The 103305-nt window shown below is 41.0% G+C and overlaps 5 protein-coding genes across 20 annotated transcripts; 2 read left to right on the plus strand and 3 right to left on the minus strand.

The window, feature by feature from the left end:
- The first annotated feature begins 7763 nt into the window (after positions 1-7763).
- Positions 7764-12627, plus strand: LOC139461916 (amine sulfotransferase-like). Its single transcript, XM_071243403.1, has 6 exons — positions 7764-7843; positions 9429-9609; positions 10447-10770; positions 11101-11204; positions 11502-11664; positions 12312-12627. Exons 1-6 carry the CDS (start codon positions 7808-7810, stop codon positions 12434-12436), a joined length of 933 nt encoding a protein of 310 aa, XP_071099504.1. The 5' UTR covers positions 7764-7807; the 3' UTR covers positions 12437-12627.
- A 10995-nt stretch (positions 12628-23622) lies between these two features.
- On the minus strand, positions 23623-26856 carry LOC139461917 (uncharacterized). Its single transcript, XM_071243405.1, has 4 exons — positions 26772-26856; positions 26287-26463; positions 25008-25148; positions 23623-24512 (listed from the first exon to the last, which is right to left on the minus strand). The coding sequence occupies exons 1-4, from the start codon at positions 26836-26838 to the stop codon at positions 24304-24306; spliced, it is 594 nt and encodes a 197-aa protein (XP_071099506.1). The 5' UTR covers positions 26839-26856; the 3' UTR covers positions 23623-24303.
- A 3182-nt stretch (positions 26857-30038) lies between these two features.
- On the minus strand, positions 30039-35462 carry LOC139461918 (uncharacterized). The gene is made up of 4 exons (XM_071243406.1): positions 35333-35462; positions 33914-34090; positions 31556-31696; positions 30039-30965 (listed from the first exon to the last, which is right to left on the minus strand). Exons 1-4 carry the CDS (start codon positions 35400-35402, stop codon positions 30745-30747), a joined length of 609 nt encoding a protein of 202 aa, XP_071099507.1. The 5' UTR covers positions 35403-35462; the 3' UTR covers positions 30039-30744.
- Positions 35463-41943: 6481 nt separating this feature from the next.
- Positions 41944-68457, minus strand: LOC139462359 (palmitoyltransferase ZDHHC17-like). Of its 2 annotated transcripts, none has more exons than XM_071244022.1 (15): positions 68390-68457; positions 64797-65026; positions 62186-62263; positions 60428-60498; positions 59973-60111; positions 58231-58393; positions 56150-56275; positions 54840-54979; positions 53606-53706; positions 51976-52100; positions 50724-50880; positions 49955-50038; positions 48888-49045; positions 47947-48161; positions 41944-44248 (listed from the first exon to the last, which is right to left on the minus strand). In XM_071244022.1, exons 1-15 carry the CDS (start codon positions 68438-68440, stop codon positions 44083-44085), a joined length of 2004 nt encoding a protein of 667 aa, XP_071100123.1. In that variant the 5' UTR covers positions 68441-68457; the 3' UTR covers positions 41944-44082. The 2 variants fall into 2 exon arrangements, with proteins under 2 accessions (XP_071100123.1, XP_071100122.1); XM_071244021.1 differs by having other exon boundaries at positions 58231-58396.
- Positions 68458-73682: 5225 nt separating this feature from the next.
- LOC139462360 (troponin T, skeletal muscle-like) lies at positions 73683-100538 on the plus strand. Of its 15 annotated transcripts, none has more exons than XM_071244023.1 (17): positions 73683-73782; positions 81788-81843; positions 82739-82756; positions 83097-83117; positions 84526-84564; positions 85368-85394; positions 88199-88238; positions 88907-89023; positions 89714-89800; positions 90505-90657; positions 92190-92204; positions 94422-94637; positions 95565-95605; positions 96079-96120; positions 96609-96645; positions 98921-99118; positions 99810-100538. In XM_071244023.1, exons 2-16 carry the CDS (start codon positions 81824-81826, stop codon positions 99077-99079), a joined length of 1032 nt encoding a protein of 343 aa, XP_071100124.1. In that variant the 5' UTR covers positions 73683-73782; positions 81788-81823; the 3' UTR covers positions 99080-99118; positions 99810-100538. The 15 variants fall into 15 exon arrangements, with proteins under 15 accessions (XP_071100124.1, XP_071100126.1, XP_071100131.1 ...); XM_071244024.1 differs by lacking the exon at positions 73683-73782 and adding an exon at positions 79408-79527; XM_071244025.1 differs by lacking the exon at positions 92190-92204.
- The last annotated feature ends 2767 nt before the right edge of the window (positions 100539-103305 follow it).

Genomic DNA, 103305 nt, shown 5'->3' on the forward strand with positions numbered 1-103305 from the left:
CTGCCAAGAGAGCTGAAAGCCATGGGTTCGATCCCCAGCCGCGTCATACCAAAAGACGTTAGAAGATGGTGCTTGTTGTTACATATGAATCTACCATTCTGGATCCGCGCTTTCCCCAGTTTTCAAACGTTGACAAGTTAGTCTTTCTGATGCAGTGCGAACCTCTACCTCAATCCTTGGCGGCGATTGTTTCTGCCATGTTCCAACGCAGAAAGAATGCAAGCCTTACCCATTAATATCTCTACCATCTACTTATATATTTTATCCTTTAGATGGTTATCTGGGAAGTTTGAGCGTGTAGTGTGCTACATTATGTATAGCTGGCTGCGTGTGCAGAATCCATATTATGTATTATTTGCTATGTGTGCAATATGCTAGATTGTTTATGCTTGTATTCAGTACGCTATGGTGTATAGGACTGGCTTTGAGTGTTATATTGTGTAGTATATGCTATATGTGCAATATGCTATGTTGTGTGTTATTTAATGTGTGTGTAGCATGCTATATTGGGTATACTGGGTTACATAGCCAGTGCACTATGTTGTATATGACTGGGTATGTATGGAGAATGCTATGATGTGTAGTATTTGCTATGTGTGCAATATGCTATATTGTGTATACTGGGTTACATAGCCAGTACACTATGTTGTATATGACTGGGTATGTATGGAGAATGCTATGTTGTGTATTATTTGCTATGTGTGCAATATGCTATATTGTGTATACTGGGTTACAAAGCCAGTACACTATGTTGTATATGACTGGGTATGTAAGGAGAATGCTTTGAGGCAGAAACCTATGATTGTGGGTTCGAATCCCGGTTCGCCCCAATTATGTTTCTAGGTTTGTCAGCACCATACCCATGCTCGTGGGTTTCACCGAAGTGGTTAACGTCTGAGACCTGCATCACTTCGGGCTTTCCTCCCACATTAAGCTGACACGCCGCGATATGACTGGAATACTGTTAAACCCAAATCACTCACTCACTGGTCTTCATCTTTAATCACGTCCCTTCACTGGGTAGCCAGTACATTAGGCCATTGAGTGAAAGTGTAGAAGACAAGGGCTCCAAATACATTTTGAACCACTGAGCGTGTATTCACATGTTATCAATGACATTCACATTTGGTATTGATAGTTTGTTATGGTATTCAATGTATTATTACTCTCTTCGAGTCTATTGGGTTTTGTTAACCTTTAAGTAGGCCTTTTTAAAAATAATCAAACTTCTATGCTGTTTTTGGTTTCAACTTCTCATTAGCATTGTTTTTGTGTATCGTAACGTCAAACTGCAATAAGCACTATGTTGCACAGTGTTGTTATACCATTGGGTTATCTTATTGTTTCATGCGTATTTGTACGGAAGCAACTCAAATGGTATGTTCTGATTACAAATGTAGTTTGCGTATTTTTTGCAAATACGCAGCTTATCTTCAGCTCTGGAGAAATATGAATTCATGAATCGTGTACAGATCCCTCCCCTACTTCCCCCTTTCCTCACCTCATGGCTTATTGGAGAATATGCCACAGATTCAGACCTTTCCGAATATCCTTGAAATGCATGACGTTGTAGGTACCGGTAATCGTCTTTTGACTTTCTACAGTGGCCATGACTTCCTTCGCTGATTTTGAAGTTTTGAATTTCTTTGGTGCCGGAGAATTGGAATGGTGCCATTCCGTGGATGAACGTATTAACTCGGGATCATTGTGGGAGACCCGCATCACTCGTTACTTCAATTTGGCGAAATCCTCCTCAATTAGCTAAAACATTTCTCTTTTCTTTAGATCAGAATTTAGAAACTTTACCTCCCAACGAGCAGATATATTATTCATTTGTAAATGTTCATGAATAATAGTTTCAATGAATCCATTGTTCAGACCTTGTCTTCCTCAAGTTCAACAATGGTAATAAATCTATTTGACTTTATGAATTTTTCTCTCTCCTTCATTGAATCTTCATTTATTGAAGTTAAGAGACGTCAAGACTTTGGTTCATCATCAAGGATTTGTTCTCTCAGCCTTAAACACAGGTGCCCAACGTTTAACAGTGGAATAGCTAGGCCACTTATCCCCACACACTGGTGACATGCGGTCATGGGGAGTACTTTTCTCCGAAGTAAAAAAATTGATGACTGCTCAATACTCGTTCATTTCCATTTCTGTGTCAATTTGGACCCCTGTCGCGTTCAACTAGCTGTCACTAATATACAAACAGCCTCAACAGACAAACTTCCCTTGTAATGAACTACTCAAACCATGTACTACATTGACTAGTTCACTTTATTATGATCCATAGTTGAAAGTTAGTTAGGCTTAGAACGCTTTGACCAGTCATCGTAAGGAGACATCGCTCTTTTAAGAATACATGTAGTTCCCCCGGATATAACCATACACTTGTGGATTTCAGGTTTGTCCAGGTTGTCAGAAAAAAGTAAAATATAGCTGTTATTCTATTGAAACTCGCAAAATAGTCATCGAATGAAAACTGTAGGCTTATTATTGTATTCAACTGAACATGTATTAATCCTGAACCTTACCCTACCGTTAAAAAGCTTGCATATTATTTTATCGTTCATCAGATTGTGAATGACTAACATTTTCCTTTGTAAACTCATACTAGATCAAAAAGAAACTTTGTCCGCCTAAAATTAAAATTTATAACCATGAATTTACTCAGGGATTGACTATGTTCTAATGTGGGTGGCGGAAGTCGAGGCGAGGATTATTTGTAACTATGTATATGGAAATATACTTATGTGAATCATTTTCTAATAACGAACATATACGTTCAGAACGCAACAGTATTGTCATTAGATTATATGGAAAGGGTCAAAACATAACCCCACACGTTTAGCTTGTTGTCAAGTTTCATGTCATATTCACAACCTTTTCATCATACTCCCTATAATACATTGTTAAATTAAACCTCATTCCAATGCAATGCAGTGCGTCGGTGAAGTCTGGGTTTACAAATACTCAGCGTTCAGGAGAAGCTTCAGTGGTCTATGGTAAAGTAGATCTCGTCATATTTGACTAATTACCACATTACGTCACTGACGTGGTTGTTGCACACTAACTGAATGAGTGAGTATTGTTTTACGCCGCTTTTAGCAATATTCCCGCAATATCACGGCGGGGGACACCAGAAATGGGCTTCACACATTGTACCCATGTCGGGAATCGAACCCGGGTCTTCGGCGTGACGAGCGAAAGCTTGAACCACTAGGCTACCCGACCACTCCTGTTGCACACTAAGGGGTTAATGCTGGCAATATAACGCAGTTATATTATCGAACCATTGAAATAAATGTTATTTTTGTCAATTTGGTTTTCTTCCATTTACCTATGATAGAACATCTAGGAGCGTCTGAAACAAAGGATAAATCTAAACAGTGTCATACACGTCATGATGTCATGGTGTTTTTCTGTGAACACGTTTATTTCACACGTAAGAAACTACTTGAAAACGATTACATTTACACATCTCTATCATGTATGTTCATTGTCACTTGTGAGCTCTTTATTTCATGACCTGCGTAATAAATGCAAATTTGGCCAAATGAAACGTACATTTCAAATGTTGGGCATATGGGCCTCGCATGAGAAGTTCCTAACATGCATAAATTTGGGAAATACCATCCCTTCGTGTCGTGTAATATATTGACCTCGCGTGTCTGTATGATCCATACGTTCAGATGTGTTAGGAAAGGGTAGGTTCCATCTTCCCGAGGCAAGGGAGATAACCGACTTTAAAAGTTTACTTTCCACCCTACCGAACTAGGCTGGAATTATGGAGCTATATTTTGGCTTCTCTGAGGAGTCTATGCATAGTCCAATCAAAATACCGTAACGATATCGACATCCGGTTCATTAACACCATGGCAACTGCCGTGCCAAATTCGATTGATTGCAGGATTTGCAGAGTCACGGTACCGTCAACCGGTCGTCGACACATATTTTCCAAAGCTTTTTATGTTTTAAATCAAGGTGCTCGGGTGATGTGATGCACATCGCGAGGTAAAACCCGTTTTATTACAATACATGTCTTTATTATCGATGAGATAGTCCTGACTGGGTGCCGATATTTTGTTTGAACCAAATGCAATTGATATGAGAGATGGAATCTGATTGGTCAGTAGGGGGTACATAGAAGGGGCATTACTCGTATAATCACTGGTGGCGCTACGATCGAGCCACGAAATTCCAGGAAGCCAATCAAGCAGCCAGTCATCCATATTGTAGAAATCCGGAAACTTTTCAATTAATGCAAATACATGAGTTATTTCATTTTACATATTTCTATGCACATAAACATTTTCACTGATTGAAACTAATTAATTTCGTAATTAATTTAGGAGGCCTTTTTTAGCCTTCAAAAACGCCATCAATCACAACATGACCGAATATCGAGCGTAAGCTTTAAGTTCATTATATTGGTTTTCTTTGTCTGGACTGATCCCGACGTCTGCACTATAGGTCCTGGAGCAACAAAGCATCTCTATAAATAAAAACACTCATTCCTTAAGCAGCTTTAGTCACGTTTGAAATATTAGCTCACTCAAACAAGAAGTCAGAAGGTCAAAAACATGACTAAATTGTGTTGTAAATTTTACGTATACAAGAAGTCCAAGAAATAGTATAGCTTTCCTAGGCAACCGATGTTCAAGCATATATATTTTTTCAACCAGTAGCGTAGCGTCTCGCCATAGATTATTTTGCTAAGTGTTGACTTGTTTTCAAGGAAGGAATTCTGTTGAGTCTTGTTTAGCTGGTTATTCTATAACTAGGGTCAAATAGCTAAAACGCTGTTGTTGAAACAAAGCCAAAAGAGGTGTAAAATTATACCTGCTAACCCCATTGTTCAACTGAACAAGAAAGTATCTGATCCAGGGTTCGGCTACAAAAAACAGTCAAGCTCTGTCAGTTTTGAAACGCAGAATATGCGCTGTGTAATGCTCCTCGGGGCTCAACATGGCTAATGTTACTGTGCGAGATAACTCATACATTAGACATGCAACGTCAGGCATTTTCTGTTGAAGTCACAAGTTCCCTGAAGCTGAATGTGGATATAATATGTATGTATGTATGTATGTATGTATGTATGTATGTATGTATGTATGTATGTATGTATGTATGTATGTATGTATGTATATATTGATATTGCTATTCCTAAATGACCACCTTATTACGTTCAATTGGATTACAACGACGAAGTCGGTTGGAACAAGTGTGAACCAACAGAACTGTTAATCAATGTTGTTTTCATTAAAACCCATTTCAATAGATTTTCATTCCTTTCCAACTTAGTACATGGCGACATCAATTCGCCCTTTGCAACAAACTAATAACATTTGAAATCCTATTGTGTATTTCCATGTCTAAGTCGTGTGTTATAAATGACAATGAGTGCACTCACACATTTACAGTAAACCAGCAAAGTGAAGAAGGGAGGCTTCCTTTGACCTCGATTTCACGCAAGATATTTAACAAACGCAGCGAACATAGAATTGATCAGAAAGAGTGTGATGTAGGTATCTCTTTACATGAATTTTATACTTGCCTTTCATGCACTGTCCTTGGATGCATGAAGGTCACTTGAAGGTCAAACTCCCCGTCTCCACCTGTGTCCCCGACACAGATACCTGTTTATCTGATACTTTGGGTTAAAGTTGAAAGGCGGTCAGAGGGAACAAATACATATTGAGGCTCACAGCGCTTACTTACAATGTAGACCCGTGAAGATTCCGTTGTAGAATAGGTCTTCAGTAACCCATACTTGCCGTAAAAGGCGACTATGCTTGTCGTAAATGGCGACTAACGGGATCGGGTGGTCAGGCTCGCTGACTTGGTTGATCCATTTGCGTGGATCGATGCGCATATCAATCACTGGATTGTCTGGTCCAGACTCGATTATTTACAGACCGCCGTCATATAGCTGGAATATTACTGAGTGCGGCGTTAAACAACAAACCAACATCGCCATCGAATCCCACTTCTTGTTTGTTTCATTTCTAGCCACCATGTATAGGTACCTTATTGTGCCCGGATGTTTATATCACAATACAGAAGTAAGGATCACAGGATGAGTACATGCAAAAAATGTTTATTTAAAAACTTCAAAATGAAGTAAATATACCCACTTGCAGAGATTCGTCTTTCACTAAACGCCAATCACACGCTACCTTCACAACCAGACCACTTCCTCTACACAAACACGGGATCCGAACCCTCACGCAACCAAACACGTATTGCACGCTGCAAAAATACATGAAATGTTACAAATTTCATGGTAGACAAATAAGCATTTTGCATAATACACAAGACAGTTAAAAATCACCCCTTGCACATCCTCCCAACTATACCTACCTACCTACCTATCTGCCTCCTTCCCTCCCTACCTACCTATCTACCTCCCTCCCTTCCTCCCTACCGACCTCCCTACCTATACCTACCTACCTACCTAAGTCCCTACCTACCTACCTAGCTACCTCCCTACCTACCTATCTACCTACCTCCCTACCTACCTACCTACCTCCCTACCTACCTATCTACCTCCCTCCCTTCCTCCCTACCTACCTCCCTACCCATACCTACCTACCTACCTAACTCCCTACCTACCTACCTACCTACCTACCTACCTACCTCCCTCCCTCCCTCCCTACCTACCTCTCTCCCTCCCTCCCTCCCTCCCTACCTACCTATCTACCTCCCTCACCACCTACCTACCTACCTACCCCTCAACTATACCTACCTACCTCCCTCTCTCCTCCCTCTCTCCCTCCCCCCTCCCTACCTACCTCCCTCCCTCCCTACCTACCTCCCTCCCTCCCTACCCTAAGAGCGTCCACTAGCCTTTTTATCAAAGTCTTGGTTCCACCCTTGCCACATCAAGCCCACTTTTTTGTGCTAAGTATGATAGTTTAATCAGAGAACGTTTCACAAAATTAACATCCACGACTGGTACAAAATCGCATGAAAGTGATTTACAGCTGCCTTCTTTGTTGACACCTCGTTTTCATCGAAAAACGATTGCCTATGTTTTTTTGTCAAGGATGAAATCGCGAATGATTTTGTTATCTGATCGACTAGGTCGTCGCCTATGGAAATCGCCATCTTTGTGAAGCTATTCGAGGTAACAGCGATCTGATTGGATGTCGCGTTTTCATTACAAGGGGCATAACTCGTGATCTACGCGAGGTGGCGCCAGGGTCGAGCCATGAACAGATGTGGCAAGGACAGGAACTAGGCTTTAATATACATGTAGGCTAGTGGACTCGCTTGCCCCGGGAAGATTGAGGTTTCGTAGCATGTGCAATGATATGACATCAGTAAACTTCTTGGAAATCACGTGACGCGTGCCACATGTCGGCATTCTTGTCAAACTGATTTTTCGAATTTCCAATGAAAAATTTATAAAAGCTAACTATTCAGACACACCCGAATATATATAAAATGCCCTTACATAAAGCCACCATTTACTTGGAATAGATCATTTTAATTTCAAACATTTCATTATTTAAATAATAATAATATCCCATGATTAGTTTAATAGTATACTCTGCAAGTGTTAGTATTAGTGTACGACTGCAATTTATGCATAAATGCAAGTGCTTAAAGGACCACAACAGTCCGACACTGTGATTGAGTATGAATAGAACATGTGTTCACAACTGAATCATTAACCAAGCGCAAAACTACGCCTCGCTTACCATCTATAGAACGAATATATGCGTTATGCTGGGCGCCCGGCTCGGCGTTGGCAGATGTTGACAAGCATTCAGGGTCATTCAGACAGCAGCATCGCAGAATGGCGCTTACATTTGTCGATGCACCCATAGAGGAGGTATGTATTCAGGAAATCATCCTTATAAATGAGTACATTATTCATCAACACAACACTGTTTTGAAATAGAGGTCAAGCATCCGACAGTGTTGCGTTTGCGATACTGTAACCAAACGTATGTTTACAGTCTATATTTTTGGTGTGCATTTATAGCTCGCCTGAACCGTTCAAGCACAGGCCCATGTAGCTGAGAATAATAACAAACAAACTCGCAAGACGAGGTCGAGGAGGTTGTTATTGTTATTAGTTACGTGGTCCTGTGGTTTCAGCGTAACTTGTCTTCTGTAATCCCTTAAGTTTACGACATGTTAAACGCCGCTTTGAACAGTATTCCATTTATATCACGGCGTGTCAGCTTAATTGTGGGAGGAAAGCCCGAAGTTATGCAGTTCTCAGACGTTTAACACTTCGGTGCTGACAAATGTACAAACATAATCGGGGCGAACCGGGATTCAAACCGACGATCATAGTTTTCTGGCGTGCCCAAGGGACGCAACTCTGCTCACATACGCGCACGCGCACGCGCGCACACACATACAGACACACACACAATGCGGGGGAATGCAGTCAACGCCTCGTCTCTTTCCGGGGCTCATCATGAAAACTGTTAAAGACTTTTCATCCAAACCAGGTACATATATTCACCAAGGGCTGTATTGGTGCCTTTTCCTTTTCTTTTTCAAAATTTGATTGTTCCCTGTTTTCGTGGTAACACGTTAAACGTAGCTGAAACGGTGGCAGGTGTCGCTTCCGGAGCAGTACTAATACACATACATTTTTCATCCAAACTTGGAAGATGTATTTCTTCAAGGGCTGAAGTGGTGCCTTTTGCTGTTTAATATAAATTAAGTTTTTTTCTTGTTTCCAAGGCAACAAGTTCGACTTTGACTCAGTTCATAGTATTGTGTTTCTCCGGACCATATCTCTAAAACTAATAGGTATTCTTTCATGACACTTTGCACACACAGAGACCAGGTTTTCAAATGGTGTCTTTTGCTACCTTGGAGTGTTTAGAATTTATATATTTTTTCCATTTCCATGGCAACAAATTTGACTTAGACTCTGGTCATACTGGTGTGTTTGTTCGGACGATATCTCTTAACCTAATAGGTCCAGACTCGATAATTTACAGACCGCCATCACATGGCTGTAATATTGCTGAGTGCGGCCGCAACAAAGTCTTCTGATATATGATGAGTGAGTGAGTGAGTGAGTGAGTGAGTTTAACGCCGCTTTTAACAGTATTCCAGTTATATCGCGGCGTGTCAGCTTAATGTGGGAGGAAAGCCCGAAGTGATGCAGGTCTCAGACGTTTACCACTTCGGTGAAACCCACGAGCACGGGTATGGTACTGACAAACCTAGAAACATAATCGGGGCGAACCGGGATTCGAACCCACAATCATAGGTTTCTGGCGTGCCCAAGGGACGCAACTCTGCACAGCGAATCGCGGCGCCTTAGACGACTGGGCCACCCGTGCCCCCGATATATGATGATATTCCTAATATATCAGTTTGGCTTCATACTGTTTCTCAGTAACGACCACAATCTTATGTAAATGTACAAATGATTATCGTTTACAAAGGTGGATGAAAACGAACCACAAAACGTTGTCTATCTGGATGATAAGGGAGGCAACTCTCTCAGGCTGCAGATATTCCAGGGGATGTACTACCACTGTTACTACAGGCCTACCATTCTGAGACAGATCAGGTCCGTGAGGCTGAGGCCGGATGATGTGTACTTCCCAGCGTATCTACGAACAGGTAAAGTAGTATGAAATGGTCACGTGACTGTTACCTTCTAGCGCCTGACAATGTAGATCGGGTTGTATACTCCCCAAAGAGGAGTATACAAGTATAACTCTGATGGCAGGGATGTTGTTCATAATATCAACCCCACTAGTTTGCCTGGCTCACTCTGAATTATTTCCAGACCGCCGTAATAGAGTTGGAATGGTACCAACTGCGGTTGGACCAACTGCCAAACAACAAATAAGTAGATGTAGACCCATTCTGATTCACGACTTTGGAATTGATGCAGATGCTGGCGATCTCAAAAAGAAGGAACCGCCTTCGATTAACACCTTCCTTTATGTAACAATTATACAAATATTTCAATGACACGACAATACTATCTTTTGACGAGGAAACAGATGTAGATACAACATGTGTAAACATTGACTGACATTTTTTTAGACCATAAATTTTGACTTGGTGACTTGGAAATGTGCCTTCTGAGACCACATGGCTTGAAATACCTGACCCCAGAGCATTTACCTCCCCTTGATTTATATTTGGAAGGGTAACATAAGACCAGTTGATACAAATTTTAGAACTTTAAACGAAATGGGAATATTACTAATTGCGAACTTAAAAGGACCGAAACACCAAATAAACACCAAACCTTTTAACTTTTAGTTTAGTGGTTTCAGGGTTTGGAAACAAAAATGTACAATTACCTTTTCGAGGATTATTAACAATAAAAATATCAAGATTTTTGCTTTGAAGTTTCTTTCATATCGTATAATGCGTTACATTATAGGGTATAGTAGTGATGATATATGTTGAACGTATTTGTAGACCTTTCCTCAATTGAACTAGGTACTCACTGGACATTTGAAATGGTCTCAATGCTGTTGAATGGTAAAGCTGAGACTATTCCGAAGTACAAGGGACATAATCAGTTGGAATTTGCAACAAATGAAGACTTAAATTGTCTCCCTTCACCACGTGTCATCACCGCCCACCAATGGCTTTCCAACGCACCAACTGATTTGAAAAAGTTGAAATGCAAGGTCATCTATCCGCTACGTGATCCCAGAGATGTCGCTGTGTCTTTATACAGCGCATATGTAGACTGCAAGTTTTATGTCAACAAAAAGGGTGTTTTTGAAGACTTTCTCACTTTATTTCTTGAAGGAAAGGGTGAGTCATCCTCATTGCTGCCCAGGGTAATCCTGCAACCCTTGCAGCGTGACACCCTTCCCACTTAAAGCAGGCTGTTATATTAATTATCTTTGTCACGAATGAATGCTGTTTGTTACAATCATTAATTGACCGCCATCTTAAAACCTAGCGGCCATCTTAGATTCCGTGTCAATGTATAAATCTTGGTACATATTAATGTTTTTCATGACCACAAACCAGTTTATTCCTCTGTTATTTAATAAGTTTATTGAACCAAATGCAAGATCGAAATAAAACTTCTATGTTGTGTATCAACATTAATCCCGATTTTTTTCTATTGTTTTACAGTTGATATGAATGGTTTTTTTGACCATATTCGAGATGCTGAAAAGTTCTTTGCTGAAAACCCAGATATCCCAGTACACTTTATGATCTATGAAGAAACAGCCAAGGTAACAATTTTGATACTAAATGAAGTCATGTGTGTTACCCTCTGTGGAGGTAATGCAATTAAAGTTTGTGTTGCTATGCGGTTGAAACATTTTATTTCTCCTTAAACTAGTTGGTATTTTACGATTTTTATGATTTGGTGATCAAACCCCCCCCCCCCCCCCCCCCCCCCCCCCCTCCTCTCTCTGTCTGTCTGGCCCGTTGCTTTCGGCAATATTTCGACATTATTGCAACGATTGAAGTTTAAAGTCTCCACATTAACGAAGTGAAATATGTTGTAACATCTGAACATGTCACAGGACACGCTGCAAGCAGTTCAGAATCTCTCGGATTTCCTCGAGCTTTCCAGAAATGACGATCTGTGCCGAGCGATTGCTGACAAATGCAAGTTCTCCCGGATGGTCGTTGACAAGGAGCCTTATTCCCGCAAGGTTGATGGTAAAAACGTCCTGTACAGAAAAGGTGAGACAGTCTTGATTCCATATGTGTCTTGGTTGTGCATACTTCTTAATTACGTACTAATTATGCCCGTGCCTGTGTCTTGATTATGTATACGTCATGATAGTATTTTTTCGTCGGGATTATGTCTGTGTCGTGACAGTGTCATGTATGTGTCTTGGGTTAGGGTTTGGGTTAGGGTTTTTTGTTTGTTTGTTGTTTACGCCACATTCAGCAATATTCCCGCTACATAAAGGCGGTCTGTAAATAATCGAGTCTGGACCAGACAATCCAGTGATTGACATCATGAGCATCGCACTACGTAATTGGGATACGAGTAAGTCATCAAGCCTGACTACCCGGTCATGTTGGTCGCCTCTGACGACAAGCATAGTCGCCTTTTACGGCAAGCATGTGTTGCTGAAGACCTATTGTACCCTGGGTCTTCGTTAGGTTACGATGAGTCTCTGCCAAACACACTCACCTATCTGGATATTCTAAATTCATTACTTAACTTCTGCCAGTGTTACACAACACAAAACGGACGCCATTTCGCCCTCCCTGTAAAAAAGTCATTATCTATTCTTCAATTGTTGAGTCATGTGCCTTTGTACTTACCAGAGCCGGGGTGAATGGATCAACGGGATTTTACTATATATATTATATTTCAGGTATCGTTGGAGACTGGAGGAACTGGTTCACGGAGGAGATGTTGGAGAAGTACTACAGCGTGTATGAGGAGAAAATGTCAGGGTCCAGGTTTTACGACAGATATGCTAAACAGAAGCTGGAATGATGAAGCAATGCCTTCTGCCTCCAGATACAACTGGTGACCGGAGGAACTGGTTAACATAGATGTTGGCGCGTTCCTCTGAGGCGAATATTCAGGTATCGTTGGAGACTGGAGGAACTGGTTCATGGAGGAGATGTTGAAGGGAAACTACCGTGTGTATGAGGAGAAGATGGCAAGGTCCAGATTTAAGCTAGGTATGTCAATCAGAATCCATAATGATGAAGCTGTCCCCAGCTACAGTTGGTGACTGGTTGGACTCCAGACAGCTACAGTTGGTGACTGGTGGGACTCCAGACAGCTACAGTTGGTGACTGGTGGGACTCCAGACAGCTACAGTTGGTGACTGGTTGGACTCCAGACAGCTACAGTTGGTGACTGGTGGGACTCCAGACAGCTACAGTTGGTGACTGGTGGGTCTCCAGACAGCTACAGTTGGTGACTGGTTGGACTCCAGACAGCTACAGTTGGTGACTGGTTGGACTCCAGATAGCTACAGTTGGTGACTGGTGGGACTCCAGACAGCTACAGTTGGTGACTGATGGGACTCCAGACAGCTACAGTTGGTGACTGGTGGGCTTCCAGACAGCTACAGTTGGTGACTGGTGGGACTCCAGACAGCTACAGTTGGTGACTGGTGGGACTCCAGACAGCTACAGTTGGTGACTGGTGGGACTCCAGATAGCTACAGTTGGTGACTGATGGGACTCCAGACAGCTACAGTTGGTGACTGGTGGGACTCCAGACAGCTACAGTTGGTGACTGATGGGACTCCAGACAGCTACAGTTGGTGACTGGTGGGACTCCAGACAGCTACAGTTGGTGACTGGTGGGACTCCAGACAGCTACAGTTGGTGACTGGTGGGACTCCAGACAGCAACAGTTGGTGACTGGTTGGACTCCAGACAGCTACAGTTGGTGACTGGTGGGACTCCAGACAGCTACAGTTGGTGACTGGTGGGACTCGGGACAGCTACAGTTGGTGACTGGTGGGACTCCAGATAGCTACAGTTGGTGACTGGTGGGACTCCAGACAGCTACAGTTGGTGACAGGTGGGACTCCAGCCAGCTACAGTTGGTGACAGGTGGGACTCCAGCCAGCTACAGTTAGTGACTGGTGGGACTCCAGACAGCAACAGTTAGTGTCTGGTGGGACTCGGGACAGCTACAGTTGGTGACTGGTGGGACTCGGGACAGCTACAGTTGGTGACTGGTGGGACTCCAGACAGCTACAGTTGGTGACTGGTGGGACTCCAGACAGCTACAGTTGGTGACTGGTGAGACTCCAGATAGCTACAGTTGGTGACTGGTCGGACTCCAGACAGCTACAGTTGGTGACTGGTGGGACTCCAGTATTTATATATGCAATATTTCATAATCTTGTCGTGCAATCAAGTCTGTGAAAGAATGTATGGACGGGGTGGTTATATATTTACCCATTAAGTTATTTCTTGAGAGATTATAAAGTTTACACACAAACAAAATATGCAATTCATCTTCAATAAAATATTTTCCTTCACTGAGACAATATGAGTCTTTCTTCATTTGATGTGACCTGTGAAGATTCCGGGGTAGAATAGGTCTTCAGCAACACATGCTTGCCGTAAAAGGTGACTATGCTTGTAGTCAGAGGCGATCAACAGGAACGGATGGTCAGGCTCGCTGACTTAGTCGTATCCCAATTACGTGGATCGATGTTCATGATGTCAATCACTGGATTGTCTGGTCCAGTCTCGATTATTTATAGACCGCCGTAATATAGATGGAATATTGCTGAGTACGGCGTAAAACAAGAAACCAACCAATCCTATGGTGTAGAATGGGGTATTCCTGTGTTTACTGCATTGTTAAAGTTGCTGCCTCTGAAGCGTGATAAAATCCTTCTAAGGTGAGGTGGCAGAGGAATATTTAAGTAACTTTCAATGTTTAAAAGTGATTTAATATGTTTATAAGACTATGAGTCTGATAGGTTATTGACTTTATCGCGCCAGGTTTGCTGTAAATTGTCAAAGAGTCTCTGTTTGAACAAATGTATAAACATATCATTATTGTCTACAGCCTGGGATATCAATGCAAACCCGAATCCAAATACATATTTAATATTCTTAATATGGGTGGCCCAGTATCATGCAAAGCAGTTAACATCTTGCAGCACTCGTAGGGTGGTCTGTCTAGGCTGAGATGTAAAAGCCTCAACCAGCTCTTGTCATATATGTGCACTGCTGGGGTGGTCTAACACATTAGCCAAGGGCCATATTACAGTAAGCTACGGTTATAACGAACACGCTTATAACGAACTTACTTTTTTGGTCCCGACTATTTGCTGTAGTTATGCTGTATATATGCTTATAAAGAACTACGGTTATAACGAACTAAAATTAGTAGTCCCTTTGAGTTCGTTATAACCGTAGTTTACTGTACAAGTGTTTCTCGAAACTTTACATATTTTAACTTGAACATCTTCAATTATTTTACAGTACGTGGTTCCCAAACCTTCAGCCCAATAACACAGGGTATCATAGTATTAAAAGATTTGAATAATTCCTTGCATGGCATATCACCAACCTTCCTCTGATATCTGTTATGACCATCACAGCTTTAGTACTGTGGGCGGCTAAGCAGGTCTGAGATTGTGTCCAAATCAATTTAGGTGTAAACATTATTCCCAGATATATGTAAAATGAAACAGCTTCAAGATTTTCACCACACTATGTCCACGTTTCATAACTTCTCATAGGACCTCTATTTCTAACTACCAAAACTTGAGTCTTTTTTCTTTTAGATTAACCTTCATGTCAGTTCTGGAACAAACCATTTCTAAAGCACTTATTTTCTTTTGTAGTTTATGGGGAATCTGCCACAAAAGAAATACCATCAGCAAACGTTATGGCATATATATTTACAATACTTTGAAAAAAAAAAACTCCTTTACCTCCAAAATCCTTGTAGTTGAATAAGCTTGTTTATAAATCCAATAAATATTTGAAAGCTCATAACTTATCACTGACGGGTGCCAATATTGCAATTGAAATGGCTTGTCAGTCCATCTGAACTCCTCACTCGAGCACAAAGGTCTGAGTAGTTGATGGAAATACGTTATAAACTTTATGTTGTCAAATTTACCACATTTTCCAATACCCTTGAGACTTGTCAGCAATGTTCCATGTTTCACATAGCTTGTCTCACGTGTGTCAAAAGCCCTCAGCAAGTCTACAAAGAGGCTGTATAATCTCCCCTTCTTTTTCCATGCTTATTTCTGTATCATTGCGTGTAGTGGAAAAATATTGTCAGCCGTTTGGTTTGGTCTATATCCAACCTGTGTTTCATCAATTACCTTATTTTCTTCACAATACTATTGAGGTCTGAAAACACATAGAATCAATCGGTGAAATGTGTGTGTAAATGTTGACCTCATTCTTGTCACCAGATTTAAATAGTGGACAAGTGATACTTCTGCCCCTTAGTTGGGGAAACACACCGCTTTCAAATATTGGATTAAAAAGTAAAAGTAGGAATAGGGGTAATGAGATGTTTAGTATTTTTTTAAGTTCTCTGAAGCAATGCCATCAGGACGAGGAGACTTGTTATTTGCAAACTTTGTCATGTGATTTTCAACTTCCTGACAACTGGGATCGGGTGGTCAGGCTCGCTGACTTGGTTGCACATACTATCGTATCCAAATTGCGTAGATCGATGCTCATGATGTCACTCACTGGGTTGTCTTTTCCAGATTCGATTATTTACAGACCGCCTTTATATAGCTGGAATATTGCTGAGTGCGGCGTTAAACAACAAACAAACAAACACTGAACGGTAATGTTACCCCTTGGATATTTTGTAAACTCGAAGAATTCAAACTTGAACACCTGTATTGAAATAAGAATTTATTTTGACACGTAACACATCATCAACAGTACGTCCATCTGTATTTCTTGTCCAGTGAAGGTATTATGTAGAGGATAAAACACAACTCCGAGGTTTTGGTTGAAACTGTAAAAATGCGAGCGAGGGAAAAGCCCGAGTTCAAGGTTTTACATTTTCAACCAAAACCACCTCATAGTGAAACAATAAAGCGTATCGCGGAATAAAAGGAATTCGTTCAAAGAGTATGCGAGAGACATACTACGTGCAGCATGGACTAGCTGGAGTCATGACATGATAAACTGAACAACTTTTCATCACCTACCCCGACAGCTGACTTGGAAATCAGTGGGTAACAAAACTATACACGATATATAAGGTTGAAGGTTCGATTTACGTCATGGAATTTTCATGTAAAAAAACAATTGTGACTTTTAAACAATCATCAAACACAATTGTGTTCACATCAAGAGGCAAGGTTATCAAACGTAAATTGTAAAACCTAGTATTACAACTTAAATGGATTCATCAGACCCCGGGCGTTGTTGATTATTGCCTTGGAAGTTTACCAACATTTTGAAGAACCTTCTGTTACTGTAGTGTGATGGCATCAGATGTTTATGAGTTAGCATACAGTCCTTCTCGTGTACGACGCTCATGTGTTGAAGACCCTATGTAGATGTGTGTTGCCGCTAGGTGTCGCTCAGTCGTCAAGGCAGTCAGACCCACACATCCTGTAACAGCATTCCATCCACCTCCTGTTGTTGTAATCAGGTCTTCCGGGATAACTTCCTCCTGGGTAACCGAGATAACCGTTGCCAGGGTAACTGCCGCCTGAACCCATGCTGTCAGCGCACCTTTGTACCAAGGCATAGTTACAGTCACCCCTTTTCGGACGATTTGCTGACGAAGAAATATAGATGTTGGTTAGTGAGATTTATTTGTTTGTTTGGTTGGTTGTTGTTTTATGCCGCACTCTGCAATATTCCAGCTAAATGACGGCGGTCTGTAAATAAACGAGTCTGGACAAGACAATCCACTGATTGACAACATGAGCATCGATCCACGCAATTGGGATACGATGACATGCTTCAACCAAGTCAGCAAGGCTAACAACCCGATCCCGTTAGTCACCTCTTACGACAAGCATAGTCGCCTTTTCGGCAAGCATGGGTTGTTGAAGACCTATTCTACACCGGATCATCACTTTGCGTTTTCTTGTGTACATATATTTCAACGCAATTCTTTTTTCAATGTCAATGGGCAGGCATAGAGTTAACCAATCATATGTGAATCGCGTGATAAGCACTGGCGTCATTCAGATGTCTCCTCTTGTATCGCACTTGGTGTTAAACTTGACGCTATTTCTTTGTCTCATCCAGGGAGCAGTTAAAGGGGAATTTTGTGAACAGGTCGTTATCTGTTTTCAGTCTAGATCTAGACGTTGAAGTGAATACTCTTGTGTGAAACTGATGCACTGTTTTTATGAAATTTAGGGAATCATCAACAGTTGTGTTGATATAATTTGAATTAACAAAGAAAGTTTGTGAAAGACTTGAGCCACATCTACAGGACTACCAGTTTGTCTGAGCCGGGAATGTAGCTCTCCTTCAATAGAAATAGTGAGTGAGTGAGTGAGTTGGGTGTGACGCCGCTTTTAACAGTATTCCGTTTGTATAACGGCGTGTCTGCTTAAGGAAAGCACGAAGTGATGCAGGTCTCAGACCTTTACCACTTCAGTGAAACACACGAGCACGGGTATGGTGCTGACAAACCTAGAAACATAATCGGGGCGAACCGGGATTCCAACCCACAATCATAGGTTTCTGGCGTGTCCGAGGGACGCAGCTCTGCACAGTGAATCGTGGCGCCTTAGACGACTGGGCCACCCGATGAAGGAGTAAGCATATACTCCGAAACGGTGTGTTCCTCATAATAAAGAAGTTGACATCAATATATTCTCTTCCTTATGTGTAACACAGCTAAATGCCTTTCAAGGACCTCATTTCATATTAATATTCTAAGATCGCGATCGCAGTATCCAGTTTAAGGCTACATACATTTGCCGTGCAGCAATGATCGAAACGCCAATGTTTTGAATGACATATTGTCCCCTATTTCCGAACAGCAATATAACGCCACGTAGCAAATGACGTAATGACATTTTCGAGCACTATGCGTAACTGATTCCGATTTTGCGAGAAAGGTTTTACTGGATACGTCACGGTTAAGGAATTCTTGCCATTTTCTATTTTCAGGAGGAGTCAATGTTTACCGATCATGTTGGTTTGTCTGTTGTGTATAGCGCCCTTTTTTCTCTCACACACAAAAGTGTCATAATTCGAAATATTTTCCCAGGTTGCATAGAAACTCGATATAACACTTAAGAAACTTAAGTATTACACTGATCAAACCACAGAAGCTGGGACAACTGTGCTGATACTGTCTTATCCCCATACCAACTCGTCTATTGTTGTTGGCGAGACGTCTATGTTCATCTATGTTATAAACGGTATTATTTCATGATCTATAACCTGTAGTTAGGGTCGTATAATAACGGGTGTTTTGCATACATCATTGTCTGTTGTTACTGCATACAATGTTACCATGAAAGTACAATGTTGGTTGAAGGAGTTTAGACGTACAACCTTGTGATACACTAGTGGTAATGACATGGATTATCTCGCGGGAATTCAGCAAGTAGTGAGTGAGTGAGTGAGTTCGGTTTGACGCCACTTTTAACAGTTTTAAAGTTATATCGCGGCGTGTCAGCACAATGTGGGAGGAAAGCCCAAAGTGATGCAGGTCTCAGACGTTTACCACTTCTGTGGAACCCACGAGCACGGGTATGGTACTGACAAACCTAGAAACATAATCGGGGCGAACCAGGATTCGAACCCAGATTCAGCAAGTAGGGGGTGGGGTGAGGTGGGCGTGTCTTTATGATGATGGTGAACACCCACTGGGACAGTGTTTGGATGTCTACATATGGGAGTTTAAAAGTCACTATACTTCAATGATTAATACGTATATACGACCAGACAAGTGTGTTTGTTGTTTAACGCCGCACTTAGCAATATTCCAGCTTTATGCAAGCGGTCTGTAAGTCTGGGTCAGACAATCCAGTGACTGAACCCATTAGCATCAATCTGCGCAATTTGGATGACAAGAAAGGTGAGTGAATGTTCTTTAATACCGCGGACCGCAATATCCCTGTTACAGTACGGCGGTGTGTAATCATGATTGATTGATTGATTGATTGATTGATTGGTCGTTGTTTAACGCCGCGCTCACTAATATTCCAGCTATAGGACGGCGGTCTGTAAATACCGAATCTGGACCAGACAATCTAATGATTGATATAATGCGCATCTATCTACGTAATTGGGATACCATGATATATATCAACCAATCAGCGAGCCTGACCACCCGATCCCGTTAGTCGCCTCTCGCGACAAGCATGGGATGCTGAAGACCATCTCTATCCCGGTTCTTCACGGGTTGGTTGTATAATCATGAAGTCATGACCATACATACGACAAGCATGGCAGCTGCAGACCTATACCTAGCGTCGCTGGGAGCCAATTCTAACCCGTAAACCCGAAGGGGCAGTAGCATGTCATGACTCAGGTGATGATACAGGGATCTAACGGAACACAAGCCTTGACTCACCTCCTATTGAGTTGGCGGTACATACTCCCATTAGGGCGATGAAGACGCAAACAAACTTCATGGTGACGGGAAAACGGTCTGATGCTCCTGGTGGTCCACGTCCTTTATACAAGAAGGAAGTGATGAGGCCTATCCCTATCTATGACAACCATGCTTCCCAACCAGTGACACGCGCAGCTGCTGCTGGTGTTCAATTTAGATTGTTAACATCAGTGATAGATTGACAGGATATCTAATAGGTTGATGTGATAAGTGAGAGATTTAATAATAATATTCAGATAATCGAGTCCAGGAAAGCTAGTGACAAAATCAGACATCACTTATCGTGTATCCACCCGAAGCCGTCATATAAATCGGCTTGTACGACAAGCATGCATGAGATTTCGATGCTGGCGAAAAGTGGTGTGTTAATGGTCCTGGTGACATCCCCACCTATTATCGTCACAATTACACAACTTGGCCATACTTGTGTAAGACCATACCCCAGCTTCGATCAAACGTTGATCTTATTAGACTGTTTGGTTGTTTGTTGTTTAACGACGCACTGAGCAATATTCAAGCTATATGACGGCGGTCTGTAAAATAATCGAGTCTGGACCAGACAATCCATGATTGACATCATGAGAATCGATCCACGCAATTGGGATCGATGACATGTATCAACCAAGTCAGCGAGGGTGACCACCCGATCCCGTTAGTCGCCTTTTACGACAAGCATAGTCACCGTTTACGGCAAGTATGGGTTGTTGAAGACCTATTCTACCCCGGAATCTTCACGGGTCTTTTATTAGACTGAGTGAGTATTGTTTTACGCCATATTCCAGCCAACTCCAAAAAACCCAGGCAACTAACCGTAATGGCAGCAGAGATTTTATGGTATGAAATGCGATCTAAATGTCCGGGTGTTTACCCCGGCAATGATATTCGCTTCGCATGGAACACATAGAACAGTGTTTCTCAGCTGGGCAGGACATGCTCGCTTGTCTCGTGAACACACGGTGTCGACGCTGTGACATCATAGATATATGTGTCTTTACAATCTCATGCTTCTATTTTGATTTGATCCTGTCCTGTCTTTTGTGATAGAGATACAAGTAAGAATTCTCCAGTGTATGATTCGGTAATAATTCATGATAATCTTTTCAATGAGTGAACGAGTGAGTATGGTTTAAGGCTGCTTTTAGCAATATTCCAGCAATATCACGGCGGGGGACACCAGAAATGGGCTTCACACATTGTATCCATGTCGGGAATCGAACCCGCATCTTCGGCGTGACGAGCGAACGCTTTAACCACTAGGCCACCCTAAAACCCTGTTAATAGGATGAAAATAGATACTTTATATTCAGTAGACAAATCAATCAACCAATCAAGACGTTTGAGACGTCGCAATTAGTGCGCCCCATAGGCGTTCCAAAAACCTATGATCGTGGGTTCGATTCCCAGTTCTCTCTTATTGTGTTTCTAGGTTTGTCAGCACCATACCCGTGTTCGTGGGTTTCACCAAACAAGTAAACTTCTGAGACCTGCATAAGGTGGGCCTTCTTCCCACATTAAGCTGACACGCCATGATTAGTGAAATACTGGTCAAAGCGGCGTTAAACCGAACTCACTCACTAACCCACTTGCTCACACTTCATCTATAGTCATTTCACACCGACTTTTCAACAAGACGTTTTCATAATATTCTTAGTAGGTATCATCTGAACTATGATCCCCTGATTGCTACAATTCGCCTCCGAGGTCTAGTGGATAGAACGTCCGGAAGGTCGGAGGTTCGATTCCCGGGTCGGGTCATTACAAAAGACGTTACAACAACACATACAGAGCACACACACACACGCGCAGAGAGCACACACACGCACACAGAGCACACAGAGCACGCACGCGTGCTAGCACGCACACAGAGCACGCACGCACGCACGCACGCACGCACGCGCACGCACACACACACACACACGTCGGCCATGGTCACCATCCAGGTTCTCACATAAGTGACACATTCCCTTTGATCAAAGAGAACCAATTTGTGTTGTCGCTCTATCAACTTATCGAATGTCATGTCAATGTGACAAGATGTCTGATGCAAGGGGTTGATAGACTCGACCACCTGACGAGGCTGGTGACAGGTAATACACAGTCGTACTAATTGACCTCAAACGTAACCCAGCAAAAACAAATATTCTTGTTGAAGAAGTTAAATAGGCACTAGGTTCGTGCAAATAAGCAATCCCGCAAACTTCGTTCAGGTAGGTCAAACAACATTAGTAAACTAGTTTACTCAAATTATGTAATATACTCTCCGTCAAAAGAAATGCGAACCATATAAACATATAGAGAAGTATGTACGTTAAGAAGAGGTGCTTCCAATGCGTACCACTTAATGACAAAACTAACAGTCAGTCAAATGTTACCACAGTGTGTAACGATATGATGCGAGTGATTTCCAAACTTTACAAGCTATTCCTGCACGAGGCAAATGGTGCTTCTCGAGTCATGGATCTAAGACGTCACGTGTGATGCGTTCATGGGCGTCGTCGGTTCACATAACATACCAGTTTGTTTGTTTGTGCTTCTAACCAATCTAATATCTCTTGAATATAAGTAATGTTACATATATTAACCAATATGTATGGTATTCGCGTTTCTTTTTTCGGTTAGTAAATAATAATAGTAATAATAATGATGATGATGATGATGATAATAATAATAATTACCCTTGTTATTAATACATCAGCCCAGTTTCATACAAGGTGCTACAATTTGCATTGAAAATTTGACTTGTTATATTATGAAATGGGGTCTCATGATATAGTGCTTATGATATCGGAATCGTACAATGGACTCTGCTTTGGGCATATTTGATATAATTATTGAAAGGGTTTTGTTGCTTTCATTTTAACAATTGATATCATTTTTAGACTGAAATTCGTAGTACTAAGCTCTCTTTGTCGAAGAAGGCAAACCTCGCAAAGCTGAGATCTCTGTATCAGTTGCAATGTAACCCCGGCAATTTGGACGTACCCCTCAGGAATTCGTCCGGATTAATTTTTGTCCGCATTAGCGAATCATTGTTATGAAATAATCTTCTTTGTATATGTGAGAGGGGAAGGTCGGTGGTTCGATCCACGGGCCGCGTCATACCAAAACACGTTAAAAGAACTTGTTACTTGTTGTTACCCTGCCTGTCGCTCGGCATTAAGGGCTAAACAAGGTGGGCTCGAAGTCGGTATGATTACTGTTGTACCCAGCGGCATGGTATCTCAGTAGGCTAGCACTGTAAAACCGGCATTAGTCCAGACTAGTCCAAGCGGTCACACACACGCTCACGCACGCACGCACGCACGCACACACACATACACACGGCGGCGGGAGACACCAGAAATGGGCGTCACACATCTCACGTACACAAACATCGCTGTACGAGTGCAATAATCTTTAACGCGTCGTAAAATCACATTTCAACCCACCTCACCCCTCCTCGCTACACGACGAACGTGCGACATTATGTACGTCAATCAGGACGTACATAACACATGCTAGTATCAATACCTTCTTCCTCAGCATTAATCTGTGCTACGGGAGAGACGAGGTAACAAACAGCTAGCTGTTAGTTTCCAAAAAATTAACAAAATATCTTACATTTATACATCGTGTGTTTATTTATGTAATGTATATTCATTTAATATGCACATTCACAGGAAAACACATCCATATGTGCATTCACGATAAAAGTCATCACTTCCTTCAATATTGGTATTCTTTTTTATGAATACCAGTTTAGGCTAAGATGTGTGACATTTCAAGTATGTGTGTTGGTGATTCTAGTCCCTTATGGTATATACATACCACACCTAGCGTCAATATATGTCGCTGAAGTGATTTCACAGGGCGTTGGGGATGGGGTGGGCGGCTGTCACAGATTGTGACCAGCCCCTGTTGTATATACGTAAATTTTATATGAGATTATATAGGAGATAAATCGGGGATTTTTTAACAGTTCTTTTTATCCGTTTGTTCGCTATATCCGTGTTCGTTATATCCGTGTTTTACTGTAGTCCCTTCAGGACGAACACTTTGGGTACATGGGTACATGGGTACAAACAAACTACTGACGAAAGAGTACGCGAGAAGAGCTGTACACACAAAAGTCAGGGACGACTGAGCGTAACATACTTAGTTGTGGGCACCCAATTGCGTGACAGCCGAAGCTGAATTGTACCATGTCGCATATTGTGTATCTAATACAATAATGAGCCGTGTATTCTCATTATGGAACATTTACATGTTCAAGAATATATTTATGAAACATCTAGTTTCTAAACGGCAAGGACGAAAAGCTAATGATAAAACATAAAAGTCCATGCACAGCCCAAGAAAACAATAAGGGCGAGTGATGAACCTTGCCGCACACCGCTGTTGCATTTATCCGACATGCAGTAGCACACGGCGCTTGTTCCGCCGTTATTCTTTTTGTAGTGACAGCCTTCCTCAGAAACTTTCTTGTAATCAGACTGTCGCATGCACAGTCGAGACTCCACAGTCATATCTGAAACAAATACACGATACTATAAAGACACCATCAATGAACCCCACGTCTCGATGTCACCCACACCCCAGCCCTTAGTCATACGGGTTAAAATCAACATAGCATGTGGTTGATTGTGACTATATTGTTCTTTGTTCAGGTCTGTCATGTATCTCATTAATTTATGTTTGTATCGATCACAGGTTATGTTGTTATTTTTGTGCTCCTCATCTAAATGATATTAAATCTGGGGTTTTGTATGGAGTCTGGATATGTTTAGCTGCAACTGCAAAACCAGATATTGTTTTTAATTAAACCTATTAGTCTTTTTTTTAAAAGACATGCTGCAATGTAGCTTTGTGCCAAGCAATTTCGTTTCGTTTTCAACGTTAATGATACCATTAGAAATAATCGGTAAACAGTTTGTAACAATGTTTGTTTTCAGCTGTAAGCGCCCACAATGAGGTGTTTATGTATTAACACTGTCTGGTATAACGAGGTGTGTATATCTCATACCTTTGGTTTCGCCCGGTCTGTCGTGTAAACGAACCACTGTGAAGGACTTCATACATGTCAAGCAGCCGGTCTCTACCTTGGGTTCAGCACAGGTTCTGATCTGGCCATCGTTTAAGATATTGCACTCGTAGCACGCCAACACTGAAGCAAAGAAGAACAAATAGGTTGAAATGGTTCTATTGTTGAAGTGATTGAATTTAGTTTTACGCCGCAGTCAAGAAAAGTCACAACTGTAAATAATCATTTTCGTTTTTTATGATTATGATCAAGTCTCGAATGAGCGGTTGACAACAGGAGAAACGATTGACGTCGTAATGGCAGCTATCACACATTAGCCACGTCACACATCTTGTCCAACCGATACCCATTGCAGTCGGGTATTGTGAGTGAGCGAGTTTAACGCCGCTTTGAACAGTATTACAGTTACATCACGGCGTGTCAGTTTAATGTGGGGGGAAATTCCGAAGTGATGCGGGTTTCAGACGCCCGTGCCCCTTCTGCGATAAGTATTTGTAGCGGTGACTTATGCTGCCCCCGAATGCCCATGGGGATATGCAAGAGATATTTCGAATACAAGCTTAAATCCACAGAACCGTAACGGTTCCGATATCCAAAGACTGCATCGCCGTCTCACAACTCTCAGCTCTCATAAATACACCTACCCCACACCCGTGAAGATCCGAGTTAAAATAGGTCCACGTAACTAACTCCATACACTCCAAAAACATCAATAAACAAAAACAAACAAAACAACTCAATTAGACAAAAATAATGAAATAACGTCTTCACAGGGATGATTGGATACGTAGTCGAGTTGTCGCAGTAAACCGGAGTTCGAATCCTCACATGGTACAATGTGAGAAGGCTATGTGGTGCCCCAGCCAGTACGTGGTTGAGACATGACATCGATCCCAATTGCGTGGATCGATGGTCAAGATGTCAATGGCTAGATTGTCTGGCCCAGACTCGATTATTTACAGGCCGACGCCGTATAGCTGGAATATTGCTGAGTGCGGCGTCAAACAACATCTCTCCCCAGTAATTCATTTACGTCTATTGGGTATCCTACCACCTTCATAGAGGACATTAGTTAGCCTTGCAGTTAAAGCGTTGGCAGGATACGCCGGGGATGGAGGGGGGGGGGGGGGGGGGGTGGAGGGGGGTGTTATATAAGTCTTATGTAGACTCCTGATACGGCGAATTACCGGGTTCGAAGACCGCTTGGTATTATGTGTAAAACCTCAACTGTAATGAAACATTGATTCACTCGTTCACCTACTTCCACATGCTACACTAGTCCCACAAAGGTCCACGCGCTTCTCGTCTCTTGGTCCAGGACAGTCATTGTTGGGGTTTTGACAGAACCTTGATCTGGTCAGCGTCTTTTGGCCTCTGCCGCACGTGACGGGACACGGCTCGTCTGACCACTGCCTCCACTGGCTCCAGTTGCTGGACACTGGACACAAACAAAAACACAGTTAAGCAAGAAGCAGTTTGTCAAAACTCTGTGTGTGTGTGTGTGTGTGTGTGTGTGTGTGTGTGTGTGTGTGTGTGTGTGTGTGTGTGTGTGTGTGTGTGTGTGTGTGTGTGTGTGTGTGTGTGTGTGTGTGTGTGTGTGTGTGTGTGTATGTGTGTGTGTGTGTGGCGTGTGTGTGTGTTTGTTCTAGACCGGATCTACATGGGTCTTTAAAGTGGTACTCATACATGTCAATCTAAGTCATTTCTATCAATAATTAATGTGTGCCTTCATTTAAAAACGCCTACCTGGTTTACAGCAGATGTAAAGAACTAACACGACAAGAAGACGGCAACCATGTTTCCACCACACCATATTGACTAGTTCCGAAAGTCAAATCCAACACGCTTCACTAGACGCGATTGGACAGTCGCATAAACGGAATACAGTACTTAAGGGCGGACTACACCCCCTTGTGTCCATGAAAGGTGAGGTGAAATGGGGTTTAACGTCGCGTCCAAGATTATTGCACTTATATAGCGACGTGCATGTACGTGTGTGTGTTTGTGTCCGGACTGATGCCGATTTATAGTGCCAGCTCACTGAGATACCATGCCGCAGTTTAACATGAATACCCCACTCAGACACAGTATACTGTATAGCCGACCAGTCCTTGTTTTAGCCCCTTAATGCCGAGCGCCAGACAGGGTAACAACAAGTACCATCTTTTAACGTCTTTTGGTATGACGCAGCCGGGGATCGAACCCCGGACCTTCCGCTCTCCGGGCGGACGCTCTACCACTAGACCACGGAGGCGGTCTTTGTGTCCATGACTTCAACGTAGATGAAATATGCTATTCGTATCCAAATTGAAACGTATCAAAATAATGTTGTATAATGGTCATGGTGATGTAAGTTAAATAGGTTTATTTGTTTACAAATAATAAACGTTAAACATCTCAGTTCATCACTTTTCAAGAAAATTATTTTGAACCACTTTATGACTAATGCTTAGTGTACTTCTTACTATTTTCACTATTTACATACACAGACCATATGTTATTTCTGAAACGACGCTTTCATAAAATATGGTTCCGCTAAATAAATGAATTGTGAGTTATTCCGTGGCATTTGATTGGCTAACCAACAAATTGATTTTACGTTAATGTTTGCATAAACCGAACAACTGGTACACGCCCACTAACGGACATACTGGTTTCTGGTTGGCGGAAAATAGAATGGGCGGGGATTGTGTTGCATTATATGTCACTGATGTTATGTGTGTAAAACATTAACTAAGCAGACTGTGAAGTAATTATTGTAAACGTATTTATTTACAAGAATTACATTACGAGGATTTTCACAGTGTGTACACCACGAACGGTTTTTACGTTTGTACCGCCATAAACCATAAACCCACATAAAAATATTGAAGTCTGTTAAAAAGTTTTAAAATGGGTGAAGTACGTACTCATATTGCCGATTATATGTGAAGCTCTTCCCTGTGGTCGCAGTGAGGGAGGAGGATGCATAACAGGCACTTTCTCAACCATGTTGTTTGTTTGTTTGTTTGTTATTTAACGACGCACTCAGCAATATTCCAGCTATATTCTGTAAATAATCGAGTCTGGACCAGACAATCCAGTGATTGACATCATGAGCATCGATCCACGCAATTGGGATCGATGTCATGTCTCAACCATGTACTGGCTGGGGCACCACATAGCCTTCACAGATTGTACCATGTGAGGATTCGAACCCCGGTTTACTGCGACAAATCGACTACTTACCTAATCATCCCTGCGAAGACGTTATTTCATTATTTTTCTAATTGAGTTGTTTTGTTTGTTTTTGTTTATTGATGCTTTGGGGGTGTTATGGAGTTAGTTACTCTGTGTGTGTGTGTGTGTGTGTGCGTGCGTGCGTGCGTGCGTGCGTGTGCGCGCGCGAGTGTGTGTGTGTGTGTGCGTGTGCGCGCGAGTGTGTGTGTGTTGTTTTCGGGTGTGTTTGTTCTTGTTGTTTTTTCGTTGAAGGCGTTATTTTGTATTGCACTGTTTGTTGTATTGTTTGGATTCTATTATCCGTACATATATCAATATTTCAACTGGTTATAATTTGATATTTTAATTTTGGTACTAACCTGAAAATGAAGTCATACGAGCAATATCCAAAAACACAGATTTCTCTTTCAAGCGTTAGAGGTAGATTCCGTCCTTAAGAAGGACGATGCATGTTACATACCCAAACTGTGCAGTCCACATGTTTTCGAACTACCCGTTACTGCCATGTCGACGGCAACCATTGACTCATTGTTACTACAGGGGAGCACAAGCACAAGCAGATCTTCGCTTCACTGACAGTGTCCTTACACGCCTTCTCAAATAGGACAGACTATAGGCAAATGTGTAGTCAAACCTCTCGTTCATTTCAACATTCGCACAGGTGAAAAGACGCTTTTGTTGGAAGTAAACAGGGTAATTGCACTATAGGAGCATGTCCACGAACCTGTACCCGTCGCCTGCTTTTCTGTTAGGCATACACAATTTTAATGGTTTGAATTGATAATACAGATTGGTAAAAAAAAGTACTACACAAAGAAGTCTATTTTTATCAAAGCAAGCCAAGTTAAAGGGAATAAATTTGTACCGTCCTTGTTAACAGCCACCTCTTAACTGAGTTTTCATACGCCGTACATCCGCGAAATACAGACTCGTCTTACATAGTTAAGTCTGTTACAGGGTTTTTAAAGTTAATACGACGATCTTCTCTATTCTTGGATCCAGCTACAGTCAGGTAATTATTAAAACGACCACACGCTCACTTACACAATGTCATCAGCGGTCTTTGCCGCCTTTATTCAGAGTCCAGAGTTTCACCCCTTAGGCGCGCCAGAATCCAACGATGGTGGTTTCGAATCCCAGATTCTTCCTGTTTATGAGTGAGTATGGTTTTACGCCGCTTTTAGCAATATTCCAGCAATATCACGGCGGGGGACACCATAAATGGGCTTCACACATTGTACCCATGTCGGGAATAGAACCCGGGTCTTCGGCGTGACGAGCGAACGCTTTAACCACTAGGCTACCCGACCGCCCTCCTGTTTATGATTCTTGGTTTGTCAGCTTTTATCACTGCTTGTTGGTTTCATCGACGTGGTAAATATCTACGCCCTTTATCAATTTAGTCAATAAGCTGACATGTCCGGGGGTGACCGACACACAGACTGACTGACTGAGTATGGTTTTACGCCGCTTTTAGCAATATTCCAGCAATATTTCAGCTGGGGACACCAGAAATGGGCTTCACACATTGTACCCATGTCGGGAATCGAACCCGGGTCTTTGGTGTGACGAGCGAACGCTTTAACCACGAGGAAGCCACACTAGTGATATCTCGATCAATGACCACCATACCGTGGCTACACATCGTAACCAACCCCCAAGGGATGACAAGGGAATATTATTTCGATTCAAATATATTTCCATATCGGACACAGACCAAACAATAACTATAATCAAAATGAAACAAATAATTTAAAGATAGGTCATCCAAAAAGAGATTTTTTTATTCACTATATCAACTACGTTTGACAAATCACAAGTACAATAATTGTATTTTTTTAGACTTGTTTAATCTAGACTTGCAAAACATTATAGACTTGCATGGGCTGTATTTGATATATATTTGTATCAGGGTCTGTAAGACAGGCTAGGGCAACATGCACACGGTGTGTTCCTGCAAGTGACGTTAGTTTGCAAATACATGCAATGTCTATATACCTTTCATCAACACTCAGTGATGCGACGTCAAATGAATATTTTGAGTCCCATACAACACACGGTACCGACTGGTTAACATCGGTTAGTGTTGACCTTGGTGCAGGTATACATGAACAAACAATGCGAGACGACACACGACGACCGGTTATAGTCTCACATCTGCCATATGATACAAATACTTGAGTACAAAACAGGTTGTCAAAATGTATGTACACCATTTCTCCTTTGTTGTAATAATAGCATTTTTTATTTAAAACACGGAAAAATATAAGATTAAAATTCAAATCCAATTATAAATAATAACCCAAATTAAAGTCCTGTTACAGATTATGACAGAATAAGTACTATTTCCCTGTCAGAACACTAAATATTAACATTTTAAGGTAACATAAAACAAAAGTAAACACGTTTTAACTTCATAAATATGTGTCATTAAACGATTTTCCCATCTGCAGTACGTGAAGTGCTTGTTTATCGCCCGTAACCGAAAATAAATCTGCAGCTAATGACCAAACATGAACGTTTTGCACAAAGTCCAAGCACACCCCAACAAAACAATAAGACCGAGAGATGCACCCTGCCGCTCTCCACTGTTACATTTATCCGAGAGGCAGTAGCACAGAGCGCCGAATCCACCGTTACTAGTGCGATAGTGACATTCCTCATCTGATACCTTCTTGGCGTCGGTCATTTGTACACACAGTCGAGATTCAACAATGGAGTCTGTAAGAGAAACAATATGTATATGAATCTACTTTTATATAAACGGGTGGCATTTCAGCGTTTCTTCTGTCTGGTTCCAGATGGATAATTGGCGAACATTTATTTCATCATGTATGTTATAAAATACTCGGTTATCTTTAATTTGATGTTATTGACATTCGTTTTACTATTGTTTTTTATGAGATAACATATGTGAAAAGCTAGTATTTTATTATCCCGAGAGATATATGTCTTTGATCATTCATACAATATTATGAATACGACCTTTAACGTTATATTTTATAATGTGTCCGTACGATACAAATGTTCTGTTCTGTGTACTGATTGTTTGTTTGTTATCAAGGGTATTCAATGTCCGGAATGTCAGGTTTCCGCTATATCGGTGTCCGAACTAACACGGTTTGTCTCTTACCTTTAGGGGCGGTCGGGTAGCCTAGTGGTTAAACCGTTCGCTCGTCACGCTGAAGACCCGGGTTCGATTCCCGACATGGGTACAACGTGTGAAGCCCATTTCTGGTGTCCCCCCGCTGTGATATTGCTGGAATATTGCTAAAAGCGGCGTAAAACCACACTCACTCACTCACTCTTACCTTTAGTGTAACCCAGCCTGTCGTGTAGTCGTATCATTGTGAAGGACTTCATACACGCCTTGCACCCTTTCACCACCTTAGCTTCCGAGCAGGGAGTGATCTTGCCGTTTCTGAAGACATTACACTCGTAGCAATCCAGTTCTGAAGCACAATATTATACAATGGTTACGCCATAGTAAATTTGCTTTTAGATTTTATCCACGTCCGCCTCACAACGAAACGTTTGTGTGGCTGTTTGATGTTTGACGTCGCTCTCAGCAATATTACAGCTATATGACGGCGGTCTGTAAATAATCGAATCTGGACCAGACAATCCAGTGAATGACACACACATCGATTCACACAATTGGGATATTATGACATGCATCAACCAAGTCAGCGAGCCTGACAACCGATCCCGTTAGTCGTCTCTTACGACAAGCATAGTCGCTTTTTACGGCAAGCATGGGTTGCTGAAGACCTGTTCTACCCTGAAATTTCACTGGTCCACTACGAAACGACCGGCATCACATCATATTATTGTCTCCTGCACATGAAATCTTGAAATGCGTTCCCTTCTTTCTGTACTTTCTGAGCGTCCGCCCGGAGAGCGGAAGGTCCAGGGTTCGGCCCCGGCCGCGTCATGCCAAAAGACGTTAAAAGAAGGTACTTCTTGTTACCCTTCCTGGTGGTCGGCCTTAAGGGCTAAAACAAGGACTGGTCGGCTCGGAGTCAGCATACTGTGTGTGAGTGGGGTATTCATGTTAAACGACGGCATAGTACTCAGTAGGTTATCACTATAAAATCGCCATCTACCGGACTAGTACACGCAGCCACACACACACACGCGCACACACAAACGTGCATGCACGTCGCTTTATAACGTCGACATTTCACCTCATCCCCTTTCTGTACTTGATGAAATACATCAAACACCTTGACCTGTGAAATAGCCATTTTTTATGTGAATCACATTCGTCGACAGGTAATGGACTCAGGCGTATACAACAATTTGTTTATAAGGTAACATAATATAAAAAAACATAATGCCTCGCATTTTTGAAACATTTAAATGAGAATATATAATACATTGTGACCTGAGCGGTATGCCAGGAGGCAGTGTTTATGGTAGTACACACTATATTCTTGACTATTTGTGATAATATTGTACTCTATTTTCACTTAAAGTCATCATTAGCTTCCCTCTATTTTCATCAATGTTCCTGAGATCATTGAAGTAGCTGATGTGTACGACCTAATTCCTGCCACGAGCTCTGAGCACATCGTGATTTCGGATCTGACTAAAATGGCCAAAACGGCCCATAATTGGTACACTGAAAAGGCCCAGTGAAAACAACAGCCCTATGATCATTAATCCTTCTTATTAATGAAACGTTATTCCAAGCGGCGTTAACCCCAACTCACACACTCTACTCGTCTCAACCGTCATCCCGCTGAGGTTCTGAGTAAGAATACCTGAATCCCGTGTTTCTTGCTGGTGCCGACAAAAATGGGAATGAGATGGGTACAACATGTGACGACGACGGCCTGAATCGTTCCCGACACCATTAACCACAGGGTCATGTATGGAATACTGTAAGGGACATTCTAGCGATCTCGCATTCTCGCGATCTCGACCTTTGGAAACGAGGTAAATATGCCAAAAACACGAGATTGCGAGAATGCGAGATCGCGAGAATGTCCCTTACAGTATTCCATAGTCATGACTGCGGCGTAAAAAAAATATTAACTCATCCGTATGGATAGACGTATGTCCATACTTGTCCTGTGTCGTGACGTTGTTGTAACCGGTATCTACTCACAACCTTACTTGTTTTTTTCAGTTCCAGATCACCCATGAAGACTCGGCCTACATGTTAGAATCGGCCTACCTCAAGAGGCGACTGACGGAATGGGATAGTCAGGCTTTACTGACTTGGTTGATGCTTGTCATCGTATTCCAGGGGACACGGGTGGCCCAGTCGTCTAAGGCGTTATGAAGAGTTGCGTCCCTTGGGCAAGCCAGACACCTATCCCGGTTCGCCCCGATTATGTTTTTGGGTGGGTTAGCACCAAACCCGTGCTCGTGGGTTTCACCGAAGTGGTAAACGTCTAAGACCTGCATCACTTCGTGCTTTCCTCCCACATTAAGCTGACAGGCCGTGATATAACTGGACTACTGTTAAAAGCGTCGTTAAACACAACTCACTCTATCACTCATCGTATTCCAGTTGCGAAGATCGATGCTCATGTCAGTCACTGGATTGTCTGGTCCAGACTTGATTATTTACAGAACGCCGTCATATAGCTGGAATATTGCTGAGTGCGGCGTTAAACAAACAAACAAACAAACAATTACAGACCCCTAAAACCTCTTACCGCCACATGGAACATCGGACCAGCAATCTGTCATCCTCTTGTCTACTCTTGGACCTACGCAGTTATTTGCAGCATCTTGACAGAACCTTGCTCTGGTCACATCGCTCTTGCCCGGGCCACACGTGACAGAACACGGACCCTCGGACCATTGCGCCCAGTCACTCCAGTTGCTCGACACTGTACACACAAGACACAAATAATTACGCACAGATCTAGAGACAAATCATCAACTCGAACTCCAATAGCTCGCGATATTGTAAAAAACGATATAGATATATTGCAGGTCATTCCGTGACATTTGAGCCGCATCGGTGGTCTTGTGGTAGAGCGTCCGCCCGGAGAGCGGAAGGTCCGGGGTTCGATCCCCGACCGCGTCATACCAAAAGACGTTAAAAGATGGTACTTGTTGTTACCCTGTCTGGCGCTCGACATTAAGGTGCTATACAAGGACTGGTCGGCTCGGAGTCAGTATACTGTGTCTGAGTGGGGTATTCATGTTAAACTGCAGCATGGTATCTCAGTGTGCTAGCACTATAAATCGGCATCAGTCCGTACTAGTACAAGCAGCCACACAAACACACACACGTACATGCACGTCGCTATATAAATGCAATAATCTTGGACGCGACGTTAAAACCCATTTCACCTCGCCTCACGTTTATATAACCTGTAAAAAGAATACCCAATCAACAAGGGAATATTGAAACATGTCTCCACCTTCATCCATGTTAAGCATACATGAGCCGACAGAGGTCTCAGGCGGCTACATCCACATGTGACGTCGTCATGATGGTTTAATTGAGAGGACAACGTGTATTCAATCCATTTCATTTGAATAAACCTTGTTTAACATAAGTCGTGTATAACCCACACATTGTTCCCATTGCCAGTAATAACAAGCGCTCTGTTTCTGTGACTTTGACTCAGCCGCCTGCCCAGGTCAAACCAACTCATGGGACCTCATCGACAGGGTTCATTGTACTTGAGGTTCATTGTAGCCCTACCCTCAATATACCCGAACCCATAACTGAAGCGTCATGTACATATCAACCAATAATTATCCATACCTACTGAAACAGGTATTTTCACTTCTTTGTGCGACAACACAATATCGATCGTATTGTTATCGATTACAGAACTAACCATGTATATTGCACTTGTTTGACACAGCGTCATTAGCAACGAGAGATGTACATTTCAAGGAAAATTTGTACGTGAAAAATGAACGTATGATTTCGACATGTTAGCATGAAATTGTTTAACGAATCACAAGCGAAGATAACAAACGAATCTTCATCATCTTCCCGAACGAGGATTGTCATCCATTACAACTGTGTAAACACACAAGAAACCACGGAAATAGGGATGGGATGCTTCGTTATCTGTGTTTACTGGTAATTGACGGAAATAAACACGCACCTGGTTCACAGAATAATATGTGTAGGGTGCACACGGGTAGGAGCCAGCAGTGATATGTATCCCACGCCATAGTCGCTTGTTCCGAGTGTTCAAACGGGATATGCTTCAGTAGACATCCGTCAGCCGCTGAACGCTGTGACTTATTCATTTCCTTAAGGGTGGAACCCACCTTGTAGATTGCGCAGTTGCGGTTGATGTAGGAATTTTATTTGAAAAAGGATTTAAAAAGTTATAATGATAATCATCTCCTTTGCGACAAACCATACAAAAATTAATTGTTAAACTGATTGCGGTTGATGTAGGAATTTTATTTGAAAAAGGATTTGAGTTTAATCATTTTATTATCATTATAATAATAATAATCATGATCATGATCATCATCATCATCTCTTTTGCAGCAAACAATACAAAAATTTATTTTTAAACTGATATTTGCAACAGCAACTATTTTATCTTCAGTTTACAACTGATAATGATCACACTGCTGGCACAAGCCCAATATTTTGTGTTTGAACATGGAACATTGAAAGTAATTGTCCTACTATTAGATTATGAAATAATCTCATAATAATGTTACTTGTCAATAACGAACACTCTCTTATAAAATTAAAACTAAAGCGATCTCCGCGATTTTTGCTAGTCGATGCCAATGCATTAAATATATGTGCATATATATGTAGATACTATTTTTAAAAAGTTTGTATTTATTGTCAAAATGTAACCGGTGGTTGTGTTTTTTCAACAGTTACTGTATATAATAGATGTTCCCGAAATGAAGGAATCCTGATTAAGTGCGTTTTACTGCAGTCGTTCAACAGGCAGAATCCGTCCTTAAGAAGTAGAGATCTCGACACAAGCAACTTGCATTGCATTCGAATCCGACGCATCATTGCTCAAACACACTAGCACCGCATTGCGAGGATCCCCGCTCCACTGTACACATCAAGAGAGAGGCGGCCTTCCCGCCTGCGACCGACTGTAGTGTCGGTGATGAGACGCGCCCCTTGAATGTATTGACACTGGCATGGGAGAGACAGCGCTTTATCCTGCGAGTAAACGAACGAGGGATTCCCGCAGTTTGTCACTTTGTTGTGGCTTGGTTACATGTTGCTAGGTTAATTTATATATTTTCGGGTAAATAAAAAACGTGTATACGCAAACCCATTTGTGCCCTATCGTATTTTTCGCTTTTTGAAAATTCAAGGTGAGGTGAAATTGGGTTTAACGTCGCGTCCAAGATTATTGCACTTATATAGCGACGTGCATGCACGTGTGTGTGTGTGGCTGCTTGTACTAGTCCGGACTGATGCCGATTTACAGTGCCAGCTCACTGAGATACCATGCCGCAGTTTAACATGAATACTCCACTCAGACACAGTATACTAACTCCGAGCCGACAAGTTCTTGTTTTAGCCCCTTAATGCCGAGCGTCAGACAGGGTAACAACAAGTGCCATCTTTTAACGTCTTTTGGTATGACGCGGTCGGGGATCGAACCCCGGACCTTCCGCTCTCCGGCGGGCGGATGCTCTACCACTAGACCACGGAGGCGGTCTTTGATAATTCAAGATACCATGTTGAAATTTCGTTGATAGGCATTTAGAAGTTGGAGTACTAAGTAAGGATAAGAATTTATGGATGAACAACTTCTTTATTACAATTAAGAGCGACGTTTCGGTGTAGGTTCTAACACCGTTATCAAGCAAGCTTATCCTTACATGTTGAAATTGTATGGGTGAGTGAGTGAGCAGTATTCCAGTTATATCACGGCGTGTCAGCTTAATGTGGGAGGACAACTCAAAGTGATGCAGACGTTTACCACTTTGGTGAAACCTAAGAGAACGGGGACGGTGCTGACAAGCCACATAATCGGGGCGAACCGAGGTTCGAACCCACGATCGTAAGTTTCTGGTGTGCCAACGGGACAGCGAATTACGACGCTTTAAGACGACTAGGCCACCCGTGCCCCGAATTTATGTATACTATTTACTACTAAGTATACTAATTTAAGTTAAAGCATGTTATATATCAATTTAAAAATTCAAGATAGCGTGTTGAAAATTCAATATACTAATTTGAAATTTCAATAAACTTTGTTCACCATGTTGAAAATTCATAACCTGTTTATAATACAATTAACGCTTGAACATTGTTATTGCATTTAACATTTCAAAATGGTATTTTTAATGTTCAATATTGTTTCTTGAACTTCAACAAAGTATCTTAATATTTCGAAATTAGTATCTTGAAGTTTCACACGTTATTTTGAATTTTCATGAAAGAAATAAAGTCATATTCACCTCATGGGCTTCCCTAGTTTTCACAGGCAGTAGTGTCTAGTGGCAGTAAGTTTGTTCTGAACTTGGTATATTTGCAAGGAGTGGGCGAGTATGGTTTTACGCCGCTTTTAGCCATATTACCAGCAATAACAAGGCGGGACACCAGAAATGGGCTTCACGCATTGTACCCATGTCAGGAATCGAACCCGGGTATTCGGCGTGACGACAAACGCTTTAACCACTAGGCTACCTGACCGCCCCATATTTTCCAGGAATAAATTACATCACAATACAAATTTGTCATAGAAAGTGAAAGGATACAATCATAGCTATTGCCTTAAAATCATTTATTATCGGCATTGTGTGTTACAGCAACATTCGGACTGAAATCGCTTTGAGGGCCATCCGTGACCCCGTGGTGAGAAGGTCACGTGTGGTCACTTCCAGTCAAGGTCTACACGTGTTGTGTTGGGTGTGTGAGTGAGTAAGGTTTTACGCCGCTTTTAGCAATATTCCAGCAATATCACGGCTGTGAACACCAGAAATGGGCTTCACACATTGTACCCATGCCGGGAATCGAACCTGGGTCTTCGGCGTGACGAGCGAACGCTTTAACCACTAGGCTACCCGACCACCCCTGTTGTGTTGGGTGTGAATTGAGACATTGTTCTGTGCAGTTAGACAAGACCATGAAGATCTGGGTCAGAATTTGTCTTCAGCGACCCATGCTTGTTGTAAGAGTCGCTAACGGGATTGGGTTGACAGGCCTGTACTAGGTTGATGCATATCATCGTATCCCAATTGCGTAGATCGATGGTTTTGATGTCAATCACTGAAATGTCTGGTTCAGACCGCCGTCATATAGCTGAAATATTGCTGAGTACGGCGTTAAACAGCAAACAAACGTTGGACATACTGAGTCAGCAGACACTGTGCTTATGTTGAACAACTGCCAGGATCGCAAACTTTTTTGTGTCTTGCCCCTTTTCAACAGGTGTCACATCTGCATCATCCAAACATGGCGGACGTTGCCTTGTAGAACGAGTGTGAACGAATACATGTTATTTTATGCCACAGTGACCGATATTCCAGCTTTGTCAGTAACCAAATCTTGACCAGATCGAACGCATGAACCACGCTCTGTAGCATCTTGGGATGGTCACATGAAATCTTATAGCCTGGTTTTCCGATTACTAGGTATTGGGAACATGGAATGCCGACATTGGTGGTCAAGTCGGATATGGTTAACACGTCTCTTGCAGGGATAGACACCGCCATTACTCCGAGACTTGTGAAAATTTAGACCGACCAGTTGTTTTCTCCCAAAACGTTGTTATTAAACTACTCCGAAATGAGCTGTGGACTAGTTGGATAGGACAAATGGCGTCTATCCGTTTGGTGGTGTGTTTCTTTGTTTGATTTTTAACGCCATACTCAGCAATATTCCAGCCATATGACGGCAGTCTGTAAATAATCGAGTCTGGACCAGACAATCCAGTGATTGACATCATGAGCATCGATCGACGAAATTGGGAATCGGCATGCATCAACCATGTCAGCGAGCCTGACCACCCGATCCAGTTAGTCGCCTCTCACAAGCATAGTCGCCTTTTACGGCAAGCATGGGTTGCTGAAGACCCATTCCACCCCGGACTGTTTGGTGGTATTTTATCTGTACCAAGCCAGGATATCAGGAGCTTCACACTGTTTATAAAAGACAGGAATGAAACTTTGGTATTCAGCATCACCAACAAACACATCAAAGTTAATTCTGCTCCACGACCAAGTGCACATTTCATTTGACGTCTCGAAATAATATTTTAAGGCAATATTGTTTTGCTAGATTGATTTAGCAAAGAACTGGCATAAGCAGAGTCAAGTGATTCAATTAAATGACACCATAAAAACTAACAGTCTATATTACCCAGGTCACTTTGTTCGAATAACACACTCTGCTGTAGATGATGTTCCTAACGCAAGCACTACTTTCTGTAAAGACAACATCAACGCAACTGAAAGACTTTATGTTTTAATATACAAAAGAAATACAAAATCAACAAGCACAAATAATACTTGAAAATTGTTCATTATGCTACAAAATAGCTGGTAGGAATTGTGTGCAAATAGTTCTACATTGTATTTAATGACATTGACCTCAGTAGAAAGAAACAAACAAACAAATGCAATATAGAAATCTTGTTAGACTGAACTAAGCAAGCATGGAAGCCACACCATGCCTCTTCAGCACCAGCTGCTCACTCCCCAGCCTTGGAAACTAGTTTAGTTTTGGTAAGATTATTCCAGAGGACTTGTGAACACCTCACTACACTAGTCCTAGTGTTTGTAGCTAGCCCTGCTTGACTAAGACAAAACATTTTACATTCTGTCAACTTTATTCAGTTCCAAATTATAGCAAGATTAAAGCATTGAGAACTGGTTCAGGATCATAGTCTTCAAATGCTACAAGTCAATCAGGACTACCATTATTGGATTTTAACTTGTCCTCAGCCCAGCTTTGTCATCTCGAGCTGACTAGTGTTAATTTCCAAGGCTAAATTGGAAACAAGGCTCACAAGAACAAATTGGTTCAACTGCTGTGTCGTCATTTGTGTGAAGAAAAGTGCTACATGCCAAAGACATCAACAGGTGTCAACTCTGTCGTCAACTGAACATTCTGAAGAGTGGCTGTCTGAGAACAACATGGAACTTGTTGAACATTCAAAATTGATCCTACCTTTCAACAAGCAATTGATGATGGATCATGAATGGGAATAGAAAAGTTTTACATTAAAGGTGTTCATCCTCACAAGCCAGTACAGATTATGATTACACTTAGAATCTATATCTGATTGGCCAGTGACCATCTATACAACTCATTTTTGATGTGCTTATTAGTCTCGTCATCACTGATCCTGTTCGCATTTCAAGTTACGACTCATAGTCTGATGGCAGTCACAGGATAATTTCATTATCACACAGATATTTGCGTAAAACAAGTCATGTAAATTGTGAACGCATAATGATAAATTTGTTCCACTAGCAGGGTGTAAGGGTCTTGCGAGCTGAAGGTTTGTGTAACCTATCAACCTTCTTCTGGTGGTGGACAAGCCCAATCAACTTGTTAAAGCCTGAACACGATGCTAGGGACACATGTACCTCATACCAATCCTGAAGACTGCATGAGTTCTCCAGTCACTTTCAGAGGCAATATCACAGCTGGAAACACTACATCATACCAGTGGGATTTACAGTCTAGTAGGGCTTGGATGGGTAACTCTGGTACTTGGGTGGGTCCTGAGTAGGACCCGGGTACCTACAGGACTACCTGGACCCCTGGTTAGTTACATGATATATCGTTTAACGGCAAAAATTCACTATATCTCTGTGATTACACTACAAGTCGCTAATGTTCACATTTCTTTCTGGTGATGCACACATTCCTTTTGACCTGTAAATGTTTGAGTAAACATAAAGCTTCAGTCAACTTCAGTGTAAGCATGATCTGATCGTTTGATATAAGTATCTGAATAGTTTTGCCAGGGCTTCAGTAAAACAATTCCACATTTGACATTTTGTTACCAACTCTTGAGACCTACAGTGGGTACCCTGGGTAAGGTTGGGTAATAGGGGGTCGGGTACCTAGGTAGTAAATTTGGACACTTCCCAGCCTTACAGTCTAGACCATCATGGTGCAGATCAAACAATGATTCAGACAGGCAAAGGTATGGACACTAGACAGCTCACAGACCAGACTCGCTGGGTAATAGTCACCCCAATACACAGGATACATCAGGTTGGAAACATTCTCTTATAACATCAAGACACAATAAAGATTACACTTTATTCTAAACCCATCATTGCACGCACCAGCTGAAGAATATATTCCTACTGATCAACATTTTGACTTTATTGTGTGAGGGAGGAGGATTTGGTGCAGCTTTGAACAGTAATTGAATATCTCCTTGGTTATTTAGGAAGGAAAGCCTATAGTGATGCAGTCCCTAGACTGTAGTGCCGTCCATCACTCGGTCTCAGTATGTATTGGTGTTGTTTTAAATAACACAAACATTTGTTATCAAATTTTATTTTTTTTAATTAAATCAGCAAATGTTTTTCTGTTTTATCAAATGTATGCAATTTTACCTGAACTATAGATAAAGTTTCGTGCAATTAACTTGAACTACTTAGAATCACTTTCCTCAATTAAATAATCTATGGAGTTACTTCCCCTAGTTATACAAACTATGAAGTTACCTCCCCTAGTTAAGCAATCTATGTTGAATCTTCTGGAGTTATTTCATTTAGTTCTGTAATTCTAGAGTTACTCCTCTGATGAACTATCTGGAAGGGAACATAAGATCTGATACAGCAACAAAACAACGAAAGGCTAATTACACAGAAGTCTTACAATAAACAGGTTGAAGCAACGGACACACTCTCCTTATTTCATTGTTTACAGATTTAATACCAAATGACCAACAAATAAACATAGACAGACCAATATACATGTATTCTTAGTTTGTATCTAAAAACAATTTATTTCAAATTTACATTCTAATAAAATTGCATGGGTCGGTTGATCTAGTGGGAACAAGTCAAGTTAAAAAGTGCATTATGTGTACATGATGTTAAAAAAGTCAAATGTATTCACTTCTGTATGAGAACATTTGTTTTTAATTTTAATTCATCAAGAGCATCATGGCAAATACAAATCGATTTATTTTTATCATCCTTTTTTATTATCAACTCTTTTTTTAAGCTTCTGACTTTGTTCTATCAACCTGTAAATCAAGAAAAATAACAGTGTCACCTACATCATACTAAAATACTCTCTTAAAGGTTACAATGAATTGCATTGTTGTCATGTTATCACAATACTTGCACAATAAACATATCTTCCAGGCAATGCAGATACTATCACACTTGTCCTGAGATAAAACATTTCTAAGCAGGATATATACTTTTTGCTAAGCTAAGGTGGATATTTATTGTTAACAAAATATGAGTGATTAATTGAGTGAGTGAGTGAGTTGGGTTTATATCACAGGATGTCAGCTTATGTGGGAGGAAAGCCTGAAGTGATGCAGGTATCAGACATTTACCGCTTCGGTGAAACCCACAAGCACGGGTATGGTGCTGACGAACCTAGAAACATAATCAGGGCGAACCCGGATTCAAACCCACAATCATAGGTTTCTGGCGTGCCCAAAGGGACGCAACTCTGCACAGCGAATCGGGTGATTAATTGACAAATTCGATAATCCCCAAGTCTATATTATTAAGTCTCATGTTGGACACTGAACAGGAGAGCATTACACCACAGTTTTTGTCATGACAAACAATAACAGTCCACATAAATTATTATCTTTGATACTTTCACGGCCATTTCATCCAGAATCCACAATGATGGTGAGGCTGGGATTTGGGGAGAGCAGAAGGTCAGCGGTTGCATCCTTAAGCCTCGTCATACCAAAAGACATCAAAAGATAGTACTTGTTATTACCCTGCCTGGTATTCAGCATTTAGGGGCTAAAACCAGGAGTGATAGCTCGGAATCAGTATACAGTGTCTGAGTCGGGTATTCATGCTAAACTAAGGCATGGTACCTCAGTGGACTAGCACTATAAGACCAACTAATACAAATAGCCACACACACACAAAGTCAAACCCCATTTCACCTCCCTCCTCACTCAGTCTGATGAGATTAACGTTCGACACTGACATGGTCCTGGGCTCTAACACTAGCAAGACCACGTTGTGTATTCCTGAAGATGCTAGGTAGAGATGGCACCAGGACAGACGAGGTCTGACAATACTCAAATGTCAAATGATTATTACCTTTCTACTTGTCTTACGATTACAGGTACCTGTTTCAATATTTCTATTTCAATACTAAAATAAGTAAACAGATTCAGGGGGAGGAAACAAAATTACTCAAAATGTTCAATATATTTCACATACGTGAAGTTTAGAATTAGTGGATTCATAACCAATTAAATAAAAACAACGCTAAAACTCATATATTTCGTCTTCTTGTATCTAGCTACTTTTAGGTTTGTATGTATTATTGTCAGAAGATTAATCCGCAATAATTATACACACGCTGTGACTCCCTGGTACCCATGTACAACTCACAAAAAATGCAGAAATGTGTTTGAGAAAAGAAATGTGCAAACATGTGCTATCTGAATTTATCAGAGTATTTGTTATATATTAACAGTTGCAATATGCAATATTTTCTTAAAGGCAACCAGGAATTTGACATTTGATCGTTTACATTTTAGTAATTGGCACTGACATACCACTACAGACAACATAAATCATGTCCAGTATATACAAATTATGGAGAGAATTTTTGGTACATAAATATACAAGCATAGCTCACAGTCAAACTGTATGAAATCTACCACACAAGTGTCAATCACCCAATCAGCTGATCACGATAATGAATGATGGATGAATGGTGTACTCGTCACACAAACTGGTAGTTTTCTCGGGGGACATGGAGGGGCATGCGGCTGGAGAAGTCCGCTGCATCGCCAGTGTCGAACTTCTTGGTCCAGTCAATCCTACTAGGTCGCAGTAACCCACAGCAACGTACGTCCAGCACATCGGTCAAGTTCCTGACAATGCCACGGCTGAAACAATGAGTTTCATTGTCGCTTAGATCATTTTGACATACAAATACAACTACAAATCTTTTATGCATGTTAATCCTCTGATCAATTTGACATACAAACATAACTACAAATCTTTTATGCATGTTAATCCCCTGATCAATTTAACATACAAATATTACTACAAATCCTTTTACATGTTAATCCTCTGATCAATTTGACATACAATTATAACTACAAATCTTTAATGCATGTTAATCCTCTGATCAATTTGACATACAAATATAACTATAAATCTTTTATGCATGTTAATCCTCTGATCCATTTGACATACAAATTTAACTATAATTCTTTTATGCATGTTAATCCTCTGATCAATTTGACATACAAACATAACTACAAATCTTTTATGCATGTTAATCCTCTGATCAATTTGACATACAAATTTAACTACAAATCCTTTATGCATGTTAATCCTCTGATCAATTTGACATACAAATATAACTACAAATCTTTAATGCATGTTAATCCTCTGATCAATTTGACATACAAATATAACTACAAATCCTTTATGCATGTAAATGCTTAGAAGATCAGTTTGTCACACAAATACAACTACAAATCCGTTATACATGTTAAGTGTCCAAGTGTGCTATACAAGATGGCAATGTCAGTGACAAATCTTTAAAACTAATTTCATTCACTTTTCAACGACTTGAAGACCTTGCGGAACCAATGACACCCTGACAAGTAAACTATCACAATATACTTAATTGCAGTCAAACATGCTTGTTTTAACTACTTTTCTTAACTCAAATGTAACCTTTTAGACAAAATCCATTTGGGTCAAAAGAAACTCAACAAAAATCAAGAGTACACTATCCTAAACATCATCATTGGTCTTCAAAAACAATAAATAGTTTGGAAATTTATCCAAGGATAATTGAAATGACACTAAGCAAAGGGAGACAACTGCACTATGACCCTCACATAAAAAATATGTATCACCAAGTACCTAAAGCAACGTGAAGATGAGCTTGTGATTAGGTGAGTGAATGTTAGTTAACAGCACAGTTAGTAAATACCGGTAATCTAGCAACATCATGTCAGCCTGTAAATGATTAATTCGGGACAAGGCAAACCAGTGTTGGAATGCACAAGCAATGATCCATGCCCTCGGGGCACGATCACAGATCAGCATACAACAGTGGGGGCACTAACAATGCATGTAACAGTGGGGGCACTAACAATGCATGTAACAGTGGGGGCACTAACAATGCATGTAACAGTGGGGGCACTAACAATGCATGTAACAGTGGGGGCACTAACAATGCATATAACAGTGGGGGCAGAAACAATGCATGTATCAGTGGGGGCACTAACAATGCATGTAACAGTTGGGGCACTAACAATGCATGTAACAGTGGGGGCACTAACAATGCATGTAACAGTGGGGGCACTAACTGTGCATGTAACAGTGGGGGCACTAACAATGCATGTAACAGTGGGGGCACTAACAATGCATGTAACAGTGGGGGCACTAACAGTGCATGTAACAGTGGGGGCACTAACTATGCATGTATCAGTGGGGGCAGAAACAATGCATGTAACAGTGGGGGCACTAACAATGCATGTAACAGTGGGGGCACTAACAATGCATGTAACAGTGGGGGCACTAACAATGCATGGAACAGTGGGGACACTAACAATGCATGTAACAGTGGGGGCACTAACAATGCATGTATCAGTGGGGGCAGAAACAATGCATGTAACAGTGGGGGCACTAACAATGCATGTGACAGTGGGGGCACTAACGATGCATGTATCAGTGGGGGCAGAAACAATGCATATAACAGTGGGGGCACTAACAATGCATGTAACAGTGGGGGCACTAACTATGCATGTATCAGTGGGGGCAGAAACAAAGCATGTAACAGTGGGGGCACTAACAATGCATGTAACAGTGGGGGGCACTAACTATGCATGTATCAGTGGGGACAGAAACAATGCATGTAACAGTGGGGGCACTAACAATGCATGTAACAGTGGGGGGCACTAACTATGCATGTATCAGTGGGGGCAGAAACAATGCATGTAACAGTGGGGGCACTAACAATGCATGTAACAGTGAGCAACTAACAATGCATGTATCAGTGGGGACAGAAACAATGCATGTAACAGTGGGGGCACTAACAATGCGTGTAACAGTGGGGGCACTAACAATGCATGTAACAGTGGGGGCACTAACCATGCATGTAAAAGTGGGGGCACTAACAATGCATGCAACAGTGGGGGCACTAACAATGCATGCAACAGTGGGGGCAGAAACAATGCATGCAACAGTGGGGGCACTAACAATGCATGCAACAGTGGGGGCACTAACAATGCATGTGACAGTGGGGGCAGAAACAATGCATATAACAGTGGGGGCACTAACAATGCATGCAACAGTGGGGGCAGAAACAATGCATGTAACAGTGGGGGCACTAACAATGCATGTAACAGTGAGCAACTAACAATGCATGTATCAGTGGGGACAGAAACAATGCATGTAACAGTGGGGGCACTAACAATGCATGTAACAGTGGGGGCACTAACAATGCATGAAACAGTGGGGGCAGAAACAATGCATGTAACAGTGGGGGCACTAACAATGCATGTAACAGTGGGGGCACTAACAATGCATGCAACAGTGGGGGCACTAACAATGCATGTAACAGTGGGGGCACTAACAATGCATGCAACAGTGGGGGCACTAACAATGCATGTGACAGTGGGGGCAGAAACAATGCATATAACAGTGGGGGCACTAACAATGCATGCAACAGTGGGGACAGAAACAATGCATGTAACAGTGGGGGCACTAACAATGCATGTAACAGTGGGGGCACTAACGATGCATGTAACAGTGGGGGCACTAACAATGCATGTAACAGTGGGGGCACTAACGATGCATGTATCAGTGGGGGCACAAACAATGTATGTATCAGTGGGGGCACAAACAATGCATGTAACAGTGGGGGAACTAACGATGCATGTAACAGTGGGGGCACTAACGATGCATGTGACAGTGGGGGCACAAACAATGCATGTATCAGTGGGGGCACAAACAATGCATACAATAGCAGGGGCACTGAGAATGGCTTCACACATTGTCCTTGTGTGAGGTATTGACACTAGTCTCAAGCCTCACAGAGCCTTGTTTAAATCGCTGTCCAGTGATTGTAGCTTTGTCACTGTAATGCATCAACTCAGGACAGTGATGAAACAAGGATTGACCGACTGCCCCACAGAAACAAGTGATTCAGTTTGCTCAATTCTCACTGTTTGATTTCATTGTCAGCATTTTCCACATTTTTGTTAAAAAAAAAGACCAGAGGTAAAATGAGAACCCTGTATGTGATACGGCCTAACAGTGAATAAGTCGGATTTTATGCCACTTTCAAAATATTCCGGCATATCTAGTGTGGGACACCAAAAATCAGCTTCACCCAAAGTGTTATCGAACCCGGGCCTGTGACATGACAAGCAAATGAATTAAGCACAAGGCTACCCCACTGTTCTCATAGCATTACTGCCTGTCAATTAGTCCAATAGCCCAGTCCACAAAGCGATCTTAGCGCTACGACTGCTGTAAGTATATGTTAGAGTATGGGCGTTATCATCGTCTCAGCGCTAAGATTGCTTTGTGGAATGGGGACCTTCTCATGAGTACTTACTGGAATGGACTAACAATCTTTGGGGGTTGAGTGTCTTCTGGCCCTGGCCCTCCATGACTGTGACCATGACCTTGACCTTGACCTGGACCATGACTGTGACCATGACCTTGATCTTGACCATGACTGTGACCATGTCGTTCATTCGCATATTTATGAAAGTGGGTATAACGTCCCTGGTTGAGACGTTCATTTGATGTCATGCCGAGCCACATGATCTGAAAGCAGCAAACATGGTCAGGACACGGCCATTTCCTTTTCGATATTTAGGTCACCATATCTAAGATTTTAGTAAGGGACCGGTCATTATTACAGGCGGTGGGTGGGTCAGAGGTTTTTGATGCACCAATGTACTGAAAATAAAGACCCTCCCCTGATGCTCGTCATATTTGTGGATGACCCTCCCCAAAAAGACAAAATGTAAAAAGTGTATATTTTCTTATAAAATGAACATTTATTCATGACCCTCCCCAAGTATATGTAGTATTTTTATGACCCTCCAGTAGGGACTATCATATTTTTGGGTGGCCCTCCCATGATACCCACTGACCCAGTCCACCCTACAATAAATGACCCTCCCCTAACATTGTGAGGAATTAAGGTAACATAGTTGTATAATAGGATGTAAAAATGTTGGTTCATAGTGTCTTCAAAGTTCATAAAACTTTCATTTGTTTAACGCATCTCACAGCAATATTCAAGCCATATGATGGCGGCCTGCAAATAAAGTCTGGTCAATTCAGTGATTGATATTATAAGAAACAATCCACGTTGTCGGTGAACGATGACACCAGCAACCAAGTCACCCACCACCATACATAAAGTCACTGCTATCGACCAGCCTCAGTTGCTATGGACCTACTCCAATCAGGAATCTCCATGGGCAACTTTCTTGTTGAGACCTTTCAAAATTCTAGCATCAGAAGATTTTTCATGTGACCTACCTGATACAGCTGACACACGAACAGACAGGTGACCCAGAATATATGACCAAATGCATTGATGGCAATCCAGCCCACCCACGGAGACTTCTTGAAGATCTTGTAAACAACGCCAGTGATACCATCTTCATAGATATCAAATGGGCACTCATTTCTCCAGTCTGTAACAAATAACATTTCTCACAGCATGAAGGAGAGGTGAAATGGGGTTTAATGTTGCAACAAGATCATATTGCAAAGTTATTCACACCAGTGTGTGGCTGGTCTGGACTTATGCTGGTGTCATAGTGCTAGCCCACTGAGATAGGCTGTGGTATGGTATGGTATTCCACTGTATTTCAAGAGAATCTTTCTTGAGAACTCTATGGAGGCAGACATATTGGAATCTCATGGAATGAAACAAGCGCTATGATAGGTCAGCATTTGTTTCAAGGAATTTCATTGGAAGAGGTTGGAATTTCAAAATGGTAAATTCAAGTGGAATCTATATAACTTTGTCAGCTAATAATTGCAAGTTAATCTGCAAATGTTGAGTAGGGAACAATTTGTTCTTTTGTTCAAAATTATTTCAACAAAAGTTTCATGCAGAAAGTTTGTGGTTCCAGGAATTGCCAAACGAAAAAGTCATGATTTTAGGACCCTGGCCCATAGCCTAAGATACCATGCCACAGTTTAATATGGGATACCCTACTCAGACACAGTTTATTGACTCTGTTGAAAGTTGAATTTACAGACAAGTAGCACATTTGACTTTTGAACACTTTCATAATTTAAACAAACTACTGCAATATCATATATATACAGAGGTGGGGACAAAACATTTAAAGTCCAGTTTTACAAACCACCATCTCCGCAAACATTGAAGCTTCCTTATGAGGACTAGTAAAAATATGCTTTTTAGGCTTATCAACAATCAATAATAAAACTTGAGAATTATACATGTTGTAAGGCAATGTGGAAGTTGTCAAAGAACATCGAACTAAATGGGGGCGAAATTCAAACATAAAAGTTCAAAAAGTATACATGAGAGCAGTATTTGTACTTCTAGGAGGCTGTAACGTACTACTCACAGAGGAAGATGCCGTGGAGACACCAGACCAGCATGCCCATCAGGAAGAAGAGGAAGCCCAGGAAGTACTTGTGGTTGTACGCACCTGAAGAAGAACACATCTGATGTATACGAAGGAAGCACATGTAATTAGGTCACAAATGAAGGTCATTTCAAGGTCAGTATGTGCAAGAGTTTTCACTCCTATCTGTTTTAATGGAATCAACTTTACTTATATGTTTTTGTTGTTTTCTTGTTATTTCCACTGATGACATAGCACGTCTTTAATTAGTCACATGGTATATCGTGAATAAAGGTTATTTGTTTGTTTGTTGTTTCAAACTGCACTCAGCAGTATTCCAGCTATATGACGCAGGCCTGTAAATAATCGAATCTGGATCAGACGATGCAGTAATGGATATTGTGAGCTACAATCTATGACGTCGGTGAACGCTGATCTGCATGCACTCACTAAACCCGACCACACAATCCACTTGGTCTGCTCAAAGACGGCCATTTCCTCCCTGTCACTACTCAAACCAAAGGACAGTAACTCTAATCCCTGATAACCAGCCACACAGGCAGGTTCAAAATTCGTATAATATATGTATTGTTTACAACTTATTGCAACTAATAAAACTATCAACTATTATGCATACTATCAGCGATACAGCTGGTATTTCTAAATTCCTATCAATATCATACTATCGTATGGCAAACAATTGCAGTAATTTGATAGTTCGATATTTCATCACACTCCTTTTGACTGGCAAATATTTTAGTTGTCATACCAACACAATTGTCAACCCAGGGACAGTGATGATCAAACTTGGCTACACAGCGATCGCAGATGGAGCAATGCTTTGATCTGATTGGTCGACGTATCAAGCATGTGCTGCAGAACTGGGCCAAGGTCAAGGTCTGTGTTTCAGCTAGGTCAAGTATAGTCTGGAAACAAGGACATCATTAGTTCATCAAAGAAGCAGATGCATAACAAGGCTTTAATCAATAATATTCCAGCTAATGATCTCATTGTAACTATGGCAATGCCTGGTACCCATGGCAACATGCAGCAGAGTTTGCAAAGCATTGAAAAGATTGTATTTTGTGAACTGGAATTTAATAGTACTATCAGTAATAATGGTTCAATTCCATTGTCATATAACTACAACTGACGCTTCTTCATGTTGACTTATGTAACTATGGTAACCATGGTACTAAAACCATTTTGGTACTTTTACAAGGGTGGGGATCTTTGATGATATCAGAGTTCTGTGAGTGAGCAGTTTGGGCTTCGATGTTGCCTTTGCAGTATTTCAGCAACATAAGCAGATCAGAGTCCTCGTTCTGATGACCACATCCGTGGTCTAGTGGTAGAGATCCGCCCGAGGAGCGGAAGGTCCAGGGTTCGATCCCCGGCTACATCATACCAAAAGACGTTAAAAGATGGAATTCAGGGGCTAAAACAAGGACTAGTCAGCTTGGAGTCAGTATACAGTGTCTGAGTGGGGTATTCATGTTAAACTGCGGCATGGTATCTCAGTGGGCTAGCACTATAAATCGACATCTGTCTGCACTAGTCCAAGCAGCCTCTCACACACACACGTGCATGCACGTTGCTATATAAGTGCAATAATCTTGGATTCAATGTTAAACCCCGTTTCACCTCAACTCATAGTCCTGACAACATTAGCAGAGAGTCTGAAGCTATGCAGTACATAGAGGTTTACCACTCCCAAATGCCTCCGAGCACATCAAGCTTCTTATCTGGTATCGAAATCCAAATCAGTGTACCAGATACAAGCTCCTTACCACCGCAGAAACCTTCTTTACACTCCCGGCACCATCGCTGCCACCAGTGTGGTCGTAGACATTACAAGAATCTTGAAATTTGTCCTCTTGCCCCATATGTAGTGACATATATTTTTGTGTATGTCGTTGATAATGCCATCATAGCGAATTTTTTCGACTTAATTTACATTTTGTTTATTTGATCAGATTGGTTCCTTTACAGTCTGGCTATACAAATTACATTGTACATACCTTAATCTTCTCTTCCCTTGTACTCTTGAGGTAGCCAGGGTCCGTCCGCCAGGCTTTCCAGAAGTTGTAAGTCAGCAGTAATGTGTTGCAAATAAATGCAACAGTCTTCCACGTCTCACCCACATCTTAGACCGATAAGGACTTTCATCTGTTCCACAGAAATGGCTAAGCTATTCCAAAGCCTTCAGTTTCTCAGTTTGTGTTTCTCAGTAAGGGCTGTATAATCACGCCTGAACTTGCCTAACTAAACAGCATGATGCCCAACACTTACACCACATCACATCTTTGTGAGGTACTCGCCTTAACTGACTTTCAAAGCCAAGTTACCACCCTTGCCAAACTAGGCTGGAATTTCCAGGATCAATCATAGCAACACCAGTGGCTATTACAAGTAATGTCCCTTGTCATGCATTTGCTTCAAACACAATGGTGTCACCCGGTCTGATTGATAATCACAATCTCTTTTGAAATAAAACGGGTCTTACCCCGCAAAGTGCATCAAATCACTTGAGCACCTTAAAAACATGAAACAATTTGCAAAATATCTGTCGACACCCAGCTGTCAGTACATATGTTTGCAAATCCTGCAGTCGACCAAAATCTGCACGTTGAAATTCATGTTGTCTACAAACCGGAAGTCTAGTTCGTCACACTATTTTGATTGGACTATGCATATGCTCATTAGTCCAACCAAAATGTACGTCTAGAATTCCAACCTAGTTCAGCAAGGGTGGAAATTGTATTGATATAGTCAGTTAACTCCCTTGCCTCAGGAAGATGGCCATATGAGGGAGTGAGTTGGATATAGTGTAGCTGTTTGGCCCCAAAAAAATTATGTCTGTTTCCTATCACATCAATTTTACAACAGGGGTAGCTTGGTAGGCTTTTTTTGTCCTTTGTTTTTTAGAAGAATTGTATCTGATCATGGAACTTTGGATGCTGAATGTCAAATTTGCGATTAAAACATCACTGGACATGATGATTTACCATTTAAATAAATTGCATTTTCTATTCTATTAAGCATTTTTTCTATTCAGAGATTAAGTGAGTGAGTGAGTATAGTTTTACGCCGCTTTTAGCAATATTCCAGCAATATCACGGCGGGGTACACCAGAAATGGGCTTCACACATTGTACCCATGTCGGGAATCGAACCCGGGTCTTCGGCGTGACGAGCGAACGCTTTAACCACTAGGCTACCCGACCGCCCCTCAGAGATTAAGATTACCATGTGTATTTGTCTCGGAAACTAAGCCAGAAATAGCAATCAGCTGTACACACACTTTCTCCCGATTTTTTTATGATTCAGGTATAAAATATCCAATAAAATATAACAAAAGAGAATTTTTATGTAACGATTGGGAAAACTTTGTATCAGAAACCATTATTTCACCAGGAAGAATATACTGCAAAATCGCGTTATAGCAGCTTTACAAAATATTTTAAAGAAATAATAACATTGAGCTGATGACAGTAAAAAAGTGGGCTTGGTCGTTGGTCAGACTAGGCTCGGTCAGGTAACTAAAAACAAACATTTATATTTCTTGGGCCAAAGTTAAATCTCCGGCCAACCCATTCCCCGCTAGGCCTCCCCTGCACAGGTAGCACAGACAGTACAGTGTCAAGGATACAGGGGTAGAGGTAGGCGAACCAAGTATAGTACATCCAGAACTTGGTTGCCAGGTAGATCGACACTGGCATCAGCTGGGTCACATTTTCATCAAAAAAGAATCTGCATAAGAAAAGAATCTGTTACAAAAATGGCTTTGTCTCAAACAGTTTCATGAAATACAGCTACTTTCATTTAACACGGCACTTCTATGTTCCAACGCTATTATTTGTATCAATTACAACGGGTCAAAACAAATGTATTAAGAGTAGTTTAACTTAGGTTTAATCATGTTAATGATATGTCTAGCAAATGGATGAGTGTCTATTTCAAATTGACTTTAAACACTGCTTTGAACAGTGTTTCATTCATATCGTGCCATATCAGTTTTGTTTGTTTTTTTGTTTGTTGTTTGTTTATTTAATGCCGCACTCAGCAATATTCCTGCTATATGATGGGGGTCTGTGAATAAATCGAGTAAGGACCAGACAAATCAGTGATTGTCATCATGAGCATCGATCTACACAATTGGAATACGATGACATGTATCAACCAAGTCAGCGAGCCAGACCACCTGATCCCGTTTGACGCCTCTTACGACAAGCACGGTCGCCTCTTACGACAAGCATGGTCGCCTCAATGTGGAAGGAAAACGCAAAGTAACATAGGTTGTAGATGTTTACCACTTAGGTAAAACATACAGTGGTGAGTATGGTGCTGATAGTCCATGCATCATTATCAGGTGAGCTATGGAACATTAGCCAGAACCATCAGATCCTGGCAGCTAATGGATGCACCTCTACATAGCGAATTGTGGACCCTCAAACATGATTAAGACCATTGTTAGACCAATTAGTGACCAAGCTGAGTGTTTTTGCAGTTTAGAAGAGAATTCATTGAAAGGTGCATGATTGAACATCTGGAAAATATCAATCAAACCTCAAGTCAATCATGTATGTTTGTTTGTTGTTTGTTGTTTAACACCACACTCAGCAATATTCCAGCTATATGACGGCGGTCTGTAAATAATCGAGTCTGGACCAGACAATCCAGTGATTGACATTATGAGAATCGATCCACACAATTGGGATATGATGACAAGTCAGCAAGCCTGACCACCCAATCCCGTTTGTCGCCTCTTACGACCAGCATAGTCGCCTTTTACCGCAAGCATGGGTTGCTGAAGACCTATTCTACCCTGGATCTTCACGGGTCAAGTCAATCACGTGGGATGATCAATCAGGCTTTTTTCTTACATTGTTGACAGTTTCCACACTCCGAACGTGATGAGGTAGAAACCCAGTTTCTCGACCCAGGTCAAGGGCGTTTCCGGGATGAAGCCAATCAAAAACAGGGCAATGAAGGGGAAGCAATACGCAAAATACTTCCGTACTGTCTGAAAACAAAGCCAAACATTCACTTTGTAATGATTCCAACAAGATGGCAGTCGTAACATTCACATAAACCAGTCAGTGTGTGACCACATTTTGGCTAAGTCACTTAACCATGGTAACCAAGGCCACAATGACAAGGCCACAACAGTAACTGGCAATTATAGACTATCTCCATAAGTTGTTGTGGTATTCATAATACTGAGTTTCAGATCATGTTCGTTTGTTTGTTTGTTTGTTTGTTGTTTAACACCGCACTCAGCAATATTCCAGCTATATGACGGCTGTCTCTAAGTAATCAAGTTTGGGACAAACAATCCAGTGATTGATATCATGAGCATCAATCCAGACAATTGGGATCGATGTCATGCATCAACCAAGTCAGCGAGCCTGACCACCTGATCCCGTTAGTCGCCTCTTACGAAAAGCATAGAAGATCATGCATTAGCTATTATGACATTCCTTTATCTACTTCCAACGAATTGCCTTTACTGCTTGTTAGTCAGCAAAGATTGATCCGTACAACTGTGATATCATGCACTTCTCACATATTCTCAGGAAGTCTATACACTTTACTCCCTGCTGTATGTTTGTGTGTTGTTTAAAGCCACACTCAGCAATATTCCAGCTAGATGATGGCAGTCTGTAAATATTCGAGTCTGGACCACACTACCCAGGGGTTGACATCATGAGCATCAATCCACGCAATTGGGATACAATGACATGCATCAACCAAGTCGGTGAGCTTTATACGGCAAGTATGGGTAGCTGAAAACCTATTCTACCCTAGATCTTCACGGGTCTGCTCCCTGCTGTGCCAGAAGGATTTATCACAACATTCTCAGGATTATTCGACCGTAGGTCTACAGCAATATGTCTACAAAAATTCCTGAATTAAAATTATAATGTCAAATTCCGTTTTGCTAATATTTTAGCATTACCAATGACAAGGGATGCATGTATTTCACTGAAACACAACAAATACAGAGAAAAATATTTCATAATTAGCATTACATTAATGCAAAAATGCAATGTGAAACATATTATTAACCTCTGAAATTTACAAACAAATATGGACGTCAATTTTGCACATAACATTCAGCTTTTTCCTAATTTGTATACCAGGGGGTTAAATTTTAACGATAATTCCTTGTCTGACGCCATGTTGTATTTACCTTGTCCGTGGTGTAGGACTGGAAGACGTGGGACCGATCCAGGCCCTTCTCATACCTAGCTTGACGCAGCCTTTTTACCAGACCTATGTTCTTGGTTGCCACAGCAACCTCAGCGGGCGTCTGGGCCTAGAACACCATCAGCCAGTATGTAGACATATCACACATACTCATCAACATGGCTAAAGAACAGGGGGGTGTTTTCCAACATGGAACAAATAACCGAGGGTTGCCAGATGCAAGATATTAATTTCTATTTACCGGTACTTACCAATCGTGACTGGATGCAAATATATAACATTGCAAATCCTGGGGAGTGTAAACATATTTTGGTGGTTTGAATCGATAAACAGCATCAAAATTGTTGTTTGCACGTAAATGATATTTCTTTTGGGGTAAAAAATACACTCAAACACAACAATCCGTGGTTGATTTTCATGAAAATCCTCATCTATAAACATGATAAAATAATAGGGAAGACACAATTTATGGATAATAACTTCCTATTTACTCTATAGGCGATGTTTCAGTATAGATCCTTATACCGTTGTCAAGCTGACAGTCTATCTTGAGAACGGTATAAGGATCTATACTGAAACGTCATCTGTTCTTCATAATTCTTGAATGTGAGGTGAAATGTCTCTGTATGTGTGTCGGTGTGTGTGTGTGTGTGTCTATGTGTTTGTCGGTGTGTGTCTGAATGTGTTTCTGTATGTGTGTGTCTGTATGTGTGTGTCTGTATGTGTGTGTATGTGTTTGTCTGTGTGTGTCTGAATGTGTCTGTGTCTGTATGTGTGTCTGTGTGTGTCTGTATGTGTGTGCCTGTGTGTCTATGTGTCTATGTGTTTGTCTGTGTGTCTGTGTCTGTATGTGTGTCTGTGTGTGCCTGTGTGTCTATGTGTGTGTCTGTATGTGTGTATGTGTTTGTCTCTGTGTCTGAATGTGTGTCTGTATGTGTGTCTCTGTGTGTCTGAATGTGTCTGTATGTGTGTCTGTATGTGTGTCTGAATGTGTCTGTATGTGTGTCTGTATGTGTGTGTCTGTGTGAGTATGTGTTAGTCTGTGTGTGTCTGTATGTGTGTCTGTATGTGTGTCTGTCTGTGTGTGTCTGTATGTGTGTGTCTGTCTCTGTGTGTCCCTCTCTGTGTGTCTCTGTGTCTGTGTGTGTCTCTCTGTGTCTGTGTGTGTCTGTCTGTGTCTGTGTGTGTCTCTCTGTGTCTGTGTGTGTCTGTCTGTGTCTGTGTGTGTCTCTCTGTGTCTCTGTGTCTCTGTGTATGCCATTGGGTGTACAACACCACTTGAGGCAGACAGATAATCAGTTATTCCTTTCCACTTGAAATCCCTTTTAAACATGCTGAAACAGGTTAAGACAAAATATGTGAGAATGCTTAATTAATCCTCCTCACAGATGAGTGAAAGAGTGAGTGAGTGAGTGAGTGAGTTGCGTTTAATGCCGCTTTGAACAGTATTTTATTTTTATCACAGAGTGTCAACAAATGTGGGTTGGAAAGCTCGAAAGGATGCAAGTGTTTGACATTTACCACTCTGGTGAAATCCAAAAGGCACGGGTATGGTGCAGACAAACGTTGAATCTCAATCGTGACCAACCAGGATTCAAACCCACAAAAACAGGTCGTTGGCGTGCCCAAGGGATGCAACTCTGAACAGCGAATTGCGAAGCCTTAAGATGGACAACCCATGGCCCCAATGAGAGAAACAAATGCCAGTGTCATGCATCACACTATTGTAGTAATTAGTGAGTGAGTGAGTGAGTGAGTGAGTTGGGTTTAACGCCACTTTTAACAGTATTACAGTTATATCACGGCGTGTCAGCTTAATGTGGGAGGAAAGCAGGAAGTGATGCAGGTCTTAGACGTTTACCACTTTGGTGAAACCCACGAGCACGGATATGGTGCTGACAAACCTAGAAACCCGGATTCGAACCCACAATCATAGGTTTCTGGCGTGCCCAAGGGACGCAACTCTGCACAGCAAATCGCAGCGCCTTAGACGACTGGGCCACCGGTGCCCCCCCTATTAAAGTAATGAGTAGCGATACACTGTGTTCCTAAACATGCACATACCTTGGCGTTTTCAATATTGAGATCAGCTCCTGCATTGAGCAGCATCTTGATGATGAGGTGGTTGCCTGTCTGTGATGCCCAGTGTATGGGGGTGTTGCCCTGGTATTTGTCAGCCTTGTTCACAGATGCTCCGAATGTCAGCAGCAGTCGCACAGGATCATACCTACTGACATACCCAGTTGAAGATTAACACTGTTTTGAACAGTATTTCAAACACATCATCACAAAAGCAGGGATTATCTAGACCAGGCCAATATTCGGCTCCAAGTCTGCAGCAAATGTTATTAAACATTCCCAAATTGGAATCAAAAGGACCTGTTTTATTACAATATAGCTACTGATTATCAACCAGATCGTCTTGACTCAACATGAGAGGTTGAATATGATTGGTCAACAGGAGGGACATAGAAGGGACATAACTCCTAATAGCATCTTCCCAAGACAAGGGAGTTAACTGACTTTACAAGTCCAGTTTCCACTCTTGCCAAACAAGTCTATGCATAGTCCAATCAAAATCGAAATAGACATTGGCGACATGGCAACTGCCGTGCAGATTTCGGTCAAATCAGGATTTGCAGAGCATGTGTACTGTCAGCTGGGCGTTGACAGATGTGTTTCAAAAGTTTTCATGGTTTTAATCTAAGTGCTCAAGTGATTTGATGTACTTTGCGAGGTAAGACACATTTTAGTACAATTAAGATCTTGATTTTCTATCATTTTGTTTGAAGAAAATGCAAGTGAAAGGAGAGGTGGAATCTGATTGGTCAAAAGGAGGGATATAGAAGGGACATAACTGGTAAAGGTCACTGGCGGCACTACAATCTAGCCACGAAAATCCAGCCAAGTTCGGCAAGGGTGGAAACTGGACTCTTATAGTCAGTTAACTCCCTCGCCTCGGGAAGATGTCCTAATGGCTACTTGTGGCACCACGATTGAGCCACGAAATTCCAGCCTAGTTGGGCTAGTTGGAAAATGAACTTTATTAGTCGGTTAAATCCCTTGACCTCGAGAAGATGAGGTTTATATTATTGCATTGAATTCAATCTCAATATACAATGTAAATATACCTCTGAATTTTTAAAAAAAGAGAACAAAAATGTATGTTTTAAAGTAAAAAATACCACATTTACTTAACCTGACTAATTGCTTGTCTCATCCTCGTTTCCCAGCCAGGAGACTCCTCACTCGCTCATTTCACTTACTTACTTTATACTAAGATTCAAAAGATAACATCCTGGCATGTTTAAGATAGCTTCTCTGCACATCAAATAGTACTGCTATATATCCCGGGGCCAACTTGTTTTACATTTAACCCCCATCCTCCAAAACAAGATGCATGAGTTTCCCTACTACATACAGACTTCTGGGATAAGTAGAGAGTAATTCAATTTTTTTATCATGATAGACTGGCCTGTTCTCAGATATTAATCGTTTTAAAAGCATTAGGACCAATCAGAACTCTCAAACAGGACAAACTGGAACTACAGAAAGTTTGTTTGTTGTTAAACATCCCACCCAAAAATATCCTAGCTATATGACAGTGGCCCGGGAATTAACAAGTTTTGACCAGACAATCCAGTGATTGATATTATGAGCAACAATCACGCAATTAACCCAGTCACAGAGCCTAAATCCTCGATCCATTGTCACCTCCTATGACCAGCATCGGTTGCTGGGAATCATTTCTAACCTAGCATCCCAACAGGGAAATTACTGAAAGGCTGCTGCAAGCAAATACTGACCCAAACACCCTGTACGAGGCCCACATTAGAGCTGTCATGCCGTTTCTGTCCACCATGTCCACATCTTGACCCTTAGCAATAAGGTAGGCCACAATGGCTGTGTGACCAAACTGGGCAGCAAGATGGACACAGCTGCAGCCTGCAAGCAGAGTTCAGGAATAAGCCACACAGAGATTTACCAGATACAAAATTCAGCAACCTGTTGACATTAAAATGAAAAAACTGCATCCACTGTGATGCAGAAAGCAATTATGCCTGTTTAGGAATGGATGCTGCCATTTAATAATTCTCACAATGACATACAACCATTTTTAAAAATAAAATACACAGTCGAATGCTTTACCATCTTCTAGTGCCAGCACTTGTAGACTTGTGGAGCTCTAAATGTATTTTAATTAACTAAAAAATCTGATTTCTTTGAGGGTGCCTAAGCACCATAAGCGGCAACATCCCACCTTCTCCGTCTCTCAGTGAGGGATCAGCACCATACGCCATCAGCTGTACAACCATAGACAGGTGGCCTTGTCTGAAATAGTCATCAACCATCATAGCATCTGCAGTGAGAGAGAGAGTGTGAATGTTTTCTCATGCAAAGTCAGCGATATTGCAGCTATAACATCATGATCGGGACATACTCGACTGAGCCAGATTAATTTGGACATGAACATGAACCACATGGACTGGAGATGACACTCACACATTGTTATATTCTGTAAACACCCATTCTTCATGCATCTCCACAAAAATCCCCAGAGGTATGACCACGTTAGCCTATAGAATCCCATTTTAGTCAGCTATTACTGCAAGCATGCAGCTCGAAAATTCCCCTGGGTACGGCCATATGTTAGCCTATTATTTCTAATTTTAGTCATCTATTGCGACAAGCATATGTACTGGGGACCTATTCACTACAAATTTCCATGTTAGCCTAGCATTTCACATATCAGCCAACTTTACGACAAACATACTGGGGTCCTACTCCGTAACGAAATCTGAACAGGAACACCACTATAGCCTATAAAAGGAAGATGATGGGACAATCAGGAATAATTAGCAAAACCGTTAATCATTTAAAGATGAAAATGAAAAGAAGAAAAAATCTCAAATATATTTGGCACAATTTGTCTTCAAAAATGAAAGCATGAACAATAAGATATCACTGTCACTATGACAAGACTTTTTGAATGTATAATTAGCAACACATAGTCATTACTCTTGTGTAAAACACAAAAACATTTATCAAAACACACTACCTACTAATCATGCTAATAGTACTACCATGATGATTAAAAGGTCTTCATTGAGAAGTACAGTCAAGTTCCGTTAATCCTACATGGTTGGTTGCATATGAGTATGTCGAATTAACAAGTCGGATAAACGAAATTAAGTAGTATCAACGTTCGTAATCGAAAATCAGACAACTACATGACAAATAACAATACAAACACGTTGTAATAAAACAAAAATGAAAAATTAAATATTTATACTGTCATGTTACATTGTTAGTGGAATATGTTTTCTAGTCATGCAACCGCTAAAGTATAACACATAACAACAGTTATGGACTGTAGGGCTGATTCAAAATACTTTAAAAAGCATAGTCTGGAATGAACATGACGAAGGTCACCAGTTTGAAACTGGTACCGCAAAGCTCAAGAAAGCTGCTTTCTTAGTGGCTAATGTCGACTTTCTGTTAGCCATTTCATTGGTCAGTCATAGTTCACGAAAGGTCGTTCTGACGTGACCTGTAAAGGGATGTCCTCAGCAGTGGCTAGAACTTGTATCTGATTTTAATGAGATTGAAGTTATCTAAGCATGTAATTAATCCTGTTCATTTGAAGCATAAAATGTTTATTGTCCAGCAAATTTATCTTTGCAGCCCTTGTATTATGCAGCTCCCAGCCAACTCGTCTCGCATCGAAACACAGGCTGTGTACTCACGGGCTGATGACAACGGAGTACACTGATCACTGTGTGGGATTAATGAGACTAATCATTGCTAATGAGTGATTTCTGCAATTCATTGCAAATTAGGTGCGTCAGAGTCGGAGTGTGAGACTGTCGGGTTAACGGGTCTAAATAGCACAGATTTAATAAGTTATCATCATTAGTTTCAAATAAAGCTGATTGTCGGATTAACAAGTGTCAGATTTACGAGACTTGACTGTATAGTCAAACAATGATTATTATCATCAGTCCATCTTCACTGTTACCTTGTTGCCCAGTGCAGAGGGGTAGAATTGAGGTCCCCGCCAAACTTGTCCACAACTGCACCCTTGGATGTGAAATACCTGATAAAACAAACATACAAACATGTCACCTTACAATTGCAAATACAAGGGTTCACAAAGTGACCCACAAGTGAACATCATAAAAGACAAATAGTAAATATGGTAAATATTCACTCTTAGCATGCTTAGAACATGTAGAATGACAAAAGGACAAATCTTAGGGCTAGCTATCGACATAGATCATAGATACTTGTATTTCAAGCCACCGGTGAGTAGTGACACATTTATACATGAATTAGTTTGTGGACATTTGAGATGTAACAAAAACAGTTGTTTTCTGACATTACTGACAATAACACACGTTTCGGTCTTTCTAAACTCTTATTTCATCACAATAGTTTAGTTACTATTGTAAGTTATTATCACAACAATTTCATACCGATAATCATTAATTTTTCTTTCCATCGACAGTAATTTTGATTATCAATCTTTTTAGCCAGGCCTAACAAATTTACACCAAATTAGTCCACTGGTAAACAGTGAGTGAGTTGGGTTTAACGCTGCTTTTAACATTATTCCAGATATATCACGACATGTCAGCTTAATGTGGGAGGAAAGCCCGAAGTGATGCAGGTCTCAGACAAACCTAGAAACATAATCGGGGCGAACCGGGATTCGAACCCATAATCATCGGTTGCACATGTGCCCAAGGGACGCAACTCTGCACAGCGAATCACGGCGCCTTAGACAACTGGGCCACCCGTGACCTCCCACCGGTAAACATGATATAATTATGAATCCAAGATTTTTAATAAGTAACAGATTATTAGCTGAGTGTGTTTCTGCATGAACCTTGCATAATACAATGTCTATTAATAATATATATTTACAATACGGAAACATGCGGGAGTAATAACCATAATAACCTCTTTATCATAGTCAATGTTTGTGACAGACACTACACAACAGATACATCCTTAAGCTTGTTGAGCATGTTGGATAGTAATGATACAGAACTTCAATCTATGGACGCCTAAAACTTTGTTTTGCTCAATGTTTTCACAGCACTGAGCACAAGCAATAATTCTGTAGTCATTAATAGGTGTTCTGTCAAGAAACTGAACAAGTAGAGTCAGTGACCCTACTTTCATAAATACATGGGGTTATTTTCAAAAACACACTTTGAGAGATAATATAAACATGATAAACCCCATGGATAGAGGTTATTGAGTCAGTGAGTGAGTATGGTTTTACGCCGCTTGTACATGTTGTAGCAATATTCCAGCAATATCACGGCAGGGGACACCAGCGATAAGAGGTTATTGATGCAGAATCGCTGTCCACAAGTAACATTAGCACTACACAGAATGTTCACACATTGCATCTTTCTCAGATGTTACATATCATGCATATTGCATCAACAATGTTCAATATCATGTATTTAACCATGTTAACCCCAACACTTTATTTTGATCACTGCCGTCAGCATGTCTCTTCAAGGTACTCATGCTAAAATTAGAATGTAGCTTTGTCATTGAATCAGATTTCACATGATTTATACAAAGCTGGCATTGTTGTATTTCTTAGGCTGCAACTATGTGAAGTAACGAAGCAAGGTTTGCCAAAATATTTCTAACTTTCTCAGTTTTTCTACCTATCCACAGTCTGACACCATGGTCAATGTCAGGTGAGCCATTCCAAACATTCTGTGTATCACTAATATAACTTGTGGCCGGTGATTCTGCAATACCAGGGTCATTTGAAGCAGAGACATCTTTGGCATTATCAAAACTAGGACAACTGTATTTGTAAAATTGTGTAAACTCGATACTTTTTGGACCATCTGTGGTCAGACGCTTACATTCAATAACAGAAGCAGTTGTGCAAGAGATGGAAAGTGTTTTTGAGGCAGTTAGTGACTCCAATAATCATATAACATAAACCCTTCTATATGAATGAGCACAATGTCCCAATGAGCGTAAATATCATGTGCCAGAGCTACAGATAGCAGTGGATTTGCGTAAAGTACCCCCTAGGAACATTCAAAACCCAATTACTTTCAATTAACTTGTGTAAAGAAACACATGCATTAAATGAAAAACTCAAATGTATAAAAACAACATACGTAAAAACCGAATGAAGATTTTTCAGCATGCTAAAAGGAGCTAATTCCCAAAGCCCAATTACGAGCTAATTTATTTTCCGAGTCAAACCTATACATTTAGAACAGTTATCATGGTCACATACATCAGAAACATTATTTCTTTTCTTTTTTAAACTTAATCTGTTCACTCTTTTGGGGAAAAACCTGATAGAGTGATGAATATATGAGTGGAAAAATATTGGTTACACAGTGAAAAATGTCATAACCCAATTAAAATAAAAACCCTAGAGTAAAAACTCAATTGCTCAAAAAGTTATCTGGAGCTCTGATGTGCCGATCAATAAAAATTATAGCATGAATCCTGCAAGGCCACTGCCTTGGCAGAACTCTGCACTTATTATTGCTGATAGTCCACCAGTATTACCAGTATTACTAGTACATTGTATTACTACATAGCAACACCCCTAACCTGAACCATCACGCACTTACTTGACTATCTGGGCCCTGTTGTTTATAGCTGCCCAGTGGAGGAGGCTGACGTTCTCTTTATCCATCTGGTTGACATCATACCCGGCCTCGATCAGCTCCCTGACACGGTCAAAAGCACCATACTGGGTTGCCCTGACGATGTCAAAGTTCTTAAAGTCCTCTGGACCTGGCATAGCCTGTGGGGCTGATGCGACTTCTGCATCACTGGGAAGATCTGCTCCATGCTCAGTCTGCAACAAATTAGTCAGTCCCAATATTCTGCCAAGAGTGAGTGAGTGTTTGGGTTGGGTTTAGCACCGTTTTTAACAGTAATCCAGTTATATCGCAGCGTGTCAGCTTAATGTTGGAGGAAAGCCCGAAGTGATGCAGGTCTCAGACGTTTACCACTTCGGTGAAACCCATGAGCACGGGTTTAGTGCTGACAAACCTAGAAACATAATCGGGACGAACCCCAATTCGAAACCACATTCATAGGTTTCTGGCATGCCCAAGGGACGCAACTCTGCAGAGCGAATCGTGGCGCCTTAGACGACTGGGCCACCCATGCTCCCTATTCTGCCAAGAAACTGAACAAGTGGGGACAGGGACCCCTTCTTCATAAATACATGGAGTCATTTTCAAAACATATAGGAACACACTCTGAGAGAACATGTAAAACTTCAAACACCATGGTATACAGGTTATTGATGCAGAATCGTCATCCACAAGTAACGTCTGCCTTACACAAAATTTTCACGGGGCAGCTATCTTAAATATTAGGTATTGCAACAAAAACGTCTGATGTCATATATAATCAGCTTCAATAGTTTTTTTGTGATGATTGCTGTGTAACATAACTTGTGGTCGGCGATACCAAGGTCATTTGAAGCAGAAACATTTTTGGCATTTTCAGACTACTATATTTGCAAGAATGTGTAAACTTGATTTGGATTGGACCATCTGAGACTTTCATCCAATGAAAGGCATCAATAGTAAATTGAGATGCATAAGGCAATGAAATACACAACATTTACTTTCAATAATAGAAGCAGCTGTCCTGTGATGTAAACTGTGTTTGAGACAGTATGTGACTCCTAAAATTATATGAAATTTACCCATCTACATGAATGTGTCCCTTGTCCCAATGAGAGTATCTATCATTCGCCAATGGATAAAATATTCGAGAATGCTGTGAAGCCGCTGCCTCAGCAAAACACTGCAGTCCTTACAAATATCAGGGCTAGTACTAGTAGTAGACATGGTAGAAACTCATCTCATAGTACTTAGTCATGGATCCCTATGCTGATCAGGGGGGACGTGTCGCCAAGTTGTCTTGGGCACCGCAATTAGCTGTGCAGAGTTGCGTCCCTTGGGCACACCAGAAACCTATGATTGTGGGTTCAAATCACGATTTGCCCCAATTATGTTTCTAGGTTTGTTAGCACCATACCCATGCTCGTTGGTTTCACCGAAGTGGTAAACATCTGAGACCTGCATCACTTCATGCTTTCCTCCCACATTAAGCTGACACGCCGTGATATAACTTGAATACTGTTAAAAACGGTGTTTACTTTAACCCAACCCACACTCACTATGCTGATCACATACATTGTACATGGAAATAGCTTCCTAATTATGCCAATGCTACCGATATAAGGGTACAGCATGCTTTGAAGATGGAAGAATGTATAATTTGCAATTAACACGATTAATGAACTAATTACTTAATGACAATGTTGTACAGGAGCTTGGTACACTGGTGTAGGAAGTGTATCATAATGCCAGATACCAACAGCTGTTTTCCCTCATAACATAACCATTTTTGGGTAGGACCATAGCTGCAATGGAAGTGAAGTTTGTTTCGAAGACTAAAGATAAATGGCCACGAGGTGTACAGAATGAAGATGCAAATCACATGTCTTCATTTATGCATTGTTCATGAATGTTTTAAATTTCAAACTCAGATGCTGTATTACGTCGTGTATTGATTGGTACTGGCCCCAGCAAGTTACAACCATTATGTCACATTTCTGACATATTGAAAAATTTACTGCAGTACTAATTTTAGTTATCATAGTTATTCTGAATTTGTGAGCAACTGTACTCAATTTGGGCTTGGGGAAAAAGGTTTCTGTCAACTTCTGTAATATATGGATGAGAAGGAAGGGAAACTGTGGAGATACGATTTTAACATCCAAATAATCAACATGACCAAACAGCATATGCCATGTGATCAGGTGATCGAGCATACTTCTTTGATAATACAAATTACATTCCAAAAATATTATGGTCTTTCGTTCATACATATTTATTGTTGATTAAAACATGTCATAATGAAAAGTATCGCAATGTTTTGCAATTTGTCAACTGCCACGGTCACAAACCAAGAGTCCCTTAAAATAATTATCACAAGCTCATCCATTACTTTACTGACTGAAAATAAGCACAAAAGTTGATTGTTAACTCTTTATTTAAGAGATAATATGACAGACAGAATAAGCACAGACTCCACATAATCATGATAATGGCTTGTTGTGGGATTTAATCTAGAGGTCTAGTAAAAATTCAATGATTTGCAACAATGTGCATCACTGCATGTTATAACAGGGTGTTTATGATAACTGGTTCACCGGGTCATCTGGTTGCTAGCCATTACAAATTATCATGATCATATTTCAATGTAAGATACAAGTCTGAAATTTTGCCATATTGTAGTATTGCATGATCAACAAAGGATTAAGTAATGTCTTGAAACAGACTCTTATATATCATGTCTCTCTCTCAATGCACAACATGTACAAGGACCCGTGAAGATCCGGGGTAGAATAAGTCTTCAGCAACCCATGCTTGCCGTAAAAGGAGACCATGCTTGTCGTAAAAGGCGACTAACATGATCGGGTGGTCAGACTCGCTGACTTGGTTGATGCACGGTCATCAATCCCAATTGCGTGGATCGATGCTCATCGCTTCAATCACTGGATTGTCTGGTCCAGCTCGATTATTTACAGACCGCCGTCATATAAGCTACCTGAGTGCGGCGTTAAACAACTAACAAACCAAACAAACAACATGTACAAGAATGGGTTTTTTTATGTGAAAATTAATTGTAATAAAAAGAATAGTGCATTTTCAATGATGGTTGCCTTTACAACTGTACTACTTTCATCAGCAAATCGTACAAAATTGACAATAACTTTGCTGTCACACAGGGTTAATTGCGAAACACCCTGCACAGAAACATGAATTAAAACAGATTTCGCAATCCTCTCGAACCCACATCACACTGGACACATCAACTGCAGAATGATTTGTGGAATACGTGAGTGGCAGGTTGAAATTACGCCCAATAACGTGGAAAGAAATATGGAAATAATCCTTTAACATATATCTTTCCTAGTCTTTAAAACAGTTATAAGAATATCTGATAGCGCAGAGCGAAATGATAATCTGTACGAGCGACTGTCACTCTCCGAATCCAGTTTCAACATCAACATTAAGTTCGTTCTTTTAACTAACGACTTATTTATGCTTGTCATGCTAACTGTATAACACGTGTGTTTGATATTTCAAGCTACAGAAATGATACAATGTTATCATCACTATAATTTGCTAACCTTTTCCAGCAAAGGCTGTATAGGATTACAAGTAGGATCTTTCTCCGCCATTTTGCATTTGTTACCGGCAGGTACGCACTGCTTGACTTCCGGCACTTTTGATTGGTTGAAAACTGGTCTTGGCAACTCGGAGAACGTATATCACATGAATGCACACATGGGCGTAGATCTTCGCTTGTATGCAGTATATTTCTACTTTAAAAAGTTTGATATGTGTGAAAAATTATCAGACCAATGCATGATTTCAGACTCTATTTCATAAATCTATATTTGTTTTCAAGATGGTCTGAAATCTATATTTAAATAAACAAAAATACTATCGAAAAAACATGACATCCTAAACTGTGTATGCGAAATCCTTATCCAGAGAATATGGATGTCGACTTCTTTATGATGAGGTACACAACGTTTCGAGATAAGCATATACTCCGAAGCGTTATGTTTCTCACAAAAAAGACGTTGATATTCTTTCTCGAATGTCTATCACTTCTAAATGTCATTTTAAGACTTGTATCGTACGTTATACTATTTATTATGTGATTTTGTTTTGTTTATTTGTTGTTTAACGCAACACTCAGCAATATGCAAGCTGTATAACGGCGGTCTGTAAATAATCGATTCTGGACCCGACAATCCAGTGATTGACACCATGAGCATCGATCCACGCAATTTAGATGCTATGACATGCAACAACCAAGTCAGCAGCTTGACCACCCGATCCCGTTAGTCGCCCCTTAACACAAGCATGAGTTGCTGAAGACCTGTTCCAACCCTGATCTTCCAGAGTGTAATGATAATACGAGTTACACAGTGTTGTTTACGGAATTTTACGATCTGAATAAACTTGTACACCACGAGACCGAAAAAGTTGTACGAACGTAAAATCTATAATTACATGTTCACAAGTTACAGAGGAATATGTGTGTGTGGAAATTAGTTCCATATTTTGACCACCACTTCAAACACTTTTACGCTATGAATAGATCTACATGATTTCCGTATATACAAGCCGACCAGAATACTCAGAATATCATTTCAACATTACTGCAAGATAAAATAGATAGACTAGGCAGGCTCCGTGACCTGGCTGACTGCATGTAGTTTGTGTGACTCAAATTCTATTAATCTGACGCCGCCGTCACGTTTACAATGTTGTTAAAAACGCTTACTAAAATACCATCTGTTTATTTTATGTCCGTGCAACATGACAAGGGACTTTTCAGATTTAAATTTATGCATGACGAATCCACAGTAAACACTATCACTTTTTAGGATATTGGGTAAACACACGAAAAAAGTGACATATCGTATACCAAATAATAATACAAACCCATATTATAAAAATTAGATAAACGATGATTTCATTGCCAAAATTGATGAGCAAGCTGATAAAAACGCACTTGGAGGCATCCAGGCATCTCTGTCGACCAATTCTGCGATTCTAAGCCTCCATTATTGAAGGGTTACTGTTTGAAGAACGGAAGGTCAGTAGTTCGATCCCCGACCGCGTCATACCGTTAAAAGATGGTACTTGTTGTTATCCTGCCTGGCGCTCGGCATTGAGGAGCTAAAATCAAGAACTGGCGTGCGTGCGTGCGTGCGTGCGTGCGTGCGTGCGTGCTTACGTGCTTGTACTAGTCCGGACGAATGCCGGTTTATTGTGCTAGCCCACCGGTATTCCATGCCGCAGTTTTAACATGGATATGGATACCACACTCAGACACAGCGTACTGACTCCGGGCCGACCAGTCCTTGTTTTAGCCCCTTAATGCCGAGCGCCAGACAAGGTTACAAAAAGTACCATCTTTTAACGTCTTTTGGTCTGACGCCGCCGGGGATCGAACAAATTGAGTGAAAAATAATACATTCAGCCGGTTTGGTCTAGTGAGTGTGTATGGTTTTACGCCGCTTTTAGCAATATTCCAGCAATATCACGGCGGGGGACACCAGAAATGGGCTTCACACATTGTACCCATTTTGTATATCATTTTGCTACCTAGCAACAACATACTTTATGGGTTTTGATATTAACATACTATTAGTTATAAATCGCTTGACTCATGATATCGTAACAATATGTCAACAAAACAGATAACGTATCAGACAGTGGTAGAGTCAGCTGAATATAATATGCAGAATCACTGCGCGAGCACATTGTCGAGGTATACATGGCAGCAGCTGTCAGGAACCGTTACGTCTCGCATTACGCTTTCAGCCGTCTGTACCAGCATACAACAGACAAGACGCATGTGTTTGCTTCCGTGTAAACACAAGACACACCGACCTTCTGTCTGTGGTAGAATTCTATATACTTCTGTAACAGCGAACCTCTGTCTCATAGAAGAATTCTAGCTACTTCTGTAACAACGACCTTCTGTCTCATAGAAGAATTCTATCTACTTCTGTAACAGCGAATCTCTGTCTCATAGAAGAACTCTATCTACTTCTATAACAGCGACCTTGTGTCCCTGGAAGAACTCTACCTACTTCTGTAACAACAACCTTCTGTCCCCGGAAGAATTCTATCTACATTTTCTAACAGCGACCTTCTGTCTCATAGAAGAATTCTACCTACTTCTGTAACAGTGACCTTCTGTATCTGGAGGAATTCTACCTACTTCTGTAACAGCGACCTTCTGTCCCCGGAAGAATTCTATCTACTTTTTTTAACAGCGACCTTCTGTCTTATATAAGAACTCTATCTACTTCTGTAACAGCGACCTTCTGTCTCATAGAAGAATTCTATTTACTTCTGTAACAGCGACCTTCTGTCTTATATAAGAACTCTATCTAATTCTGTAACAGCGACCTTCTGTCTCATAGAAGAATTCTATTTACTTCTATAACAGCGACCTTCTGTCTCATATAAGAACTCTATCTACTTCTGTAACAGCGACCTTCTGTCTCACATAAGAAATCTATCTACTTCTGTAACAGCGACCTTCGGTCCCTGGAAGAACTCTATCTACTTCTGTAACAGCGACCTTCTGTCTTATAGAAGAATTCTACCTGCTTCTGTAACAGCGACCTTCTGTCCCCGGAAGAATTCTATCTACTTCTGTCACAGCGACCTTCTGTCTCTGGCACAATTGTTCCCCATGAGGATATCTATTAAATGTCTTATCCCCCAAGTTTCGCATGCATTGTCGATGTTATCGGCGAGGTAGTCCAGCATTTCACATAGGGACCCGTGAAGTTCCTGGATGGAATAGGTCTTCAGCGACCCAGGCTTGCCGTAAAAGGCGACTAACGGGATCGGGTGGTCAGGCTCGCTGACTTGGTTGATGTATGTCATCGATCCCAATTGCGTGGATCACTGTTCATGATATCATTCACTGGATTGTCTGGTCCAGACTCGATTACTTACAGAGAATCGTCATATAGCTGGAATATTGCTGAGTGCGGCGTTAAACAACAAACCAACCAACCAACCACTAACACGACCATCTAGTTGATGATAGGTTCCATATGCCATGGACATGTTACTCTTATATGCTTTGGTGCCATGGAACAGAACAGAACAATTACTGCCTGACCGCCTCCGTGATCTAGTGGTAGATAGTCCGCCCGGCGTGCGGAGGGTACGGGGTTCGATCCCCGGCCGCGTCATTCCAAAACGTTAAAAAATTGTACTTGGTGTTACCCTGTTTGGCGCTCGGCATTAAGGGGCTAAAACAAGGACTGGTCGGCTCGGAGTCAGTATACTGTGTCTGAGTGGGGTATTCATGTTAAACTGTGGCATGGTATCTCAGTGGTCTTGCACTATAAAATCGGCATTAGTCCAGACTAGTACACGCAGCCGCACGCACGCACGCGCACACACACACACACACACACACACACACACACACACACACACACACACACACACACACACACACACACACCTGCATGCACGTCGCTGTATAAGTGCAATAATCTTTGACGCGACGTTAAACTTCACCCCAACTCACCTTAAGCAATTACTTTCTTCTTTTCAAATTTGTTCCAAATTCGGGGGCGGCCTTGTTAGAAAGTAACTGAATGAATGCTATTCAATAATAATTATTAATAGTAAGGCTTTTCGACTATTGCCGATACTGTGTATAATTTCGTTTTTCTGCCATTTTGTTGCCGGTTCAATAATTATATGCACCGGATTCGTACTTTTTAATGTAACCACGTCCTGTCCGTGTGTTGATAGTGTGCCTTGCCTGTATGACGATATGCCGGTTTTGGATCTATCTTCTAGTTTTCATGATGACAATGCGTATATTTGTAGATATTACAAATTATAATTGCTATGAGGCAAAAAGAACCCGTCACGTTTCTACCTGTGCTACCGGTAGGGCAGGTCATGCAGACCTTTTCGCGAACACCTGGTGTCATCACTGACTTTCAGTGATCCAATCATAAAATTTCAGCGCTATTTCGCGTTTTACGTCCCAATGTAAACTGCTTCGTCGGAAAATCGAGACCGATTAATCTCTTCTTGTAACGTTTTATATTTAAGAACCATTCGAATTCTGTATATATTTTGTTGCTTTATGTTTTAAAATGATTTTATTTGGCTTTAATGATTTCACGTTGCGGTGTGTGTTTAACTAACGCTCCGTTTGAGTACAAATCTGATTAAACTCTCATTCAGTACCTGTTGAATGGATGTGTTTGTTTTGGCTTGCCATGGTTTTAAACGTTATCATAAATCAAGCGGGCAAATCGTGCATAAATACTTCTCTCTCGCAAATATTCATATCACTGACGCACAGTAGGAGATAATTGTCGACAGAGCTGGTGACCGGGTGTACGTCTCAACATGGTCCAGTTCCTCGGCAGATCAGCTAATTACTCACTGCAGATGCCAACAGAGGGAAGCCCTGCTTGTAAAGCAAGCTATTACATACAATCCCTGCCTTGGTGTAGCAGGGAGTTGGGGCTATATACTTCTTGCTACAAACTCGGCGTCGGTACCGAAGATCGTGTTTCGCCTTGCCTATAAAAGGAATTGGGTCTCGTAGAGCAATCCCCGGCTTCTGCAGTGAGCGGGACAGGTTGATCATCTTTGCATTCTTGGAAGAGTCCATTTCAGACCGAAGGGATGGGACTGAACTAAATTCGAACAAATTAGACATGTTTTCAGTAACTAATTCAGAAATATACAAACTACTTAATATACATGCTTCCTGTGCTTGATTGTCGTCTGCTACTTCAAACTGGCCGAAATTATCCCGAGCTTTGTATAAAATGTATGAGTATTATGAACTGACCTCCCTATATGAACTAGGTATATAAATATATTTCTCCGACGTCTGCCTGTTGGCATCTATCTTCGTATTTCCCCTCACATCTAGTGGGCCTCTTAGAAACATTCCAGGAGCAGTGTTCAGGCCGCCATTTTGTTTCGATACCTTTAGGTAGGTGATTTTCTTTCTCCCGAAACTGAGTTTTGGTCACCTTTTCTTGCAAAACTAACCTCCGGGCTCTTTGTACAAACGTAAGTCTCATGTGCACGTAATGCGAAAATATCATTTTCAATTTTCTATGCGTTGTAGGGATGAATTGTGCGAGCTATTTATCTTCACCTGTTGCAGCCTGTGACTATGTCCCGTTATTGACGTTTGTAAGCACAGTCGTACCGTTAACGTAAAATACTGGAATTGTCATCTCGTTATGTGAAGTATTAATGTGTACGTTTATTTTTGTAAGAACGATTTAAAGTGCATATTGTCTTCTTGCAAGTTTGACGTTTGGATCATCGTGTAGGTTTGCCCGAAGTATGTTCCTGATGAGTCATACCGGTTTGTTAAATCTATTTTCAAGAATGAAGATTTTTTTAGATAAATGCGTTCATGTGATATCTGCTTCATCCATGGTGTACGTCACTCACCTGCAGATTGCGTTGATATGTGGGGACAAGTATTCAAATATATGGATATGTATTGACGTCATAGTCAGCTAGAGGTGTTATTGATCGTTGCATATTCTGACTGAAATTCGCCAAAGTAGTGTCTTTTTACACAACATGTTTAACTCATATGTAGAAGATTGTTCCATCACAACACAATCATATGACCTTGATGACTTACCTGTTTCGTCAGTGTGGGCGCCATCTTGGATCTCTATCTCAACCTGAATGGGATAATCTGTTGTTATGTCAAGATGCAAGATTTAGTTTAATCGTTGATTGGTTGATCTATGTGTGAGATTATACATTCTTGCGATGCATATTAACATTCCCCAATTGTATGGAGTGGTATGCATGTGCGTGAAATTTGTTTGGAAACTCGAAGCAGGATCCGATCTACAATAATGGCACATCATTTGGCATTATTATCACAAAGCATTATTCAGCCCATGGGAAACCGGGACAGAATAGGTCCCCTGTGTATTCGGTTTGGCGTAGCCGCTTATTAATCTGGCTCAGATACAAATATTGACAGGCCTTTGTATTTGTATTGGCTGACTGGGGTAATACAGTATTTTGTCTCTCTCGTTCACTTTATACTGCGAAGCTGAAAAGTCGAATGTACATACGGCTTTCTCGACACATGTATATGTACCAATACCAATGGGGGAACCAGAAATGGACCTACATATGGTCCCATGACTTCAGAGACGTCACGGGACGGTCGGTTAGCCTAGTGGTTAAAGCGTTCGCTCGTCACGCCGAAGATCCGGGCTCGATTGCCGACATGGGTACAATGTGTGAAGCCCATTTCTGGTGTCCCCCGCCATGATATTGCTGGAATGTTGCTAAAAGCGGCGTAAAACTCACTCACCCACTCGGAGACGTCGCCGTGTATATTACAGAGGAATACAGGGTGGGGCGTTATTTATAAGTACTTCCCACTCCTTAACAAATCAACCTCGCACCCTGAACCCAATTAAAGAGGACTAACAAATTATGTCATTATGCTCCACGGTTCCCATTGTCTGCCTAGGTCTAGACATTGTAAGAAATACCATGTAGGAAACCATTGTGTCTGTCTGAAGTACTTGAACTCGAGCAAGGGCGGATCTAGCATTTTTGAAAGGGAGAGTTCCTAAATATCAATTTCCTCTCTCAGATAATTTTACTGCCTACATCATACATTTATTTTTCAAAATGGTATGTGTGTGGGGGAGGGGGTGGGGGGGGGGGGGGGGGGGGGGGGGGGGGGGTGGGGGGGTGCGGCGGAACCCTTGGTCCCCCTCCCCCCTGGATCCGCCTATGCCGAGTGTTGGGTCTTCTAATTAACCCGAGGATGTTGCCCTTTTTAGTTAACCGTCTGTACTAAGCATATACGCATTTATTTCCTAATGACCCACAGATACATTTGTCATATGCGATGCAACATGACGAACCCTCATCAATACACCGCCCCCCTCCCCGCCCAACCCCACACGCATTCTCCCCACCCCCCATGACGACTATGTAAGTGTGTTCACGCAGTTGCAGGGACCTTGTGTAATGTGTAATCACAGACGTATCCATCGTTTACCAACCTGCTCCAATGTCCCGACCCCATACGTAGCTCCCGGGCACGGGTGCTTCTTCCTCCCCGGGGGTGCAGGCTCTGTGAGGCCCTGGGTTATCTAATTGTATCAGGTATCCCAAGGCTGTCACATGAAATGTGAACAGCTACTGGTTGCTGTAAGAGCTACCACAAACTAGGACTCAAGGTCGCGGTGACCTTGAACTTAGGCTGAGGTCTAGGGTAACTACAAGATTTCATTGCATAATTACCTTAGATTAAATTACTTGAGTATTATAATTGATTGCCTCCATCTGTAGTACACATACTCACTGGGAATGTTGGCATCAATGAATCAACCGTTTTGTTTGTTTCTACACCGGCGGTTATGACAACATTTACACTTTTTGTTAAAATCAAAACTGTTCAGTGGCGTCGGGGATTGAGGTGAAATAAAAATGAAACTGAGGTTAAAATAAAAAAATATATGAGCTTCGTAAGTTTTATCCATTTGGAGAATCGATCCCGAGGCTTGACGAACGAAGCTTAAACCACTAACTACAACCCAACCTCTAGATATAGGCATCGTTAGGAATTAGGGTGGAAATGTTTATAGTTCACATAACGCTGTGGTCACCTCACACACTCTCACGCCGATACTTAGATACTCGCCTGATACAACAATAACTGAATCACAGGGCACTTTTCAAGCACTACCTAGTCAGTTCACGTCTGCTTACAACTTCATAAACAGGAGGTGCAGTATATCGTGTATACCGGTACGTGGAGACAGGTCAGTCATCCATCTTCAGAATTTTATTTTCTCAATTCAGAATTAGCTACATTAGTGCTAGCCTCCCTTTACATAAATAACAACATTAGTCCTAGCCTCCCTCTACATATTTAACAACATTAGTTCTAGCCTCCCTTTACATAATGAACAACATTAGTCCTAGCCTCCCTTTACATAATGAACAACATTAGTTCTAGCCTTCGTCTGCATAAGTAACAACATTAGTTCTAGCCTCCCTCTACATAATGAACAACATTAGTTCCAGCCTCCCTCTACATAATAAACAACATTAGTTCTAACCTCCCTTTACATAATGAACAACATCAGTTCTAGCCTCCCTCTACATAATAAACAACATTAGTTCTAACCTCCCTTTACATAATAAACAACATTAGTTCTAACCTCCCTTTACATAATGAACAACATCAGTTCTAGCCTTCGTCTGCATAAGTAACAACATTAGTTCTAGCCCCACACTACCTAATTAACAACATTAGTTCTAGCCTCCCTCTACTTAATTAACAACATTAGTTCTAGCCTCCCTCTACATAATTAACAACATTAGTTCTAGCCTCCCTCTACATAATTAACAACATTAGTTCTAGCCTCCCTCTACTTAATTAACAACATTAGTTCTAACCCCACACTACTTAATTAACAACATTAGTTCTAGCCCCCCTCTACTTAATTAACAACATTAGTTCTAACCTCCCTTTACATAATGAACAACATTAGTTCTAGCCTCCCTCTACATAATGAACAACATTAGTTCTAACCTCCCTTTACATAATGAACAACATTAGTTCTAACCTCCCTTTACAATATGAACAACATTAGTTCTAACCTCCCTTTACAATATGAACAACATTAGTTCTAACCCCACACTACTTAATTAACAACATTAGTTCTAGCCCCCCTCTACTTAATTAACAACATTAGTTCTAACCCCACACTACTTAATTAACAACATTAGTTCTAGCCCCCCTCTACTTAATTAACAACATTAGTTCTAACCTCCCTTTACATAATGAACAACATTAGTTCTAGCCTCCCTCTACATAATGAACAACATTAGTTCTAACCTCCCTTTACATAATGAACAACATTAGTTCTAACCTCCCTTTACAATATGAACAACATTAGTTCTAGCCTCTCTTTACATACTTAACAACATTAGTTCTAGCCTCCCTTTAATTAATCAACAACATTAGTCCTAGCTTCCCTTTACATAATTATCAACATTAGTTCTAGCTTCCCTTTACATAATTAACAACATTAGTTCTAGCCTCTCTTTACATAATAAACAACATTAGTTCTAGCCTCTCTTTACATACTTAACAACATTAGTTCAAGCCTCCCTTTACATAATTATCAACATTAGTTCTAGCCTCCCTTTAATCAATTAACAACATTAGTCCTAGCTTCCCTTTACATAATTATCAACATTAGTTCTAGCTTCCCTTTACATAATTAACAACATTAGTTCTAGCCTCCCTTTACATAATAAACAACATTAGTTCTAGCCTTCGTCTGCATAAGTAACAGCATTAGTTCTAGCCCCACACTACTTAATTAACAACATTAGTTCTAGCCTCCCTCTACTTAATTAACAACATTAGTTCTAGCCGCCCTCTACATAATTAAGACCATTACATATCCTCCCTATTCAGCATAAACAACATTAGCTCTATCTTCGCCTTACCCTGGTTTGGACGAACGCGATGAAGGTAGCGACATTTGCAGCACATACCGGAGTTCACAAGGTAGGGCAAACAAAATGCAATGAAACCAATTAATCAGTAAAAATACAGACAGAATTGAGCTGTGTTGTGTAGTTCAACATGTTGGCACATATTCAAGTCTGCATTGATACTCCGTTTGGCAGGGCCTCGTAACGCAATATCGTTATGGCGCCATCACATGTGAGGAATCGACTCGAGTTCTGCATCACTATGGCAACCACACATGAATAGGAAACACATACCTTCGTTGTTAAGGATAAGACACCCCTGTTCCTATCAAGGTGCAAATTACAGTAACGTTCACGGATAGCTCCTCGAGGTCCTAAAGGCCTACGGATGACAATACGAATGAATGGTCTAAGCAGACAGTTGGTTGACGGCCTGATAAAAGTTTTGTGTACATAAACATTTAATACTTAAGTGAGAGCATAACCATGAATTAAACTAGAATGAGAAGATACGACGTCAACGTTTATTAGGCACACTTAAAGTATTGTGACAAAATTATTTTATAGCTTAAAATACAATCGCATAGAAGCCATATAATCAGCGTAAGTCCTTGTAATGGTTAGTATTAGCTGTAGTGGGGACAGTAAACATGTCACCACATGACGCAAGACGCAAGACGCAAGACGCATGACGCATGTTATTATTATCATTAGCCAAAAACAGAAAAGTATGAGTGTTTCAACCTTTCTGTTCGTGTTTCAAGTCCAAATATTTATTCTGCGAAAGAAACATTCCTCGTGACCAAAACTTCCATGTTGGAAATATTAAAGCCACAAACATATCAGTTCCTTGATTACGCCATTAATTAATCCCTGGCTTCGCAACAGACATCCCCCTCCTGACAGCGCCCACCTGGTGATATCATCTTTCCACGCAGAAAGACCTTATGTAGTGCACTCACCACGTGCCGCGATCGTCTGCTGCATATTTAGCCACTATCGTCTGCTACGGGCGAGGAAACCTGACACCAGTGGCAGACGTCAGGGGGTTTCTGTTGGCTTGGATATATGTAGCCGACATTTTAGAGGCCTCAGTTTGTGTACAGACAACATCCCTTGTGTCCGGCTTCCTTTCATTTCACATAGGATTTACGCATCTCTTTCTTTGGAGTTTTAGTCGGACGTACGGATAGGCTGTTCGTTACCGTTTGGAATTTCAAAGGTAAATGGCTTTCTCAAAATAACTTCACTTCATCTCGGATTTTTTGTGTGGTTTAAACACAGCCCCCTGTCTATTCCTGGAACTGTAATTACTTCATTTGTTTATCGGTTAGTTTCTCTTTCAGCTTGAGAAAACATTTTGCACTCAATCATATTTTTGAAAATTTTACTTTTACCTTAAAAACCGTATTCAAAATTCTATTCCATTATTACATTGTTGTTGGAAAATGGAAAAAAGGTGTACAATGAGATTAAGTGTGTTCCCGTTTGTCAGTCACTTGTCTGGTGTAAAAAAAAAGATTCCTCCGCGTTTTGGCATTTTGTATCAGGTTGCTCAGTTCGCTAACAACTAAACGATATTCCAAAAATAAGTTTCATTCACTGAACTGTGATGCCATGTATCTTAATCTTAGGACGCACAAGTTGAGATAACGCAGGATCTCTGAATGATATCCCCACATAACACCCACACACCCTTCACCAGCTCTCTTCCTATTTTGGTCTTGGCATGGAATTCCTGGATAGACAGTGTACTGCTCCCAGATGGCGGGACTGGCATTTCTCTGTCCAGTTCCCGTATAATACCATGTGCCTTGGACACAAAGATTGTAGACTGATGATGAAGGGAAATATAATCAATTGCAGTTGACCAATATGGCATCAGTATCAATATAAGCCTGGTATGTCCATTAACCGTGTTGCATTTTCTGCTGACAAGACAGTTTTTAAGAAGCGATTTGTTACACGCCATCAGAGCTCTGCATTCTGTATCTATTGGAGGCCATTGAGATCCTTACTCTGATCACATTGACAAAGGCGATCTTGGAATTTCGAAAGGGGAGAAGTGGGATACTAGTAACAGTTTGGCAAATCTTTTATTTCGTTTGCTCGGAGTTGTCAGTATCATTTTGCCACTGTAAATCAACCTTACATCACAGTATTCATTGTACCTAATATGTTTCTCTCGAAAACATGCTTAGCGATCCAGCTTCAGTTACAGTACAAGACTTAGACTGAAAATTTACTCCTAAAAATCAAGTTATCTTATCTAAAAATATATATCCACAAAAACATCCATATGACGCCCAGAACAATCCTTAATTTCAGGGTTGAGGCAATCTAGACTTGAGTTGGACTCCTTTTTATTTTTTTCTTCTCTAGGGGCCAGGAGACAGACTATACAACTGTTCAACCTCCTCAATCGAACATCAGTGTAGCTTGTATTTCCAATAGGGGGCCTTGTATTGATATGATATAGTGATGGGAACATCGGTGACCCCAAAACCCATATTTGCCATAGCGATGACACAAATTAAACACTAAAAAATAATTCTTAAATGTCTTTAAGAATTTAGTTTCAAATAATTATCATTAATGACCGGTCGAACGCGTAGCGCAGTGTGTTATAATGTTGACCATTTCCGACTCGAATCTTTGAAATGTTACATAATCACACGTTAGTCAAGTTGAATCTTGAAATCGTTTCCAAAGATTTTCGATTGGCAAGTAATATAAACTTGCAACAATTATTACGCAAATTACAAATGCGACTTGCTAATCCGGATGTGACTAGTTACAAGTGACCTTCCAAATCAGTTCGTATTATCCGAAGACGATTGATAACAAAGCTATCATTAATCCAATTTCTGATCTGAAAAACATTATAAATACCTTCTTTGGGAAATAAACCCTCAATTCGGTTCAAATATTCGCTACATCCGACTTCGTAATATCTTAAATCGATTGTGAATGAGTATGGTTTTACGCCGCATTTATGGGTATCCCAGCTGTATCAAGGCAAGGGTCACTAGAAGTGGCTTTCACAAATAGTACCCACGTCGGGAATCGAACCAAGGTATCGGCATGACGAGAGAAAGCTATAACCACTAGGCTAGCCCACTGTCTCCTTCTGTGGTATAATTAACGGATATCTGATGCATGTATTAGTGAGTGAGTGAGTTGGGTTTAACGCCGCTTTTAACAGTATTCCAGTTATATCGCGGCGTGACAGCTTAATGTGGGAGGAAAGCCCGAAGTGATGCAGGCCTCAGACGTTTACCACTTCGGTGAAACCCATGAGCACGGGTATGGTGCTGACAAACCTAGAAACATAATCGGGGCGAACCGGGATTCGAACCCACAATCATAGGTTTCTTGCGTGCCCAAGGGACGCAACTCTGCACAGCGAATCGCGGCGCCTTAGACGACTTGGCCACCCATGCCCCCGATGCATGTAATAAGATCTCTTTCTTCTGTTTCAGATCTGCTAAGTACCTAACAGCGTTTCCTCCTTCATAATGGCGGACGAGGAATCATTGTACGTATAACTGGAAGTAATTCCCCTTGATTCCCATAACTCGAGTGTTCGGGAGGTGACCTGGCTGATTGTGTGTCATCGTGCCCCGATGGAGTGGCAGGTTGTTCATGCTATCAATCACTGGTATACCCGATGAGACTCGATGATATTCGAGTGTGCCATAGCTGGAACATTGCTGACCACATCGTACAATAACTTGCTCACACTCATTACAATCAGTTGATGGGGCTACAATGGCAGAACAAGACATTATCAATGAGTTTTCCTACACGTAAAGGACTCAGACTATTCTAAGGGGATTGGACCCGTGAAGATACGGGGTAGAATAGGTCTTCAGCAACCCATGCTTCCCGTAAAAGGAGACTATGCTTGTTGTAAGAGGCGACTTACGGAATCCGATTGTCAGGCTCGCTGAAGGGGCGGTCGGGTAGCCTAGTGGTTAAAGCGTTCGCTCGTCACACCGAAGACCCGGGTTCGATTCCCGACATGGGTACAATGTGTGAAGCCCATTTTTGGTGTCCCCCGCCGTGATATTGCTGGAATATTGCTAAAAGCGGCGTAAAACCATACTCATTCACTCAGGCTCTCTGACTTGGTTGATGCATGTTATCGTATCCCAATTGCGTGCATTGATGCTCTTGATGTCTGTCTCTGGATTGTCTGGTCCTGACTCGATTATTTTAAGATCACATAGCTGGATTGTTGCTGAGTGCGGCGTTAAACAGCAAACAACCAAATCTAAGGGAATTAAGTAAATATTCTTTGATCGCCTGTTGATTCTTGTCGAAACATGTTTTAAATTCAGAAGATAGAACCCTAGAGTTTTTCATAATCATAATGGACAAAGTTTGATCATTTCTCAATATGTATTGCATGAGAATGTTTCACTTTCCAGCGAAGCCGGACAAGAGGAGTAAGTACATATAATTCACACTGTAACACAGTAACAATATATCACCTTCACTGGATAGCTCACACCAGCATGACCAGAGGTCAAGGACCGCACACTGGACAGTGTATTAACTGTAATGCCCACTAATATCTAACCCCGAGCCATTTCGAGCTAAATATAGAAAATAGTTAATGGAACTTAACCTTATGAATGATGTAGTCTGTCTGATCCCCACTCTTTCCTCTCTCTCTCTCTGATTCTCTCCCCTCTCTCTCTCTCTGTATGTTTCTCTCTCTCTCTCTCTCTTGTATTTTTATTAATTTGTAAATGTTCTTGTCACAAACTACTTATTTCCACACAGAGGGTCGTCTGCCCCGCCTCAGTACTTTCTCTCTCTCTCTCTCTTTCTCTCTCTGATTCTCCCCCCCCCTCTCTCTCTCTCTCTCTCTCTCTCTCTCTCTCTCTCTCTCTCTCTCTCTCTCTCTCTCTCTCTCTTTTGTATTTTTATTTTATAAATGTTCTTGTCACAAACTACTTATTTCCACACAGAGGGTCGTCTGTCCCGCCTCAGTAAGTGAACTAGTCTGTTCAAGGGTTGCCCAGCACAATGGCGTTCCACCCTCTCACGCTGCCTTGATTCAACACGCTTGTAGAGTAGACCGCAGATAGCCTTCTCCTCATAATATACATCCTTCATCGTTCATTGGTTGAAATAGTCCTTTACATCGTTTAACCAATGTCCTTTAGGAAAATATCAGTTTAAGTCCTACCCTTTTATAGCTGTTCACGACTTTAACGAATCTCCCTTTTAGTCATTTAGCTCCATATAGTGAACATAAGAATTGTCTTTAACCAGTACAATCCCCTCATTCTAGAATCCAACAATATGTGCAGAGTCTTCACGAATAGTTCACGACTGTCAAGGTCGAGTTATGGATGGTGGTTCAATATGACCAAATAATGTTTTATCCTTTGACTTGGTGGAGAATATGTGTATGCATATACAATGCAAAACCACCACGTACCAAATCATAATTCTTAACTGCTTGCGTATACGTTTCTCCATTATTCATTCTATACTATATGGCATCTCAAAACCACCATTCTCTCCTCAACAGAGAAGGCAGTTGACGTTAACGGCCATTCCTGCATTCATGTTTAGTAATGTTAAATATTGGCATTCGATGAAACTCAATTGAAAAAGTTAAATTTTGAAACATTTTCATTTTGAAATCAACAGACGATCAATTCGCAAATTACTTACGAGTCTGCACATCAGTTGTTGGGTTATCGATCCATCTCGGTCGTCAGTAAAGGCATGTGTTATGATTTCAATAAACACGATCTTTCATTTGGTATACGTATCAGCATTCATAAATATTTGGCTTGAATATGGCACGCTTCATCAGAAAAATTGGTGCAGTATTAAATGTCTGTTTTATTGTATTTATTATTAATTTAATAAATATATCTGCAAGTTGTATGTTCAGAGAATTGTGTAAATGTTCAGTAAAGCATGCTTGTTCGCAACGTGTCTGTAACTTTGTTCATAATGACGTTTGCTCTTTGATCAAAGCAGTGGTGCAACTCATTGTTCCTTTGGCACAATTACTTGATTTCAAATGGGATCAAAGAACATTGCTTTCAGAGTTGTGTCTTGCGAAAAAGGTCACTGTTCCTGACGTTACAATCACAGCCAGAAAGTGCCACTGCTTTGCTCCTTCGTTAATGCTTACTTTTCGCTTTTCTGTGCTCACTCTTTGCTTTTAAATCTGCTCGGCTCTGCTCAGGCCAGAGGAAACTTCTGCTCGAGAAGAACCAGCCAGTCAGTAAGTGCGTGTGTTCGTGCGTGTTTGCGGGCGTTTGTCCGCACGTGTGAATCACGACTTGAGTTTTTTGATATTTTCAGATGGCTCGGCTGTCTGCTTATGTCTTGAAACAAATCATTGTCTGTGTTTTATCTAGCAATTTCTGTAATGGTGCAATATGACGTAAATTGGATTCGAATGTGAATACTTTTTTTGTTATCTACTGTTTTACTAATTGTCAACAACTCACATATACGTGCTTGTCTTTACTATCATTAACAATTCTTAATAATTATTAAATACTATTCATGTAAGACATACATGTATTTTATTTGCAAATTCAACGTTATTTACTAAGGAGGGCGGGTTTGCACGACTCATGTCAGTCCTGTAAAATATGTGATAAAATGTTTAATTTCATTAAAAAAAACAATATCTTCTCTATCATACATAAACTGCCGGGCAAAAGAAAGTATACACCCATGTTTGATGTTGGCTTAAAGTGAAAAAAACAACATTTATAGTTATTCGATGGTAATGTATTTGATATTGGTATCAAAGTGCGTTTGGGACCTTAAGTTTGGAGTGTTTCGGCGAATGCTTTCAACCTTGTAACGTTTAGATAGAGTAATTTTTGGTCGTATCTAATTTTCAAGTGTACACCTTAAACTATATTGCATTGCTGTGATCGTGCAAGCCCGACCTCTGATTTGATTTAATCTCTATTATGTTATTAGTAGCCAGGGATAATCCACTAATCTCTCATGTTGTGATTCGTTTACATAACCAATGATCTAACCATCTCCTGCTTTTAACCCACTCAGAGTCGAGGAAGTTGTGCGTCCTGCAAGGTAAGTTCATGGGAACACCACACACACACACACACACACACACACACACACACACACACACACACACACACACACACACATGGCTCGTTCAACAAAGCTATCCTTGTAGCGTTATGGACCCGTGAAGATCCGGGGTAGAATAGATCTTCAGCAACCCATGCTTACCGTAAAAGGCCAGTATGCTTGCCGTAAGAGGTGGCTAACGGGATCGGGTGGTCAGGCTCGCTGACTTGGTTAGTATGTCATCGTATCCCAATTGCATGGATCGATGCTCATCATGTCAATCACTGGATTGTCTGGTCAAGATCCGATTATTTATAGACCGCTGTCATATAGTTGGAATATTGCTGAGTGCGGCGTTAAACAACAAACAAACAAAATTAATAGCGTTACTATTGTCGTAAGTCAATGTTAATGTATTGAATTTTCAATATTGTACCGTAACACAAATTAGACTTTGCAATGGAACACCACATACTCGCAATGCTTTCAAAAAATAATTATATATATCACCATCTTTTGTTCAGTTTTGATCAATATTTTAATATTTAATGCTATTTTAATACGATTTATTCATATTTATGATAGTGTATTTCAACTTAAGAGTACATCAAATCCTATCACCTTCTTTGACATTTCGTGAGTGAGAGTGAATATTACTTAACGCTGTCTCAACAATGTCGTCTTTTCTCGGCGAGGACAAGTTGTTATCGTGCTAAGTTATAAACACTCTTCAATGTAGTAGTTTAATTCTTATCGTTATACTCGCATAGCAGTGGAACTAGTAACACAATTGAAATGGAAAACAAGTTTTCCTTGAGATGTACAAAGTGTTGACAGGACAAAAGCTGATAGCTTCTATTCTGAATACGTATACAACACATTGAACATAACTGTGCTTGTCTCTCAATAATCATGCTAATAACACAAATATAACCAATTAACACCATTATTGCTTCATTTCTAATTGTTCACTATCCACAGTAATAATACGGTGTATAGTAGTATGGCATGCTTGCGTGTTATAACGAAAACAGTACAGAAACCTCTCGGTGCCGGACATTGGTCAATAGCATCAGTAACCCGTTCATTACCCTGTCATTTGTCATGGGCGGATCCAGAGGTCCAGGGGGTCCAGGGGGGCGCGGACCCCTCCCACTGAAAACCAAAATGTGGCATGTTGTAGGCAGTAAAAGTATCTTGAGAGGGGATTTTGAAATTTTGGGCCCCTCCCTTTTTAAAATGCTTGATCCGCCCTTGTTTGCATTGTCGATGGTGATGACATTTCTGAAAATCTGAATCAGGAAAATTTCTGGTAGACAAGCTCTTTATTCAGTTTTTTAACAATTACGTTCCCACATCACCCGTGAATACAGACGGCCGCGCAGACTAACGCTTCGTCTCTAAAAATATATAATTGTGATAACTCCATTAGATTGAAAGGAAGCCCCAGTGAGATTGGCAGAGAAAATCTAGACTTCATTTAGGGCTTTTGCATTACAGATAGAGCTGGCGAAAATAACATGGTGTAGGGACTGAGAGACAGACTGACGACAGGCTTTTGAAGTCAGCAAACTAAATCCGTTAGGTCCGTTAATAACTTAACTCCGTGTATGAACTCCGTGCGAACCCACCATTGCCTGGTATTGAAATAAGGTAAAGAGAACGAGTAGTATTGCTGTTTATGTGATGTATTCTGAGCGTTCTTTGGCCAGAGAGCTCGTTGGAACCAGGCTGTGGTTTGGCTCCTTTGTCTTACCCTGTCCGCAAACCCCGGGATCATGAAACTAACTTAAGACCATATTTTGTCTTAACTCCTAAGATTTAGACTTAAGACCAAATTTTGTCTTAAATCGGGGATCACGAAGCTCACCCATGAGAATATCTTAAGTCTAAGACAAAATTTGATCTTAAGTCCTGAGACTGCCCCTGAGAAGACTTAAGACAAAATTTGTAGCAAGAAAGATGGCGGAGGTTGTTCGCCTCATGCGTCGCCTAGGGGCTAAAAAGGAAAAAATAGCAATTCATCGGACATTTCGAGACCGATTCAACCCTCTTGATCTGTACAACGACGAGGAGCTCTTTGAGAGATATAGATTTCGTCGTTCTACCATTATTTTCATCGTTGGTCTAACCGGTGATGAACTGGCATAGATTCTACCCCACTCAGCGTTCCCACAGTCCCCACCTATCATTCAAGTTTTGATATTCCTTCAGTTTGTTGCCACTGGGGCTTTTCACCTTTATTTGCTCAGTTGTTTTGTGTCAGCCATGTTGGGTAGTGTTTCGTTTTATACGTACACCGGTAATGAGACGCAAATACCATCACGTATATTTCAAAATCAGCTGCGATACCTTAGACCGAATCTTATCTTAGCAAAATCTTAAACACTTAAGACAAAATTCGTGCTTAGCAAAATTTGAGCTAAGACCACTTTCATGATCCCGGGGCCTGGTGTCGTCACCGACCTCCCATGATCCATTCGTATTGTTTTCACCGCAGTTTTACCTTTTACACCCAAAGGAATCTGTTTCGATGGATAAACGAGACTAATTATTCCCTGGCGGAGTTTCATATTTACAATAGCAACTACACCACGAAGCAACCGTATGTATTCACGGGTGACGTAGATACGACTTCTCACTGAATGCTGTACCTTGAGGATCGTCTTCAGTCATCATTCCTAAACGTATCGACGTGAGATAGGGACATGGTAGAATCTACTCCGCGTTGAGAGATGACTGTTCCACACCATTCACTTTGATCTACTGGCATGTACATGTATGTGTTTTCTGCTCAACAGACAACATGGGGATGACAACGAGGCAAGAAAGGCCATGGAGGTACGTAATTCTGAAGTGTAAAAGTTTTATATTTCATATATTTAAAAAACCTGAGATCATTGTTATAGCTCACTTAAATGCCCTTGCCCACTCAGAGATCGTCATTTGATCACGTGGAAAAATATACCGCATATCCCCATTTCAAGGGACAGTGCACTGCACGTGCAAAATGTAATATTATATTCGCGTTACGTGAGACAGATAACACGTAATAGTATATTATCCCGTCATAAAGATACCAATCAAATTTTCGGTTTTACCTTTATATTACGAAATGTACAATCATGCGTTCTCAATTTTGACCCGTGTGTATGTGAAGGTAACTTTTTTGAGGTATCAGTAATGTAAATAGTAAAAAAGCATGGCTCACTGTTATTGGGTCTTATTGGGCGGTATATTTTATCATCTTGTAAACAATGTAAACAAGGACCACAAGTTTTGCTTGGAAAACCTCGCTGCCTTATTCCTGTACACAGAATGTATATTTTGATTAATTCCTTTTTAAAATCAACAAAACAAAAACAAGAATGCATATAGTCTCACCGCCCCTTTTGACTGTCCCTTTATCACATGCGTTTTGTTAACTTGTGCAATGTGCATCTTTCCTAAATTGTCAAAAATACCCAACTTGCCACGTCAAGCTTAGTATGCTCATGTGTGTGTTCCAGGACGCCAAGAAGCAGCGTATTGAGAAGCAGCAGCAGGAGATGGAGGAATATGAGGAGATGAGGCGCGAAGCTCGTGAGAAGGAGGCTCAGGAGATCCAAGAGCTGCGAGAGAGGAGGGTTAGTGTCAACTTGCGTTGTCTCATTGCTCTCTCTGCGGCCCCGACAACGGCAGGCAGAACACTTTCCATATATGACTAATACAAAGTTTGTTTGTTAGTTTTTGTTTAACGCCGCACTCAGCAACATTCCAGCTATGTGATGGCGGTCTGTAAATAATCAAGTCTGGACCAGACAATCCAGTGATTGACATCATGAGCATCGATCCACATAATTGGAATCGATGACATGCATCAACCAAGTCAGCGAGCCTGACCACCCGATCCCGTTAGTCGCCTCTTACGACAAGCATGGTCGCCTTTCACGGCAAGCAAGGGTTGCTGAAGACATACTCTACCCCGGATCTTCACGGGTCGACTAAAAATACAAAGCCTAATTTATCCCACACAATGCCCGAGGAGATTCTGTGGAAGAAAACTCTCCAGTACCCCATGCTTGTCGTAAGAGCCGACTTAAGAGGATCAGTGATCAAGCTCTGTCGACTGGCTGAGTGGTGACATTGTTCCCGATGGCGTGGATCCTGCTCCTGGTTTCAGTCACTGGTTTGTCTGGTCCATGTCATTTACAGGTTGCGGCGTTAAACAAGAACCAAACATGAAAGAAATGTTATACCAATATAGAAAAGGGGACTAACATTCTATTCTTTGCAAGAAATTTAGATTCTGTAATAATATGTACCTTTGGCTACAGGAGAGACGCAAGGCTGAGCGTGAGGCCGAGGAAGTTCGCCTGACAGAGTTGAGAGCTCAGGAGGAAGCACGTAGGAAGGCAGAAGAGGTGAGTGTCGTAAAACTAAACTCATTGACCTAATTCTTAGTTCACATTTAAATATGTATGTGGCATATACATATTTAACGGATGATGTAACGTATATTCGCAAAGGTGCTGATCATTTAAGTGTATGTATCCGTTGCCCGGGAATAATGCCCGTAGCATGATAGACACATGTTGTTATAGATGTTGGATATTTAATCAACTGGTGTTATCCCTTGTCAGAGTCTCAGAATTGTCCACAAACTAATTTGATAATTATAAAGGAGAAAAAAATATTTTGCAATTTGCAAAAGTGATATTTCTAGGTAGGTCACGTGTTAGAATTCATTTGTAACCAACTTAAAACTAAAAGATATTTGCTCATGTGATTTAATTCATAAAAAGGGCCCAAATAAAATGCCAGGCAGAAGAAGTATGCAGCCATGTTTTATTGTGGTTTTATGGTGGTTAAAAATGAAACAAACAAAAATGGTTATTCGATGGTGATGTATTTGATAAGGGTATCATAGATGCGTTTTGGACCTTAAGTGTGCAGTGATTCGGCGACAGTTTCAGCCCAGTAATGTTCTGATAACGTTTGTCATTTTTATCAAATCCAATTTTCAAGGGTATATTTCCTTTGCCCGGCATTTTAGTTGAATAGCTATAGAATGGCGCCTTTGACTCTATACATGACCTTTCATTATTAACCCTGAATGTCTCCTCAGGAAGTGAGAAAGAGGAAGAAGGCCGAGGAAGAGATAAGAATCAAGGAAGAAAAGGAGAGGAAGAAGAGAGAAGCCGAGGAAAGACTGAAGAAATCCAAGAAGCCCAACTTTGTTATCACAAAACGTAGCGACTCTGAGAAGGGTTCTGGAGGGGTACGTGTTAACACTGAAATAACAAGCGCATTTGCTCTAACGAAAGTTTTTTTCAGGTTTACATCACACACATGTACAATGCATATGTAGTTTGGTTTTCATATGGACGTAGATTTGAAGACTATTTTTAACACTTTATAATTTAAGATATATGCATACATGTTCGGAATGATCTGACTGATATTATTTACTTGGATGACATATATGCGAATTGTGCAGTTTGTATATATTGGATATATAAACATATAATTTGGGGATTGTAATAAGCAATCATTAACATATAACGGCATCATCATTGAAAATAACACGGATTCTATGTTTTTTGGTAAATTGAGTTTTGAAAAATATATGTGTTCCACACACAAATTTTACAATGAGCAACCAAAAGAAACTACTCAGGAAACATTTTTTTAATGTTATCAATTAGTTGTGTTGGTGATCATTTAAAGTCTCGTTTATTACGGAATGTTAAAACACATAAAGATTTCAGTGGAGCTTTGGCACGAGGATCTCTCGTCTCAACATGGTGATGTGTTCGAGGCAGGAAGAGAGAGCATCGTTGTCACATATGGATTGAAAATAGAACAAATTTTTAAATTCTGTAAAAAAAGTAATAACTTCAATGCGATGATATTTGTGAGAGAATCCGTGTTGTTACTGCATATAATGTGCTTTCATCCTACATTGCTTGTTCTCAAACTGCCGAATATTACTAGACTTAATTACTCTTGATATCGTATTTTTATTTTCTGAATTATTTTTGTCTTAATACAACATATTTTCTCAACAATCATCAGTCAGTTGCATCAAATGCATAAAAAATCCGACAAACTATAGAACGTAATTCAAATGAAACAATATTTTTACGCTTGTTATAGATTGCATTTTGGTATTTGAAAATCGGAGTTCGTCGAGTCCACTATAACAGAAAAGGGGCTAATATATTTCAGTATATTTTAGTTTTCCTCTTTCGAAAAATTCAAGACATATTTACCATAATTCACATAGTTCATGCATTGCAACGACTGTTGAGTTGTTTTACCCTTAGACAACTTGTAATGGTCTATACCAATCCTTATGCATCTCACACCAAACACTGCATATTGTATGTAACAGCGCGTATTACAGCTCAATCGCCATGCTTTGCCAACAATATCATTTGTTAATTACGAATAACATCGATCTGTAAAACAATTACATCCATATATATTTTTTCCAAGGATATGTCGATTTATATTTCCTGAATACAAACCAAAAAGAACCGAGGTATATATTAATATTTATATATCCGGTGATTTTTCTATGAAACGGAATGATTCCATTGGATCATTGACTAGCGTCATTCTTGTCTATCAAATTTGTATCTTTCTAAACATAAAACCAGAAATATATTACTGACGTATCCTTGCAATTCGTCATATGTTGATATTTACAAATTAACAATGACTTCCATGTGTTGATGTCAATGTATTTATACAACTGGACAACGAATGAGTAGGCCTGGTCTAGCTTCTGGCTTTTATAACTTTCAGCCCGAACGTGGTGTAGTAAGTAGTTAAGAATAAGTTCTTGTTAATGTATTAATCTTAACAAACTGTCATCCAGGTTATTCTGTATAGAGAGCTATCGTATTTTTCATCAAACTATAACTGACAGATATAAATATTATAATTGTCCATCATGACAAAGTGGACACAATTAATGGATAACATCTTCTTTAATTTCTGTATCCATGAATTATTGTCTACTTTGTCATCCATCAACTTCTAAGTAATGGCTGTCAAACAGTTTACTCCATGACATTCAGATATTTTCTTTGTGGAATACCTTGGTTGACGGTTTTAATATTTATGTTTCATAACACAATGGGCAGGAATTCGGTATAACCAGGGACGACTAATGAATGCCTCTATAATAATGCTGATCTTGACGTGTATTTACAACTGCATAACTAATGACACAACACGTAAACAAGTGTACTAACGACAGTGTTACTAATCAACGGACTACTAATTCACGAATCTAACCTCACAGAATGTATACGTATTTCTGCTGCACAGGTAAATTGAACTTGATAATTGAATAACTGTTATTAACCATTTATGTCTTGTTTTAGTCATGTTTCGCATAATGTGATAGTATTAAAGCCGACCCGAAAGTATTAAACATACTGTAGGACTGCAACGAATCAGAACTTTTGATAACTTTAGTTTCATTTTAGTTTCATTTAGCTTCATTGCATAACGCCCTAATGTATCATAAGAATTATAATGCATTAACATTGAGAACTCGAGTAATGAACAGGACAAGCCGAGTAAGTAGTCATTATTATCGCAAGGGGCGACTATGATGAGAATCGGATGATCAAAATGGCTGACGAGTATCGCTAGTATGTGGTTGCATAAACACCAAGCAAAACCAACTCACAGCCAGTCTGGTTTGAGTGTCACTGTACCACGAAAGAGTTAATTGTTGCTCACGCTATCAACCACGGGTGTCTTGGGTTCAGGCTCGGTCACTTTTCAGGACACTGTGACGTGAATAGCGTCCATTCACTTAACTCACTCCACCACAAGCCATGAATGTGGCTGTCCTAGTTCTAACGACCATCCTGTAGTTTACAAGGGCCACTAGCTGCGGATGCAGGACCAGCTGTGGGCGATTAGTAATGCCCTCGTGTGTATGTCCATTGTATTTATTACAGATGTGCACTGTTGTGTTATGAGTGACCATTGTCCACCAGTTACCGTCTACTCACACACAGTTTTTGGTAGCAAATCTCTGTTCTAACTGGGTTGATAGCGTGTTCGTCCCTTTATTGCAAAATCCGCGTAAACTGTGACACTTGTTCAATATTTACAGTTTGGTAACATTTTTTAAATTTGTCTAACAATAAATTTTATATAACTAGTTGTCACAGATTATACAATTTTGCAGTAACTTGTCGGTAATTCAAAACTGTGATACCTGGCATGTGTAAGACTACCCATCAAAAGAGCATGTTGGAGATTTCACGTCCGCTTCCAGCAATGCAAACTTCGCTCGCCAAACGTCTTCGGAATATGATTTAATGAAAACAACGACATTTATTCCTGGTATCACAAGTTTGTTCAGCCGTACTTTGTAGTTCATGACGTCACACACCATTGTTATCTTGTGATGCTTATAGCATCTGTTGATACAACACGTTCAATTTGTGAAAATAAATATTAATGCTAGTATGAATAGTTACAAATTTCTGCAGAGATAGTTCTTGTGTGCTTTATGTGTTAGTACAGGCACTACGACTTGGGTTGTTTCATAACTAATACCTGATAGAATAACAGTTTTCAATTGTAAAGTACATGCTATTAGAGGAAGGTTTAAAGGTAGATAACTTTGTCATTTATCAAAATATATATTGCCATCCAGAAGCAGAACGAGACCTAATACTGGAAGTTGACAGATTATTTTTAGTGTAAATACATTTAGAAATGAGTTAAATAAAGTTAACTGCTTTTTAATGGTTTCATTGATTAATGACAAGAAAATGCACTGGACAAGGTAGGCACTCTATTATCAATGACAATCCAAACATTTTCAGTTTTTAATCAAATGATAAGGAGCTGTGTGAAATATATTAGACTCGTTGAAGCAAATACCGTTATATTTACAATGCAACTAAATACATTCTGAATATAGCATGGCCATTGTTATCAACAAGTAACACATGTATGCAAGAGTATTGAACATAAAATAAAATAGCCTTGTGATGTTACTTCCAGCTCGAGCCCTTGAACGCGGACGACATGCAGAAATCGAAGGAACAGCTCGAAGAAGAGAAACGCGCTATTTTGGCCCAGAGAATCAACCCTCTTTCAATCGAAGGATTCACCAGTGACAAGCTCCTTGGACGCGCCAAGGAGCTCGTGGAGACTATCCGTCGCTTGGAAGGGGACAAGTATGATCTTGAACAGAGATTCAAGAGACAACAATATGACGTGAGTGGATATCCAAACGTATTTACTGTGTAGGTAGCAGACGGTGTACTAACGTCCGCCATATTGGTAGTTGTGTCTGTAGTCTCGTCTCGTTGGAGATAACGAGATTTGTAAACATACATCTGTCATATTGGTAGCTGTGCTCGTAGTCTCGTCTCGTTGGAGATTAGGATATTTGTAAACACGTCCGGTATATACTGGTAGCTGTGCCTGCAGCTTCGTCTCGCGGGAGATAATGAGATTTGCAACACGTCATATTTGCATATTATTGTGACCTCATCGGTTACCGCGACGTCACAAACAAATGACATTACCGATCTCGCTGCCAATGAAGCTGCTTAGCTGTACGTTTTACACACAGGCCACTTCTAGATACTGTCTACAAGCAAGAAAAGCTGGAAGGATGATGTTGGATCACAAATAGAAACTAACCATCGTGTCTTATGATACCAAATATATCAAGACTCGTCGATAAATGTTTACCAACTCGTGTTGATATATTTGATAGCAAAAAACACTCAGGCGAGATTTCAATTTATTACAGCATTTAACACGAATGCTGAACATATCAATCACTTAATGAATCAATATTCAGTATGAATGTAGCCCCATATACAAACAACAGTTTGTATGATAGTGGCGACACGGGAAAATTCGGGGTACAATAGGTTTTCAGCAACCCATGCTTGCAGTAAAAGGCGACTAATTGGATTGGGTGGTCAGGCTCACGGACTTGGTTGATGCATGTCATCGTATCCCAATAGCGTAGATCGATGCTCATCATGTCAATCACTGGACTGTCTGGTTCAGACTCGATTTTTTACAGACTGCCGTCATTTAGCTGGAATATTGCTGAGTGCGACGTTAAACAACAAACAAACAATCACAAGAGCATTATCATGGCGATTTCTTTGTTCTATTCAACAGATGATCGAGTTGGCCGAGAGAGCCAGACAGATGAACAAAGGGTAAGGCACACACTCTGTTTCCACTGTTCAGTTGGTAGTACTAGTGGTTTGGAGTTGATTTACGTGAAGTAATCAGCAGATACAACAGATAATTTAGGGAACGTGTTAACGACTGGCTGTTTTAGTTTTTGGTTGAAGTTTAAAACTGGTGCAAGTGACGTTACTATAACTACTACATATGGAGCAGGTGCTGTTCCCACGTCTGGATGGTCTGGTGTAGACTCACTCTTAACGTTAGCAATGATTTTAAATATGGTGTTACCCGTTTATACACAGCGTTATCTATGTCGTGTCACTTGAGTGTCGCATGAGGATACTGTTACTTGGAGTGTCCGTTGGAGTCATTTGTGTAGAAGGAAACGCTTGATGTTTCTTGGAAGGCAAATGAGAGCAAATCAAACCCAAAGGGGTCCAAAAGATTATTGTTTAAAATATATGTACTTTAACTTTAACTTGTTTGTATTTTTTTTTAGAAAAGGCAAACGAGGAGTGTCCTCAGTACAGGTTGACGAATCGTAAGTAAACATTTTACAACATTCCCAGATGATTACTCACATCAAAAGAAAACAATCAAAACCAAATAAAGGTACAAGTAATACCCCTGAAGTACAGAACTTCAGCAACCCATGCTTGTCCTAAAAGTCGACTATGCTTGTCTTAAGAGGCGACTAACGGGATCGGGTGGTCAGCCTCGATGACTTGGTTGAAGCATGTCATCGTATCACGATTGCGTAGATCGATGTTCATGATGTCAATCACTGAATTGTCTGGTCCAGACTCGCTTATTTACAGACCGCCGTCATATGGTTGGAATAGTGCTGAGTGTGGCGTTACACAACAAACAAACAAATTCATGCTTACCATGTGACCACTTTGTGGCCTTTTTCACCATGGGCAGACATGTCGTGAAATGTCTGAAGCAGATTATAATGTAACGTAACATCAACTCACTCACTCACTCCTTGTTCTGTATTTGACGAAGTTTATTTGTTTCTTTATACAGGTTTGATCGTCTTGCTGATAAATTCACCAGTGCACCCGTAAGTATTCATCACTATCATGACACTGTTGTTTCACTGTTGGGATTCCGGGGCAGACTAGGTACCCAGTACCCTGTGCTTGTCTCACTGTGGGGATTCCGTGACAGACTAGGTACGAAGTACCCGATGTTTGTCTTACTGTGGGGATTCCGGGACAGACTAGGTACCCAGTACCGCATGCTTGTCTCAATGTGGGGATTCCGGGACAGACTAGGTACCCAGTACCGCATGCTTGTCTCACTGTGGGGATTCCGTGACAGCCTAGGTTCCCAGTACCGCATGCTTGTCTCCATGTGGGGATTCCGTGACAGACAAGGTACCCAGTACCGCATGCTTGTCTCACTGTGGGGATTCCGTGACAGACTAGGTTCCCAGTACCGCATGCTTGTCTCACTGTGGGGATTCCGTGACAGACTAGGTTCCCAGTACCGCAAGCTTGTCTCACTGTGGGGATTCCGTGACAGACTAGGTACCCAGTACCCGATGTTTGTCTCACTGTGGGGATTCCGGGACAGACCTGGCCATTAGTCCCCAATGCTTGTCACACTGTGTGGATTCGGAACAGACAAGGTTCCCAGTACCGCATGCTTGTCCCTATGTCGGGATTCCGGGACACTCTAAGTCCCCAGTACTCCATGCTTGTCTCACTGTGGGGATATTCCGGGACAGACAAGGTCCCCAGTATCCCATGCTTGTCTCACTGTTGGGATTCCGGGACAGACTTGGCCCCCAGTACCCCAAGCTTGTCTCACTGTGGAGACTCCGTGACAGACTTGGCCCCCAGTACCCCAAGCTTGTCTCACTGTGGAGACTCCGTGACAGACTTGGCCCCCAGTACCCCAAGCTTGTCTCACTGTGGAGACTCCGTGACAGACTTGGCCCCCAGTACCCCAAGCTTGTCTCACTGTGGAGACTCCGTGACAGACTTGGCCCCCAGTACCCCAAGCTTGTCTCACTGTGGAGACTCCGTGACAGACTTGGCCCCCAGTACCCCAAGCTTGTCTCACTGTGGAGACTCCGTGACAGACTTGGCCCCCAGTACCCCAAGCTTGTCTCACTGTGGAGACTCCGTGACAGACTTGGCCCCCAGTACCCCATGCTTGTCTCACTGTGGAGACTCCGTGACAGACTTGGCCCCCAGTACCCCATGCTTGTCTCACTGTGGAGACTCCGTGACAGACTTGGCCCCCAGTACCCCATGCTTGTCTCACTGTGGAGACTCCGTGACAGACTTGGCCCCCAGTACCCCAAGCTTGTCTCACTGTGGAGACTCCGTGACAGACTTGGCCCCCAGTACCCCAAGCTTGTCTCACTGTGGAGACTCCGTGACAGACTTGGCCCCCAGTACCCCATGCTTGTCTCACTGTGGAGACTCCGTGACAGACTTGGCCCCCAGTACCCGATGCTTGTCTCACTGTGGAGACTCCGTGACAGACTTGGCCCCCAGTACCCCAAGCTTGTCTCACTGTGGAGACTCCGTGACAGACTTGGCCCCCAGTACCCCAAGCTTGTCTCACTGTGGAGACTCCGTGACAGACTTGGCCCCCAGTACCCCATGCTTGTCTCACTGTGGAGACTCCGTGACAGACTTGGCCCCCAGTACCCCATGCTTGTCTCACTGTGGAGACTCCGTGACAGACTTGGCCCCCAGTACCCCAAGCTTGTCTCACTGTGGAGACTCCGTGACAGACTTGGCCCCCAGTACCCCATGCTTGTCTCACTGTGGAGACTCCGTGACAGACTTGGCCCCCAGTACCCCATGCTTGTCTCACTGTGGAGACTCCGTGACAGACTTGGCCCCCAGTATCCCATGCTTGTCTCACTGTGGAGACTCCGTGACAGACTTGGCCCCCAGTACCCCAAGCTTGTCTCACTGTGGAGACCCCGTAACAGACTTGGCCCCCAGTACCCCATGCTTGTCTCACTGTGGGTATATTCCGGGACAGACAAGGTCCCCAGTACCCGATGTATTTCTTGAGAGCCGACGCAATAGATGACTGGGAGGGTGTAGTATGTGACCTTCGTGATATGTTTCATCCTACCCAGCGAGTCTGCTGGTCAAGCCTAGACAACCCTGGTTTGCATGGCCCTGACTCGATATATGGCAGGTAGCCGGGAATAGCTGAAATATTGCTGATATTGCGGCGTTAAACAACACTCACATGCTCCAAAAGCCACATCTTTGCTTTCAATTGAAGAATCATAACAATTGCCTCGGAGACCAATATATAAAAGATAGTGAAATGTATTCTGCAACTCGCCTTTCTTTCCACAGCCCAAAATCCAACTGTGCAGTAAATATGAACGCCACACCGACCACAGAACATACAACGAAAGAGCCAAGCTGTTCGAAGAATTGGCCGTGGAACCCCCACCCCCGGAGATCCAGCATGTCCAGAAAGCCGGAGATGAGGAAGGCGAGGGTGATGAGTAGATCCACTTGTCTGCGAATATCCTCAAGTCTAGGGTACTGGTAGGTACACTGCCTATACACTGAGCGAGCGAGTATGGTTTTACACCGCTTTTAGCAATATTCCAGCAATATCACGGCGGGGGACACCACAAATGGGCTTCACACATTGTAACCATGTCGGGAATCGAACCCGGGTCTTCGGCGTGATGAGCGAGCGCTTTAACCACTAGGCTACCCGACCGCCCCGCCTATACACTGAGAACATCTCTCATACATGAAACACAAGCACTTGTATCGCGTGAGTCGAGTAGCAAAGGCGTGGAACCCCACAGAAAATGGCCCCCGTCAGGCGAGCACGTTGGGCGGCAGCTACGACCATTAAGGTCTGCTGGTTGTGATTCGAATCCCAGATCCGTCCTGGTCGGTATCGGCTTACCCCTAGAATTTAACAACGTGCTCTTGACTAACGTCATTGAAAAAAACCCTTACTCAATTTTCATCCAGCGCCAGGATAGGCGAGTGGGTAGTGTGTTTCCTTATCTCGTAGAATATCCAGTTTGATTCTGTACGTTTGTACACTTACTCCCACTTCAATTTGCAGGAACCTTTCATGTTTCATTTCACCTTTGATTATCGCTGATGTCAGTTTCTCAGTTGATGTCTCAATAGTCCCAATTGATGTAGACTACATTTTATCAGTTCAATGCTTTATCTCTTTGTTTAAAAAAAAAATCTTTCTTTTTTTTTACAGTATAAAAGCCGCAATAGCGAGTCCTGCTTTGCCTCTTCGCCTGTCTGTGGATGCAAGTCATATCTTTCTAGTGCTGACTCAAAGACATCAGATAAAATTGAAAGACCAAAAACTGCATCATGTACATATTCAATATTCGCCCTAGACTTTGTAAAAAGCTGTACTTCAATGCCTTTTTTTTCGCGACAATATCATGTGCAATACGTCTCCATGGGCACGTGTAATGTTCCTTGGCGGAATACTCTCTTGGAAAGGATTTCAGTTGTCTTCCTGGTTCAACTTGAATAATTTACCCTTAGCTTTGTGCCGACTTTACAACTCTGTGATCAATACTAGTTACTAGAACACTTCACTAAGGGATTAAATTTGGGTATCAATCTGTACATTGGAATTTTGTGTATTTATTATGATTTCTGTGTGTCTTCCTTGGTCAAACACGGGGAACGGGTTCCCTGGCCGTAACCTGCTCGCTGTGAAAGCACCTCGGAACTGCAGTATGATCCATGGCCCCCAACACCAGTGTGTCAGCTGGAATATGGAAACTATAGAGTCTTGCACAGCGTGGCATGGGTAGTTGGTATTATTCAACTCGACCTTACAGCCAGGGAAACCCGTACACCCAGACACGGTTCAAGAGTCATATTTAATTTATTGAGTGATGACCTCATAGACGCCCTAAACGCTGAAAAGACTTCAGTTGAATAAACTTGATGGTTGATTTAGCACATACTCTGTGTTCAGTTGGTTTTTTAATGTATGGAAACCTGAAAAGTAAAATTACGGTTAATCCGGGTGATAGTCTCTCTCGCAGACCCTAGAGACGAAAATTAAAAAAGGTGTCAACTCAAGTCTAGAATGATTTGGCAAGTATTGATTGATTGGTTGGTTGGTTGGTTGGTTGGTTGGTTGGTTGATTGATTGATGTTTAACGCTGCACTCAGCAATATTCATGCTATGTGACAGTAGTCTTCAAATAATAAAATCTGGACCAAACAATCAAGACACTGGCATCATGATCATCAATCCATGCAATTGGGATACTATGACCTGCATCAACCAAGTCAGCCAGCCTGAACACCCGATCCCATTGGTTCCCCCTCAGGACAAGCATGTGTTGAAGAGCTGAAGAGCAATTCCAAATCTTTACTAGAATCACGGTCAGTGAGTGGGTGGTGCTTCAGCAGTATTGTCTCATCACCCTTTATACAGCAGGGCCAAGCAAACCAGTGGTTGATATCATGAACAACCATCCCATGGAGGACTGTGCTGTAAACCCACCCTCAAAACAATGTATTAATGTCATGATCATCGAATTGAGATTCAAAAATAATACGGAAAATAAGAATTATAGTGAAATAATTTATTTGATTAAATATATTTGTCAAATAGAAACATTAACAGTACAAAATAACCATGACAAAAATATAGACCACACAAACATTTTAACAGAGCTTGGGGAGAATATACAGATGCATACAATATACTATACACTGGGTTGAACATTCTGATATGGACTAAAGATTACACAGAAGACCGAAATTCATAATATCAACTTAAAGAAAGCACAGCAGCAAACTGACTAAAAACTATAAAAGTGGATGTAACAACTTGTATACAGTGTTGCAGGTGGTTGAGAGACAAACCAGGTGTAACCCAAATACAGAGTCCACTGACAGAGTAGCCGCCACATGTTTCATAACATAAGCTGAGGTACTGAAGCTCACCATTAAAAAAAAACAACAACATCATGATATTTTAATACGTTTCATCAATATTTTGCAACTGAACTGAATTCAAAGGTTGTTAAACATCGAACTTCATCAAAAAACATTTTTTTACCCCTGCATCCTTATGTATCTTAAGACATATGGAACAATGAATTACTAATAATTTGAAATAAGGACTTTGATTACACGTGACACTATACATAACATCAATCATAAATTGGTTATCAAAATATATAATAATATTCATCAGGCTGTCTTGTCAAATGTACACTAAGGACCACATGGCACTCAAATACTTGTGCAAATATTCATACTTCACCAGATTAAATAACCGGTACATTGAATGTGATAAAAACAATTTCCAAAATTCTGGTTTCTTCCCTCAGTAAAGATAAAAGTTTTGTTTGAAAGGCATTTCTTGAATTTGACATTGTAATCTGAATATAAGTCCATCTTGCCTTGAGCGAAACACTTAAAGTCTTGGATATGAAACACGACTGTATGACAGGACCAATAGTGTCTACTCTACTTTTGCAAAGTACAGCATGGCACAAGACAAACGTATCAAGGCTTGCCAATAATGCAGTTGAAGAAACATTATATCTCCTGGCAGCAATGATAAATACAGTATATAATATCCCATATACAACATGTCTGACTGCACTGAAGTGGAAGGCAAAGCTGGCAGATTCCAGTCACTCTACACGTAGAATATTCTCCTATGTTACATGTACATAATGTTAAAATATTTACACTATGTATACATGTGCTTTATATTGAACAGGCTTTATTTAGAATCACTAAGATATATAAACCATATTTTAAAATACCTGTGGTCCAACATTTTATTGAAAAGTAAAGAAGTTCAGAACTGGATTGTAACTTTAACCACAAAATGACATAATTACTCATTTGTTGTGAACAATTTACATAATTAATCATTTGTTGTGAACAGTTTACATAATTAATCATTTGTTGTGAACAATTTACATAATTAATCATTTGTTATGAACGATTTACATAATTAATAATTTGTTATGAACAATTTACATAATTAACCATGTGTTGTGAATAATTTACATAATTACTCACAATGTTGCTTTATTGATAAAACCTATTTGAGCAATATATTACTGATCATTTTGAGATTCCAACATGGACACATAACAGGAATTATTTACAGTTAATACAAGCATACACATGATATATACAATACATAGATTTGCATAAGAAAAGATAAGAATTTATGGATGAACATCTTCTTTATTACAATTAAGAGCGATGTTTGGGTGTAGGTTCTAACACCATTATCAAGCAAGTGATTTACAGAGTGCAGTAAGCAAGTATATTTACACGTAGGAGGCAATGTTTATACAGTAGGGTAGATATTGTATAAACATTGCCTCCTACGTGTATATATACTTGCTTACTGCACTCTGTAAATCACTTGCTTGATAACGGTGTTAGAACCTACACCGAAATGTCGCTCTTAATTGTAATAAAGAAGTTGTTCATCCATAAATTCTTATCCTTACTTAGTACTCCAACTTCTAAATGCCTATCAAAGAAGTTAGATTTGCATACACAATGAAATACAACAGAAACTCCATCTAACTAAAAGAAACAGTGGTAATAACCTAACAAGGTTGATGCTTGAGGCATGTATGTCGGTTATAAAATGTACATATAACATGTTTAAGTAGCATATATCATCAGGTAACATATGAGTATATTATGATATATAACGACCTTTTTATCTTTTTGGTTTT

Source organism: Haliotis cracherodii, unplaced genomic scaffold (genome assembly GCF_022045235.1).
Source record: "Haliotis cracherodii isolate W230 unplaced genomic scaffold, xgHalCrac1.p SCAF_15, whole genome shotgun sequence".
Lineage (NCBI taxonomy): Eukaryota > Metazoa > Mollusca > Gastropoda > Lepetellida > Haliotidae > Haliotis > Haliotis cracherodii.

Coding starts and splice junctions, on each gene's coding strand:
- LOC139461918 (XM_071243406.1), bottom strand. CDS start 35,402: ATGGCGTGGGATACATATCACTGCTGGCTCCTACCCGTGTGCACCCTA. Junction 31,697..33,913: donor GTCCGATGTTCCATGTGGCG/GTAAGAGGTTTT, acceptor ATTGTGCTTCAG/AACTGGATTGCTACGAGTGT. Junction 30,966..31,555: donor CAGGCTGGGTTACACTAAAG/GTAAGAGTGAGT, acceptor TTTCTCTTACAG/ACTCCATTGTTGAATCTCGA.
- LOC139462359 (XM_071244021.1), bottom strand. CDS start 68,440: ATGGCGGAGAAAGATCCTACTTGTAATCCTATACAGCCTTTGCTGGAA. Junction 65,027..68,389: donor TACAGCCTTTGCTGGAAAAG/GTTAGCAAATTA, acceptor AATTTGTTGCAG/ACTGAGCATGGAGCAGATCT. Junction 50,039..50,723: donor CTGGGTTGACAATTGTGTTG/GTATGACAACTA, acceptor GTTCTTCTTCAG/GTGCGTACAACCACAAGTAC.
- LOC139461917 (XM_071243405.1), bottom strand. CDS start 26,838: ATGGTGTGGTGGAAACATGGTTGCCGTCTTCTTGTCGTGTTAGTTCTT. Junction 26,464..26,771: donor TTACATCTGCTGTAAACCAG/GTAGGCGTTTTT, acceptor GTTTGTGTCCAG/TGTCCAGCAACTGGAGCCAG. Junction 24,513..25,007: donor CAGACCGGGCGAAACCAAAG/GTATGAGATATA, acceptor TATTTGTTTCAG/ATATGACTGTGGAGTCTCGA.
- LOC139462360 (XM_071244023.1), top strand. CDS start 81,824: ATGGCGGACGAGGAATCATT. Junction 85,395..88,198: donor GAAGTTGTGCGTCCTGCAAG/GTAAGTTCATGG, acceptor TCTGCTCAACAG/ACAACATGGGGATGACAACG. Junction 96,646..98,920: donor ATAAATTCACCAGTGCACCC/GTAAGTATTCAT, acceptor TTCTTTCCACAG/CCCAAAATCCAACTGTGCAG.
- LOC139461916 (XM_071243403.1), top strand. CDS start 7,808: ATGGCGCTTACATTTGTCGATGCACCCATAGAGGAG. Junction 9,610..10,446: donor CCCAGCGTATCTACGAACAG/GTAAAGTAGTAT, acceptor CAATTGAACTAG/GTACTCACTGGACATTTGAA. Junction 11,205..11,501: donor TCTATGAAGAAACAGCCAAG/GTAACAATTTTG, acceptor AACATGTCACAG/GACACGCTGCAAGCAGTTCA.